Source organism: Mobula hypostoma, chromosome 7 (genome assembly GCF_963921235.1).
Source record: "Mobula hypostoma chromosome 7, sMobHyp1.1, whole genome shotgun sequence".
In the NCBI taxonomy this organism is placed as follows: Eukaryota; Metazoa; Chordata; class Chondrichthyes; order Myliobatiformes; family Myliobatidae; genus Mobula; species Mobula hypostoma.
The window spans coordinates 102326466-102470644 of record NC_086103.1 but is presented as its reverse complement, the minus strand read 5'-3'; the positions used below and the strand labels follow the sequence as shown (position 1 = coordinate 102470644).

At 42.0% G+C, this 144179-nt stretch overlaps 1 protein-coding gene across 2 annotated transcripts; it reads left to right on the top strand.

The window, feature by feature from the left end:
* The first annotated feature begins 72785 nt into the window (after positions 1-72785).
* Positions 72786-139472, top strand: arglu1b (arginine and glutamate rich 1b). 2 transcript variants are annotated; one of them, XM_063053743.1, is made up of 4 exons: positions 72795-73298; positions 111450-111675; positions 114951-115034; positions 138565-139472. In XM_063053743.1, exons 1-4 carry the CDS (start codon positions 72994-72996, stop codon positions 138730-138732), a joined length of 783 nt encoding a protein of 260 aa, XP_062909813.1. In that variant the 5' UTR covers positions 72795-72993; the 3' UTR covers positions 138733-139472. The 2 variants fall into 2 exon arrangements, 1 of the variants encoding a protein (XP_062909813.1); XR_010018671.1 differs by lacking the exon at positions 138565-139472 and having other exon boundaries at positions 72786-73298; positions 111450-114552.
* Positions 139473-144179: the final 4707 nt, after the last annotated feature.

Genomic DNA, 144179 nt, shown 5'->3' with positions numbered 1-144179 from the left:
ACACTTTACTCCCCTTTCCTTGTATTCCTCATCAGCCGTCCGAGAAGGAGTATCCCTCAACTACTCCCACTTCTTCGAGCTGCAGCTTCGGCCAGCCCCAGCAACACAAGCTACACAAATCCACTTTTCATTTCACACACTTCCAGCACAAGAAGGATTAAATGCAGATGAGACAGAATGGCACCAAAAAAAAACTTACTGACCACCAATAATTCACTGAAGGAACAATTGGTCTTCAGTAAATGGCATACCAGTTCTGTGCCACTTCCAAATAAGAGGCAATCCCATTGATCTTTCAGATAGCAAGAGGCTGTTTGCTTTGTGCCCTACTCAAAAATAAAAGAAACTCTCAGCGAACTTTCAGCAAAGTTCAAACAAGAAAATAAAACATTCAAACTGGAACTGTAAATCTTCTGAGTCATTTTATTCCATTTGTTCACAATAAAATCTGAATTAGCTTCTAAAAAAATACAAGTGCCATTTAGTTTTTTCTTTTAGTTCAACTTGTATGCACTGCTGTAGGTAGTTTAATGCTACTTTTAATAATGACACACACTCTGAAAGAATAAACAGTTCAGCTGCATCACATTTTCATTTGGTCCTGATTTCAATGATCTGCTTGCTTCTGTGAACAGTATTAACTCTCACTATATATCAGCCTAGAAAGTTGACCACCTTGTGCATTGTTTTTAGCCTTATACCTAATTGAAATAATTGTGTATTAGTGTATGTGCAGTGTTCTTCTGGAATGTCACTTATCTGAAATTATTCTATACCAACACCACTCACAGATTATACTGGCCCAAGATGAAGAGCTAAAACCTGCTTTAGCACTTATTTAGGGGACCCATTCTGAGTGTCTGCAAGAAATGGATTATCTTCAGGTCGGTCCTTCTTCATATGATTTTCTTCAACTGTCTTTTGTCTACCTCCCATCTGCCTATCTCCAACCTCTCCCAATTCCTGATTTTCCTCATTGAATCCATGCCAGATCATGGGAATATCCCATTCCCTACATTTTCCCTTTAATCCATTCTCTGCCCTGTTCTCATCAATTCCCCCAAGATCCCACCATTTTCTACAGGCAATTTACTGTGGACAACTAACCTGTGAATGTGGAAAGAAAGCAAAGCATCTGGAGAAAACCAGCGCACACACAGGAAGAACATGCAAGCTGCTGGAAATCAGGATTACAGCTAGATCACAAGAGCCGCAGGCAGCAGCTATAGAATTTGTGTCTTGTGCCACTTGGCTGGCATGAACTCGTTCTTTACTGAACCGCAATCTGCAATTCCTTCTCAAGCAAACTTGGTTCAATCACCTGACCAAGGTGCTCTTATTCAGTCTTCCTGACTTGTCATCACGAACTACTCCAAATCCACAAGCTAAATCATTTCTTGTGCAGCTCCATAATAGTGGGGCTACACCTAAAGTTGGAGCTTGCTTCCCACAGAGATGTACATCTTCTGTCTCATGTCCATATAGATTGTGATTTATTATGCCTTTAACAGAGTAAAATAGTGTACGGGAGCATTAGCACTAACACACATAAGCAGATATTAAGGCTGACAAAATTATAGTCAGTAGAAAAACAAAAGAACAGAGACAATGAGAGATTAAAATAAAGTTCAGGGGGAGACTTCAGAAGCTGAGGGCTAGGTGGTTGAAGCCACAGCAGAAACTCAGGGCGAGATGGTTGTAGTCATGGCAGAAACTCAGGGCGAGATGGTTGTAGTCATGGCAGAAACTCAGGGCTAGATGGTTGTAGTCATGGCAGAAACTGAGGGCGAGATGGTTGTAGTCATGGCAGAAACTGAGGGCGAGATGGTTGAAGTCACGGCAGAAGCTGAGGGCGAGATGGTTGTAGTCATGGCAGAAACTCAGGGCGAGATGGTTGTAGTCATGGCAGAAACTCAGGGCTAGATGGTTGAAGTCACGGCAGAAACTCAGGGCGAGATGGTTGTAGTCATGGCAGAAACTCAGGGCGAGATGGTTGTAGTCATGGCAGAAACTCAGGGCGAGATGGTTGTAGTCATGGCAGAAACTCAGGGCGAGATGGTTGTAGTCGCGGCAGAAACTCAGGGCGAGATGGTTGAAGTCATGGCAGAAACTCAGGGCTAGATGGTTGAAGTCACGGCAGAAGCTGAGGGTGAGATGGTTGTAGTCATGGCAGAAACTCAGGGCGAGATGGTTGAAGTCACGGCAGAAACTCAGGGCGAGATGGTTGTAGTCGCGGCAGAAACTCAGGGCGAGATGGTTGAAGTCATGGCAGAAACTCAGGGCTAGATGGTTGAAGTCACGGCAGAAGCTGAGGGTGAGATGGTTGTAGTCATGGCAGAAACTCAGGGCGAGATGGTTGAAGTCACGGCAGAAACTCAGGGCGAGATGGTTGAAGTCACAGCAGAAGCTGAGGGCGAGATGGTTGTAGTCATGGCAGAAACTCAGGGCGAGATGGTTGTAGTCATGGCAGAAACTCAGGGCGAGATGGTTGAAGTCACGGCAGAAACTCAGGGCGAGATGGTTGTAGTCATGGCAGAAACTCAGGGCGAGATGGTTGTAGTCATGGCAGAAACTCAGGGCGAGATGGTTGAAGTCACGGCAGAAGCTGAGGGCGAGATGGTTGAAGTCATGGCAGTCAAAGATGGAGCAACAAGAATAAGATGTGCAAAAGGCCAGCTTTGAAGACTTACAGAATGCAAGGTGTCAAAGGGCTGGTGAAAGATTGGTACAGAAGGGCTATGGAGTGTTTTAAGAGAATACAACTTAGAACAGTTACAGCAGGAGCAGGCCATAATGTTGTGCCAAACTAATTGCATTAGTAAAAATGTCCAACTAAAATAATCCCTTCTGCTTACAGAATCTCTATATTCTTCCAGTTCCTGCACATTCCTGAGCCTATCTAAGAGCCTCAAACACCTCCACCCCAATCAGCACAATCCAGGTGCCCAGCTCCCACTATGTAAAACATTTGCTTCCTTTGTCACCCCTGAACTTACCCTTCCCCCTCACTTTAAATGCATGCCCTTCAGTATTAGACATTTCAAAGATGGGTAAAGGATACTGGTGTCTATCTATGCCTCCCATTACCTCTATCAGATCACTCCTCAGCCTCTGCCACTCCAGAGAGAGCAACTCAAGTTTGCCCAGTCTCTCCTTACACCACATTCTCTCTGATCCAGGTAGCATCCTGGGCACCTCTTTGCAGCCTCCCCAAAGCCTCAAGATCCCTCCTATAATGGGGTGATCAGAAATGAATGCAATACTCCAGCAGCAGCCTAACTAGAATTTTATAAAACTGCTACATAACTTTCTGGCCTTTGAACTCAATACCTCAATTAACAAAGGAAAGCATGCCATAAACCTTCTTTACCAACCTATCAACTGGTGCAGCCACTTTCAGGGATATATCAAATTTAACATTGAGACATTGTAGGACCAGGAGCCAGTGGGACTGTTAGTTATTGTAGAATTGATTAAGGAGGAAACGGTGCTTGGCAATTCAAGAGCATTTCTTAGAAAATGTTAGAAGTTTTAAAAAAGATTGAAATTGTGGAAGACATTCTCAAATTCAGTTCCTTTTAATGCTGTGCAAAGTAAAGCCCAAGTAGGCTCATCAAAGGTGTGATGAGTAATTTAGTTGCCTAAAGAAAATGTAAAAAACACTGGTTAGAACTTGCTCTATTGTCAGTGTTTATAACAGCTCACTCCCAAGCTGGAGAAAGAGAGAAAGAAAACTGCTCGTGCATTTCTGATTACTGCCTTTAGATTCCAGTTGGTAGAAACGTAGTGAAGAAAAGATTTATCTCTGCAGCATGTTTAAATACCCTATTGACTTCGATTGTCTAGGTTCACTTGTGAATAATGGCTACACAGGTGAGTGACTGTCACATGGGAGAGTCAGTACATGAATGCAGAATATTAGAGAACAACGAAATGTAAGGGTTTAAAGTTTACTTCCTTCACCTGCAAAAGGCTCCCTGAATACTTTCAAAGTTGAGCAATTTTCACTAAAGCTGCTGAAATAACATGGATTTCAGCTTCAGAACATGAGAGATGGAAATTCCAGTCTTGCCTGTGTCCCCCGCCACTTAAACTGAGATTGCCACGAACTCATCATTCTGCCTCAGTTGCAGTAAAAATTTCTTCACCATGTATCGTCTACTATTCCTCATGTGTGGCAGCACGGAATGAAAGAAAAGCAGAGCAAGACTGAAAAGGGTCATTAAAACACTATTTTAAATGAACATCTTCGCAAAAGTTTCAATGGTAAAGTGATTTGAGCAAAGTAGAAGAAGAAAGAAAAACAAGATTCTTAAAATTAGAATCCCATGTTAAGATTATAGAAAATGATCTATTGAGATTCAGAACTGAACAAGCTATGTGGATTTGAAGAAGTCACACAAAAAAGCCAGCTGCTGTTTCTCAATGGTATGCCTGCAAATAGAATTACCCTAATGAAACAGTACGTTGCAATCTGAATGACTTCTATGGGGTTGATAGAAGAAGCCGGCCGGTACCAATTCCTTTCCTTCATTTCTGATCGAGTGTGAGTAATAAATACACATGTTGAACAGGTCCATTATCCTCCTCCGATACCACATTTATGCAGTGGCTTAGGGTCTACCCGAGCCAGAATTCCTGACTTTGAAGAGAGCAAAACACACTCTAAAGAATTGCCCTCCAGATGGTTCAAAACCACCCACAGAACATCGTCAATAGGCCATAAATTTGTGAGGAGCATCTGAAAGACTTGCAAAAGAAACAGAAGCTACTACTGTGCTGGATTACAAAGGGAATTGCTCCATTGGTGGTACTGGTAACAAGAGATGAACAAGCCCTTGGGTTTCATTGAATCTCAGTCTGTTCATAGACATGAATTTAAATGTTTCCACACTAGACCTCAGGGAGTAGATGTTTTCTGAAAACAATACTGTATGGTTTCATTCTCTGTATCTCTATCGGCTGAGTGTCAATATTCCTGTGAGGTAAGTGTATCGGCTGAAACAGAGACGATTGGAGACAGTTTATATTGTTTTCTACTTTATTGTCCCAACCTGGCGGCATCAGCATAAATTACTCTAACTTCTGGTAACCACTTCCCTCTGATACCTCCCCCACCTTTTATCCCCTTATCCTCTGGCCCCCATAGCCCTTCCTTTTCCCCTCTTCCACCCTCAGAACCTGCCCATCACCCTCCCTCTGATTCCACATCTCCTTTTCTTTATTCCATGGTCTGCTGTCCTCTCCTATTAGATTCCACCTTCTTCACCCTCTTCCAGTTTCTCATGTCATTACTGCTCTCCTCCCCCACCTACAGTACTGTGCAAAAGTCTTAAGAAATGATATACAGTATATATATATATATATATATATAGGCACTGTACTGTATCAGTTTCCACTTCTCACCTGGGTTCACTTGTCATCCACCAGCTCATGCTCCTCCCATTTGCCCCACCCTGTTATTCAGGATTCTACCCTCTTTCCTTCTGGTCCTGATGAAGAGTCTTGGGCTGGAACATCAGCTATTCATTTCTCTCCATAGCTGCTTGCTGACCTGCTGAGTTCCTCCAGCATTTTGGGTGTGTTGCTTAATGGAGTTAAAATGTCTTATAATTTGTGACCATATCCAGTTTGTCAGAGACATCCACAAACAATCTTTTTGACAGTTTTGACAGATATCCATGACAGGGAGAATGTTTCAAGTACCTGTTAAAGAAATATTTGTTTTAAGAGGTAGGGATTGTTTGGGTCAACACTCAATGGCAGTTAATGAAGCACGGGCCTCCTACCTTTCAGAGCCTTCCTATTGAAAATCTGTCTTCGTTGAGAACATGCTACCTGATGTTGATGCAGGGCAATGCATTTTGGGAAGCAGAGGAAATGTGCTGGGAAAAGCACTAAGATCAGAGGTACTAATTTGAAGATAAATCTACCAAAGTGGCATCCTGCTTCTCTGTCAAGTTTCATTGATACGAATGACTCACAATTCCCAGACTTCTGATAATTCGTGGTTCACTTCAGGGCCCGGGGATGTATCACCCTCTTAAAGTTGGAGGTCAAGGTCTCTTCTCAAATTTACTCTGTTCTCAGCCCTGATTACCATCTGATTTCCTTTGGCATCAAAAGAAGGCTTATTTTGGTGAACAATGTTCTTCCTTAAAGCAGATCTAATTACAGCATTTGACAGTAAGCCAGATTACTTACAGAAATATCCGATCAGTTTTTCTTTCATTAAATATGATGAATCTTTGAAACAGACTAAACTAAGAAAGAAATAAGAAAGGACAATCCTCACCAGTAAGAAGTGATTTTAAAGTGGAAGAGTTTAGGCTGAAGCCTAATTTTTTTCCTCATTTCCTTTCAGCTGGGGATTTATTGGAGAATTAATGGAAACTGTCATTGTGAATATAGAAACAAACTGGGATGGTCCGATGTTTCCCATGAGCTACTAAATTTGAACCTATTGTTTTTTTTTTGTTTGCACACTAAATTTGGAATCAAACCAATAATGATAACAACATCTTGTCCAAAACCTTTCAGCATGATGTTGTAAAAGGTCATCTGCAATAGTAAAAAGAAATTTAGGTGTCGCTAACTATCAAATTGAATGCTACAGGCTTGTGCAATAGTAAATACAGCAACTGCTGATAATGCATTTCTCTGCTGCATCTTGCAAAAGCGGATCAGCATACAACTGCATAATCCAGGAAGAACTGTAAACACCTCAGATATATATATTTCCCATAGATTATATAATTCGGTACTCTTATTTTTTAAAACAAAATTTCCTATACTGATGAAAAAATTCTTCAAGTGATGAATAAAATATTTAGTACTCAGACGTTACATAGCTAATTAGCCTGTGGTGTAGTGGTATCCACACTGACCTTCGAGGTGAGTGGTCCCGGGTTCAAATCTGGCTGGCTCCTTGCACGCTTTCCATCGTGCTTTATTAAGCATTGAGCTAGTAATACAGCCTCGATAAAAAAACAACAGACAAATGCTAAAGAAACGCCAAGATCACCGCCCGATGCACCACAAGGCGCGGGGAGGAAGAACAACACAGTTAATATAAATAGGGTGTTAGTGTCCCAAAGATAAGCTGATTCACATGCATATTATGAATAAAATACCTGGAACATATACCCCTTAACATAATAAGTAAAGGACATACTTAACATATGAATCTGATATGAAATTGTCCATTGTTAAAATACATCAATTAAATAATTTCAAAATGTTTCCTTTTTACCTTTCCTCAACTACTATATAACTTGTATAAATACACTCTGCTTTGAAAACAGGATCAGAGATTGCTAAAATGCAACTCTTTTTTCCATGTCCTTTCTGTGAAGATTCGGTGAAAAGCCCCAAAGCATCCCTCTCACCCTTCAACTAAAGAAGTAAGAAAACATCTTCAGAAGGGAGTTCTACCCCATTGAACTCCATGCAGGACAGACCAGAACGTGGAAACATAGGATGGGCAGATAATCAGTCCCTCGGCCTGAAACGTTGGCTGTTTATTTTTCTCCATAGACGATGCCTGACCTGCTCAGTTCCTCTGGTATTTTCATGTGTTGCTCTGGATTTCAAGCATCTGAAGAAGTTTTGGTATGTACAAAGATTAAATTTTTCATCCTAGTTGCTGGGCCTTTTGGTTTCTAACTCTGGATCTTTACTGCATTTTGAAGACATTCATTGAAAAGTTAAAATTCCCACCAGTCCTGAGACAGAAAATGTGACACTATTCATCAACTGAGTTTCATTTACTTCTACACAAACTTCTCATAAAGGAGAACAGGTTATTTAAGAGCATCTGCTGAAGTTAACATGGGAGAAGAATTTGGAGGAATCAATATTTAAGATTAACATGAAAGAGATGTGTATACAAGTGAACAATATGCTCATTGTGGATTCATTGCTTCATCTGTTGAAACATTAATGAAAAATTAAACTGAAAGTAATGGCTAACTACAACTGATTACCAAGCAGCTATTTCACAAAGGGCCTCAAATGACTCTATAATGACTAGTTTATTACTTTATCTAACAGGTTACGACTGCAGCTTAGGGTCTGATCCAACATGTCAAATTTTAATTTAATGTGAAGCCCATAGGGCAGGTTTACATCACTTTTTGTTTTCTTTGCAAATAACATGTATCATTTGGTTTAGCTATCAACCAGATGCCAGACAGAAATCCAGGTAACCCCAGTTTATCAGCTAGTTTATTGCTTTGTGTTTTAGATAGTGGAATAATTGATCATTTTAAACATAGGAATGAGAAAAAAAAATCAATGTTGTGTGTTGCATAATTTAGAATCTCATATTTTCACACTTTTGGCATACAATTCAGTAAATGCTGCAAACTAAAGGAAGTAATTTTTTCCCCTGAATAGCATTCAATTTTCTTCAGACCTGATCTAAAGAAAAATGATTGTTTTTGATGTTTGTGAATTATTGTCTCTTTTTGCTGAGGGGAAAATAGGGAAAGGCAAATAATTTAAAAACTCTTCTAATTTCAGTTGAAGTACCTGGCTGTTTTTGTTGCTCCCTGCTCCATGTCTGCCGCCAACTTCCTTTCAGCTTGACACCCTGGGTAGATGCAGCTCCATTTGCCCAATCAAGATACCACTCCCCAATACCAAGGGGACAAGACTAGGAAAGAGTACAGGGAAAAGCAATAATAGACCTGTTTTAGTTACTGCTTGTAGTTATCAATAAATTAAATTAGGCTTTAAATTGTTATTCTACCACTACAGTTCTGTTGTGCATTGTAAGTTTAAAAAACATCCCCTGATGAAGCTTATTCCCCCAGCTTCATCAAGGCATGTTTCCACCTTGGCTGCTTCATCAGAAAATATTTACACTGTAGTTCTGTGTAGGATATACCTCACTGTGTAATCTTCCTTTGACATATTAGTGATCAAATGCAGGGACCATCCATGATGTGGATTTTCTTAATGCCAAGTTACTTAAGGGTGTCTTGTTCTTCAAATAGAATTACCTCTTGCATCAATAGCTACTTCAGTGAAATGTCCAAAACTGGGGGAAGTTCTTTGGCTGCTTGGTGCTCCAAAGGAGGAAAAGTGTGGCATTATACCCAGGCACAATAAAAATCTGAGAATAAGCAAATAATTGTGAATATTGTTTCAAGTGATTCCCCTGAGAAGGTACTGTCTCTCCTTTACTCATTTGTCTTGGCCAGATCACTGAAGTCTCCATGAGTCCTTGCAGAAACTATTTTGCTTAGTATACCTCTAGTAGTCCATGCCTCTATTTATATTTATAAGTGAAACCCCTTTTTTACTGGGTGTCTTCTGCATATTTTAACTATTTTAACAACCTGCCCTAACATTTTAAATAAACTGTATACATAGCACTTCAACTCTCTCTTCTGGTCCTCTTTTTAGTATGCTGCCTCGATACATTGTCATGAATTGTATTATGATCCTCCTACAGCTCCAGGTTCATGTCATCTGCAAGATCTGCAAACTGTGCTTTGCCTGTTCAGGTCCAGGTTATTAATGCAGTTTTTATATTAAGAAATTCACGGATCAAGATCACTCCCTTCTCTGTACATAGTTTTCTTTTTTCGATTGTTCTTTCTTTCCTCTCCTTTCTATAAGTGTATACATCAGATAATTATTATGTGGAGATTTGTGACAAATATGGCTATATGATATATATGTAGAGTATCTGAAATACATCTTATGGAAATGTTTGTTTGATGATGAAATTCAATAAAAAAATAAATTACAAAAGAAAAAGAAATTCACTGATCATACTCCCAACCCTTGGACCACTCTAGTACACACTTTCCACCAGTCTGAGAAGCAGCATTTCCCTACTCTCTTTATTCCCTTTGCCTGGCTATTTTCCTATATGTTCTGTAGAGCTCCTTTCTTTCTGTGGCACTTAACCTTTACGGCCATCCCACTGTGTCGCACCTAATTAAGTATCGTTTCAAAGTCCATACTTACTGCATCAATTGTACTTTCCTCACAAACTATTTTTATCAAAAAATTCAAGAAAGATAACCATGCTTTGCCTTTAACAAATCCACTGTGGCTTTCTCTAACATTCTCTAGTATACAGTATGTCTTTGCAGGTGCTACCTTTGAATTTACAGGAAGATGCCCTTTGTTCAATTAGTCCACTGTAACACAAGGAGTTAAAACCTATACATCATTCCATGGCATCCATGGGTACAACATTGAATCCTTTTTACTGACACCAGCGCAAATTTAGTTTCATAATGAACTAAATTTCACGAAAATATTTTTCCCACTGAATTCTATGAAGTTTGTGTTAGCTGGAGCTTCCCAGTAACCCAAAGGAAGGAATTTGCCTTACAGATTCAAGCACAGAATAACTCTAGGGGAGGGTGTACATTTTTTAAATCATCTAAATCATTTTTTAAATGCCTAAATCATCTTAGGTTCTTAACTGTCTTTTGGCTGCCAAGTCATAAGTAAGGCCTAACACTCCTGGAAGCACTGATAGGCTAAGAGGTAAGGCAATCATCACAGAATACCCTCCTTCAGCTTCAATTATAAATAAGGATTCAGAATGTCGACTACAGGTCCGGACAGGTGATGGGGCAATTAATGCAGTCTTCATCAGTGAGGAACTGTAGAATCACCAGAGTCTTTATTGCTGAGGATGATTAACCAACGCTTGACTCTTCATCAGTGGGGGGAGGGGGAGAGAATTACTAAAATCTGCATTGGTGGGAAGGGGAACCATCACTGGAGACTTTGATTGTGGGGAAGGTCGTGAACCATTGGAGTCTTCATTGGTAGTACCGAGGGTGGAGAATCACTCAACTTCATTAGAGGGAAGGGTGGAAAATGACTTGAGTCTCTTTCTATGTGTGGGGTGGGGATCACTAGTCGCAGTGGGAAGAATGACTGGAGTCTTCTTTAGTGCTGAGGCTAGTGTTTCCTCCTGCGGCGAGAGTACGATTGTTCTAGTCACGGCTGTATTTTTAAGACCATATTCTCCTGGGAATGGCCTACTATGGGAATTCTCATAATGATACAAAGCTACAAAAGACCATTGGACAGTGTGTGTGTGTGTGTGTGTGTGTGTGTCTGTGTGTGTGTCTGTGTGTGTGTATGTCTGTGTGTGTGTGTGTGTGTGTGTGTGTGTGTGTGTGTATGTGTGTGTGTCTGTGTGTGTGTATGTCTGTGTGTGTGTGTGTGTTTGTGTGTGTGTGTGTGTGTATATCTGTGTGTGTGTGTGTCTGTGTGTGTGTGTGTGTGTGTATGTCTGTCTGTGTGTGTGTGTGTGTGTGTCTGTGTGTGTCTGTGTGTCTGTGTGTGTGTCTGTGTGTCTATGTGTGTCTGTGTGTGTCTGTGTGTGTGTGTGTGTGTGTGTGTGTGTGTGTGTGTGTGTGATTGACCCAGAAATAACATTTGTTACAGTGATGGAAGACCCAGGCTAATTTAGCATTTCTCTGATTTGACTTGGGAAATGTATATAGACATGATTTACTCCAGGTTAAATCAAATTTCAATGACCTACAGATAACGAAAGCAGTGCAGCATAATTTCTAGAGAATAATTAAAACATTTCCGATCCCCTCCACTTTGCTGCACTGTGGCAACTTGCCACGGTTGTTTCAGCACCTTCAGACTCTGCAACCCCTCTACCATTGGGGTCGAAGAATAAAGATCCTGCAATGCAATTGCATCCGATGTATCTGCTTACTTCTTCACATGCCAGTATTACTTCTGTTTAGTGCAGGAAGTTTATTAGTATGTTAATTTTAGAGCTGAACAATTCAAGTGGGATAACTTGTAAAGGCTAGAAAAAACCTCTGAGCCACTCCTTATGGATGAGAACAAAGAGAAACATAGCTTGTCTGGAAACAAGTTGCTTATGTGTTTCTTGAGTGCTATAGTTACTGAGTTTCAACACCAAATGAGGTTCTAAAACAGGCTTTCATCTCAGATGAGACACAAAATAAGCATTCTACATAGCCATAACTACCTGGTTGCTATTTCGAATGTTTGTTTTGTAACACTGCTAGAAGGAGGGGGAAATTCCTGGTGATTCTTCATGGTCTGTTAACTGCTCCTGGTGTCACGTCCACTCCAACAGAGGGCGCATTTGTACTGCACCTTTCATGGCCTGCAGGAATTCTCAATTTCTGAGAACTGACCCTGCAATGAGCCTACTGGTCCAGCCACTGGGGAAGTTGTGAGCCCACAACTTCCTAATTGGACATGAAAGGCAATGCACTGGATATGGACAATTGAACTACTACTTTCTGCATACACTACTAGGTACAGAATCAGCTACTCCCCCACTGTCATCAAGACTTGAACCGAACTGCACAACCAAATGGAACCCTACAGACCACCTCTTGCACTTGTCTTTGATTGTGTCTTTCTTTTTGAGCACTCAGTTCTTGTTTTCTGCAGTCTTGTTTTGTATCTATGATATAATTTTATGTCTAATCTATATTCTGTGTGTTGCCTGTACTTTCATGCCTGGGAAGCTGCTGCAAGCAAGTTTTTAATTATACCTGAACCGCTCCATACTTATGCACGTGACAATAAACACAACTTGACTGAATCCAAAGTCATACTTAATCAAAGCAGAGTGAGACCTCCTGGAGGCAGAAAATTTAACCAGCCTGCTTTTGGCATTACATTCAATCCAGTGTAAAATGTTGTAAACGATCTACAATCACACCTGCTCATGAACTTAGGAACTGTACATACTGTATGAGTGTTCTATGTATGTGTCCAAATTGCCATGAATAGAACTCTGGCTTAGCAGAAGAAATGTCATTTCAATCAAAGGTTGTAAACTAAGCATTTTCATCAATAACTTTTGGGATCAGACTGATGCTAGTGATGCAAGTTGCTGTTCAGGAAACTCGGCAACGTTTTGCAGACAGCTTACGAAACTTCTAAATGATCTACTTCTGAACCGCACTCACTGCAATCTGCAGCCTGTAATTTCACTTCAGCCAAAGCACTTTTGAGCCACCTTAATGAACTAGCAATGTAATGATCTTCTGAAGGACTTTGCAGACTTAACTTTCAACCACACAGGTACAGCACTTTTCAGCAGACGAAGGTACTTCAACACAGCCAAAAGAGATGGAAGAGGGGAGGACTCCGGGCCAGGCAGAAATGGCAGGAAATGATGCTCCCTCTATCCAGCATCTCATTGGCAAATGTACAGTTGCTGGAGAACAAGACTCAGAACCGAAGGGCAAGATTGCTGTATTGGAGGGAAATGAGAACTTGTTGTGTTCTGTGTTTCATGGAGACATGGCTCACTCCAGACACACCAGACACGCTGATAAGACTCAAGGGCTTCTCGATATACAGGTTGGACTGGACTACTGATTCAGAGAAGGCAAAAGTTGGGAGTCTGTGTTTCATGATAAACACTCAGATGCAGCGATCTTGTCACAAAATTGTTCCCCCGACCTGGAACACCTAACTACTAAGTGCCGACCATTCTACTTATCAAGTGAGTTCCCCTCCATGATCCTGACTGCTGTTTACATAACATCAAAGGCCGATGTTAAGCCTGCGCTCAAGGTATTCAGTGTGGCGATCAGCAAGCAACATCCTTTCATAACCTTTCAAATCATTGTCGGGGACTTCAAGTGGCCTTATTTGAAGAGATTTCTGCCCAGTTTTCATTAACATATCACGTGCTGCATCAGGGATCCCAAAAGAACTCGGCCACTGTTACACTACCATTAGGCATGCCTCCCGTTCCATGCCTAGATCGCATTTCAGGAAATCTGATCACTCGGCTGTCCTCCTCCTACCTGTTTACAGACCTGCTAAAGATCAAGTCTCCAGAGAGAAGGACAAAAAAAGGTGGCTGCAGGAGACAGGGGACTGGCTATGGGTTTGCATCGAGTTGTTGGACTGGGCTGTATTCAAGGGCATATCAGAGGATCTGAACCAATACACCATGGTTGTCACAGACTTTATAATAGACAAGTGTGTCCCCACAAAATCATTCAGAATCTTCCCCAACCAGAAGCCCTGAATGAACCATGAGATCTGCATTCTGCCGAGGCCCAGATCATGGGCATTCAGGTCTGGTGACCAAATTAAGTACAAGAGGTCTAGGTACGATCTCCAGAAAACAATCTCACATATGAAGTGGCAATTCTGAACCAAACTTAATCACTGAAGGATGCCCAACAGCTGTGACAGAGCTTGAATGCCATCACCTTGTACAAAGTGGAAGTAAATGACATAGCTGACAGCAAGAATTCACACTCAGATGAGCTCAGTAGCTTTTATATCACTTTGAACATCAAAACATAGAGTCATTTCATGAACTCCCACAGCCCCGATGACTCTGTGATTTCAGTCTCTGAGGCTGCAGTGAGAGCATCCTTCAGGAGGGTGAATCCACGGAACGCATTCAGCCCAGGTGGGGTATCTGGCCGAATACTAAAGATCTGTGCTGATCAACTAACTGGAGTGTTCACTGAGCTCTTTAACCTGTCACTTTTGGCAGTCTGAGGTACCCACCTGCTTCAAGTTCAGATTTACCGGTGCCAAAGAACATGGCAACCTGCCTGCCCCAATGACTATCATCCAGTAACACTTACATCTACTGTGATGAAGTTCTTTGAGAACATGGTGATGAAACATATCAACTCCTGCCTGAGAAGCAACTTGGATTCACTCCAATTTGACTATTGTCACGACAGGTCCACAGCAGATGCCATCTAATTGGCTCTTCACTCAACCCTAGAACATCTGGACAGAGAAGATGCATACATCAGGATGTTCTTTATTGACTGCAGCTCGGCATTCCATACCATCATCCCCGAAAATCTAATCAATAAGTTTCAAGACCTAGCCCTCACTTCTCCTTGTGCAACTGAATCCTTGGTTTCTTCACTTGCAGACCCCAGTCAGTTCGGATTGGCAACTAATCTCCTCCACAATCTCCATCAGAACAGGTGCACCACGAGGCTATGTGCTTAGCCTCCTGCTTGACTTGCTTTACACTTATGACTATGAGGCTAAGCACAGCTCCAATGCCATGTTTAAATTTGCAGACAACATCACTGCCATTGGTGATGAATCGACACGCAGGAGAAGGAGTGAAAATCCGGCTGAGTGGTGCCAGAACAATAACCTCTCATCCTATGTCAGCAAGACCAAGGAGCTGAGGATTGGGCCAATCATCATTGAGGGATCAGAGGTGAAAAGGATCAGCAATTTTAAACTCTTCAATGTTATTATTTCAGAGGATCTGTCCAGTGTCCAGCACACAAGTGCAATTATGAAGAAAGCACGGCAATGCCTCTACTCTCTTAGAAGTCTGCAAATACCCTGCACGTCATCTAACATTTTGACAAACTTCTATAGATGTGTAGTGGAGAATATATTGACTGGCTGCATCACAGTCTAGTATGGAAGCACCAATGCCCTTGAACAGAAAGTCCTACAAAAATTAGTGGATACAGCCCAGTCCATCACTGGTAAAGTCCTCCCCATCATTGAGCACATCTACACAAGGTGTTGCAAGCAAGCAGTATCCATCGTCAGGGATCCCCACCACCCAGATCATGTTCTCTTCTCGCTGCTGCCATCAGGAAGGATGCATACAAGCCTCAGGACCCTCACCACTAGGTTCAGGAATGGTTATTTCCCCTCAATCATCAGGCACATGGACTAGAGGAGATAACTTCACTCACCACATCACTGAACTATTCCTACAACCTATGGGCTCACTTTGATTGTCTCTCTATCTCATGTTCTCGATATTTATTACTTTTTTATTTATTAATTATTATTATTATTATTTCTTTTTTCCCTTTTTTTGTTATTGGCTGTCTATCTATACTATCAGGTACAGTCTTTCATTGATTCCATTGTGTTTCTTGTATTTACATCTGAATGTCTGCAAGAAAATAAATCCCAGGGTCATGTATGGTGACATATACAGTGATATGCAAAAGTTTGGGCATCCGTGGTCAAAATTTCTGTTACTGTGAATAGCTAAGCGAGTAAAAGATGAACTGATTTCCAAAAGGCATAAAGTTAAAGATGACACATTTCTTTAATATTTTCAGCAGGAAAACTTTTTTATTTCCATCTTTTATGGTTTCAAAATAACAAAAAAGGAAAAGGACCCAAAGCAAAAGTTTGGGCACCCTGCATGGCAGTACTTAGTAACACCCCCTTTGGCAAGTATCACAGCTTGTAAAAGCTTTTTGTAGCCAGCTAAGAGTCTTTCAATTCTTGTTTGGGGGATTTTCACCCATTCCTCCTTGCAAAAGTTCTGTGAGATTCTTGGGCCGTCTTGCATGCACTGCCCTTTTGAGGTCTATCCACAGATCCTCGATGATGTTTAGGTCAGGGGACCGTGAGGGCCATGGCAAAACCTTCAGCTTGCGCCTCTAGAGGTAGTCCAGTGTGGATTTTGAGGTGTGTTTAGGTTCATTATCCTGTTGTAGAACCCATCCTCTTTTCATCTTTGGCTTTCTTACAGACTGTGTGATGTTTGCTTCCAGAATTTGCTGATATTTAATTGAATTCATTTTTCCTCTACAAGTAAATGTTCCCCGTGCCACTGGCTGCAACACAAGCCCAAAGCATGATCGATCCACCCCCGTGCTTAACAGTTGGAGAGGTGTTCTTTTCATGAAATTCTGCACCCTTTTTTCTCCAAACATACCTTTGCTCATTTCAGCCAAAAAGTTCTATTCTGAAGGTTCAAAGGAACATCTAAACAAGCCTGATGCATTTTGGAAACAAGTCCTGAGGACTGATGAAGTTAAAATAGAACTTTTTGGCCGCAATGAGCAAAGGTATAATATGAAGTGAGTTTGAAGTTAACGACTCATCAGTTAATAACTCATAAGGAGTGATTGATAAGTTTGTGACCTAAGATAGAAGGCGATGAGTTATTAACTTCAAACTTTCTGCATCATCATTCAAAGAGTTGAACTGCATGTGCATGTAATGAGAGATGTATAACTCATCTCCTTCTACCTAGGCCACGAACTTATCAATCGCCCCTGCTGTGGACACTTTCTGGAGGTCCAAGATCCGTATGCTCCACGACTGCTGGACTAAGTGTGTAAATGTAGGAGGGGACTATGTTGAAAAATAAATGCGCTAGGTTTTCTAAAATTGACTTCTTCTATCTTAGGCCATGATCTTATCAATCACCCCTCGTATTATATTGGCAATACATTTATTTTGAGCTTTGATTTAGAAACAGTGAAAAGGCCTTTGACATTATGCTTTGGTTAAAGTTTTACCAGCGTACCTTAAGGGTGGAGATCTGTTTTAGCACCCTAAGGCCTAGTTACAATTCTTGAAATGTATGTAACCAGGTGACCGTGGAATATTGTTTTCTATTGTTAAAGCACACTTATGTATTCACCCTGCTGCCTGTGCCTTTAAGAGAAAATGGTGACGTCATTATGCACGTGCGGAATAAAAAGAGTTACAATGTTCTAGAGAGACTGCCATCGAGAACTGGGAGCTGTCTTTTCCCCCTAGGAATATTGGTTATGCAGTGAGGAAAGGTGAACAACATCCATGTAATTTCATTTTATACTCATTGGTTAATCGAGAATATCGGAAGTTTGACATGTTTTACATGTGGATGCTTTAGATTTTCGCGAGTAAGGTATGGGCGCTGGATAGTGTGGTTGTGCAAGGTTCCTTATCGGTCTGAGGTTAGTCTTTCCAGTTATTTAACTACAAGGCAATACATTGTAAAGTTTGATTTCTGTCTTAGTTTATGCTTTCACGGTTGAATGTGAACATAACAGAGTAACAGTTAATCTTTGTTCACATAACGTGAGCGAGGAGAACTCGTTTTAGGTCCGGCCTATATACGCTTGGACCTTATACATGCGTGCCGAAGTTAGTTAAGATAAGATGCATTCACTCTTATTTTTGGTGTTGATATAAGGTACAGAGTTGGTAGGATTCATAACATTGTTTGTGCTGGGTTTTTTTAGATTTGCCACTACTGTATTGGTTTTGTATATTTTGTCTTAGTTATTTTCATACTGCATACGTAACAAGGGTGTGGTCTGAAATTAAACTGAGATTGTAACAGCAGGAACTGTAGTTTTTTAAATTAATTTTGTCATTTTTATTTTGATACCCGTTTCCTGCAATAAAACATCTGAAACAGATAAATGAATTTCCGACCCGAAAAAGTATTTGTGGTTCTGTGTGTGTATCTTTCCCAGGCTACAAAATTTGGTACCAGGAGTGGGATAATTCCAAGCCAGTTTGGAGGGTTTTTGATTTTTGTATGCAGTACAATATGCATTATACGGTCGTGGTGAAGAACAAGATAGTCGCTCCCGTGGGACGGAAGGAGAGCCGGTTATCACACGGAGACTGGTAGAGCCTTGAGACCGGGCTGGGACATCGGGACTGACGCCAGGATGTAGAACTGTGACGGTGATCCAGAGCAATTGCATGAAGTCATCGTGTTTTCTGCAAAAGACATCAGCAACTCCTTTTCCAGGCTCGTGGTAAAGACTTTAAAGACTTGAATTTTCAAAATGTTACAGTCAGAGAATGAGCAAACTGAACCTCATTTGAATGAACAAATTAGAGAGTTGCGTAGTAGGCATGGGGTAACCATGGCAACTATAGATAAATTAAGCAAGAAGTCCTTTGTATATGTTCCAAGGGAAAGACACAGAGCTCCATTTACAGGGGATGTTGGGAAAGATGGGAGGTCCGTTGATGACTTTATTGAAGAAGTCGAACAGGTGCTTTGTGATAGAAATCAGTCTGACCAGGATCAGTATGATTTTGTTATGTCACTGCTCAGGGGTACAACTCTCGAAGAAGCATGTATGCAGAGTGATGCTTGAGGAAGCCCAGGCTGATGACTTGTCCACCTATCTCAGATAAGCTTTTAGTGACAGCCATAGTACACCCCAGCTGATGCATAGCTTTCATAGTCGCAAACAGCGTGAGAGTGAAGACATAAGAGAGTTTTCACGTGTCCTAGCCCAAGCTCTTAACTTGCTACTGAAGCGTTGCCCTGATGCTGTGGCCAATAAGAGGGTGGCACTCAGACATCAATTTATAGAGGCCATGAGAGATCCTTCCCTTAGAAGGGAGCTCCACTGATTCATGTAGGACAAGCCCAAGTCCTCAATGATAGAAGTGCGAGAGGAGACTCCTCTAGTTTTCAGAAGAGGAGAATTTGAAGAAGGAAGTCTGAGAATCGGAGCAGGAGTGCAGAGGAAGCCATTTTTGAATTTTTCAGTTTTTTTTCCATTGGCGTTCAGAGAGGCGGGACTGCGCAGGCGTGTGACGTCGGGCAGTGAAGCGTGGAAGATTTAAAAGGAACACAGCCTTATACAGCGGGCAGCATAGTTTGCGGGCGGTGGAGTGAGCTGGGAGCAGAGTGAAGGCTTAAGGGCTTCAGCTCAGCGGGCTTAGGCGGAAACGGGCGAGACGAGGAAGGTTTGGTATTCATTTTTTGTTGTTATTTGAGGAGAGGGGCAGTATGAGTGTGAGGGCAGCTTGTTGTTCTCGGTGCTGGATGTGGGAGGCCCTGGAATCTCCAAGCCTCCCGGACGTCCACATCTGCGCCAGGTGCGCCAAGATGCAGCTCCTAAGGGACCGCGTTAGGGAATTGGAGCTGCAGCTCGATGACCTTCGTCTGGTCAGGGAGAGTGAGGAGGTGATAGAGAGGAGTTACAGGCAGGTGGTCACACCAGGGCCACGGGAGGCAGAAAAGTGGGTCACGGTTAGGAGGGGCAAGAGGAAGAGTCAGGTAATAGAGAGTACCCCGGTGGCTGTGCCCCTTGACAATAGGTACTCCTGTTTGAGTGCTGTTGGGGGGGACAGCTTACCTGGGGGAAGCGACAGTGGCCGTGCCTGTGGCACAGAGTCCGGCCCTATAGCTCAGAAGAGTAGGGAAAGGAAGAGGAGGGCAGTTGTAATAGGGGACTCGATAGTAAGGGGGTCAGATAGGCGATTCTGTGGACGCAGTCCAGAGACCCGGATGGTAGTTTGCCAGGGTCTGGAATATTTCTGATCGCGTCCAAGATATCCTGAAGTGGGAGGGCGAGGAGCCAGAGGTCGTGGTACATATAGGTACCAATGACATAGGTAGGAAAAGAGAAGAGGTCCTGAAAGGAGAATATAGGGAGTTAGGAAGGGAGTTGAGAAAAAGGACCGCAAAGGTAGTAATCTCGGGATTACTGCCTGTGCCACACGACAGTGAGAGTAGGAATGCAATGAGGTGGAGCATAAATGCGTGGCTGAGGGATTGGAGCAGGGGGCAGGGATTCAAATTTTTGGATTATTGGGACCTCTTTTGGCACAGGTGTGACCTGTACAAAAAGGACGGGTTACACTTTAATCCTAGGAGGACCAATATCCTGGCAGGGAGATTTGCAAGGGCTACTGAGGTGACTTTAAACTAGAATGGTTGGGGAGTGGGAATCAAATTAAAGAGGCTAGACGTGAGGAGGTTAGTTCACAACAGGGGGATGGGAACAAGTGCAGAGAGACAGAGGGGTGTAAAATGAGGGTAGAAGCAGAAAGTTCTAAAGTGAAAAGTAAAAGTGGCAGGCTGGCAAATCCAGGGCAAGCATCAAAAAGGGCCACTTTTCAACACAATTGTAGAAGGGCTAAGAGTGTTGTAAAATCAAGCCTGAAGGCTTTGTGTGTCAATGCAAGGAGCATTCGTAACAAGGTGGATGAATTAAAAGTGCAGATTGTTATTAGTGAATATGATATAGTTGGGATCACAGAGACATGGCTCCAGGGTGACCAGGGATGGGAGCTCAACATTCAGGGATATTCAATATTCAGGAGGGATAGACATGAAAGAAAAGGAGATGGGGTAGCATTGCTGGTTAGAGAGGAGATTAACGCAATAGAAAGGAAGGACATTAGCTGAGAGGATGTGGAATCGATATGGGTAGAGCTGCATAACACTAAGGGGCAGAAAATGCTGGTGGGAGTTGTGTACAGGCCAGCTAACAGTAGTAGTGAGGTTGGGGATGGTATTAAACAGGAAATTAGAAATGTGTGCAATAAAGGAACAGCAGTTATAATGGGTGACTTCAATCTACATGTAGATTGGGTGAACCAAATTGGTAAAGGTGCTGAGGAAGAGGATTTCTTGGAATGTATGCGGGATGGTTTTTTGAACCAACATGTCGAGGAACCAACTAGAGAGCAGGCTATTCAAGACTGGGTATTGAGCAATGAGGAAGGGTTAATTAGCAATCTTGTCGTGAGAGGCCCCTTGGGTAAGAGTGACCATAATATTGTGGAATTCTTTATTAAGATGGAGAGTGACATAGTTAATTCAGAAACAAAAGTTCTGAACTGAAAGAAGGGTAACTTTGAAGGTATGAGATGTGAATTAGCTAAGATAGACAGGCAAATGACACTTAAAGGGTTGACGGTGGATGTGCAATGGCAAGCATTTGAAGATCGCATTGATGAACTACAACAATTGTTCATCCCAGTTTGGCAAAAGAATAAATCAAGGAAGGTAGTGCACCTGTGGCTGACAAGGGAAATTAGGGATAGTATCAATTCCAAAGAAGAAGCATACAAATTAGCCAGAGAAAGTGGCTCACCTGAGGACTTGGAGAAATTCAGAGTCCAGTAGAGGAGGACAAAGGGCTTAATTAGGAAGGGAAAAAAGATTATGAGAGAAAACTGGTAGGGAACATAAAAACTGACTGTAAAAGCTTTTATAGATATGTGAAAAGAAAAAGATTGGTTAAGACAAATGTAGGTTCCCTGCAGACAGAAACAGGTGAATTGATTATGGGGAGGAAGGACATGGCAGACCAATTGAATAACTACTTTGGTTCTGTCTTCACTAAGCAGGACATAAATAATCTTCTGGAAATAGTGGAGGACAGAGGGTCCAGTGAGATGGAGGAACTGAGGGAAATACATGTTAGTAGGGAAGTGATGTTAGGTAAATTGAAGGGATTAAAGGCAGATAAATCCCCAGGGCCAGATGGTCTGCATCCCAGAGTGCTTAAAGAAGTAGCCCAAGAAATAGTGGATGCATTACTGATAATTTTTCGAAACTCTTTAGATTCTGGACTCGTTCCTGAGGATTGGAGGGTGGCTAATGTAACCCCACTTTTTAAAAAAGGAGGGAGAGAGAAACCGGGGAATTATAGACCGGTTAGCCTAACGTCGGTGGTGGGGAAACTGCTGGAGTCGGTTATCAAAGTTGTGATAACAGCACATTTGGAAAGTGGTGAAATCATCGGACAAAGTCAGCATGGATTTGTGAAAGGAAAATCATGTCTGACGAATCTCATAGAATTTTTTTGAGGATGTAACTAGTAGAGTGGATAGGGGAGAACCAGTGGATGTGGTATATTTGGATTTTCAAAAGGCTTTTGACAAGGTTCCACACAGGAGATTAGTGTGCAAATTTAAAGCACACGGTACTGGGGGTAAGGTATTGATGTGGATAGAGAATTGGTTGGCAGACAGGAAGCAAAGAGTGGTAATAAACGGGACCTTTTCAGAATGGCAGGCAGTGACTAGTGGGGTACCGCAAGGCTCAGTGCTGGGACCCCAGTTGTTTACAATATATATTCATGACTTAGATGAGGAAATTAAATGCAGCATCTCCAAGTTTGTGGATGACACGAAGCTGGGCGACAGTGTTAGCTGTGAGGAGGATGTTAAGAGTATGCAGGGTGACTTGGATAGGTTAGGTGAGTGGGCAAATTCATGGCAGATGCAATTTAATGTGGATAAATGTGAGGTTATTCACATTGGTGGCAAAAACAGGAAAACATATTATTATCTGAATGGTGGCTGATTAGGAAAAGGGGAGGTGCAACGAGACCTGGGTGTCATTATACACCAGTCATTGAAAGTGGGCATGCAGGTACAGCAAGCAGTGAAAAAGACGAATGGTATGCTGGCATTCATAGCAAGAGGATTCAAGTACAGGAGCAGGGAGGTACTACTGCAGTTGTACAAGGCCTTGGTGAGACCACACCTGGAGTACTGTGTGCAGTTTTGGTCCCCTAATCTGAGGAAAGACATCTTTACCATAGAGGGAGTACAAAGAAGGTTCACCAGATTGATTCCTGGGATGGCAGGACTTTCATATGATGAAAGACTTTATCGACTAGGCTTATACTCATTGGAATTTAGAAGATTGAGGGGGGATCTTATTGAAACATATTAAATCCTAAAGGGATTGGACAGGCTAGATGCAGGAAGATTGTTCCCGATGTTGGGGAAGTCCAGAACAAGGGGTCACAGTTTGAGGGTAAAGGGGAAGCCTTTTAGGACCAAGATTGGGAAAAACTTCTTCACACAGAGAGTGGTGAATCTGTGGAATTCTCTGCCACAGGAAACAGTTGAGGCCAGTTCATTGGCTATATTTAAGAGGGAGTTAGATATAGCCCTTGTGCACCTATTTTCTATGTTTCTATGTTTCTAAGAGTCATCGGGAAATGCAAAGGCTGTAAAGTCAAAGTGTAGCAGTAGCCAGGCACAGTGCTCGACTCTCAAAGCTCAAGAATCTAAGTCTGTCACTCTAGATGATGTCCTTGCAGAGCAGGGCAAAGCCATTAGTGAGTTGATTCAAGCAGTGAAAGATCTTGCTGTACAGAGAGGTGTTGCACATGCTAATAGCAGCAGACCTGAGTTATACCTTAGGGTCACGAAGGATGGGCAACCAATTTGTTTAAAGTGTCAGGTGGGAGGGCATGTGGCCAGGAATTGCTCACAGAAGCAAAAGGCAAGGGATACGGAGTCCGCATCCTCCAGCCCTCAGGTTGTTGTGAGTTGGGCAATTCAGGGGAACATTGCAGACTCGGATGATGTACAGTCATTCTGTCACCAGTTGTTGCAATGTGCTTTCAAGAACACTTGAGTGGAGCGGATGAGTGTATGTTGTACACTGCAGGTTGGCTTAGGTTAACAGCCACTAACCGTCTTGATATTCCTTACCTTGGGTATCTAGAGCTAGAGGTTCAAGCGATGGGCATGAAGATTCCCAATTGCGGCTTCCTAGTAGTTAGAGATCCTGTTAGCACTTAACAACCCGTCCTGTGCATTATAGGCATAAACATTACAAGCCAATGCAGACAACTTGTCTGCACTGAATTTGACATGACCCTAGAAGGAAAGATGGATTCTGATTGGAGAGATATTTTCCAGAAAACGCACTACTGAAAAGAAAGCTGCAGTCCGAGTATCGGGAAAAGATACCGAGCACATACCTACTGTAGTTACCATTGCGACTAGCAAGACTACTGGAGGTGCTGGTACTGACCATAAGATGTTACTTGAGCCACGTCACACCCCTCTACCAGGTGGTCTTGTAGTTATTCCCATGTTTGTTGACTCTCGTAGCCGTACGCTGCCAGTACATGTTTTAAACCTGTATGGCTCTCAGCTAGGACCCGGCTGGGTATCCTGTCAAAGGTAAGAAGGGTAGATAGTGATACACAAGGTGCTGTAAGATTTCAGCAGATCGCAGCTGCACTGAACAAGTGACAGTTCGTGTAAAGGAGAAGGGTAGTAACCCCAAGTTAAAGTCAATTCTAGACAAACTCGACATTGGGGTAGTGAAGAACAGCAAGCTCAGCTAAGAGCTTTACTGGCTAAGTACCTGGATACCTTTGCAGGTGAAGGTGAAGACCTTGGGTACACTGACAAAGTCAAGCATGAAATTCATTTAATTGATGAAGAGCCCATTTCACAGCCGTACGGTTGTGTTCCGCCCAATCAGTACAGTGAAGAGAAAGAGCACATCTCAAAGTTGTTGAAGAAGAGCAATAGTGCGTATGCCTCACCTGTAGTGTTGGTACAGAAAGCTGATGGTAGCATAAGACTGTGTGCAGATTATTGGAGACTGAATCTTAAGACTAAAAAGGAAGCGTTCCCGCTCCAGCGTATTGATGAGAGTTTTGATGATCTGCAGGGTGCACAGTTTTTCTCAATGATAGACCTTGTGAGTGGTTATCACCAAATGGCGGTAGAGGAGTGTGATAGGCATAAGACTGCTTTTTTGACCCTGTTTGGTCTATATGAATATCTTCGCATGTTGTTTTGGGGTCTGCAATGGGCCAGCAACTTTTCAAAGACTCAAGCAGGCAACCATGAATAATTTAGTCTTCCAAATTATGCTGGTGTATTTGGATAATATTTTGGTGTATTCACCAACTTTCCAGGAACATGGAGAGGCTTGACACTGTGCTGCAGCATCTCAAGGAGACTTGTCTGAAGGTGAAATTGGAAAAATGTAATTTTCTGCAGTCAGAAGTTAAGTTCTTAGGACACCAGGGAATAGGCACAGATCCTGAGAAGGTCTTGGCTGTTCAGCGATGGCCAGTACTATCTACGGTCAAAGACTTTTTTAGTTATTATAGATGGTTCATTCAGTGTTTCTCAAAGATTGCAGGTCTGCTGCGTGATGTAGTGAATTTGTGTCTTGGTGCAGAGTCCTAGTAAAACAAACCAGCTGTTAAAACAGTCTTGGACAGAAGAATGTCAAACTGCCTTCGACTTGCTCAAAGAGAAGCTGACCAGTTCACCTATCCTTGGCTTTGCCAATTTCACACAGCCTTTCATAGTGGAGACCGATGCAAGCAATCGTGGACCGGGAGCTGTTTTATACCAGCAACAGGGAGAGACAGAAGGTTATTGCATATGCAAGCTGACGATTGAGAAATGCTGAAAAGATTGATAGGAATTATAGCAGCATGAAATTAGAGCTGCTTGCACTTAAGTGAGCTATATTAGAGAATTTTTGTGGTTACTTATTCTGTTCCAAATTCACTGTAATTACTGACAATAATTACCAACAATAAAGTGAGGTCATAGCTGAGCTTTGCAAACTGTACGGGGTAAAGAAAAAGTCGTACTACACCTCATCATCCTTCTGGCAACACTCAGTGTGAACGTTTCAACAGGACGATGCACGATTTGCTGCGTACCTTGCCTCCAGAAAAGAAATGCAGATGGCCAGAGCATTTACCCGAGTTAGCGTATGCGTTTAATGTGACGCCTGACACAACCGCCGAATATTCCCCTTATTACCTACTGTCTGGGGTTGATCCCCACTTGCTAGTGGATGCTCTGCTGGGGTGAAAACAGTCTGTAGACAGGAAATATGACTGGTTAGCCACACACCAGAAACTACAGAGGGATGCTCATGCCAGAGCAAAAGAATACTCTGAACAGAAGGCGGCAGAGTGCATTGCCTTACAGGAGAATAAAGTTCATTGTCCCAAGATTGATGTAAATGCACTGGTTTACGTCAGGGACAGACCATTAGGCTGTAATCCAGGATGCTTGGAAACTAACTGTCTACAGGGTGATAGAGGGGTTAGACAACACATACACTGTGGAACCGTTGGAGGGAGGGCCTATCAGGAGGGCAAGCAGGAAGTTAAGCACATGTGAGCCAAAGTGCCCATTTCTCTTAGTTAAGGTGAGATATAATTATTCATATTTTTGATGGTACAGGGTTGGTGGGATTCTAATTTTGTTTGTATGGATTTTTAAAGTTGTCACTACCACATCGGTTCTGTATATTTTCTTTATTTTCATATTGCATACGTAACTAGTTGGTGCACAAGCGTGTGGACCAAAATTAAGCTGAGATTGTAACAGCAGGAATTGTGTTTTGTTTAAATTAATTTTGTTGCTTTTATTTTGATACCCTCTTTCTGCATTAAAACATCTAAGACAGATAAAGGAATTAAAGACCAGAAAAAGTCTTTGTTGTCCTGAGTTTGTATTTTTCCCAGGCTACAAAATGCAAGGACTTTACAATGAATAGCAGGTGGGATGTGTACAAAGCATAAGCTGGGTACAGCTAATAACGATGATATTAATGTGCCTTGTTAAAAAAGAACTTGCAGTTTCCAGTCTCAGCCTGATCTCGTGGTCACCGAACGACCACGACTACTTGTCTTGCATCATGGATTGGTGTAAGGTGCAGCAAGCATGAATCAGACCCACAGCTCATCAGCAATGTGCACTACAGAGATTGTTACGCAGGCTGAAGCGTAAATTAATGTTATAGCACACGCACATGCCATTTAGAACTGTCACAGCTCTCCTATTGCCGTGCCAGAGGATGCAGGCAGCAGCAAAGGCAGTTTATTTTAACATTAACAAATATGAGTAGCAGCATGCTGTAAGGTTCTGTAGAGTACCTGGTGAAATGCCTGATATCAGCAGGACCAGAGTAATAAAACAAGTTGCTGAACGTTTCCTTAGGGCAAAGCCGGACCAATGGCTGCTGGGAAATTCAGCTGTGTCTGAGACAAGATCTGTAAGTCTTCCTGAATCAACACAAGGCCACGACCTAGTACAAGTCCAGGAGTAGGTTAGGTACTTTTAGGTAGAGGAAGTATTGGAAGTTGTGGCAGTGAGGGCTGGTTGCTAGCAGTCAGCAGGAGATACTGGAGGTGGAATGGTCGGGGGGAGATGGTACCTGCAATCCCTACATAGGCCTGGGAAGTGCATATGTAGTTATCCCAGGTATCCACCTGGCCTGACCTGGGAAGTGCATATGTAGCTATCCCAGGCATCCACCTGGCCTGACCTGGGAAGTGCATATGTAGCTATCCCAGGTATCCACCTGGCCTGACCTGGGAAGTGCATATGTAGCTATCCCAGGCATCCACCTGGCCTGACCTGGGAAGTGCATATGTAGCTATCCCAGGTATCCACCTGGCCTGACCTGGGAAGTGCATATGTAGTTATCCCAGGTATCCACCTGGCCTGACCTGGGAAGTGCATATGTAGTTATCCCATTATCCACCTGGCCTGACCTGAGAAGTGCATATGTAGCTATCCCAGGTATCCACCTGGCCTGACCTGGGAAGTGCATATGTAGTTATCCCAGGTATCCACCTGGCCTGACCTGGGAAGTGTATATGTAGCTATCTCAGGTATCCACCTGGCCTGACCTGGGAAGTGTATATGTAGTTATCCTATTATCCACCTGGCCTGACCTTGTAAGTGCATATGTAGTTATCCCATTATCCACCTGGCCTGACCTGGGAAGTGTATATGTAGTTATCCCAGGTATCCACCTGGCCTGACCTTGTAAGTGTATATGTAGCTATCCCAGGTACCCACCTGGCCTGACCTGGGAAGTGTATATGTAGTTATCCCAGGTATCCACCTGGCCTGACCTGGGAAGTGCATATGTAGCTATCCCAGGTATCCACATGACCTGACCTGGGAAGTGCATATGTAGCTATCCCAGGTATCCACCTGGCCTGACCTGGGAAGTGCATATGTAGTTACCCCAGGTATCCACCTGGCCTGACCTGGGAAGTGCATATGTAGCTATCCCAGGTATCCACCTGGCCTGACCTTGTAAGTGCATATGTAGTTATCCCAGGTACCCACCTGGTCTGACCTGGGAAGTGCATATGTAGCTATCCCAGGTATCCACATGACCTAACCTGGTAAGATTCAATCGTTAGTCAGTGTGGTGGGAGAGTAGTCAACTGATGAAGGATTAGGTCAGACGAGGCCAGTACTCTTGGAGAAGGGTGGGCCTCCGAAAGAAAGTTGCTAAGAAGATAATATACTATCCCACCTGATTGTAGTAGCAGCTCACAAAGAGCTTTGAAAGCCTCCTTCTATAAGTGGTCTGAAAAAAATATAAACTACTCTTACATGACAAAAAATCCCATCTGCACCTAGAAATGTTTTGCATGTGTGGGGCAGCACTGTATATTCCCAGAGTTCTTTGTGCTTAGGACCATAGGATATATAGGAGCAGAATTAGGCCATTTGGCCCATTGAGTCTGCTCTGAGTTGATGCTTTAAAAGCACAGAAGAACCTGAAGCAAAAATTGGATACTTTGCGCATCCCTAATTTTCATTAACTTTTTATTGTTCTTGGAAATTGCAATGTAATGTGTGAGCTTACACAGTTTAAATTCTAGGCATTTATTTGCTACGATCTATTTAGTTACCAAACGGGCTCTCTGCAGGTATATAGAAACATATAAAACCTACAGCACAATACAGGCCCTTCAGCCCACAAAGTTGTGCCAAACATGTCCTTACCTTAGAGATTACCTAGGGTTACACATAGCCCTCTATTTTTCTGAGATCCATATAGTGTACCTGTCCATGAGTCTCTTAAAAGACCCTATCGTATCAGCCTCCACCACTGTCACTGGCAGCCCATTCCACGCACTCACCACTCTCTGCATATAAAACTTACCCCTGACATCTCCTCTGTACCTACTTCCAAGCACCTTAAAATTATACCCTCTCATATTAGCCATTTCAGCCCTGGGAAAAAGCCTCTGACTGTCCACATGATTAATGCCTCAATCAATAGGTTGCAAATTTAAACTAAACCCTCAAAATTGAAAAAAGATAGTTTGAAATTTTACAAAAATGTGACTATTTATCTGTGGACTATGAAGTATTTTAGTTGATTTCTATCACCCTTTGCAGGAAAACAAAAACTATGAAGGAAACTAGGGCATAAACAAGGCCAAGATAGTAAATATTTTGTAGGTGGAAAAAATATCCTTCTGTGAGTATATCTGGAGCATTGTCTGAAGTTGTGATACCACCCAAAGCCTAACTATAAGAACTTGCACTCCAGGAAAGCCTGCCATAGTTACTCTGGCCTCTGCTTGAGGCTGAAGTGGGCTGTTCACAGTCTTAGTCAACTATTTGACCCTGTTTCCTTTCCGTTCCCTTTATATGGTCGCTTGCTCTTGCCTGCAGCTCTTCCTCTGGCTTAGCTCACCTTCTGAAACTTCTGTCCACAATTTTTGTATCTCTGGATATGTCTATTCTAACACATGCCTGGCTGGAACCCTCACTGCATCCTGAATCCAAGTCCTATTTGTCTGTTACCACTGGGGTTACTGGCTGACTTTGGCTTGCAATTCACTTCCTATCTCAGTGTAGAAATTCAAAGGTGACTCCTTTGTTTGCATCTTCAGAAACAGCTCTATTTCTATTTTTACTACCTCTTTTTTCTCCCTTTCAAGGTTCTTTTGAAGACCCTGACCTAGAGTTACACGCTGACCAGTTCTTTGCGGGAATGGGACCCACTCTCAGGCCCTCACGACCGGCCACTTTTTGATATGCCAAGGACGCGGCCTTCAGGGTGCCAGATTTTCATGGCTCTTGAGGTGGGCTGATTCGAGGCCAGTGCTGCTGCCTGATGTGGCGTGGGAGAACACGGAAGATCAAAAGCAGCAAGCTAGCTGTGTGCCCAGAGACCTGAGCTTTTAGGGCACAGAGCTCAGACAAATCAACGCAACAGACTTCAAACACCATAAGCTAGCGAGTTGTTTTGTTAAGTCTCCCTTCTCGCTGTGAAACGGGGACAACGCTTTTTCCCTTATTAGGAAGAGAGAGAGCCTGTGGTAATGTTGAATTATTGGGTGAATGAGTAGTCTTTAGGGTACGGCAAGTCTGTGTCATTGCTTGCTACTGTTTGTACATGAGGGGGGAGAGTTGAAGAGGGCACTTTGGGATTCTAACATTTAACTGTCATTCATTCTTTGGGGCACTCCTCTGTTCACAAATGTTTGTGAAGAAAAAGAATTTCAGGATGTATATTGTATGCATTTCTCTGACATTAAATGTACCTATTGAAATCCGTCTGTTGACTTTCCCTTCCCTTTCCTTGTGAGCTCATCTAGCCCTGCAAAGGAGTCTTTTTTAATCCAGTCCCTTGTTTCCTTCACTCCTCTGCAGTGCCTATATATTCAGCTCTCTAGGTCTTAACTTGAGTATAAACTTATGACTGTGTTCTCCTCATAAAGGAAGATCTTTTCATGTCACCTTTTCTAATACTTTGGAGGCTTAGTGCCAAGTTTAAACTAATAACTTTCCAATGAAGCAACCGCCTCATTTTGCCAAGAATAAATAGAAAACAGAACATTGAGCAGTACAGCTCTATGACTTTGATCCATGATGCTGTGCTAACCTTTTGTCCTACTCAAAGATCAAGCTGACCCATCCCATCTACATAGATGGACCTCTATGGGACTGGGCTGTGCTGATGGACTCAATGCCTGTTCAATTCCCTACCACCTGGCTGGAGATACAGGGACATCTCTGCATGGACATCCAGACTGAAAAATAGTTCCCCCCCCCCGCCTCCCGCCAGAGCTGTTGTGCAACTGAACAATGCCCCATTTTAGAGCTGTTTGTTTTTAATTCAATTGTGTCTTCGATGTCTCTCTAAATACTGTAACTCAGGCATCATTTTAAGTGTAGTCATTGTGTTTTCAGTAATTGAATCACCAGTCTGCTGTTTTGCGCTAAATGGAGCAGCACTGAATTCTCATTGACAATAAAGCTCTAACTAACGAGCTAGCCCTCCATTCTTCTTTCATCCATGTGCCTATTTAAGAGTCTCTTAAATGTCTCCAATGTATCTGACTTTTCCACCATCTGGCAGTGCATCTCAAGCACTCACGACCTTGTGTAACACAAAAACCTACCTCTGGCACCCACTATTCTTTCCTGCTATCACCTTAAAATTAGGTCCTCTCATATTAACCGTTTCCATCCTGGAAAAAAGGCACTGGCTGTCCACTATATTTATGACCCTAATGTTGTGTACACCTCTATCAAATCACTTCTCATCCTCCAAAGAGAAAAGCCCTTGTTCACTCAGCCGATCCTCATAAGATCTGCTCTCTAATCCAGGCAGCATCCTGGTAAATCCCCTCTACATCCTCTCTAAAGCTTCTGCATCCTTCCAATAATGGAGCACCCAGAAGTGAACACAACACCAAGTGTAGTCTAACTGAAGTTTTATAAGGTTGCAATGTTACTTCACAGCTCTTGAACTCGATCTCTTGTCGAGTGAGGTCCGAGACAACATGCATCTGCTTAGCCACAAGGAATTCTGCAGATGTTGGAAACCCAAAGCAACACACACAAAACACTGGAGGAACTCAGCAGGTCAGGCAGCATTCATGGAAATGAACAAACAGTTGCTGTTCCGGGCCTAGACCCTTCTTCAGTATTTAACTACCGTATCAACTTGCATGGCAAATTTGAGAGATCTTTGGATGTGGACCCCAACATCACTTTGCTCTTCCATACCACTAGGATTCCTGCCATTAACCCTGTACTCTAAAGTGTGTCATTTCACACTTTTCCAGATTGAACTCCATCTGCCACTTCTTAGCACAGTTATGCATCCTTACAATGTCCTTCTGTAACCTACGACAACCTCTTAAACTATCCACAACACCACCAACCTTTGTGTCATCAGAAAATTAGTAGCCCACCCTTCCACTTCATTATCCAAGTCATTAATAAAAATCACAAAGCGATAAGGTCCCAGGACGATCCCTGCAGATCACCAGTGGTCACCAGACTCAAGGTAGAATACGTTCATGAACTACCACTCTCTGCCACGTAAGGGCAAGCCAATTCTGAATCTACGCAGCCAAGCTTCCTCGGATCCCATGCTTCCCGGGTTTCTGTATGAACCTTGTCAAATGATTTACTAAAATCCACATACACCACACCACTGCTCTATCATGAGGAATTCAATCAGGCTCGTGAGGCATGGCCTGCCCCTCACAAAGCCACCTTGACTAACACTAATCAGCCATGGATGCTGCTTGACCTGCTGAGTAAGTCCAGCATTTTATGTGTGTTATCCTGGATGTTGAGGTCATAGCTACCTCCATCTAAGGAGACCAATAAGACTGAATCTCCTTATGCACATTGTTACTAACTTCACAGGGGCTCTACCATGGCACACTGGCAGATTAAGAAATAGAGCTGGCACATTAGGAAGAGATTGGAAATAGGAAAGTTGCTCAGATGCAGGGTTTAAAATAAATGATATAATAGATAATGTAAGTTGTCACATTATCATTGGAGGAGAGAACTACTTGTGTAGTACCTACTGAAAGATCCATTGTAAATGAGGTTGAAATAGGCAGACTTGATGAAGTTCCAAATGCCAATACCAAACTAGTGCCAAATCCATTGCATATCAAACTCTTCATTATGTCTTGGGTATGAGGAGAGATGGCCAAAATCTTCTGCATCTCGAAGAATTCAAAGTGATCCCAGCAATAATAAAACATTCAATTACATCTTTCAGATTACAGATCTTTTGGTGAGTAAGCAGCTCAGAGACAGTGACCACAACTCCTTGACCATTACAATATCATTGGACATGAATAGAAACAGACATTATGGAGAAGTATTTAAATCAGGGAGGCCAATTTATGATGCTCCCAAGTATCTACAAACGTTTGTACCTGTAGCATAAATTTGGAACAGATATACTCGGAAATGTACAAGGGATATGTGGAAGCTGTCTAGGAAGAATTTGCATTGGATTCTGGATAGGTTTATCCCATTGAGGCAGGAAGGGATTGTAGAATGAAGGAACCATGGTGATAAGAGATGTAGAACATCTAGTCAAGAGGAAGAAAAAAGCATTCTTAAGGCTTAAGAAGCAAGGATCAGTCAGGGGTCTGGAGTGTTTTAAGATAGCCAGGAGGGAGCTTAAAAAGGGACTTAGGAGAGCTAGAAGGGGGCATGAGATGGCCTCAGAATCAGATTTAGATTAGATTATGATGACACGTAGCCCTCTTTTATTGTCATTTAGTAATGCATGCATTAAGAAATGATACAATATTTCCTCTGGTGTGATATCACAAAACACAGGACAGACCAAGACTAAAAAAGCTAACAAAACCACATAATTATAACATATAGTGACAACAATGCAACAATACCATAACTTGATGAAGAAGTCCATGAGCACAGTAAAGTTCAAAGTCTCTCAAATGTCCCACATCTCACGCAGACGGGAGAAGGAAGAAAAACTCTCCCTGCCATGCCGATCACAATCCGACTCTGAGTCATCCGAAAACTTCGAGCTCTGATCAGCTCTCCAACACTGAGTACTGAGCGCCAGCTCTATCCGAACGATTCGACCTCAACCTCGGTCGCCATCAGCAGGCAAAGCCAGGGATTTTGAGGCCTACCCTCCAAAAGATTCCTGACCATGCAGTAATGACAGCAGCGAACGAGCGTTCCAGATTTATCATCACCGGCGTGTCATGAAATTTGTTAACTTAGCAGCAGCAGTTCAATAGAAGAAATAAATAAATACATTGCAGTATATATTGAATAGATTAAAAATTGTGCAAAAAAACAAATGATATATGTTAAAAAACTGAGATAGTGTTCACTGGTTCAATGTCCATTTAGGAATCGGATGGCAGAGGGGAAGAAGCTGTTCCTGAGTCACTGAGTGTGTGCCTTCAGGCTTCTGTACTTCCTACCTCAGTGAGCAGGATTAAGGAAAAGTCCTACATGTATGTGAAGAACAAGAGGATGACCAGAATGTGTGCAGGACTGATCAGCAATAAAAGAGGAAGTCAGAAGAGGTAGGTGAGGTCCTTGATGAATAGTTTGCTTCAGTATTCACCAGTAAGAGGGACCTGGACAGATATCAGGTCAGCTTAGAACAGGTTAGTTTGCTGGAGCATGTCAACATTGAGAAAGAGGATGTGTTGGTATATTTGAATAACATTAGGATTCATATAAACTTTTCCAACATAGTCAATTCTGAGCTAGAAATGTGTTAATGCAACTTCCCTTTCAAATATTTTGTTAATCCCATGAATATGGTTGGTGTACATATTGAATACAAAACTATTCATTTGTAAGGGTACTGTATATTTAAAAAATTGCAACCAGCTTGTCCACCCTTTATTGTACAAGTAACATAAACAATAAAATAACCTCTGCTCAGATGCAGTGAACCGTATAAATGATATCCTTAGCTGGAAAATGGAGTTCTTTCATATTAAGTACCACACAGCAGAAAAGCCATTGTAAAGCTCAGAATTCAACAGCTGTAGGTCATGGGTGGTTTCTGTTGCTTTCAACCTTGTGTGTCAACAGCTGTGAGCACAGTTTGTCCACACCATGCTCTGATCCCAGCAAAACACAGACGAAAAGAAAAACAGTGAAGAAAAAACACATTGCCCCTTCCTTACATGGGCACATTTTCATGAGAATGTGATCCTTAGACATGTTTGTGCAAGAGGCAGGCTGCCATTACATGGTCTGAGTTGATCAAATTAACCAAGGCATAAAAAAGATCTCACACAAAAGAAAAGTTTACAAGAACCTTGTAGTTTCTACAGAATTTTCCTGTAAAATGTTAGTATAACCTAGAGCTTCTTTCCCAATATTCACACATTTGTCCAGGCCCCTGACTGCAGGAAGCACTTATTGTTTAAACTGGATATAGTCATGTGATGACAAAGTGACATTTCTCATTTACAGGAATGGAGTATTTCCTGCACAGGGGTTTCACATGTGAGTTTCCTTTTCTCACTGAATAGATCTGAGTAAGAAAGTGTACCATTATTTAGTAAGTCAAACAATGCTGCCTTCCCCTTCTCCAAACTACATATTGTTTGAACTCAAACAGTAAATTAACTTGACTTGCACTCAGCGTTTGTTCCCCAGTTAACCCTTTCACTGCCAAATGGAACAATTTTGAAAGTGCAACAGTTTCTAGATGTACTTTAATGAAAAGGAATATACAGTCTGAATGCTCTGAAGAGAAAAAGCAAGTTTTGAAAGGCTCATTGTGTAACTAAAAGAAGCTTAATGAAAATTAAAAATATATGAAAAATTGAAAGATAATATGCCATCTCTATCCTTGCTGATTAAGACAGCCAATTGCACTACCCAATCATGGAAGTTACTTTATTTTCCTGTAATGTCTCCAGAAGGCAGTCTATAAATTCTAGTCGTTTTAGGATAATAACTGTCGGCCACCAAATGCTATGTTCCCTGGCCAATTGATGGGACACAGGGGAAGAAGGAATCATAGGGACGCAGGACAGGCACAGAAGGTGGGATGAGGGATTTTATACACTTTTGTGTGGGGTGATAAGGTGACACTGTTAAGTGGTGACTGCATGCAGTTCTGATGGGAATCATCAAGTATTCCCGTTTAGGACTAATATAGCTGAAATCCACAGTCATAACCGTGGGTACTTCAGTAACAGCATTGTTTTAAGATATTTAAAAAGAAATCCATCGATACTTAAAAACAATGAACCTCGGATAGCAGATGTGGGTCACAAGTTCCCCTTTAAGAAAACGGAAGTGAGGACTCTGCACTAGTCTACCAGTACAATTGAAACACAGCAGCCTTAGACTTCCACTCTCAACTATCCTGCAGTCTCGAAAAATAGAATTGAAGACCTCAGAGGACAATTGTTGTACTAGAGGGACATCAGGGACTACTGCGTATTCTGCTTTACAGAAACATGGCTCACACCTGCCTAGTGGTGAGAACCAAGAAGGTATGGTCAAGGGACGTGGAAGAGCACTTACAGAACTTAATATTCAGGGATTAATCTTCAAGTCTGAATGAATACACCATAGTTGTCACAAAGTTCATGAATATCTGTGTGGATGAGTGTGTGCCTTTGAGAGCATACCAGACATACCCAAATCAAAACCTATGAATGAACCGGGAGATTCATAGTCTGCTGAGGGGTTGATCAGTGGCATTCAAGACTGCTGATCCAAGACTATACAAGAAATCCAGGTATGACCTATCTTAAGAGCGAAGAAACAATTCCAGTTAAGGCCAGACACAGAATCATGAGCATGAAAGCACTGGCAGGGTTTGCAGGCCATCACTTCCTACAAAGAGAAATCCAACATCATGAATGGCTGTGATGCTTCACTCCCAGATTGGCTTAATAATGCTTTTTGTGCACACATTGAAAGGGAAAATAAAACTACACCTGTGCAAATCTCTGCAGTAACTGGAGGCTCTGTGTTTTCTGTCTCAGGGGCTAGTGTCAGAACATCTTTCAAGAGGGTGAACTCTCACAAGGCACCAGGCCCTGATGATTACCTGGCAGGGCTCTGAAAACCTGTGCCAATCTGTGGTAGCAATAACTGGATAGGTTAGAGTTGAACCAGGTGAACGTGTTCCCAGCTAACTTCATCACCATGAAGTAACGTTCAAGGGTGATAGTGTTTCAGCTATGTGAAAGGTGATAGACGTGTCAAGTGGAGATTGACTACGTTTATTATCATTGTAAAGAACACTTCTTTTTGCCTTGCATCAAGTCTGTTACTGCATTAGGACAATATAGAACCTCAATAAGAAGGATGGAACTGAAGATTAAAACAAACATGAATTGTGACGTTTACATGTTCAACAACTTCAGAGAGGAAATGGAGTTCGGAGCTCAGGCAGCAGATTTTAAGGATGGAAGGACAAAGGGTTTTTGGGTAAGGGGTGAGGAGGACACATTTGAAGGAGGTGGCAATACCTGAGGGAGAGACAGCTGTTAATATTGGCCAACATGGGCTCCAGAATCAGAAACAGGATGATCAATATTTACGTGGAAATAGAGATCTAAAAGGAGGAACAGGATTTGGAACTGGGATGAAGGAGTTGGGATGAATATGCAGTTGGGTGGGGAATATTAGAAGTGATAGGAATGGGAATGGGAATGTGGTAGAAGTAACCGGCCAGATGTTCTAGGAATGTTTTAGGTTTGCAATATCACTGATAATACCAAAGCAGCCCAAAAACATCCAGATGCACTCCCTACACCACCAGAAGCCTTTACTTCCTCCATTTTATGCCATCTATATTTCTTACTGAGAACCACTCAACTTGTACCTCTCACATGCGGAATATACAAGGATACAAATTAGGAAGAAGACAAGCCCACTCAGCGGCCCAAACCTGTTTCATGTTTTCTGTTATCTGGCAGTAACTCTCCACTCTGCCTTTACACTTACTCATGGTAGCCTTTTACATTGCTCTGTGAAGTATTACAGCACTTCGAGAGAGTGGTCAACAGCCCACCCCAGCGTGGCTAGCAGCCAGCGCTGTTTACTGTTCTTGTTATAAATGCATTTGTGGAATTATGGTGAGAAGTTCATTTATTGTGACATTTTGGCTTGGGTTATACAGTTGTGAGTTTGTGGGTCACCCTGACTGTAACCAGGGTGTGTAATAATCACCTTCCCCGTCTGTATGTGACTGGGTTGGTTCTCACCAAGCGATGGCACTCTGTCTGTTATTGTGCTTGTCACAATAAAACCGGCAGTTGAGATAAATGAGCTCTTTTCATCTGTCATGGACCAAATGCTCGCTACAATATCTACCTAGTCAGACTATTTTTCAAATATCACTAAAGAAGGAGAACTTAAAATAAAATACTATCTTCTCAGAGAAAATATTTTGCCTCTTCTCTATTTTAAATCGACAATCCATTATTCTTCAAGAGCAGCTCTGTAGTTCTAAGTTCTCCCACAAGAGGAAACATACATTCCACATGCAAGCTGCAAAGACTATTCCGGACCTTGGATTTTACTGGAGATAATGGCCTATTTGAACATATTATATTATTTTGAGATCTATTCGTTGAAGGATGATGATCAATATATTAAATCATAACATACAGTATGCTATGAAGCATATGGTGTGAAGGAATGAAATAAATGTATTCACACCTGCAACATAGGAAATAAATTAATCTTAAATCAGAAGAAGCATCCACAGCTGATGTTGTAAAACCTGTCCCGTTTATAACTTCTTACATTAAGGGAAACATTTGTATCACAAAGCAGACTTGGAGTGCCTTCAACAATGTAACAAGGAAGTAAAGGGAAGTGGTGAAAGGAAACTGCTTTGAGTGCTGAAATAAAAAAGTTCTATGATTTATCAGCAAGACTACAATGGAAGAATACTGAGATTAACTTTAAAAAGGATTAAAACACAATGGCACTGCTTCAAGTGCAGCATGTGTTTTGACCTTGCTACCTCATAATGTAATTATAATGATTTTCAAATTGATTAGTACTGATTTCCTATAAAAGTCAAACTGATAGTGAGGTCAGTAACAAAACTGGCGTACGTGGTCAATCTTCTAGATGGACCTCTACTCAGCCTGTTCAATGTTTTACGGGAACAAAGATATCCCACAGCCCAGTCATTCCGACATTTCATGGCAGAGTTAAGGAGGGTTTTTGATCTTCCAGTACGGGGTCAGGAGGCTGCTCACCGACTCTTGGACCTGCGCCAAGGCAGAGGAACGGTGAGGGCCTATGCAGTTAAATTCCATACCCTTGCAGTAGAGATGGAATGGAATGAAAGATCCCTCATCACTGCTTTCCAGCATGGACTGAACGCAAAGGTCCAGCGTGAGATCGCTGTCTGGGAGGAGCAGGATAATCTGGATGACCTGATTAATCTGGCTATTCAAGTTGACAACCGGGTAACTCAGTGGCACAGGGAAAGAATGTTTCAAACTTCCTGCGCACTGTCTGATCACCGACTTTCCTCGCCTTCTCCCCCTCCCTCACCACCCAGCACCCAGTACACGGAGGAGCCTATGCAAGTGGGGCGCATGCGCCTGTCTCAGGAGGAACGAGAGCAGCACCAGAGAACAGGTTCCTGCCTCTACTGTGGTGATCCAGGAGACTTCCGGGCAGCATGTCCTAAGCATCGAGTAAAAGAGAATACCCATCAGCAGGGAGGGGAATCCTGACAGGTCGGTTCTCTCTTCAGTTAGCTTCCCCTAATTCTGTAATGCTCGCAGCTTCCTTGTCATGGAGGTCTCAGACCTGTGAACTTCAGGCGTTTATTGACTCCAGTGCAGCCAGGAACCTCATGGACATCTCTCTCACTCAAAGATAGGGAGTTCCAACTCAGGAAGTAATAGAAAAGATCAACGTCAGGGCGCTAGACGGTCGACCTCTGGGAACCGGCCAGATCCACCTTTCCACTCAACCCCTCCAACTGATGCTCGAAGGCAACCGTCATGAAGAAATATCTTTCTATCAGGTTAATTCATCTGAACTGCCACTGGTACTTGGTCTCTCCTGGTTATCCCGACATAACCCACAGATTGATTGTCTGGGTCCAGCTCAAGCTCCATTCCATGAATCCCCTCCTGTGTTGGCTAAGGATGTGGACCTTTCTTGGATTCTCACTGTGGATCTTAGAGAGGTCCTCCGTAAAAGGAAGGCCACCACCTTGCCCCCACACCGGCCACATGGTCCTTACCTGAACAACATCACTATGAAGAACCACTACCCTCTTCCCTTGCTGGCGTCTGCATTTGAACATCGCCAGGGAGCAACCATATCTTCCAAAATTGATCTGCGCAATGGTTCATTTAACAAAAGGGGATGAGTGGAAAACAGCTTTCAACACCTCTAATGGCCACTATTGAACTAAATTGTATTGAATTGAAATGACCTTATTACTTTTAGCCTTCATATAGTGGAGGAGCTAAAACCTTTACGCTACGTTTCTGTTTAAATGTGCAATGTGCAATTATAGTAATTTATAATAAATATTATTTACAACAGGATAGTCAATATAACATAGAAATACAGTTGCGTCAGCATGAATTAATCAGTCTGATGGCCTGGTGGAAGAAGCTGTCCAGGAGCCTGTTGGTCCTGGCTTTTATGCTGCGGTACTGTTTCCCAGATGGCAGCAGCTGGAACAGTTTGTGGTTGGGGTGACTCAGGTTCCCAAAGATCCTTTGGGCTCTTTTCACACATTTGTCTTTATAATTATCCTGAATACCGGGAAGTTCACATCTACGGATGCGCTGGGCTGTCCGCACCACTCTCTGCAGAGTCCTGCGATTGAGGGAAGTACAGTTCCCATACCAGGCACTGATGCAGCCAGTCAGGATGCTCCCAATTGTGCCCCTGTAGAAAGTCCTTAGAATTTGGGGGGCCATACCAAACTTCTTCAACTGTTTGAGGTGAAAGAGGCTGTTGTGCCTTTTTCACCACACGGCCGGTATGGACAGACCACGTGAGATCTTTGGTGATATGTATGCCAAGGAACTTAAAGCTGTTCACCCTCTCAACCCCAGATCCATTGATATCAATAGGGGTTAGCCTGTCTCTATTCCTCCTGTAGTCTACAATCAGTTCCTTTGTTTTTGCAACATTGAGGGAGAGGTTGTTTTCTTGACACCACTGTGTCAGGGTGATGATTTCCCCTCTTTAGGCTGCCTCATTATTATTTGAGATTAGGACAATCAGCGTAGCATCGTCAGCAAATTTAATTAGCAGGTTGGAGCTGTGGGCGGCGACACAGTCATGGGTATACAGAGAGTAAAGGAGGGTACTTAGTACACAGCCCTGAGGGGCTCCTGTGTTGAGGGTCAGAGGAGCAGAGGTGAGGGAGCCCACTCTTGCCACTTGCCGGTGACCTGACAGGAAGTCCAGTATGACTACCTGGTGATGCCTTTTGGTCTGGCCAATGCACTTGCTATATTCCAGGACTTGGCTAACGATGTGTTCAAGTACATGTTGAAGCAGTTTGTGTTTGTGTATTTAGATGACATCGTTATCTATTCCCATTCTCATCAAGAACACGTCCAGCACATCCAGAGAGTTTTCAGACAGATTCTTGAAAATAACCTGTATGTCAAGCCCAAAAAATGTGAATTCCATAAAGACCAGGTGTAATTTTGGGGCCATATACCCCATCCAGTGTTCAAATGGACCCTGGTAAAGTTCAAGCAGTTGCAGAGTGGCCCAAACCGTCTGCAGTCAAACAGGTATGGCACTTCATGGGGTTTGCGAACTTTTATCGCTGCTTCATCCGGAATTTCGGCTCTATCGCGGTTCCAATTAATGTACTCGCCAAGAAGACCTCGGCAGGATTCCTTTCGACAGACAGTGCCAACCAAGCATTTTCAGATCTAAAGCAACGTTTCACCACTGCCCTGCTGCTGCAACACCCAGACCCATCACAGCCGTTCATTGCCGAGGTGGGTGCATCCGATGTCGACATTGGAGCTGTCCTCTCTCAGCGCTCATCTGCAGACAGCCGGCTGCACCTTGTGCCTTTCCTTACCGTCACTTGATTCCAGCTGAGAGGAATTACGATGTTGGATACCAGGAACTTCTGGCTGTCAAGGAGACCCTGGAGGAATGGCGACACTGGCTGGAGGGGGCGGAGCATCTATTCTTGGTCTGGACAGATCACAAGAACCTCTTCTATATTCAGGATGCAAAGAGACTCAACTCTCGTCAAGCCCTGTAGGCTCTCAGCTTCACGCGGTTCAATTTCATCCTCACCTATCGTCCCAGCAGTAAGAATACCAAGTCTGACCTCTCTCGCGGCAGTTGGACGGATCTGAGGACAAGCCAATCCAGAGCCCATTCTCCCTCACTTGTGTATTGCTGCTCCGGTGATCTGGGGAATAGAGGCAGAGGTGAGGGTCACCCAACAATCAGATCCAGGCCCGGATGAGGGACCTCCCAACCGGCTCTTTGTTCCTGCTGTGTTGCGTTCCAAAGTGTTGGAATGGGGTCACTCCTCCCATCTGACTGGACATCAGGGAATTCAACGGATCCAGGAGTTTATGAAGACAATTTTGGTGAACATCTATGTCCCAGGATGTCCACGATTTTGTATCTGCCTGTCTCACCTGCGCTCAGAACGAGACATCATGCCAGCGTCCTGTGGGTCTGTTATGTCCACTACCTGTGCCCCACCACCCCTGGTCCCACCTCTCAGTAGATTTCATCAATGTGCTGCCCCCATCCAATAGAAACACCACCATTTCGGTTGTTGTGGATTGATTTTCCAAGGCTGCCTACTTCATTGCCCTCCCTAAGCTCCCATCCATGCCCAGAGACTGCCACACTCATGGTTCAACACGTGGTCAGGTTCCACGGATTTCCTCAAGACAGTATCTGATCGTGAACCACAGTTCATTTCTCACTTTTGGAAGGCTTTCTGCTCTCTTGTAGGAGCCTCTCATCTGATTTCCACCCCCAATCCAATGGCCAGACTGAGAGAGTGAACCAGGAGTTGGAGACAACCTGCACTGCCTTGCCTCTTCCAACTCCACGTACTGGAGCTCCCAATTGGTTTGGGCAGAGATCGCCCACAATATCCTCCATTCGCCCCCCACCTGTATGTCTCCCTTTGAATGCCAGAAGGGATTCCAGCCCCACTCTTCCCTGATCAGGAGAGCGATGTAGGAGTTCCTGTTGCTGAACGGCTGATCCAGTGCCAGAAGCGCACCTGGAGACGAGCCAGGGCTTCTCTGCTGCGCGCCCAGAAACAGCATTCCCAGCATTCCCGGCAGGCTGATCAGCTCCGTCAACAGGTAAGGCCATTCAAGCCAGGAGAGGAGGTCTGGTTGGCATCAAGGGATCTTCCCCTGAAAGTCGAGAACTGGAAATTGGCACCCGAATTATGTGGGACCATTTTTAATGGAAAAGGCTGCCAACAAGGTGCCATATAGATTGCGTCTGCCAGCATCACTGAAGATCCACCCAGTATTCCATGTTTCCCAGCTCAAGCCGGTTACTGCCTCTCCCCTGGCCCCAGTCACCCCACCTCCCCCTCCTCCCCGCCTGGTACAACGGCTGCTGTAACGCCTCCTGGCAACCCACCAGGTACGTGGTAAGGTCCAGTACCTTGTGGACTGGGAAGGGTCTGGTCCAGAAGACCGTTCTTGGATCCCGGCGAAGGACATCTTGGACAAGTCGTTCATCTGGAACCACCAACGGACACAGGTCTGTGGCGCCTCAGGGGCTACGCCTAGAGAGGGGGGTCCTGTCACAACCACAGATTTGGCAGTGCAGCAGATTCAGCAATTGCACTCGTGAATATACACATGTCAACTAATTATTATTTTATTGTGATGGTATTTAACTCCATTCCTTCTGTTGTAGTGCTTGACGAGACTTGAACCCAGCACAGCAACACTTCACTGCCTACTTGCATTTGGCCTTGTCTGAGAAATTGGACTGTCGAGTCAACTGACTCTGAAGACTAGCGGTATTCATTTTATATTTAGTTATTCCTTTCAGCCGCAGTGTAGGCTTCGTCTTCCATTTCAGAGTTTTAGTTAACAACCCTGTTTGGCCTTGCGTTTATTGTTTTCTTTACTCTTTAACACATTAAAGTCTGTGAACTATCGACCCGCTTCAGGGTCTCTCATTCCGCACTTTGGTCATATCTGAACCCAGTGACAAAAGCAAAACGCAATAGCATGAATGGCAGCGATGCTGCACTACCAGATGAACTCAATGCCTCCTATGAAATGGAGAATATAACTACAGCTGTGAAGATCACTGCTGCACAAGTGACCCTGCGATCTCTGTCTCAGAGGCCAATGTTAGGCTGTCTTTAAATCCTGATTGAGAAGTTGCAAAACTGGGCCTCTGTACCTCCCTCTGCAACTGGATCCTTGACTTCCTAATCAGAAGACCACAATCTGTGCGGACTGATGATAACATATCCTCCTCGCAGATGATCAATGCTGGTGCAAGTCAGGGGTGTGTGCTTAGCCCATTGCTCTACTCTCTATATACACATGACTGTGTGGCTAGGCATAGCTCAAATACCATCTGTAAATTTCCTGAGGCTCGAGCTTGGAGACAGACTGAGGTCTTTATTCTCTATTAATTATATAGTTCCAGTAATATCTATAAACTGTAAATCATTTAATCGTATCTGGTGTATTGTCTGTTATTTGGGCGGGTTGGGGTACATCACAAACAAATTATCCAGTTTGGCTGGGCTGAGGGCTGTTTCCCTAGACGACAGCGAGCCGAGCGGCCCTGAGGTTGGCCGGAGAGGGGGGCTACACCTCCATTTGTAGACAGTTGGTCTTCCTATGGACTGGTGAACACTCAGGTCTTTAAAAATGCTTTTGTAGCCTTTTCCAAATTCATGCATCTCTACGATTCTTCTAAAGTCCTCTGAAAGTTGTTTTGATTGAGCCATGATGCACATAAACAGACCTTTGTTGAGAAGAGCAGGCTCCGTCAGTAACCTGACTTTGTGTCTTTTTTATAGGGCAGGCCACCTCGACATCCCACACCTCCAAACTCATCTCATTGATTGGAACTCCCGACTCCAAATAGCTTTTGTCGAAAGCATTACCCCGGAGGTTCATATACTTTTTCCAACAAATGCATGTAATATTGGATCATTTTTCTCAGTAAATAAATGAGCAAGTATAATGATTCTGTGCTATTTATTTATTTGGATTCTCTTTATCTAGTTTTAGGACTTGCATGAAGATCTGATTACAATTTAGGTAATATTATGCAGAAATAGAAAAAATTCTACAGCGTTTACAAACCTTCTGGCACCACGTAGCTGGGAGCTTAATGTCCAAGGATACACATTGTATAGAAAGGAGAGGCAGGAAGACAGAGTGGATGGTTTTGAACTATTGGAAAAAAAAAAGAAGTCAATCATTAGAAAGAGGTGACATACTCTGCAAGTGTTAAAAAACCCTGATGGATGTTATATGCAGCCCCCCCATACAGTAGTAAGGATGTGGTCTACAAGTTGCAAAGGAGATAGAAAATGCATGACAAAAGAGCAATGTTACAATAGTCAATATGCAGATAGATTCAGAAAATCTGGCTGGTGCTGGATTCCAAGAGGGGAAGTTTCTAGATTGCCCATGAGATGGCTTTTTTGAGCAGTTCGTGGTTGAGCCAACTCAAGGGATCAGCTATTCTGGATTGGGTGTTGAGCAATGAACCAGAATTAATTAGAAAGCTTAAGGTAAAATAACACCTTAGAGGAAAGTGATCAGAATGTGATCAAATTCACCCTGAAATTTGAGAAGGAGAAGCTAAAGTCAGATGTGTCAGTATTACAGTGGAGTAAAGGGAATTACAGAGACATGAGAGAGGAGTTGGTCAGAATTGATCGAAAAAGAACACTGGCAGGGATTAAGGCAGAGCAGCAATAGCTGGAATTTCTGGAAGCAATTTGGAAGGCACAGGATATATACATCTCAAAGAGGATGAAGTATTCTAAAGGCAAGATGCCACAACCATGGCTAACAAGAGAAGTCAAAGACAACGTAAAAGCTAAAGAGAGGGCATATAATAGAGCAAAAACTAGTGGGAAGTTAAAGGATTGGGAAACTTTTAAGCACCATCAGAAGGCAACTAAAAAAGTCATTAAGAAGGTAAAGATGGAATACAAAAGTAAGCTAGCCAATAATATTAAAGAGAATACCAAAAGTTTCTTCAGATACATAAAGTGTAAAAAGAGAGACGAGAGTCGATGTTGGACTGCTGGAAAACAATGCTGGAGAGGTAGTAATGGGGGACAATGAAATGGCGGATGAACTGAATAAGTGTTTTGGATCAGTCTGCACTGTTGAAGACACTAGAAGTGTGGTGGAAGTTCCAGGTGTCAGGGGGCATGAAGTGTGTGGAGCTACCATTACTAGGGAAAAGATTTTGGGAAACTGAAAGGTCTGAAATAGTTCGAGCTCATAGAACTAGATGTTTCAATCCCTTTGATAAGCAGATCCTAACTCAGGTCATAGCATAGACATCTTGAGGTGGGGTTTGTTGGGTGGCAGATGCTTCCAAGGGGTCTTTAGGTCAGCACTCCACTCCTTAGCTGTTTCATCAATTTAAGCCCATTACATCTCCAACTGAGTGCAACCCAACATCCCAGGTACCCCATTCCACACCTGGCCACCCAAGGGTTATTTTGGGGCCCAGCTACTGACATTCCTCTTCACCCATAACCAGTGGCTGCTTCACCCGGCTGCCTTCGAGAGTTCTTACGTAGCTTACCATTGGCCCTGGCCTCAGACTCCCAATTCCTTCAGCAATCTGACCATGAAAGTAGCCACAAACCCTCTGCAGCCAACCTCTGCTGGAAAAATCTTCACCTTCCATCCATGTAGCTTAGCAACTGTGGCCAACTCAGCCTATCTTACATGTTTCTGTTCATGCACCTCACAGACTGCATCTTCTGAGGGCCCGGGAGCTCTGAAATTACTACAACGTGCATTATTTTGGCCAGCATGAAAAATGGATCGATTTTTAGTGAGAAAACGACCTCATCCAGAGGAATCAGTGGTGTCTCAACCCGAGCCTGTCTTAATTGAAAGTGACATGCAGAAAGAAGTAAGCGGGGATGAAGACGACAGCAGTTCATCGAAAGAGTGTGAGGGTGAACAAGAAATGGAGCGGGATTTGGAAGAGAACGTGGATGAAGCTGATCTTAGTGCTAGTGGGAATACTGTTAGTGATGTTAGCCAGCAGCCTGAGGAAGGACCCCATCGGCCAGCATTGAAAAAGTACCCTTCACTGCTCACAACAGTTTGACAATCAGCAAAGGAGTTTTATTCATGGCTGGTTTGACTGACTGGAATATTCGATCATGAAAGATATTATGTTCTGCTTTGCATACAGGCATTTCCTGTGTGGAGGACATGGGTTCCATTCTGAGTTTACCTTCACTGTCTCCGGATACTGCAACTGGCGGAAAGCTACAACAGCTTTCAAAACCTACCATGTAAGTGTAGCTCATAAGTTTGCTATGGAGGCATGGGCCGAATTCAGATTGAGAAAGCAAGATGGTTCAAGATTGGGAAATATGCTTGACAAAGGACATGCAAAGATTGTCCAAGAAAATCTTGAGTATATGAGAGCGGTAGTCAAGTCTCTAGCAAGGACAGACAGTGAATGACACAGTGGAATTTCTAGCTCTAATGAGACCCTACCGCGATGCATTTATAGATTTATACAAACTAATCTGCATATCACTGACTCTACCTGTGACACCTGCCTCATGCAAACGGAGTTTCTCTTGCCTCAGATGTCTCAAAAACTACCTAAGGAATAGCAGCGGCGATACTCAGAACAGCAACTTGGCCCTGTTGGCTATAAACAGCCAGAGGACCAAAGCACTTGACATCCAGAAAATCATTGATGCTTTCGCCACCAATCACAACAACAGACAGATTATGTTTCTCTGAAAACATCAATGGTGAGCGCAGTTGATTTTTTAAAAATTTGGGCCAAGACTAATGCTGATTATTATTATTATTATTATTTTGTGGTGGATACTCCATAGTCCTTATGTTTCCTGCAAATCTTAAACTATTACATTTACTGCTCTTAAGCCCACTGGTTTTACTTAGACTTCCAAGCGGTGATTCTGTTGATTTTTGTTTTAAATTCAGTAGCTGAATTAATTGAGGTGCAGGTGTCCCCTGCTTTTCAAACATTCGCTTTACGAAACCTCACTGTTACGAAAGACCTACATTAGTTCCTTGTTTTCACTAACAGAAGGTGTTTTCACTGTTACGAAAAAAATCAGCACGCTCTCTGAGCAGCTGCTCTTCCCCGGATTCGGAACTGCATTCTTGCTGGCATGGCTTAAACACGTGCCTGTGAGCAGCTGTTAGCAAGATGAGCTCTAAGGTGTCGGAAAAGCCTGAAAAAGCTCGTAAGGGTGTTACACTTAGCATAAAACTAGACATAATTAAGCGTTTTGATTGTGGTGAACAAAGTAAGGACAACGTGAGTTTGGCTTGTGGAAGCTGACAAATATTGAAGAGGTTTTGGCATCCCATGACCAAGAGCTGATAGATGAAGAGATGATGCAATTGGAAGAGGAAAGGATAACAATTGAAACTGAATGCAGTAGTGAATTGAACGTGAAGCAACTGCGTGAGATTTTCGCTGCAATGATAAAGTATGACTTTAATTTTGAAAGGGTATGTAGGTTTAGGGGATATTTGCAGGATGGTTTGAGTGCTTACAAAGAACTGTATGATAGAAAAATGCGCGAGGCTAAGCAGTCAAGCAAGCTTTCCATATCAGCCACAGCAGACGATGGACCTCGACCTTCGACATTGAGGCGGGCAGTCATAGGAGAAGATGAGCTGCCTGCCCTAATGGAAACAGACGACAACGAGATGACACCCCAGTGTCCCACCACCCCAACCCGTAGGCCGCGGACAGATACCGATTCGCGGAGAATGCAGCGGTAGCCGGGAAAAAAGCCGAAATAAACATGCTAATTAATTACGTGTTGGGCGGCACCTAATTAATTAGCATGTTTATTTTGGCGTTTTTCTTAAAGATGTGCTGTGTGCCTCCCGGCTACTGCTGTACCCCTGCATGCTTTACGGATCGGTATCGGTTCGCGGCCAGGAGGGTGGGGGCCACTGCACCACCCAAACTCCGACGACTCAGTCTAACACACCACCACCAGTGTGTTCACTGTCTTCCCGATTCCTGTAAGTGATACTACACTGTACATACACTATTTCTACTTTATGTAGGCTGCGTATTTTTATACCTTATTTGGTATGATTTGGCAGCTTCATAGCTTAAAGGTTACTGGACAGAGTGTTTTTGCCAAGAGCGCTTGCGTGAGATTTCCTGCCAAGAGCGCTTGCGTGAGATTTTCTCTTTGGAGAACAGTGCAGGCAATGATTGTGGAAAAGTATTTCTACTTTATACAGGCTGTGTATTTATCATATCATTCCTGCTTTTACTATATGTTACTGTTATTTTCGGTTTTGTGTGTTATTTGGCATGATTTGGTAGGTTATTTTTGGGTCTGCGAATGCTCACTAAATTTTCCCATATAAATAAATGGTAATTGCTTCTTCGCTTTATGATATTTCGGCTTACAAACTATTTCACAGGAACGCTCTACCTTCAGATGGCGGGGAAAACCTGTATTGCATGGTCAGAGTATGATTTGTCCAACTACTGGTAAAACCTTGCATCTGTTGTTTGCCTTATTTGACTTTAATAACGGTGTATCTTGTGGCATTTTCTGTCTATGTAATGTGAATAGCAGTGGACATCGTGGGTTAGTGTTGTGTTTTTCAGTTGAAAAGTACGCATTTGACACTGATTGCAGGATTGGTGAGTGATTCATGTTGTGCGCTGTGGGTCGGACGCTCTGTTGGTTTGTTTATTTATGCTCTGTGTAGCCCGGGTTGTCTCCGATGCTGTTGACACTGTCACAGTTCACTTCCATATTATAAGACCATAAAAACCATAAGACAAAGGAGCAGAAGTCGGCCATTCGGCCCATCGAGTCTGCTCCGCCATTTTATCATGAGCTGATCCATTCTCTCATTTAGTCCCACTCCCCCGCCTTCTCACCATAACCTTTGATGCCCTGGCTACTCAGATACCTATCAATCTCTGCCTTAAATACACCTAATGACTTGGCCTCCACTGCCACCTGTGGCAAAAATTTCCATAGATTCACCACCCTCTGACTAAAAAAATTTCTTGGCATTTCTGTTCTGAATGGGCACCCTTCAATCCTTAAGTCATGCCCTCTCGTACTAGACTCCTCCATCATGGGAAACAACTTTGCCACATCCACTCTGTCCATGCCTTTCAACATTCGAAATGTTTCTATGAGGTCTCCTCTCATTCTTCTAAACTCCAAGGAATACAGTCCAAGAGTGGACAAACGTTCCTCATATGTTAACCCTCTCATTCCCAGAATCATTCTAGTGAATCTCTCTGTACCCTCTCCAACGTCAGCACATCCTTTCTTAAATAAGGAGACCAAAACTGCCCCCAGTACTCCAAGTGAGGACTCACCAGCGCCTTATAGAGCCTCAAAATCACATCCTTGCCCCTATACCCTATTCCTCTAGAAATGAATGCCAACGTTGCATTCGCCTTCTTCACTACTGACTCAACCTGGAGGTTAACCTTAAGGGTATCCTGTACGAGGACTCCCAAGTCCCGTTGCATCTCAGAACTTTGAATTCTTTCCCCATTTAAATAATAGTTTGCCCATTTATTTCTTCTGCCAAAGTGCATAACCAAACACTTTCCAACATTGTACTTCATTTGCCACTTCTTTGCCCATGTTTCCAATCTATCTAAGTCTCTCTGCAGGCTCTCCATTTCCTCAGCATTACTGGCCCCTCCACCTATCTTCGTATCGTTGGCAAACTTATCCACAAAGCCATCTATTCCATAATCCAAATCGTTGATGTGCAATGTAAAAAGAAGCAGACCCAATACGGACCCCTGTGGAACACCACTGGTAACCAGCAGCCAACCAGAAAAGGATCCCTTTGTTCCCACTCTGTTTCCTGCCAATCAGCCAACGCTCTATCCACATATGTACCTTTCCCATAATTCCATGGGCTCTTATCTTGTTAAGTAGCCTCGTGTGGCACCTTCTCAAAGGCCTTCTGAAAATCCAAATATACAACATCCACTGCATGTCCCTTGTCTAGCCTACTGGTAATTTCCTCAAAAAATTGTGATAGGTTTGTCAGGCAGGATTTTCCTCTAAGGAATCCATACTTAGTTCTGCCTATCTTGTCATGTTATGATCACTGCCTCCTAAGGGTTCCTTCACCTCAATCTCTCTAATCACCTCCGGTTCATTACACAATACCCCATCCAGTACAGCCGATCCCCTAGTGTGCTCAACAACAAGCTGTTCTAAAAAGCCATCTTGCAGACATTCTACAAATTCTCTCTTGAGATCCAGTGCTGACCTGATTTTCTCAATCCACTCACATGTTAAATTCCCCACAATTATCATAACACTGCCCTTCTGACAAGCCTTTTCTATTTCCTGTTGTAATTTGTAGTCCACATCCCTGCAGCTGTTTGGAGGCCTATAAATAACTGCCATCAGGGTCCTTTTACCCCCGTGATTACTTAGCGCAACCCATAAAGATTCTGCACCTTCCGATCCTATATCACCTCTTTCTAATGATTTAATATCATTTCTTACCAATAAAGCCACGCCTCCCCATCTGCCTACCTTCCTCCCCTTCCGATACACCGTGTATCCTTGGATGTTCAGCTCCCAGAGACATGCATCCTTTAGCCACGTCTTAGTGATGGCCACAATATCATACCTGCCAATCTGTAGCTGTACGACAAGATCATCCACCTTATTCCTTATGCTGCATGCATTTAAGTACAACACCTTAAGACCAGTATTTGGTACTTTTCACTTTGATTCCCCTGCAATTTTATTGCACTGCAACTCATCCCAATGGCTACAAATTTGCCCCATCACCTGCCTGTCTTTCCTGACATCTTTAATGCTCACTATCTTAGATTTATTTCTGTTTTCCCCTTCCTCTGCTCTATCATTCTGATTCCCATCCCCCTGCCAAATTAGTTTAAACCCTCCCTAACAGCTCTAAAACTTTCCCACCAGGATATTGGTCCCCTTCGGGTTCAGGTGTAACCTGTCCTTTTTGAACAGGACATACTTCCCCCAGAAGAGATCCCAATTACCCAAGAATCTGAAGCCCTGCCCCCTGCACCAGTCTCTCAGCCACACATTCATCTGCCTGATCCTACTATTCTTGCCCTCGCTAGCACGTGGCACAGGTAGCAATCCCGAGATTACCACCCTGGAGGTCTTGCTTCTCAGTTTCCTTCTTAACTCCTGGAAATCTCTCTTCAGGACTTCCTCCTTGTCCTATATATGTCATTGGTACCAACATGTACCAAGACTACTGGCTGCTCACCCTCCCCCTTCAGAATATTCAGGACCCAATCCGAGACATCTCGTACCCTGGCACCTGGGAGGCAGCACACCATGCGGGTATCTCTATCAGGCTCACAGAATCTCCTGTCCGTTCCCCTGACTATGGAATCCCCTATGACTACCACATTCCTCTTCTCCCTCCTTCTCTCCTGCACAACAGCGGCAGGCTCAGTGCCAGAGACCCAGTCACCGTGGGCGTCCCCTGTCAGGTCATCCCCCTCAACAGCATCCAGAACAAGATATTTGTTGCTGAGGGGGACAGCCACAGGTGTGCTCTACACTATCCGGGCATTTCCCTTCCCTCTCTTGACAGTGAACCAGTTTTCTGACCCCTGTAGCCTAGAGATGACTACCTCCCTGTAGCTCCTGTCTATCACCTCTTCACTTTCCCTGATAAGCAGTAGGTCGTCAAGCTGCAGCTCCAGATCCCTAACACGGTCTCTGAGGAGCTGCATCTCGGTGCACCTGGTGCAGATGTGGCCATCAGGGAGGCTGGAGGTCTCCCAGGATTCCCACATCTGACACCTGAACAAAGAACTAACCCTGCAGGCATGCTATCTAATTCTACAGGAATGAAACAGGAAAAATAAGTCTACTCACCCACTTACCTCGCCAAACAGACAAACTTTTTAAACCATTAGCTCGTACCATTAGCTGTGAGAGCCCTGCTGTTCCTGTCTGTCTGGGCCGATTCACGAAGTCGGTGGTGGTGGGGGGGGGGGGGGGGGAGAGAGAAAAAAAAAAAGAGTTGGTGATTTGCTCTCGCCTCTTCCCATTTACCGCCAAAGCCCATTGAAGCCAAAGCTCTACACTCTGCTACCGCTTAATCTGCTGCCTGCTGTATAGGGTGGTCTCCTTTATATATTATATTTATCAATTGCTGTTGCTTGTGAATCAACAGGGGCATTTATAGTAGGCACATAATGCTTGAAACTGACTTTTGAACACCACACGTCTGTCCTTGTGAATACATATTACCATAGGGTACATCCCTCAGCACCATCACTGAATAATTCAACCCCACTGTAGCACCAGCAAGAAAAAAATCTCTGGCGCTGCCACTGTGTACCCAGCCCACCATATCTGCGAACCTGAGTGCTGCTTTTACCTGTTTTACTGACTGCTGGTCACAACTTCCTCCCTGTTAAGGTCCTGGATGCAGTATCCTGGTCAACACTGTCACTATATGCCAAGAGAGTCATCGCAAGCCTCACCTTGGCACATTTAAATTCTTCAGTCAGCCCTGTGACAGGCAACTCCAGAGCTCCTTTGCCATTCAGTTAGATGTTACTTAGCGATCTTGGTAGGCCCATCCACTCCTTAATGAAGGAACAAACTGTCCTCTCTAGCTTTTCAACATGAGTGATGGGACTTCTTACAGAGTCAGTGGTCACATCACCCGAGGGAGCAATCCAAACTGAAGGCACCAGAGTCTGAGGCTTCCTGGCAGCGAGGTCTTATCCACGGCTTTGAGCCCTTTGATGATTTCTTCTCTCAGCAGGTTCACTTGATTTGTATCACTAAGGTTTACATAACACTAACTCCCTAAGCTTTTGACTGGTATTTCTGTCTCAGTGGGAATTACTTTCCCATCCACATGGAACTTGTAGTCGACCAGCCTTCCCTTGACTATAGAAATGCTCCTGGACTTCTTGGTTTTAATTGTCATTCGGGCCCATTTGAGGTTTGATGTCCATTCAAAAATCAAATCAAATGGACCTTCTCAAACAACCATTTGGAACATGGGATGATAGTTGACAGGATGATTAAATCATCCATAAGTGACCAGATTGGCAGTAGGCGTAGTCCTGACTTCAGTCGCTCTCATCCTACTACCCATTTAGAAGCTCTAATGATTACTTGCATTGCCATAGTAAAGGCCAGCAGAGAGATGCTGCACACTGCCCTTATGCCCATCTCCACAAGCTGCCAGGCTGTGTTGTACTCTGCGTCTATCAATGAGAACTGGAGATCTCGAAAGCAGGCTTTGACCAGGGTGTCATAAGGTGGGGTGGCTGGGAACGGACTCAAGTGCAAGACACAGACACTGAAATACTAGGGACAGGACTAGGATACAGGACGATAGCAAGGATATCGACAGGAAAACCAGGAACCTGGAACAGGACTGAACATGAGAGCTAGAGGCCCAGGCTCGGACTCCAAGCCAGAGACTGGACAAGGACCCAGTACTTGGGTCTTGCCTCTGGCTCAGACCCCAGAACCAGGCAAGGACGATGCTTGGCAGGCAGGCAGGACGAGGCTGGAGTCTTCAGGCTAGAAGCTAGAGGCAGGAGACTTGAGGCGAGGCCACTGGCTGGAGGCAGGAGACTTGAGGTGAAGCTTGGCAGGTTCCTCCTGGGCAGGGCGCGGATCACCACCCGACAGAGGCAAGGGACAGGAAGGGACAGAACCAACCCCAGGTAACAGCAAGACGGCCTGCCTTACCTGGGCAGAGGCAAGGGACAGGAAAGAAGCTAGGTACAGGGTGGCTCCAGGACCGGACAGCAAGACAAGGCAAGACTATTGGCAAAGCAAGGCAAGATGAGAACTTCAGGTGAGGCGAGAGTTACTGGCAACACAAGGCAGGGCTTCAGGCAAGGAAACAGAAGGCAGGGGAAGGGATCCAAGGAGTAAGGACAAGAACAATCCAGCAACCACGCCCTGCTCTCTGAAGGTATTTATGCAGCCAGCCCCAACGAGAATCAGCTGCCTCAATTAGCTCAACAAGGACAGAAACAGGGTAGATAGGAAAACGTGGAGCAAGGGTCGATGGACCGGACCGTGAACCGGAATATGGACTTCACGGACCGGACTATGGCACAGGGTTGTAACACATTCTGGTACACGGAAGGGTTCAAATGAAGATCACAGGAGGTTCTGTGAGACTGACCCAAAGGCATTCGCTAGGTCTAAGAACTAGACATGGAGCTCTCTTCCTTCCCTTTCAGCAGTTTATATTTGATGCCAAATTATACCTGAGTGTTTCAAGCAGCCAGAGAAACCCGGCCTTCTGCACATGTGTGTCGATAAAGTTGCTTTTCTACAAGAAAGTAGACAACCTATGCGCTATGACGCAGAAAGTTATTTTCCCTTCAACAACTGCAGCAGATGGTGTACACCCCAGAGTTCTGAAGGAGGCGGCTGAAGAGATCGTAATACACATAAAAATTGCTGGTGAACGCAGCAGGCTAGGCAGCATCTATAGGAAGAGGTACAGTCGACTTTTCGAACTGAGACCGTTCGTCAGGACTATCTGAAAGAAGAGATAGTAAGAGATTTGGAAGTGGGAGAGGAGATCTGAAATGATAGGAGAAGATAGGAAGGGGAGGGATGGAGCTAAGAGCTGGAAAGTTGATCGTGTAAGCTTTAGTAATGATCTTTCAAGAATCACTAGATTCTGGAATGGTTTCTGAAGACTGCAAATTTGCAAATGCCACTCCACTCTTCAAGAAATGAGAGAGGCAGAGGAAAGGAAATTATAGGCCAGTTAGTCTGACCTCAGTGGTTGGGAGATGTTAGAGTCAATTGTTAAGATTGTCGTTTTGGGGTACTTGGAGGCACATGATAAAATAGGCCATAGTCATCACAAATTCCTCAAGGAAAATTCTTGCCTGACAAACATGTTAGAAATCTTTGAAGAAAAAACAAGTAGGATAGACAAAGGAGAATTGGTTGATGTTGTGTACTTGGATTTTCGGAAGGTGCCTCACATGAGGATGCTTAACAAGCTACATATTACAGGAAAAACTCTAGCATGGATAAAGCAGCGGCTGACTGGCAGGAGGCAGAGTGGGAATAAAGGGAGCCTTTTCTGGCTGGCTGCTGGTGACTAGTGGTGTTCCATACGGGTCTGTGCTGGGAACGATTCTTTTTATGTTAAATGTCAATGATTTGGATAATGGAATTCATGGCTTTGTTGCAAAGTTTGCAGATAATATGAAGACAAGTGGTGGGGCAGTTGTTTTGAGGAAGTAGAGAGGCTACAGAAGGACTTAGACAGATAAGGAGAATGGGCAAAGAAATGACAAATACAATACAATGTGCGGAAGTGTGCCTCGGTAGAAGAAATGAAAGGGTTAACTATTTTCTAATTGGAGAGAAAATACACAAAACTGAGATGCAAAGGGATTGGGAGTCCTTATGCATTCCCCGAAGTTTAACTTACAGATTGAATCTGTGGAGAGGAAGGCAAATGTGATGTTAGCATTCGTTTCAAGAGGACTAGAATATAAAAGCAAGGATATAATGTTGAAACTTTATAAAGCACTGGTGAGGCCTCACTTGGAGTATTGTGAGCAGGTTTGGATCCCTAATCTTAGAAAGGATGTGCTGAAACTGGAGAGGGTTTAGACAAGGTTCACAAAAATGATTCCAGGATTGAACAGCTTGTAATATGAAGAGCGTTTGATGGCTCTGGGCCTCTATTCACTGGAATTCAAAAGAGTGAGAGGTGACCTAATTGAAACCTATCAAACAGTGAAAGGCCTTGACAGAGTGGATGTAGAGAGGATGTTTCCTATGGTGGGAGAGTCTAAGATCAGAGGACACAGCCTCAGTATAGAGGAGTGTCCTTTTAGTTTTGAGATGAGGAAGAATTTCTTTAGCTAGAGAATGGTGAATCTGTGGAATTCCTTGCCACAGGCAGCTGTGGAGGCCAAGTCATTATGTATATTTAAGACAGAGGTCAATAGATTCTTGATTGATCGGGGTATGAAGGGATACGGGGAGTGGGGGAAGGTAGGAGATTGGGGCTGAGAGGAAAAATGGAGCAGCCATGATGAAATGATGGAGCAGATTCGATAGTCCAAATGGCCTAATTTTGCTCCTATGGCTTATGGTCTTATGGTATAAGGTCATGCAATGCTGCAAGCATGGATACCCAGCTGTTCCAAAAGGAGTTCAGCATCTATGGAAAACAGTAGAGTCGACGTTTCAGGCTGAGACCCTTCAGGACTGGAGAGAAAAAGATGAGGAGTAGATTTAAAAGTAGGGGGAGGGGGAGAGAGAAACACAAAGTGATGGGTGAAACCTAGAGGGAGAGGGATGAAGTAAAGAATTGGGAAGTTGATTGGCGAAAGAAATACAGGGCTGGACAAGGGAGAATCTAATAGGAGAGGACAGAAGGCCATGGAAGAAAGAAAAGGGGGAGTAGCACCAGAGGGAGGCAATGGACAGGCAAGGAGATAGGGTGAGAGGGGGAAAGGGGATGGGGAATGGTGAAGGAGGGAGAACATTCCTGGAAGTTTGAGAAATCGATGTTCATGCCATCAGGTTGGAGGCTACCCAAACGGAATATAGGGTGTTGTTCCTCCAGCCTGATAGTCGTCTCATCACCACAGTGGAGGAGGCCATGAATGGACATATTGGTACGGGAATGGGAAGTGGAATTAAAATGGGTGGCCACTGGGTGATCTCACTTGTTCTAGCAAGCGGAACATAGGTGCCCAGTGAAACGGTCTCTCAATCTATGTCAGGTCTCACCGACATACGGGGGACCACACCGGGAGAACTGGATACAATATATGACCCCAACAGACTCATAGGTGAAGTGTCACCTCGCCTGGAAGGACTGTTTGGAGCCTTGAATGGTAGTGAGGGAGGAGGTGTAGGGGCAGGTGTAGCACTTGTTCTGCTTGCAAGGGTAAGTGTCAGGAGGGAGATCAGGGGGAAAGGACAAATGGACAAGGGGGTCAAGGAGGGAGTGATCACTGTGGAACACATAAAGTGGGGGGGTGGGAAAGATGAGCTTGGTGGTGGGATCCTGCTGGAGATGGCGAAAGCTACAGAGGATTATGTGCTGGAGTCAGAGGCTGGTGGGTGGTAGGTGAGGACAAGAGAAACCCTGTCTCAGGTTGGGTGGTGGGAGGATGGCGTGGGGGCAGATGAGGACAAAAGGAAGAGATGACAGCATTGATGGTGGAGGAAGGGAAGCCCCTTTCTTTGAAGAAGGAGGACATCTCCTTTGTTCTGGAAAGCAGATTTGTTCTGAGAGCAGATGCAGCGGAGACAGAGGAATTGATAGATGAGGATGGCGTTTTTACAAGTAGTAATGTGGGACGAGGTATAGTCCAGGTAGCTATGAGAGTCAGTGGCTTTGTAATAGACATTGGTGGATAAGCTGACTCCAGTGATAGAGACAGAGAGATTGAGAAAGGGGAGGGAGGTGTCTGAAATAGACCAGGTAAATTTGAGGGAAGGGTGGAAGCTGGAGGTAAAGTTGATGAAGTTGATGAGCTCCACATGGGTGCAGGAGGCAGCAGCAATGCAGTCGTCAATGTAGCGCAGGAGAAGTGGGGGACAGACACCAGTGTAGGCTTGAACGTAAATGGTTCGATGTAGCCGACAAAGAAGCAGGCATAGCCAGGACCCATGCAATTTCCCATGGCAACACCTTTACTGAGAGTGAGCACAAGTTCTGCTAGATGGAGGAGAGTGATGGTGGAGGGGAACTGGTTGGGTCTGGTGTTCAGAAAGAAATGGAGAACTTTGATGCCTTCCTGGTGGGGGGGCGGGGGTGTATAGGGACTGGACATCCATAGTTAAAATAAGATCTCAGGGCCAGGGAACTTGAAAGCATTGAAAAGATCCAGAATGTATGAAGTGTCATGGAGGTAGGTAGGAAGGGGCTGAACCAAGGGGGATAAAACTGAGTCGAGGTATGCAGATGTGAGTTCAGTGGGGCAGGAACAAGCTGAAACAACGGGTCTGGCAGGTTTGTTGGTCTTGGGTAGGAGGCAGAAACGGGAGGTGTGGGGTGAGGGAACTATGAGGCTGGTGACAGTGGATGGGAGACCCTCAGAGCTAATAAGGTTGGTGATGGTGTGGGAGACAATGGCCTGGTGGTCCTTAGTGGGATCCTGTTTGAGGGGTAAATAAGAGGAGGTATCTGACTTTCCACTTCTCCAGCCCTGTATCTCTTTCACCAATCAACTTCCCAGCTCTTTACTTCACCCTTCCTCCTCCCAGTTTCACATATCACCTTATGTTTCTTACTCCCTTTTCCCCCCCAGTCCTGATGAAGGGTCTTGGCCTGAAACGTCAACAGTTTATTCTTTTCCATAGATGCTGCCTGGCCTGCTGAGTTTCTCCAGCATTGTGTGTATGTCATTCACCTTTCTTAATGTTTTGCTCTAAAGGGCTCCTGACCTGCCATTCTTGCTTTTATACATACCAAAATCTTCAGTCACATCCACCAAGGACAACAAGGCATCAAAAAATGCCGCCTCAGAGCAAGGCAATCTGTGTGGTGACCTGGCCTGAGCACAAAGCTGAGAGATTATGTAAAGCAATGTGAGGCATACAGAAAACTGTACAAAAATCATGCTGAACCTCCCTGTCCCACAGAATTCCCAGACTTGTAGGCACAGATTTTCAAGCTGAAAAGAGACAAATATCTTCTCACCGTGGATTACTACTCACGGAATGTTGAGATGTCCAATCTGCTCTCTACATCCCCAGCAGCAGTCACACAGCACCTGAAAGCTGTATTCACTCTCCATGGAATACCAGAGACACTGGTGTCAGACAATGGTCCACAATTCAGCTGCTCAAAATTCAAAGGCTTTGCTAGCGACTGTGAGTTCAAACACCACACAAGAATTCCACAGTACCCACAGGCAAATGGAGAAGCAGAAAGAGCTGTGCAAACTGTTAAGAGTCTCCTACTGAATGCAAAAGACCCTTACAAAGCACTGCTAGTTTATCGCTCCACACCTCTTGCGAATGGTTACAGTCTATCAGAGCTGATCCTGATGACAGCACATCCTGATGACCTCACATCATTTTGGGGGATTTTAACCAGCTTGATAAAGTCACTAAATAATTATTATCAACACATTACCTGCAATACCAGAGGAAATAACACACTAGACCACTGTTACACTAAGTTCAAGAATGCCTACCATGCTATCCTATGCCCACACTTTGGTAAGTCTGATCACCAGGCTGTACTTCTACTCCCTGAGTATAGGCGGAGACTGAAGATTGCAGCGCCAATAGTGAGGACCAAAAAGGTATGGACAAGGGAAGCACAGGAGAGCTTACAGGACTGTTTTGAATCGGTGGACTGGACTGTGTTCAGGGATTCATCTTCAAGCTTGGATGAATGTGCCACAGTTGTCACCAACTTCATTAAAACCTGTGAGGATGAGTGTGTACCTACGAAAATTTACTGTACAATCCCAAACCAAAAGCCATGGATGAACCAGGAGGTTCGTAGTCTGCTGAAGGCCAGATCTGTGGCACTTAAGTCTGACAATCCAGGTCTGTACAAATGAAACAGGTGTGACTTGCAGAGGTCTACTTCAAGAGCCAAGGAACAATTCTAGGAGAGACTGGAGATGACATTGGATGCACGTCAACTCTGGCAGGGTTTGCAGGCCATTATTTCATACAAAGCAAAACATCATGAATGGTGGTGATGCTCCACTACCAGACAAGCACAATGCCTTTTAAGCTGGCTTTGAAAGGGAGAATAAAACCACAGCTATGAGGATCCCTGCAGCATCTGATGATCCTGCGACCTCTGTCTCGGAGACTGACACTAGGCAGTCTTTCAAGAGGGTGAGCCCTGTTACGTACCCCATAACTGGGTTGCCAAACCAGCAGAAATGGAATGCTCGTTGGAGTCTGGATTACTAGGAACTAATAAAGTTCTATTAAAGACATAAGTAATACAGTACTCTAATCGTAAGGATATCAGTGTAACAGGTTAGCAATGATAATACACACATATACACAGAACTAAGGTAATAGGAATCAACCAAGCTCTATCGCAGTCTAGGGGTAAAATGATCAGTTTTAAGTGAAGCAGAGTTCAGTTCAGTTTAGTGCAGTTCGCAGTAATCGCTGTTGTTGTACTGTTGGAGAGAGAGAGAGAGAGAGAGAGAGAGAGAGAGATGCAATTTGGTTCAGGCAGACCTTTGATGTCTTCGCAGTTGGTTTCGGGCAGACCCTTTTATGTCTTCTAATCCCCGCTGTGGTCACCGACTGTGACCCCTCCGTTCTGGATATGATCGTTCTTCCGCGGTGAACCCGGCACCCAGGCAAGGGCGGACACACACCCCAGCTTCCCACTGATCATACCTTTACACACTGTGAGCCTCTGGTCGGTTCCCACGAACTGGACCTCCAAGCTCTCACCACTTGTGGGGGTACACTGCTCTTTCCAGGGTCTCGTGGTCTCGTGGTGTGTCACGTGCCTTAGCAAACCTGCTCTTTTTATCCCCCTGCTGGGGTATGACCTGTCCATTAAACTTCAAACAGTTCAGGTTCAAAGCAACCGGTCTGTCAATATTCTGAATTATGTTTCTTTTCCATTAATCCCTCTCTTCTCTCTTATTAGCATTTTGAATGTTTCTCCATTGTCTTTCTTATCTCTCTCATTAGCATCAATCGTTCGATTGCTTTGCTTGGGGTCACATCCCTCACAATGTGGCAGGGCCTGATGGATTACCTGGTAAGACTCTGAAAACCTGTGTCAACCAACTGGTGGGAGTATTCACAGACATTTTAAATCTCTCACTGCTACCGTCAGAAGTTCCTACCTGCTTCAAAAGGGCAACAATTATACCAGTGCCCAAGAAGAGCAGCATGAGCTGCCTCAACGACTATAGGGACAGAATCACTCAGACATATGGTGATGAAATGCTTTGAGAGGCTGGTATTGCTAGAATCAAAACCTGTCTCAGGAAGGACCTGGACCCACTAAATTTGACTGTCACCACAATAAGTCCACAGCAGACTCGATCTCAATGGCTCTCCACACAGCCTTAGATCACCTGGACAACGCAAATACCTACAATATGTCAGGATGTGGGTTATTGACTATAGCTCAGCATTTAACACTATCATCCTTACAGTTTTGGTCAAAAAGCTACAGAATCTGGTCCTCTGTACCTCCCTCTGCAACTGGATCCTCAACTTCCTAACTGGAAGCCCAGTCTGTGTGGATTGGGAATAATATTTCCACCTCACTGGCAACACGGGTGCACCTCAAGGGTGTGTGCTTAGCCCACTGCTCTACTCACTCTATACCCATGAGTGTGTTACTAGGCACAGCTCAAATGCCATCTATAAATTGCAGATGATACAACCACTGTTGGCAAAATCTAAATGGTGACAAAATGGTGTACAGGAGCAAGATATACCAACTATTTGAGTGGTGTCGCTGCAACAACCTTGCACTCAGTGTAAACAAGATCAAAGAGCTGATTGTGGACTTCAGGAAGGGTAAGACGAATACATACCAGTCCTCATAGAGAGATCAGATGTGGAGAGAGTGAGCAGTTTCAAGTTCCTGGGTGTCAAGATCTAAGGACCTAAACTGGATGCAACTTATTGATGTGGCTATAAAGGAGGCAAGATAGCAGCTACATTTCAATAGGAGTTTGAGGAGATTTGGTTTGTCAACTAAAACACTCCAAAACTTCTACAAAATGTAGCATGGAGAGGACTAAAGTGCATATAATACCTTGGCTTTGTAAGGTATCAGACTGACCAGACTTGGAATATGGTGGGTAGATTTGAGCCTCTTATTTAAGAAAGGCAGTGCTGTCTTTGGAGATGGTTTGGAGGAGGTTCACAAGAATGAACCTGGAATGAAAGGATTTGAGGAGTGTTTGATGGCTTTGGGTCTGTAATCATTGATGTTTAGAAGAATGTAGGGAGATCGCATTGAAACCTATCAAATACTGAATGGCCTAGAAAGAGTGGACATGCTTAGAATGTTTCCTATAGTGGGGGAGTCTAGGACCAGACAGCACAGCTTCAGAATAGAAAGACATTCCTTTTGAACAGAGATTAGGAGGAATGTCTTTCTGCAGAGGATGATGAATATGTGGAATTCATTGCCACGAATGGCTGTGGAGGCCAAGTCATTGGCTATTGTTTAAAGCGAAGGTTGATAGATTGTAGGGTGTCAAAGATTACAGGGAGAAGGCAAGAGAATGAGTTGAAAGGGATAATAAATTAGCCATGATGGAATGACAGAGCAGGCTGAATGGGCCAAATGGCCTAATTCTGCTCCTATATCTTATAGACTAATTTCTAGTCATTTCCTTTTAAATACATAATCCATTGTGTCAGTTGTGGCTTAATTGATAGACCTCTCATCTCTAAGGAACAGGTTTGTATGTTTAAATTTCATTTCAATGGATCAGAATCAGAATCAGGTTTATTATCATTGGCATGTGATGTGAAATTTGTTAACTTAGCAGCAGCAGTTCAATGCAATACATAATATAGAAGAAAAAAATAAATAACATACTGTATGCCCTCTCATCACCACCTGAGATTCGACCAACGATGGTTGTATCGTCAGCAAATTTACAGATGGTACTTGAGCGATGCCTATCCACACAGTCATGTGTATACTGTATACAGGGTAGAGCAGAGGGCTAAGCACACACCCCTGAGGTACACCAGTGTTGATCGTCAGCAAGCAGGATATGTTATTACCAATCCACAGAGATTGTGGTCTTCCGGTTAGGAAGTCGAGGATCCAGTTGCAGAGGGAGGTACAGGGGCCCAAGTTCTTCAACTTCTCAGTCAGGATTGTGCGAATGATGGTGGTAAATGCAGAGCTATAGTCAATGAACAGCATCCTGACATAGGTGTTTGTGGTGTCCAGGTGGTCTATGGCTGTGTGGAGAGCCATTGAGATTGCATCTGCCATTGACCTATTGTGGCGATAGGCAAATTGCAATGAGGCAGGAGTTCAGACTAGTCATGACCAACCTCTCAAAGCATTTCATCACTGTTGATGTGAGTGCCACCGGGCGATAGTCATTAAGGCAGCTCACATTATTCTTCTTAGGCACTGGTACAATTGTTGCCTTTTTGAAGCAAGTGGGAACTTCTGTCCGTAGCAGTGAGAGGTTGAAAGTGTCCTTGAATACTCTTGCTAGTTGGTTGGCACAGGTTTTCAAAGCCTTACCAGGACCTTTCGCCTTGCGAAGGTTCACTCTCTTGAAAGACAGCCTAACATCAGCCTCTGAGACAGAGATCACAGAGTCATCAGGTGTAGCAGGGATCTTCACAGCCGTAGTTGTGTTCCATATCAATGAGATATGGTCACAACATAAGCTAACACTTCCTATGTGAATGACAACAAGGGAAAGTGCAATCTCTCGGATGAACTTTAAATTCTACAAATCACCATGAAATCAAGCCAGTGGCCCATTCATAAATTATTTCTCAAAAAAAATCTAAAACAACCTTATCACCATTGCCTTGTTTTTTACCAGCTCTTCGATGCCCAAATTGTTTTTCCACATTTCCCAGAGTATTACATCAGACAGTGCACTTCAAATGCAGCACAACTGCAAGTCAGTTTTTTCTTTAGGTAAGGAAGAAAGAAAGATTAGCTTTATTTATCACATCCACACCAAAACATACAGTGAACTGTGACACGAGGAAATCTGCAGATGCTGGATTTCAAGCAACACACATCAAAGTTGCTGGTGAACGCAGCAGGCCAGGCAGCATCTCTAGGAAGAGGTACAGTCGACGTTTCAGGCCAAGACCCTTCGTCAGGACTAACTGAAAGAAGAGCTAGTAAGAGATTTGAAAGTGGGAGGGGGAGGGATGGAGCCAAGAGCTGGACAGTCAATTGGCAAAATGGATATGAGAGGATCATGGGACAGGAGGCCTAGGGAGAAAGAAAAGGGGGAGGGGGGAAAACAGAGGATGGGCATGGGGTATAGTGAGGGGGACAGAGGGAGAAAAAGAATGTGTGTATAAATAAATAAATAATGGATTGGGCACGAGGGGGAGGTGGGGCATTAGCATAAGTTTTATAAGTCAATATTCATGCCATCAGGTTGGAGGCTACCCAGACGGAATATAAGGTGTTGTTCCTCCAACCTGAGTGTGGCTTCATCTTTACAGTAGAGGAGGCCGTGGACAGACATATCAGAATGGGAATGGGATATGGAATTAAAATGTGTGGCCACTGGAAGATCCTGCTTTCTCTGGCCGACAGAGCGTAGGTGTTCAGCGAAATGATCTCCCAGTCTGCGTCGGGTCTCTCCAGTATATAGAAGGAAACATCGGGAGCACCTGACGCAGTATGTCACCCCAGCCGACTCACAGGTGAAGTGTCGCCTCACCTGGAAGGACTGTCTGGGGCCTTGAATGGTAGTGAGGGAGGAAGTGTAAGGGCACGTGTAGCACTTGTTCCACTTACAAGGATAAGTGCCAGGAGGGAGATCGGTGGGGAGGGATGGGGGGGCCAAATGGACAAGGGAGTCACGTAGGGAGCGATCCCTGCGGAAAGTGGGGGGGGGGTCGGGAAAGATGTGCTTAGTGGTGGGATCCCGTTGGAGGTGGCGGAAGTTACGGAGAGTAATATGTTGGACCCGGAGGCTGGTGGGATGGTAGGTGAGGACCAGGGGAACCCTATTCCTAGTGGGGTGGCGGGAGGATGGAGTGAGAGCAGATGTGCATGAAATGGGGGAGATGCGTTTGAGAGCAGAGTTGATGATGGAGGAAGGGAAGCCCCTTTCTTTAAAAAAGGAGGACATCTCCTTCGTCCTGGAATGAAAAGCCTCATCCTGAGAGCAGATGCGGCAGAGACGGAGGAATTGCAAGAAGGGGATGGCATTTTTGCGAGAAACCTGTGACGTTTGCATCAACAACTAACGCAGTCCAAGGATGCAAGTGTCGCCATAATTGGAATGCCAACGTAGCATGCCCACAATTTACTAACCCAGATGTCTTTGGAATGTGCAGGGAAACCAGAGCACCTGGAGTAAACCCACAGTCACGGGGAGAATGTACAAACTCCCTATCGACAGCAGCAGGAACTGAAAAACGCAAACACGAGGAAATCTTCTGATACTGGAATTTCAATCAACACACATCAAAGTTGCTGGTGAACGCAGCAGGCCAGGCAGCATCTCTAGGAAGAGGTACAGTCGACGTTTCAGGCCGAGACCCATTGTCAGGACTAACTGAAAGAAGAGCTGGTAAGAGATGTGACTGGAGAGGCTGCCTGGCCTGCTGCGTTCACTAGCAACTTTTATGTGTGTAGCAGGAATTGAACATTGATTGCTGGGCTGCAGAGCATCATGTTAACTACTACCCCACCATGCCACCTGGTAGGTTGAACATGAGCCAGCAGCCGCACCACTTCATCTGACCAATCAACAAATCCCTGGTTCTCTCTCCCTCATGTTTATCTAATTTATAGTTAAATTAAATTGTGATAAATCAGCCCAGATTGAGGCTATAGAAACAAGGGTGAGGTCATAAAAGGGAAACTTTGATCCCCTAACACCAGGAAGTGCTTCACCCATGGAATGGATTACAGTGACGAGGCCAGGGAAATTTCAGTCAGGTGCTGCAATTGAAAAAGGAGTGTATGCTTTGTTACGTACCCCGTAACTGGGTTGCCAAACCAGCAGAAATGGATCACTCAGTTGGAGTCTGGAGTACTAGAACTAAGAAAGTTTTATTAAAGAAACAAGCAACACAGTAATCGAAAGGATAATAAATGCAACAATTCAACAATGATAACCACACATGTGCACAGAATTAAGATAACAGCATCAATCAAGCTCTATCGTTGTCTAGGGGTAAATGACCAATTTCAAAATGACTCAAAGTTCAGTCCAGTTTGTAGTTCATTTTGCAGTAATCGTTTCCATGGCGATGGACAAGGTGGGGGAAGAGAGACAGAATAGGAACAACTGATCATTCAGCACAGCTTCACTCACAGACCAGCGGGATGGCTCACAAACAGCATTTGGGCGGGTCCTTGGTGATGTCACCTGAGGTCACCGACTGTGACCCCTCCTCCAGATGCGGTCGATCCTCTGCAGTGAACCCGGCACCCAGGCAAGGGCGGACACACACCGGGTTCCCGCTGATCGTACCTTTCCACCCACTCGTGAGAAGCGTACCGCTTCCAGGGTCTCGTTACCTCGGGTGGCGTGTGTGTCTGTCTTAGCGAACCTGTCCCTTTTTATCCCCCTGCTGGGGTATCGCCTGTCCATCACTTCAAACAGTTCAGGGTTCAAAGGGGGGAGCCGCTCCAGACAGCTCTCCCTCCCACATCCCTTCATTACACATCTCCAGACGCTGCTCCATTGTTCCTTATCTCTCCTTCCCCTGAGGGCAGGTGGCGGACCAACTGCTGATGCCACTGATGCTAGCCCAGGCCAGCAAACATCTTAATTTTTATGTGTATTCTCGTAACACTTCCCCCCTTTAAGGATTTTTACCGGGAGGTAAAAATTACAAACATGACTACATTATCTGATACATACACAATATACATCTTTAACAGTTCTTTAGCTAATACAGAGAATTTGAAGCTGTCAACACCTTGACAGACAGTCATCACATTTTCTGTTCCTTTTACACGTGTTATTAATAATCCCTTAGACCAGGCTCCAACTCAGCAAACTTCATAGTGGCCAAAAACACTGATGAATTGCGACCAATGTAACCTCTCATTTGGTTTTGTCCCGGACCACAATAACAAGGGTCGTCCCATTCCGACTCAGTTTTCTCTCGCAAGGGCTTAGTAGGAGGGGGACGGGTATTGACCGCAGAGTTATTGCAAAACTTCCTGCAGTACCCCACCATCTCCAAAAGCCTTCTGAGGGCCCTCTTGTCTGTCGGGGTTGGGAGGTCAGCGATAGCCTGCACTGTAGCTTGCATCACTGCCAGCTGCCCCTGTGCCACCACAATTCCCAGGTAAGTGTCCTTCGTGTGGCCGAATTCATTTTTTTCAAGGTTCACTATCAAGCTGGCTTCAGACAGCCGTATTAAATTGCCAATACACACCTCTGTGTTCATCAGCCCTTTAGTCACTGAATTACTCAAAAAATATGGGTGTTGTTTGCTTGGTTGCCCTATTGTAACCACAATCACCCAACGTCCCAGTTCTTTGCATTTCCTCGGGACAATCAAACACATGGGTGCGAGTCGTTTAATTACTCCTTCGGGGATTAAGGGAGAGACCTTATCAGTAGACCTGGCCAAAACAATAGCCTTCTCCCATCTGACCGATCCCATCCTAATCTTTTCAAAATGGTTCTTTCCTCTTATCAAGGGGCCCCTAGCTTCATTGATTTCCACGCTAACACCGACTAGGTTTGTTAGCATATCAAAAGCCGGTGACCGTCTCAGTTCGCGTCGGTCATGATCAATAACATTTTTCCCCCTGGGCAGCCGGTAAATCTCTTTCATGATTCCACCAACTGTTTCCTCCAGCACCGCAAGATGTCCACCGGGGGGTACCTCGTGGGCCATGTTAAAAACCTCATCCCCATAACTCTTTTGCACCACCCCCCATTCCTCATCTGCGGGTACTGTACTTGATTTCCCTTTCTTCCTTAGCACTTCCTCCTCCGCACAATAGCTTGTCAAGGCTGTGTCAGAGAGAGCGGTCTCGGCAAAAACCATCAGCCCCTCGTCTCGCTCCTGCGTCTGCACAAATTCTTTCCTGGCTACTGCTACGTCCGTCCCAGCTCCCTCACTACCTCTTATCTCACTACACCCTGTCTCATACAAGGTTGGCAGGAATGTTTCAGCCAAATTCACCATCGCGGGCGGGGCCTCCATGCTGGCAGGCTGACCCGTCAATCTCACGACTGGGAACACGATTCCTCCGGCGATGTCATTACCGAGCAAGACTTCCACGTCTTTCATCGGTAATTCGGACCTCACCCCGACCGTGACTAGTCCAGAGACCAGGTTGCTCTGTAAGTGTATCTGGTGCAAAGGGACTGACTCTGTCCCTTCCCCAACACCTTTGACCTCTACCTCCCCAGTCTGGGTCTCTGAGCTAAACTCTAATACACTCTTCAATATCAATGACTGACACGCTCCCGTGTCTCTCCAGATCCGCACTGGAACTGGTTTTAACCTCTCCTTCACTGACACCAGTCCGGCCGAGATAAACCTCTCGCGCCCTTCCTGGACTTTTTCAGACCTGTCCTTCCCTAGCGGTTCGCTTAACAGCTCAATACAGCCATTCAAAATTTCCGCTTTTCCTTTCCCCGTCTCCTTCCTTGGGGCAAAGCACCTGGACGCAAAGTGTCCGACTTTCCCACAATTAAAACAGACGACCCCAGGAGACTTCCGACCAGACTGCTCCCGGTCTACCTTATCCTTTTCACTAGTCCCCGGCTTACTTTCTGACTTTTCGGGCGGACTCTCCCCGCCGTCCTGACTACCCTTCTGGTAGCCTTTACTCGGGGCAACCTTCATTTTATGCGTCAACGCATACTCATCCGCTAACTTAGCAGTTGCGGCTAACGTGGCTGCCTCTTTCTCATCGAGGTAGGGTCTCATACCCTCAGGGACACAACCTTTAAACTGCTCAATCAGAATCAGCTGCAGCAGTCTGTCATAATCCCCCTCTACCCCGTTGGTGAGCACCAACGCTCACAATATGTTTGCATCTCGCGAGCAAACTCCAAATACGTGCGGTCCCACCGCTTCCTCGCATTCCGGAACCTCTGCCGGTATGCCTCCGGGACCAACTCATAAATCCTGAGGATGGCCTCCTTCACCACCTCATACTTCTGGGCATCTTCCGCGGATAAAGCGGAGTAAGCTTGTTGGGCCTTCCCTTTCAGTACACTCTGAAGTAAAACAACCCACTTATCCCTCGGCCATTCCTGACTTATAGCCACCTTTTCGAAGTGGAGAAAGTACCGATCCACATCGGTATCGTCAAATGGGGGAACCAGCCTAACCTCCTGGGTCGCCCGGAACCCTCCACCTTGGTTCGGCACGAGCCCCTGCTCGGCCCTTATCTTTAACTTCTCCAGCTCAAATCCCTTTCCCTCTGTTTCTCCTGTCTCTCCAACTGCCTGTCCCTCTCTCTCTCTTCTCTCTCCAACTGTCTTTCTCTCTCTTGCCTTTCTACTTCTCTCTCCTGCCTTTCTAACTGCTTCTCTTCGTGTTCTAACTGCCGTACCCGGAACTCGTGCTCGAGTCTCAGTTTTTCAAGCTGTACCTGTACCGCGTCTCCAGCAGGTTTTTCAATAGACACCTCCCCCAGCTCACCTTGGGGAAACACACCTTTAGATACATAGTGCTCTACAATAGCTCTGTGTATCTCCTCTCTCCTCATTGTCGACTTCACCCTAGCAAGATTCACCCGTTTGGCCACAGCTATCAATTCCGATTTCCTGGCATCCTCTAATGCCTCCAAGGTCGGCGCCTTTATAAATTCCTCAACCTCCATTTCTGCTGTTTGTCTTTTCTTTCTTTCGGGAATTTTAACCCAATCAATTTACTCCGTCCCAAATTTAGCGTTCAAAATCGCGGACGAGAACCCCACTTATGTTACGTACCCCGTAACTGGGTTGCCAAACCAGCAGAAATGGATCACTCAGTTGGAGTCTGGAGTACTAGAACTAAGAAAGTTTTATTAAAGAAACAAGCAACACAGTAATCGAAAGGATAATAAATGCAACAATTCAACAATGATAACCACACATGTGCACAGAATTAAGATAACAGCATCAATCAAGCTCTATCGTTGTCTAGGGGTAAATGACCAATTTCAAAATGACTCAAAGTTCAGTCCAGTTTGTAGTTCAGTTTGCAGTAATCGTTTCCATGGCGATGGACAAGGTGGGGGAAGAGAGACAGAATAGGAACAACTGATCATTCAGCACAGCTTCACTCACAGACCAGCGGGATGGCTCACAAACAGCATTTGGGCGGGTCCTTGGTGATGTCACCTGAGGTCACCGACTGTGACCCCTCCTCCAGATGCGGTCGATCCTCTGCAGTGAACCCGGCACCCAGGCAAGGGCGGACACACACCGGGTTCCCGCTGATCGTACCTTTCCACCCACTCGTGAGAAGCGTACCGCTTCCAGGGTCTCGTTACCTCGGGTGGCGTGTGTGTCTGTCTTAGCGAACCTGTCCCTTTTTATCCCCCTGCTGGGGTATCGCCTGTCCATCACTTCAAACAGTTCAGGGTTCAAAGGGGGGAGCCGCTCCAGACAGCTCTCCCTCCCACATCCCTTCATTACACATCTCCAGACGCTGCTCCATTGTTCCTTATCTCTCCTTCCCCTGAGGGCAGGTGGCGGACCAACTGCTGATGCCACTGATGCTAGCCCAGGCCAGCAAACATCTTAATTTTTATGTGTATTCTCGTAACAGCTTCCAAAAATGAATTTGCCACTCTCTCTTTTCTAATGCCCTGTCAGTATTTAGGATTTTAGAATGCTTAAACATGCCGTGAGGTGCTACCAACTATTTCATTCAATCCAGGTTAACCTTGCTGCAATTATATAGGGCAACTGAAGTATCATGTACTCTGTTAACCTCTCTCTTATAAAAAGGGATAGTCCAGTTACTTTAGCAAACAATGACTGGACTGGTTCCAGAGAAGGTGGGATTGCCAAATGAGGAGAGATTTGGTACTAGGTATATATTAACCAGAGTACTGAAAAATGAGATTTCATTGTAACATCAAGTTTCTAACAAAATATGAAAATCATATATAAAATAGACACTGTTGCTGGAACTATGAAATAGATTCAGAAAATTGGTTGTAATTTAATCAGGATTGTTGTAATTTAAGGTATTTTTCTGCGTTACACTGTACTGTACAAAACAAATTTCACAACACATCAGTGATAATAAACCTGGTTCTGATTCAATCCTGCACCAGTGTACTATGTTTATTTTGTTACTTGTATTTGTACACATGTAAGTTATGTATTACTGTACTTATGTTAACTTTATGTTTGTCACGTACTGTGCTGCTGCTGCAAAAGCCAATTCTCATGGCGTTTATACCCTATGTATGTCTACTTTTGACAATAAATGTGAATTTGAATCTGGCACAATCTATGAAATAAATGCAGTGTAAAAGCAATGTATTTGCAAAATGCAAAGCTGTAATCCTTCCTTTTATCTGTACATTTCTGTCCTCTCTGTAGCATAACTTGATTCACTCCAGCCTTTGGCATCAAACATTAACGGCTTCATATTCCACATATTCCCTACTGAATATATTCAGTGTCGTTCACTTTGTTTTGCAGGATTCGAAAAGGTGGAAGCAAGGAGGCTATTTCCTCTGGCTGAGGAGTTTTGGGTAGGCCATTGGGACTGAGATGAGAAGAAACGCCGTCACTCATTTTATGAACATTTGAAAGTTTGCACCCTTCAGGTTTGATCGCTGTCTTCATTCTATATGGGGCTTTCTAACTTTTTCAAAATGCCGGGGATTGCGGGATATTAGAATAGCACAGGGAAATAGACGGTACAAACAGCACTACGCAGGATCCTCATTGCAATTTTGCTACCCTTCTCTCGCTTGGCTACGCATTGGCGTCACTCGCCAATCTCCGGAAAATATCGGTAATCTCCGCAAGCAATCGGCAATCTCCGGAAGATATCGGCAATCTCCGGAACCTGCAGTGGGAGGGAGCGCGGTGCATTGTGGCGCAGGAGCCGGTGATTCTCCATATTTACAGCAGCCGCCATTTTGTGTGTGTTTCTGCAGCGTCTCCGGGTCTTCGGGGGAGAGTAAGTGTGAAACTGCCGGAGGAGTTCCAGGAGAGGGCGGGTGGTCGCCTGTCGGTAGACGAGGTGAAGCCGTCCAGTACACGGTTGCTTCCCTTCTCCATAGCGTAGCCCGGGAGTGAGTTCAGGCCGCGGCGGCGGCCATGGGGAGGTCTCGAAGCCGCAGCTCGTCGCGCTCCAAACACGCCAAGAGCAGCAAGCACGGCAAGCGGCGGACGCGCTCGCACTCGCGGGACAAGGAGAGGCCGCGAAAGCGCTCCAAGTCCCGGGAGAAGAAGAGCCGGCGGCACGCGACCAACCGCGAGTCGCGCTCCCGCTCCCGCTGCCGCAACACTCCCGAGCGCATCGACATCTTCGGCCGCAACCTGAGCAAACGCAGCAGCCTGGACGAGAAGCAGAAGCGCGAGGAGGAGGAGAAAAAGGCCGAGCTGGAGAGGCAGCGTAAGATGTGAGTGCACGGGGCGGGAGGGCGTCGAGACACAGACTCCAACTAATCCGCCCCCCTCAACTCCCACGGCCTATCATCTAGGCCTCGGCATTGAGTACTGAATGATGTGGGGCCTGAAGGGAGGGACTTGTGAGGATTCCATTCGGGGGTGGTTCAGAGCAGTGCTGAGATGTCACCGTGCGTGGATAGAGAACGCGTTGAACCTTTGGCTCAGGTGGCCCTTGTAAAATGGTAGTTTGAGGGCTGTTCCCCTTAATGAGCGAAAATCAGATTAGAGGCTTCACCAGGTTTTGGCTGAAGGTCATATTTGTGAGTTAATATGACCACGAAAAACAATTGACGGTACTGTGTACAGCTTATTTTTCTAATTTTTATTCTTGCAGAATGGCCGATTAATAGTGCCAACTAAAATACGTATAAAGGAATAGAAACCAGGTTAACACAATACGTTTCGAGCACTCGAAAACCACAAATTTTATGGCATCCATTGAATCCAACTGTCGTGTTATTGAAATCCTTTCTAATATCTTAGGCAGATCTTTTTTTGAATTGCAGTCTGCTTCTCTGCTGTCCAGTCTATGTGATCATTACGAAAATGGCTTCTTGGGTATTGCGAGTAGTTAATACCAAAACGAGTGTCAGTATTGGTATTTGATAGAGAAACGATGACTGATTGTCACCCCAGGCAAATGTCAGAATAATTGACTCTGACCCTTGATGAGCAGAAAAATTATCTTTTAATTTGAAGTGTGAATGTAGAAGTTTTCTTTGCCTGAATAACATTAGCATTTAGTATGTTCAAAACAGAGATATAGTTTAAGGGAATCAAATATGAGGAATAATATAGTCTGAAATTGAGGAAGCAGATCATCCCTAATAATAAGTTGGCAGGGTATTCACTGTGGACCAAATGGATTACTTTGCAAGAGTATGTGGAGCTGCTGTCAATCTGTCTCCTGTTTAAACTATAAAGCATAGCAGAATCAGGCTATTTGGCCCAGTGTATCTGCTCCGCCATTCAATCATGGCTGATCACCAGTCTCTGGCCTTTTCCCATAACCTTTGACACCCTTACTAATCGAGAGCTTATCAACCTCTGCTTTAAATATGTTCTGTGACTTGGCCTCAACGCTATCTGTACCAAAGAATTCCACAGATCCACCACCCTCTGGTTAAAGAAGTTCTTCCTCATTTCTGTTGTAAAGTGAAGTCCTTCTATTCTGAAAAAGGGCATTTAAGTATCAACACAAGTTACTCTGCAATCTCCTGTATTCTAATAAAATCAGCTTCAGTTATATTTCAGCCATCTGTTATATTTGAATTATCTCATTTCCTAATGCTGAGTAAGTCTGCACTTCACTCTGTCACTGGTAACCTTGCTATAATAAGCAACCTGAAATTGCATTATATTCCTACTTTTGTACCAAAAGTTTTATGTATTTATTATATTCAGTGGAATTTGTCATACAATGTAGAGTACTTTTTTGACCCATCAGTCTCCTTTTACAGAATGTTACAGAATCTAAGAGAAGCTGCCACCTTCCCAGTGAATTCTACTGTGTTTCCTTCCTCTTTCAAAAGAAAATGAAAGTCCAGCAAGATGGAAATCTGTGAAAAGAAAAAAAAACACGTTATCTGGGAACTTCATTGCAACCAAGCAAGAGAAGTGTTAGCCTAGATCAGCCTTTCTCAACCCTTTTGCCCCGGAGGAACCCTTGAAATAATTTTCAGATCTCAGGGAACCCCTGCATTAAAAAAATATCTACAGCTCACAGTTTGTTGGCGTGATTAGAAAGTTGTCGATATAATAATCCAAAAATAATTGTCAATGCTCTTTTGAGTAGAGAATGAATTTTTAGCCAGTCTTTCTTGAAGAAAAAACAGGTAGTTAAGCTTAGCTTGCCTTTCTTGAAATTAATCTTTCGCTTTCATAAATTTTAAAAACTCATAAGGCAAACATAATAAATTTCTGTTAAATAACTGGCTAAAGCCAAAAAGGGGTTTGTTTTTTCTAAAGATGGGCTAGGTAGATTTAAATAAAGTTTGTAAATTGATTTTAATGCTATTTACAACATGAAAATTTATTGACAGTGCTGAATAATAAAGTTACTAAAAAACATAAGCCAAAGTAATATGAATAAAAATATAGCCTAGGATACAGTTTTATGCAAGGATTTGAAAATGAACATGATCAGGCTCAAATATAGGTCTAAAATGTGAAACCTTTGCAAATACTGCACGAATACTCAATTCTGGGTCAAACTTAAGATAAGCGCACACGGATTTCACCTTCAACTAAAATGAGACTATTTCTATCCTTGCTCTTGATGCTTGTTAAACAGCAAAAAGCTTGCTCACATGTGTTAGAAGTTGAAAACTGCTGAAGAACGTTCATTGCTTTCCTATGAAAAGCAGGATACTCTTCTTTCACAGAAATCTAGAACTTGTCCAGAGCAGGTCAATAAATCTCATCTTGAGTGCACGATCAGGCTGCAGCTCAGGAAGCTTTTCCTCTTCTCTCAAAGTCAGGTTGTCAGGCTGAGCAGAAAATTCAACGAAAGAGTCCCTCACCCAGTCATACATTTGTGTTGAAAGGGGGGAAGATATTGTTCAATTTTGTTCTGCAATTCTTCTAGGTGGTTTTCAATAAGAATCGAGACTGATATCCTTCCTCACTCTCAATCCCAAACAGCTGTGGAAGCACTTCAAGATTTCCTTTTGCAACATGATTTTTTCAAAGATTCAGTTTCCATTTAATCCAAGAGTCTTATCACTTGAAGTCAAAACATTTTCTTCAGGGCCTTGTTCAACTGATTCATTTGATGAAAAATTTCTGCTAAGTAGGCTAGTTTCTGCAGCCATTCTTCATCTTCAAAGCACTCAGCAGAATCTGGCCTACTATTTTCTTGAAAGTACTCCTGCTATTCACCTTTCAGCTCAAACACCCTGTTGAGAACACTTCTTCTGCTAAGCCACTGGATTTCTGTATGTAGCAGGAGATTGGTGTGCTCTTTGTCCAGGTTTTCACACAGATTTTTAAACTTTCTCGAGTGAACTGGTCTTTGTTTAATAAAGTTAACCATCTTTGTAGCATCATCCAAACTTTTTTCATTTCATCTCCAAGAATTTTTGACATCAGCACCTCTCTGAAGAAGGCAGTGTGTAATGACAGCGTCAGGATTTTCTTTTTTTTTAAACAAGAAAAACAAAATCTCCCGTGGAGCCAACCATTGATAGTGCACCATCAGTACAGATGCCAACACAGACCTTGTGCTTCCAGATATGAAGGCAAAATATTAAATATGTCTTGGTATTTGCTTGTTTCAGGCAGTTCTTTGCAACAAAGAATTTTCTTGAATTTCACCATCATTTACAAATCTTACAAATGCTACAACATGACTTTTATTGGTGAAATCAGTTGACTCATTAACCTGGATAGAGAAACTGTTGTTTCTCAGTTTATCACAAAATCTCTTCAGCATCATATGACATTGTCATCAGTGCATCGAATTATCGTACTGTTTGAGAGTGAGACCTTCTCATTTTCTCGTACTGCATCTTGTCCCAGCACTTTACCCACTATAATTTTATATGCTGGCATTATTAGGTTCTCACCAACTGTGTGACTTTTCATCTTCTGGGTAATAATTTCTACTAAATAACTTCCTGAATCTTTTTGCTGACTGTGCTTTTAACAAAAGTTTTACTCTGTTTTGAGATTCCATAATCATTTAAAATAATCTGCATTTTTGGCTGCCATATTGCTGTGATTTATAGTTAAATGTCTTTTCAATTTTGCTGGAGCCATTGCTGCATTTATGATTTGTTTGCTACTAACTAGGCACAATGGAGTAGGATAACTTGTATCACCAGTCCATGTAAACCCATTGCCAAATATCACCACATTGGACTATCAGACATGTTTGTAAAACATGTTAATAAAATATAAAAAAGAATGGCATAATAAATAACAACGAGAAAAATGCAAAAAATATGAAAACTTCACAATACAATTCACTTTTAACCTACACAATCCACCTTTTGCAACATTTATAACAGCAACACGGCAGGCCAGCAGCTGAGTCGCAACACGTAAAAATTCTGTCTTTAGGATGAAAATATAGCACTCACCAAATTATCCCGTCTCATGTCAAAAACTGAGAATGGACTTAATCAAATAACCATGGTCCTACTGGGCTGAGAGCCCTCTAATGAGATTGTTAATGGGGCTGCTTGGCCACTGCCCACCACTGTGAGCACTAGCACCATGTGTTGCGCAAAGTTTAAAATTGATTTTTAAATCTCGATCTCTCGTGGAACCCCTAGTGACCTCTCGGTTCCCCGGAACCCCAGTTGAGAAACCCTGGCGTAGTAGGAGAGATAAATGGGAATTTTTCTGACAGGTGATGCCAGATAAAGGGCAGTTAAACACCTTTATCTGCAAAATGTGTTGCCAAAGCACCAAACACCAACTCTTAATGTACCCTTATAATTTCTGTACCATGATCTGCATCAAACAGAGCAATACGGCTAATGCAGTCACCATACCTCATTTAATCAGATTTTCCCTCCATTGCTTCCAGTTTTTCCTTCCAGCCTCTCTCAAATCAGGATTCACTGTATAGATCAATTGTTTCAGCTAGTTCTTGTCACTTTGGAGTTGGATCTTACTATATTTGTTCTCCCTTGATCTGTTTTCTTCCCACATGCATCTATAATACTTCAGGTGTCCTCTGCTACTTTGGATAACGATTCCATGATGTGCAGTCCCTCTGCACCTCCATCTGATGGTTACGTGCTTCTTTCTGTAACAGACTTAACCGTTTCCTGCTTTAAACATACTAATTTGCCTGGCTGAACGCATCTTCACATTGAACAACTTTGTCAATGTCACTCATGGTCTCCAGATCAAAGGTGTAGGTACAGGTAGTTGAATGGACTCAAGCCGTGCCATTTGGTGAACTTCATGGTCAGTTCTCAGACCACTCCCAACTTTTTCTCCATTACATTGATGCTGCTTCCTGCTTGTGCAGTACTCTAATTTCATCACTTTTGCATCCAATTTCCACCTTTTTCTCACCATCGCAGTCAGATATCTGACTCTTTCTGGAGCTCACCATCTTGGGCTAGGCCAGCCACCTATGTCCGCTACTTCCTTCTTTCTTAGTCATATCTCTCCTCTATCTTACCGTAAACGATACTTGACTCTGTGTTCAATGAATGATCCTTTGCCATTTCAGCTAGCTCCCAATGGGAGTTCACTATCACATACATTCCCCGTCCCTTTCAGCATTTTGAAGGGGGTCATTTCCTTTGTAACACAGTAGTCTACATGTATCTAATGTTTTCCGTGTCATGGCACTTACTCTATTCTCCCTCCTTATACCTCTTCATTTCCCACATTAATAGGATGGGTTGTTAAGAGATGAAGTATGTGTGCATGTTCATTTATTTTTTCCGAAACGGCATTGTTGGTAAGGCCAGCATGTATAGTCCATTCCTGAAAGTCCTTAAGGTCGCCTTGTACCACCTTTTCAAACTGCTGCAGTGCTTCTAAAGAAGGTATTCTCATATTGCTCTTGGGTAGGTGTTTGCAAGATAGATATCTTGTGAAGGACCAGCATATGAAATTGGAAACAACTTTGATAAGGACCACTGATGTAAGGGCTTTTGGATTTTCCTGTGTAAGATTTCCTCTGATGCCCAAATTCTGTAAACATGCTAAGGTCCTTGGTTGGTGTCGACCATGGATGTTGCATTCTAGCTGTCTGCATCACAGTCGATATGCAAGACAAGGTAGTACAATATGGAGAGCAAGTTGCTGCCTATGCAGCAGGCTTGCTCTCTCCATGGAGTTGATGAATCCGAAGGAATGGCAGAGACCAATACAATTTGGCACCAATGCCGTCACAGGAGATGCCAGTTAGCTTTGAATTCAATGTAGGGTAAACTAAAACAAAATACATCTTAAAATTTTAAGAGAAAAGCCTTTGCCCAAAGTCGTACCATTGTGTCACATGAAAGTATTAAGGCCTTTAAGGGCAGCTGGATAATTTACAGGAAGGAAGTACTATTCTATTTTCTTTGTAGCGAGAAATGTACTTTTCAAGTGATACCCTTGTGGTGCAGAAAATGAGATATAAAGAATTAGTGTGATGTGCTGATAGAAATGGGTGAAGTAACAAGGAAGTGGCAATTCCTGCGACACTGCTGGTGCCAGACTGTATCGGTCTCTGCCGTTCCTTTGGGTTCATCAGATGTTCGGAGAGGGGGAGCTTGCTGTCCATATCGTACTGCCCAGGCTTGCGTATGTAGACAGCTAGGGTGCAATAACCATGGTCAACACTGATTGATGGAGGCCTCAAACAGAACAAGGAAGGACAATCATGCAGGGAAAAGCAATTCAAAGCAGATCAGCTAAATTGCCTTTTTTTATCCCCAAAAATTGAGGATCATGATTTTGAAGGAGTAGCTTGAAATATTTTGAGAGATACAATTGGTTATCATATACCAAATTTTAGGAGGGCATAATAAGATTGTGGCTGTATAGTTAGATCATGGGGAAGAGGTTCACATTGATCAGTTTTTTCCCTCACAAGGTACGTGAGATTGATGCCTTTACATTGTTATACTTGGTTCTGAATTGCTTACCAAACCCTAAGTCATAGAGGTTTGAAAATGGCCCTTGAGCCCAGCTCAATTGTGCAACCAATTTTTCTGATGGAGTTAGTCCCACTTGCCTGCATTTGGCCCAAATCCCTTTAAATCTACCTTTGTCTATACTTATTGCTGCCTCAATAAAGTTGCCAACATAATAAAAGATGCTGCCCACCCGAGACATTCCCTTGTACTTTGATACCCCTAGTGGTACTTCTAGGGTAACTCGAACAGATAACTGTTGTTCACTTTTTAGATCAGTTACTGTGTACTAGTGATGAAAAAGTAGATAATAAGGCTCCTGATCAAGTGGGCCATTTCAGCTTGGATTCTGTGTTTAACCATGCTTTTGACTTGTGAGTGTTAGAGGTTTTTTAGTGAGTAGTGGAGTCTGTCACTCATTGCAATACTTGTTTATTTGTTCTACTTGCATTTTAGTCAATAGTGAGAAATTTAACCATGGTATTGCTTACTGAATGTTCATGCAAAGTTATTTATTTGTTGAATTTGATCACCATCTAGTCTGGGATGATTAGTGTGATCTGCAACATTTCAAAAAGATGTCAATAGACTGCAGTTGATACTGTAGCATACAGAAGAATAGTGGGCATATCAGTCTTTCTGATGACAGAGTTCATGCACTAGTTTTGGTCGTTTTATGTAATGGAGATTTTCTTAGGTTTTGTTTTGTGTATTTTGTCTATGTGCCTGCTTCCCTGGGAGAATTCTTTCATGATGTTAGAAGAAAGGACTGCTTTTTACTGTTAGGATTGATTTTAACTAATTGATAGGCCAAATTTTTTTTACAGTACACTAGTACATATTTTCACAAGATACTCCAGGATCCATTTGGAAAAAGTCGCACATACATGATTCGCGAAGTTTTTTTTGAAGTTGGTGTGGCAGAATATTTTCACAATTTAAGTTTTTAGTATAGTTTGATACATTAGAACATAGAAACATAGAAAATAGGTGCAGGAGTAGGCCATTCGGCCCTTCGAGCCTGCACCGCCATTTATTATGATCATGGCTGATCATCCAACTCAGAACCCCGCCCCAGCCTTCCCTCCATACCCCCTGATCCCCGTAGCCACAAGGGCCATATCTAACTCCCTCTTAAATATAGCCAATGAACTGGCCTCAACTGTTTCCTGTGGCAGAGAATTCCACAGATTCACCACTCTCTGTGTGAAGAAGTTTTTCCTAATCTCGGTCCTAAAAGGCTTCCCCTTTATCCTCAAACTGTGACCCCTCATTCTGGACTTCCCCAACATCGGGAACAATCTTCCTGCATCTAGCCTGTCCAATCCCTTTAGGATTTTATACGTTTCAATAAGATCCCCCCTCAATCTTCTAAATTCCAACGAGTATAAGCCTAGTCGATAAAGTCTTTCATCATATGAAAGTCCTGCCATCCCAGGAGTCAATCTGGTGAACCTTCTTTGTACTCCCTCTATGGCAAGAATGTCTTTCCTCAGATTAGGGGACCAAAACTGCCCACAATACTCCAGGTGTGGTCTCACCAAGGCCTTGTACAACTGCAGTAGTACCTCCCTGCTCCTGTACTCGAATCCTCTCACTATAAATGCCAGCATACCATTCGCCTTTTTCACCGCCTGCTGTACCTGCATGCCCACTTTCAATGACTGGTGTATAATGACACCCAGGTCTCGTTGCACCTCCCCTTTTCCTAATCGGCCACCATTCAGATAATAATCTGTTTTCCTATTTTTGCCACCAAAGTGGATAACTTCACATTTATCCACATTAAGTTGCATCTGCCATGAATTTGCCCACTCACACAACCTATCCAAGTCACTCTGCATCCTCTTAGCATCCTCCTCACAGCTAACACTGCCACCCAGCTTCGTGTCATCCGCAAACTTGGAGATGCTGCATTTAATTCCCTCATCCAAGTCATTAATATATATTGTAAACAACTGGGGTCCCAGCACTGAGCCTTGCGGTTCCCCACTAGTCACCGCCTGCCATTCTGAAAAGGTCCCGTTTATTCCATCTCTTTCCTTCCTGTCTGCTAACCAATTCTCCATCCACATCAATACCTTACCCCAATACCGTATGCTTTAAGTTTGCACACTAATCTCCTGTGTGGGACCTTGTCAAAAGCCTTTTGAAAATCCAAATATACCACATCCACTGGTTCTCCCCTATCCACTCTACTAGTTGCATCCTCAAAAAATTCTATGAGATTTGTCAGACATGATTTTCCTTTCACAAATCCATGCTGACTTTGTCCGATGATTTCACCGCTTTCCAAATGTGCTGTTATCACATCCTTGATAACTGACTCCAGCAGTTTCCCCACCACCAACGGTAGGCTAACCGGTCTATAATTCCCCGGTTTCTCTCTCCCTCCTTTTTTAAAAAGTGGGGTTACATTAGCCACCCTCCAATCCTCAGGAACTAGTCGAGAATCTAACGAGTTCTGAAAAATTATCACTAATGCATCCACTATTTCTTGCACTATAGCAGTGGACAAGCCGTTCAGCCCACAGTGTTGTGCCAATTTTTATTCCATTTTATACTAAATGTCCTCCTATGTATCATCCATATCTTCCCAAGTTTCCTTCATGTTCATGTGTAGTGTCTAAAAGCCTCTTAAATTCTAACAGCTGCCTGTTTCCCTGGTAACCTATTCTAGGCAGCCACCACTCTCTGTTTAAAGAAAAACACAAAAGAAAATTTGTCCCTCACATCACGTTTAAACTTCTGCCTTCTAACCATAGAAGTACATTATCTGGTTTTTGACATTTCTGCTCTGGGAAAAGAATCTGGCTGACTACTCTGTCCACAGAATTCTTTAAAAAAAACGCCTAACCCTGTGATGCTCCAGTGAGAACAACGCAGGTTTGCTCAACTTTATAATTCATAGCTTGTAATCAAGACAGTGTCCTAGTAAATCTGTTCTACATGTTGTTCCTATCCTTCCTTCGTGTGATCTAACCAATGTTTTACATAGATGGAATATTACTTCTTTACTCTTATACCAAACATCTCTACCAATGAAGGCAAGCATGTCATACATCTTCTTTACCAACTCATCCACTTGCATAGCCACTCCTCAGCACTATTAAGGAGTTCACTGACCATGATTTTTCCATTGCAACACACACAAAATGCCGAAGAAACTCAGCAAGCCAGGCAGCATCTAGAAACATAGAAACCTACAGCGCATTACAGGCCCTTCGGCCCACAAAGTTGTACCGAACATGTCCCAACCTTAGAAATTACCAGGCTTACCTATAGCCCTCTATTTTACTAAGCTCCATGTACCTATCCAATCCGCCTCCACCACCGTTGCCAGCAGCCCATTCCACGCACTCACCACTCTCTTTAGTTTAAAAAAAACTTACCCCTGACATCTCCTCTGTACCTACTCCCCAGCATATTAAACCTGCATCCTCTTGTGGCAACCATTTCAGCCCTGGGAAAAAGCCTCTGACTATCCACACAATCAATGCCTCTCATCATCTTATACACCTCTATCAGGTCACCTCTTATCCTCCGTCACTCCAAGGAGAGAAGGCCGAGGTCACCCAACCTTTTTTTTCATAGACCATGCTCCCCAATCCAAGCAACATCCTTGTAAATCTCCTCTGCACCCTTTCTATGGTTTCCATATCCTTCCTGTAGTGAGGTAACCAGAAATGAGCACAGTACTCCCAACTGGGGTCTGACCGGGGTCCTAAATAGCTGCAACGTTACCTCTCGGCTCCTAAATTCAATTCCACGATCGATGAAGGCCAATACACCGTATGCCTTCTTAACCACAGAGTCAACCTGCGCAGCTGCTTTGAGCGTCCTATGGACTCGGACCCCAAGATCCCTCTGATCCTCCACACTGCCAAGAGTCTTACCATTAATACTATATTCTGCCATCATATTTGACCTACCAAATGAACCACCTCCTGTCCCATGATCCTCTCGTATCCCCTTTTGCCTATCACCTGTCCAGCTCTCGGCTCTATCCCTCCCCCTCCTGTCTTCTCCTATCATTTTGCATCTCCCCCTCCCCCTCCAGCTTTCAAATCCCTTACTCACTCTTCCTTCAGTTAGTCCTGCCGAAGGGTCTCGGCCTGAAACGTCGACTGTACCTCTTTCTATAGATGCTGCTTGGCCTGCTGCGTTCACCAGCAACTTTGATGTGTGTTGCTTGAATTTCCAGCATCTGCAGAATTCCTGTTGTTTGCACTTCACACTTATCTGGGTTGAACTCCATCTGCCACTTCTCAGCCCAGTTTTGCATCCTATTAATGTCCCACTGTAAACTCTGACAGCCCTCCACACTATCCACAACACCTCCAACCTTTGTGTCGTCGGCAAACTTACTGACCCATCCCTCTACTTCCTCATCCAGGTCACTTATAAAAATCTCGAAGAGTAAGGGTCCCAGAACAGATCCCTGACACACTCCACTAGTGACTGACTTCCATGCAGAATATAACCCGTCTATAACCACTCTTTGCCTTCTGTGGGCAAGCCAGTTCTGGATCCACAAAGCAATGCCCCTTGGATCCCATGCCTCCTTACTTTCTCAATAAGCCTTGCATGGGGTATCTTATCAAATGCCTTGCTGAAATCCATATACACTACATCTACTGCTCTTCCTTAATCAATGTGTTTAGTCACATCCTCAAAAAATTCAATCAGGCTAGTAAGGCACGACCTGCCCTTGACAAAGCCATACTGACTATTCCTAATCATATTCTACCTCTCCAAATATTCATAAATCCTTCCTCTCAGGATCTTCTCCATCAACTTGCCAACCACTGAGGTAAGACTCACTGGTCTATAATTTCCTGGGCTATCTCTACTCCCTTTCTTGAATAAAGGAACAGCATCTGCAACCCTCCAATCCTCCGGAACCTCTCCCATCTCCCCATTGCCAAAGGCTCAGCAATCTCCTCCCTCGCCTCCCAGGGTAGCCTGGGGTACATCTCATCCGTCCTCGGCAATTTATCCAACTTGATGCTTTCCCAAAGCTCCAGCACATCCTCTTTCTTAATATCTACATGCTCAAGCTTTTCAGTCTGCTGCAAGTCATCACTACCATCAGCGAGATCCTTTTCCACAGTGAATACTGAAGTAAAGTATTCGTTAAGTACCTCTGCTATTTCCTCCGGTTCCATACACACTTTCCCACTGTCACACTTGATAGGTCATATTCTTTCCTGTCTTATCCTCTTGCTCTTCACATACTTGTAGAATGCCTTGGGGTTTTCTTTAATCCTGCCCGCCAAGGCCTTCTCATGGCCCCTTCTGGCTCTCCAATTTCCTTCTTAAGCTCCTTCCTATTAGCCTTCTCTCTGGGGGATGGGATGGGGAAGTACAGTCGACGTTTTAGGCCAAAAACCTTCGGCAGGATCTTGGTAATCCACACATTGCATTTTCATTCAAATTACAAGCAGCAGGTCCTTCCCAAGGGTCTTGGCCCGAAACATTGACTGTACTCTTTTCTGTAAATGCTATTTGGCCTGCTGAGTTCCTCTAGCATTTTGTGTGTTGCACCAGTATCCAGCAACTGCAGAATTTCTCTTGTGATGATTTCTCCTTTAATTTGACTTCCCAAAGTGCAGCATTTCACACTTCCTCAGGTTAAACTTCATTTGCTACTTCTTTGCCCATATCTGTATCTGATTTATGTCCTGCTTTTTTATATATAGTCCTTCACACAGCCCACATCTCCACCAATTTTGCTGTCATCCGCAAACTTGGTAATCCACCCATCTGCATTTTCAATCAAATTATAAGCAGTGGAGGTCCCAGCACTGATCCTTGCTGAACAACACTGATCACAGACCTTCAGTCAGAATAACAACCTTCCACCCCTACTCTGTCTTCTGTGAGCAAGCCAGTTCCAAATCCAAACTTGCAGTTCACTCTGGATCCTGCAAATCTTTATCTTTGAATCAGCCTATGATGAAGGACCTCATCAGATGCTTTACTGAAGTCCATGTAGATAACATTCACTACCTTACCCTCATCAAGGTTCTTTTGGAACTTAAAAAAAAGCTTGATCAAATTTGTTAGGCTTGCCCTGCACGAAGCCATGCTGACTGTCACGAAACAGGCCATGCCTTTCCAAATACATAAAATCTTACGCTTAGTATCCTCTCCAATAGCTTCCCTACCACTGAAGTGAGGTGTACTGGCGTGCATTATCCCTATTTCCTTTCTCAGGGAGTTATCCATCTTAATGCTTTTCAGAAGACTCAGCAGTACCTCCTCTCAATTTCAGAATTTCCCAGTATATTAGCATGCCCTACACTGCTTTCACTACCTTCCTCAGTAAATACTGACCACTTCCTCTTGAGTCCAAGAACAAATTCCCTTCTTTATCCTTGAGCAGGCTTACCCTCTCCTTAGTTATCCAATAGAAGTAAAGCATTTATTAGGACTCTCTGTACTTTGTTCACCAAGGGCATTTCACGCCCTCTTTTGGCTTTCCTAATCACCTGCTTGATCACTTCGACGCTATCTTTATATTCTACAAGGGCCCTGTCTGATTTTAGCTTCCTAAACTTTAGATATGCTTCCTTTTCCTTCCTGACTAAATTTAGACCTCTCAGGTCATCCAAGGTTCCCTTACCCTTACCATCTTTGTTGGAACATGCCAATTATGAACTCTTAATCAGCTCCCTCTTGTCAGACATGGATTTGTCTGACAGTAGCAGCTGTCAGTCAATACACCCCCTTAGCTCCTGTCTTGTTATATTGTAATTTGCCTTTCCCTAATTTAGTACCTTCTCAAGATCCACAGTTATCAACATAGTGAGTTGTGATCACTAGTCCCACAGTGTTCATCCACTTTCAGGTCTGTCACCTGGTCTGGCTCATTTTTCAAAACCAGGTCCAGTATGCTTTCTCCTGTAGTTGGACTCTGCACAAACTGTTCTAAGAAACTCTCTTGGGTACACTGAAGAGATCCTGTCCAATCTAAGCCTCCTGAAATAAGGAAATTCTAATCAATGCTGGGGATGTTAAAAGTCCCCTACTATGACAACCCTGTTGTTTCTGCACCTTTCCATTATCTGCATGTTTTTTCCTCCACCTCTCAGTGGCTGTTAACCGGTGTGGGGAGGGGTTACTTATACCATAATATTTGATGTGATTCCCATCAGCTTATATACACTTTTCTTATTTAAGAGCTCCACTCAAATTTCCACTGTGGATGAGCCCTCCTGTGTCCTCAGTTCTGCCGTTTTGCACTCTCCCTTTCTTGGTAGTGCAACACCACCTCATTGTCACTCCTAAGAGAATGAAACCCAGCAGCTTTGAGCTGCCTGTCCTGTCCCTCACACTGCCAGATCTCTTTAGTGGGAACAATATCATAATTCCAAGTTTTTCCTCCTCATTCCTAGTGTTGAAATGAATGCCTCACAGGTCCACAGTGTTTGTTAGCCTGTCCCTTGCTGTCCTTCCTTTCAGTCTTGTATACCATTTTTCTTTGCTTCAGTCCTACTATCTGTTGCCCTACTGCTGTGGTCCCATCCCTCTGCCACTCTAGCTTAGATCCCCTTAATCTCCCAGTGAGGAGATTAGCTCCCTCTAATTCAGATGGAAGCCATCTTGTTTGTATAGGTGCCTGCTGAAATTGGTACCTTAGCCACATATTGAATTGCACTCTGCATCTATTTCTTAGATACTAGCATGTGACATGGGTTGTTACTGCTCCTTTTTGTTCCTTGTGGCTTTGGGCGGCATCTTCTGCAGTTTCCTTGGCATTTGTCTGTTTTTACGAGGCCGGATTGCTAGTCCAACACTCAACCCAGCGTGGGTGGAAAGTGTGTAAGGGCTGGCCAGATTTGAGACAATTCACCTCGAAGTCTGGTGCTGATACCACTATATCACCAGCTGGCATATGTGACATGGGTAGTAGTCTTGAAATTACAACATTAATCATAGTTTTACTGGAAATACTGCTCTCCATGGAACATTCAATATTTCTTTAATACTATTTTCAGTGAGTTTGAGCTCCAGCATTTATTCCTGAAGACTTAACAGCAGTAATCTGGATCTTGCCAACATTTCTCAAGATTTATGCCTTTGGATCCCGCATTGTGTGCATCCTGAAGCAGGGTCTACCTGTTGTGTGATTTCATTAAGAACCGTAGACTTAAGTAAAGGATTACTTACTTAAGCCCATCATCTCTACTAAAGGCTGATTTATACTTGTGCATCGAATGGCCATAGTCTGACGTGCACCTCTCCCAAAATGTAACTACGTGTCACAGTAACGCAGACCGCAACAACTGTGATTGGTCTGCTTGGTAGCATCACATTTCCTCCTATGCTGCAATAGCTTCCCATTGGGCGACTGAAGGGCAGGGAAGGAACCCTGGCTGCAATGCTTTCCATACAGCTTTACAGACCTCCGAAATTAGGAGGACACATTTCGCTTTTATGAAAAAAGACACTTGCTTTAAAATTGTTTACCCGGAGAAAGACTACCATGACCATGAAGCCTTGCACGGGCAGGTGTGTGCGCATGCATGACGTGCACATGCATGTAAGTGCCCAAATAGCAGAGCGACGCAGACACACCAACGCACAAGTATAAATGCTCACAGCGGTGTAGCCCACTTGCGTAGGCTATGGCGTTAGCTGGTACACATAGGTATAAATCAGCCTTAAGGTATAGGCTGCCAACAACAGCTCACCAGAATCCTCTGTCCTAAGACAATTTTTCAGGTTGTCCTCAGGTGTTGTTCATCTTCTTAGTGTATCCTTCCTTTCCCAGGGATGATGTCTTTGGAGCTTCTGTTGATGTTTCTGTGGTTTTTATGGGCTGGGGTTAACAACCCCATGCCCAACCCTCCTTTCATGGCCGGGCTTGGGATTGCTTAGGATGGAGTTCAGAAAAGGATAAAAAGGATGAAGAGAATTTTCTATTTTTATGCTGTTGCGGTTTTTTGTAGCATTTTTAATATTTTCAGTTACTACTAGAAGAAAGGGTCAAACCACTTCTGTAGGATTTGCCAAAAACTATCAGTCATAGGTAATGATTGCCCATGTCATACGACACGGTGCGTACTGATGATGTTAATATATGTATAGTGTGTTTATGTACGTGTATGTCTGCACACACAATATATACAATTCTGTTTCTAAAAGTGAGTGTTAACATTTCTAAACCTTAAAGCCATGTTTTCTGTCAAATCCTTCTAGGTTGCTCTTTGCCATTATGTAAATTAGGGCTATGCTGCTTAGGGGCTTATCAATAGACTTCAGGTGCTTCAGGTCCACAATATAGTTTGCAGCTGGGTTGGGTAGGTTTGCAGGAACACTGTTTGCAGTTGTGAACAGATCTACTTGCTGAAAGAACTTTTCTGATATGGAAAACTGTTGTGTTTTGTTTAAGTTAGTTACAAACTTCATTTACAATATCATTGTTTAACTTTAAAGATTGCTCAAGTTAGACAGAATCCATGGTGAGGGAAAATTAATGGTTTAGGTCAATGATCTTTCATCATGTGAAATATGATTAGTTTCACATATTAACTGTTTCTCTTTATGCTCTAGTGAGCACTTACAGCATTTAGTTTATTTCAGATTGCATCATCTATCTCCAGTACTTTACACTGGGTTCACCAACATTAATTTAACACCATCACTTCCATCATCTCCAATGAGATATTACCATCTTTCCCCCACCTCCCCTTCTTTGCTTTCAGTATGGATTGCTCTACATGACTTCCCTGTCCACTTTACTCTCCTCATTGATTTCCCTCCTGGCACGTAGCACTGCAAGCATGACATGCTACACATGCCCCTGCACCTCCTCTGTCACCACCATTCAGGGCCCAAACAGTCCTTCCATGTGTTGGCGATACTTCACTTGTGGGTCTGTTGGGGTCATCTGTTGTATCTGGTGCTTTGAGTGCAGCCCCTTCTGCAGTGGTGAGACCCATTGCAGATTGGGGACTGGTCTGTCAAGCACCTTTGCTCTATCCACCACAATCTCCTGGTGGCTACCAATTTCACTTCAACTTCCCATTTCCATTCTGGCATATCTGACCATGGCCTCATCTACCGCCGTGATAAAGCCAAACTCAGGTTGGAGAAGCAACACCTCATATTCCATGTGGGTAGTCTCCAACCTGACAGCATTAACATAGATATCTTTGATTTGCGGTAATTTCTTCTTATTCTTACTATATTTCTCCCTCCCCTCCTTGCTCTTTCCCCTCACCCTACTTTCTTATTTTGGATTTTGCTCCCAGTACTGATGAAGGGTCTCAGCTTGAATCATCGTGTTTATTCCCATCCATCAATGCTGCCTGACGAGCTGAGTTCCTCTAGCATTTTGTGTGTTGCTATAGATTTTTTACTTTTTACTTTTTTACATGTAACCACTCTTACTTACCTATACCTACACTAAACGATCTATATTACTGAACTACGACTTTTACTTACTGAAAATGAATACCAGAGTACGAGAAGCTAAAGAAGGGAAAGGTTCCGCCGGGAACGGAAAAAAAATGGTGATCCTGGAACTTCGAAGGAAACTCCGGTAACTATGGAACTAATGAAGAAACTTTTAGAAGATACGGTTAATCAAAAACTCACGGCAATTGAAAAAGCGTTGAATTTGAGGAAAGAAGAATCAAGAACGTTCAGACGCGAAATCGACCAACATCAAGTCAGGATTTCGGAGTTAGATGAAGATGGCCATAAAAGAGAAAAAAGAATTGAAGCGCTTGAAAAAAGTTTAACTTCGGTAACTCAGCAATTGGAACACTATCAAGCCAAGACTATCAATCTTGAAAATCATTCCCGATGACAGAATTTGCGCTTAATTGGTTTTCCTGAGGATGTGGAGAAGAGAGATCCTACTAAGTATTTTTCTAAATTGCTAATGGATGTGTTTGGCTCTGATATATTGGAAGAACCACGGATATTAGATCGTGCTCATCGCTCATTCCGTTTTAATCTGGAGAAATCGGCTAAACCGAGACCGATCATTGTTCGGTTTTGACGCTGTCCACAAGAAGGAACGAGTTATCCGAGCGGCTCGGAAGAAAGGTATGATCGAACTTCAAGATTTCAAGTTCAGAATTGTTGAAGACTACAGCCAAGACATACTGAAAAAAACGGATGGCTTTTAAACCTCAGATGGCAGAACTTTATCGTCGGGGCTATAAAATAGCGCTACTGTTTCCAGCCCGTCTGAGAGTGGTTATGCTGGATAACTCGCGCAGTCTGTTTAAAAATCCGATGGAAGTTCAAAGTTTTCTCGATGATCTGCCTCCCTTTACGGAGGATTAATCAATGTATCATTTGGTTTTTTCTCTCGTCTCTGATTGTTTAGTTCGAGGCTTTTTCTTGATCTGGCAGTGTAGGTTCGTTTTATATAGTTAAAGGATATTAGGCTTTTCTGTTAGTGATCCTGTATATCTTACTCTTAATACCTTTGGGTAGTTATTTAGTTATAAGTTTAATGATTTTTTTTCTTCTCCCCAGAATCCTTGCTGTTTCTTGCGTCATTTCCGATCATTTATATCTGAAAAATTAATTTAGTAATATGATGTAATGTTTGATGTTCTTTGAAATATAAGTAGCAAGGAACTATTCGATACTTTTAAATGCTTTAGATTCTTTTTTTTCTTGTTATAGCTAGTTTTTACTTTTTTCCATAAGGGTGGTGGTTTTCTTGATAAACATAGTTATGTTGGGTCGCCCTCCGGAAAGATGGGGGTAGGTTTAGTCTTAGATTTAGCATTGGCCACTGTCTGGCTTTTTTCTGGGGTTTTGTGGGAGGTGGGTGGTATTTTTCCTTTTATTCCTTTTTCATTTTTTCTTTTTAAACGGGCTGACCAGAAACTACTGAAATGTCGTAACTTCCGGTTCCTCTTTGGACCTTTTTTCCTCTTCCGGGGTCATGAGTCTCTACTCTGGTTAACCCTTTACATACTTTATAGTCGAGCTCATTATGATGGATAAGACTATTAATTTAGTTTCTTGGAATACAAATGGTTTAAACCACCCGGTTAAACGGAAGAAAATTTTTAAAGTATTCCACAAGATGACTGCTCATATTATTTTTGTACAAGAAAGTCATGTCCGGAAAGAGGATAATCAACGTTTCTTTAGATTCTGGAAGGGTCAACAGTATCATGCGAATTCACAAGCTAAATAAAAGGCGTTTCTATATTTATAGATTCGTCAATTTCATTTACGCACTATGAGAGGATTTCAGATTCTAATGGCAGATTTTTGTTGATTACTGGCTTGCTATTTAACAGAAAAGTTGCCATGCTTAATGTTTATGCCCCAAATGTTGACTGTCCTGATTTTTTTAAGAATCTCCTCACATCTCTTCCCAACTTAAATGACTATATGCTGATTATGGGTGGTGATTTTAATTGTTGTTTAAACCCTTTGATAGATAGATCCAAGTTTAATCAAGCACTTCCGAATAGATCGGCTACCCTTATTAACTCTTTTATGATCGACTCTGGAATCTCAGAAACTTGGAGATTCTTGCATCCGAATGACAAAGAGTTCTCTTTTTTTTCACATGTACATCAGCACTATTCAAGAATTAACTACTTTCTTATTGACTCTCGATTAATTCCTTTTGTTACGGGTTGTGAATATGATTCTATTGCTGTTTCTGACCATGCACCGTTGAAATTATTTATTAATTTAAGGGATATGTCTACTAATTCTAGACAATGGAGATTTAATATCTCTTTGCTTCAAGATTCAGATTTCATTAGGTTTATTGATGAACAGATTAAGTTTTTCTTTACAACGAATTCCACGGATGATATTTCCAGTGGGATCCTTTGGGATACTTTTAAAGCATATATTCGTGGACAAATTATTTCATACACTGCTGGACTAAAAAAGCGAACTAATAAGGAAATACTTAAACTGGTTGACAAGATTAAAGAAGTTGATAAGAAGTATTCTATAGCTCCTAATTAAGAACTTTATAAACAGAGAGTTGAATTCAAATGGAACATAACTTTTTATTAACATCTTCAATTGAAAGTCAATTAATCAAAGCTAAGAGTCAATTTTATATACATGGTGATAAAACTGGGAAACTTTTAGCTAATCAATTGAAATCGGCCTCGGTTAAACAACAGATTCTTAAAATTCATAAACAAGATGGCACTTTGACAGTTGACCATGAGATTAATAAATCCTTTGAAGAATTTTATACCTCTCTTTATCAATCAGAATTTCCTGATGACTCCACTATAATGCATGAATTTTTTTAAAAATTGAAAATTCCAAAATTATCATCTAATGAACGTGCAAAACTAGATGTACCTATTACAATAGAGGAGATAAAGAATGCTATTTTTTCAATGAATTCAGGTAAAGCACCTGGTCCAGATGGATTTACAGTAGAATTTCTTAAATTTTTCTCAACTACACTAACTCCTTGGCTATGTAGTGTTTTTAGGGATGCAGTTTCAATCGGTAAATTACCACAATCTTTCTATCGAGCTTCTATTTCCCTAATTCTTAAAAAAGATAAGGATCCTACTGAATGTGCATCTTATAGGCCTATATCGCTGCTGAATGTCGATTCTAAAATTTTTCTAAAATATTGGCAACGAGATTGGAGAATGTATTACCCCAAATTATTTCTGCTGATCAAACTGGATTTATTAAAAATCGTTACTTTTTTTAATATTAGATTATTGAATATCGTTTATATGCCTTCACCCAAAATTCCAGAATGTGTCATTTCATTGGATGCTGAAAAAGCTTTTGATAGAGTTGAATGGGTATATTTATTCAATACCCTTGAGAAATTTAATTTTAGTCCGATATTCATTTCCTGGATTAAACTGATATATTTTACCCCTTTGGCCTCAGTATTTACTAACAACCAAAGATCCCTTTTTTTTTCATTTATTCCGTGGTACTAGGCAGGGTTGCCCTCTTAGTCCACTACTATTTGATGTTGCTTTGGAACCGCTAGCTATTGCCATTTGTGACTCCCCTAATATATTTGCTATTACCCGTGGAAATGAGACTCATAAATTATCACTATATGCAGATGATCTACTGTTATATATTTCTAACCCAGGAAAATCTATTCCGGCAGTATTAACTTTACTTGCTCAGTTTAGTAGCTTTTCTGGTTATAAACTGAACCTAAGTAAGAGTGAACTCTTTCCATTAAATATGCAGGTTCCTATTTATAGAATTTCTCCATTTAGACTGATTACTGATTATTTTACTTATTTGGGAGTTAAAATTACTAAGAGACATAAGGATCTATTCAATTTCACCCTTTTACCATTAATTAATCAGGTTAAACAACCGATTACTAAATGGTCTCCTTTGTCTCTATCATTGGCCGTATTAATGCTTTTAAAATGATTATTTTACCCAAATTTTTATATTTATTTCAAGCGATACCGATTTTTATTCCTAAATCTTTTTTTGATATTATTGACTCTAAAATTTCTTCTTATATATGGCAAAATAGAAATCCCAGATTAAGTAAAAGATACTTACAGAAATCTAAGAAAGAGGGTGGTTTGGCATTGCCTGTCCTAAGATTTTACTACTGGGCAATTAATATCGGATACTTAATATTTTGGACAAGATTGGAATATAACTCCAAGCCCACATTGGGTAAACCTTGAAGGCCATTCTGTACAAGGGTTTTCTTTAGCCTCCATTTTAGGAACTTCATTGCCTTTTGCACTATCTAAATTGAATAAACAAATTTTCAACCCTATAGTTAAACATACATTGCGAATATGGTTTCAATTTGGTAAATTTTTTGGCCTGAATGAATTTATGTTATCAAGTCCTATTATATCTAATTTTTTTTCCCAACCTTCGGTAATGGACCAAGCCTTTTTGATATGGAAAACGAAAGGCATAATATGTTTTCGTGATTTATTTTTGGATAACTGCTTTATGTCTTTTGAGCAGTTATCTGAGAAATTTGATTTGCTTAGATCCCATTTTTTTAGATATGAGTAAGCAATTTTTTAAATATTACGTTGCCTACCTTTCCGACTTTCAATCCTTCTGGCATTCTTGATAAAATTTTAGGTTTTAATCCTTTGCAGAAGGGATTAATAGCAATAATTTATGATATGAAATTACAGCCAGATCTATCTGATAAAATTAAAAATGAATGGGAAAGGGAACTTCAACTTTCCCTACCTACAGAGAAATGGGATAAAATTTTTCAATTAGTTAGTACTTCTTCTATATGTGCTAAACCTACTTTAATACAATTTAAAGTAGTACACAGAGCTCATATGTCCAAAGATAAATTAGCTCATTTTTATTCCCATATAAACCCTACTTGTGATAGATGTCACTCTGAAGTGGCTTCTTTAACTCGTGTTTTGGTCCTGTCCTCTTTTGGAAAAATATTGGAAAGACATTTTTGATATTACTTCAACAGTTCTATGCTTCGATTTAAAACCCCATCCTATCTTTGGATTGCCAATGGTAGAACATAGATCTTTGTCTTCTGTCTGTCGAATGATAGCTTTTGTTACTTTAATGGCGAGAAGATCTATTTTGTTGAACTGGAAGGAAACTAATCCTCCAACTACATTCCAATGGTTTTCTCAAACCATATTAAGTTTAAATTTAGAAAAAATTAGAAGTGATATTTTTGACCCTTCGGTTAAATTTGAAGAAACTTGGAAACTTTTTATGCAGCATTTTCATATGATGTAATCTGACCTTTCCGAATCTTTTTTCTAAACTTAAATTATATGATGAGAGGAGCAAAGTTAACGACATTATTGAACATGTCCGATATAAGCTGTTGGTCTAGCCCTGTTTTGTTTTTTTTCTCTTGGGGTTTGTTTTTCTCTTTTTCTTTTGGGTTTTTTTTTGTTTATGTATTTTTTTCTTTTTATTTCTTTTTTAATGTTTAATCTCATTATGAGTTTGGAAGTCTTTTATATCTATGTTACTTAAAATTCATTTTATATATGCTGATGAACATTTTTCCAATCTCTTTGTACCAACTTTGTTATTGAGTTTATAATTTTGAAAAATTAATAAAAAGATTTAAAAAGGAAATTCATTTCCTGACTGATAAATGATAGCATTCTATTGGTTTTCCTAATTATTTGTTGTACTTGCATACCTTCTGTTTGTAAATCTTGCACTAAGACACTTTTTCTCGTGAAAATGAAGATTCTTCTCACATTACTGAATCGAATTAACGTATCTGCAAATGTTGGAAATCCAAGCAACACACACAAAATACTGGAGGAACTCAGCAGCCCAGGCAGCATCTATGGAAAAGAGTACAGTTGATGTTTTGGGCCGAGACCCTTTGGCAGTCCTGTAACTCCGGCACTATGAGCTTTACTTTTCCCATTTTTTTTAAATATCAAGAGTGCTTAGTACCTGGAAGACACTACTAAGGCTGGTGGTAGAGGCTGATGCATTAGGGACATTCAACACTTTTAGATAGGTACACTGAGGCTCTCCGTTGGTTTGCGGTGGACCATGGATGTAAAAAGCAGCCTTCCCCTCTCCATGCAGCTGATGAGTTCAAAGGAAAGGCATAGAGTGGTACAGCATCAGCAGAGTCGCAGGAGTTGCCAGTCAGCATTGAACTCAATGTAGGACTTTTCCTCAGGGTTTGCCTTCAAAGCCTTCCTTGTGAGTGGGTATAGCCATAAAGCAGCAGAGGTTTGAGATTATAGTTTTCCTTCTAGAACAGCTGTCAGTCACAACTGATGAGATACATCTGCCCAAAGCAGCTGGTTTTAAGACTCCAGGAACCTGCCTTTGCTCCTTCTCCTGTCAGTAGAAATGATTCCACTGGGGTTAGTAACTGAGCCACATGTGAAGGCCAGGAGCTGGACTTGGTTGTCAGAGGCTATTTGAGACTCATGCTACTGGGAGCATTTAAGTGGTAGTAGGAGCTTATCCCCACAGCCACCCCACTGTAACAACCTTAAGGAACCAGACAGGTACTTGGATGAAGGGAAAATGGAGGGTGATAGCCAGTATAGGAGGGAAGTGTCAATTTGATAGTGAAGTAAAAAGGTTGTCACAACATCATGTCCCTAGGGCAATACTGGCTGTACTGTTCTGTGTTTTATCACTTAATGTGGTGTCTTACCAGATGCCTTCTAGAAACTAAATCTGAAACATCCACCAACTCTTTATTCACAGAACATGTTACTTCAAAGATATCCAATAAACATAACTACAAGTCTGTGTTGAACTTGGCTGATTTCACCTTGAAATCAACAATACACCCTGCAATAAAGTTTACACTAATAACTTCTTAATTTTCCCAACGTCAGATGTTAAATTTAATGCCCTATAGTTTTTTTTTGTCTCCACTTTTGAGTAGTCACATTTTCTATTTTCTAAATTAATGGAACCTTTCCCAATTACAGGAAATTAAAACCTAATCTTCTATCTCATGGCTATTTTTAAGGTAGTATTAATCCCTAATGTAAAATACATCAGGATCTATGGGCATGTAGATCTGGCAGTTACCTTGGTACTGCTTCAATGGTGATGATTTCTGAGTTTCTCTCTTCCAATTCTTGATTTGCAACTTTTTCTAGAGTGTTGCTTGTTTTCTTGGTCATAAAGACATAAAACATCTGTTTACATTATCTCATTATTTTTGATTTTGAATTTTTAAAATTCACTTTATATAGAATACCAGGCACCATCTACGTAAAAGGGTACAGTCGATGTTTTGAGCTGAGATGTCGACTGTACTCTTTTCCATAGTTGTTACCTAGCCTGCTGAGTTCCTCCAGCATTTTGTGTGTGTTGTTTGGATTTCCAGCATCTGCAGATTTTCTCTTGTTTGTGATTGGATTACTATACCTGCTTTAATTTTGTTAAAATGTATAGAAACTTAAATTTTTGACTAGATTTATCATATTCTTTTTTTTGGTTCATTATTGTTTGTATTCATTTGCTTTTTCATAAGATTCTCTACCAGCTCTACATTATGCTTTTTCTTTAAATGTAACACTCTTATTACTTTGATCAAACATGAATAGTGGCCACTTACCCAAACTGCAGCATCGGCAGCCAATAGCAGCTCACCATTTCATATTGTCCCTAGGTGTAGCTCATCTTCAGTGGTTCTTCCTCTCCTAGAGGTGAGGTCTTTGGAGCTTCTGTTAATGTTTCTGTGGCACCGTTTTTTTTTAATGGGATGGGGTTGCATGTCCTGTACCCTACTTTCCTTTCACAGCCCTGGTGGAGTTATGAATGGCAGGTCCTCAGTTTTTCTTTTGTCAAAGTGTTTGTATTATGTTCTCCAAGGTCTCCTTGAATGACTGTCAATGATGCCTAATTTATTCAATTATCTACTAATTAGCCAACTTTTCTTGGGTTGCTACTGCTCTGAGAATTATTTTTAAAATTAAAAAAATTACTATGAAGTCCATTCTTCTTCTTCAAGGTAAACTTGAAAAAAAACTAAATATACAATTAAATTTGTTAATTGTTTTGTGTGCATCTAATTTATGCCAAATTATTTCTTTACCATTTTGTAATTTTTGAAAAGTATATTTCAGACTATTTTACCCATTACATATCTTCACCCTCTTAGTATTTTTCCCGCAGTGGAAAGCTAAAACACCAGAGGGTTTTAAGTGTGTGGAATAAGGTTTAAAGGAGATGCAAGACAGGTTTTTTTTTTAACACAGACTCGTAGTTGCCTGGAACATATATCTAGGGGAGGTGGTAGAAACATTTACGATTGCAACTTTTAAAAGGCATTTAGACAGACAAGGCATGGAATAGAGAGATTGATCGTGTGCAAGTAGATGTGATAAATTTAGGTTGCAGTCATGGTTAGTGTAGACATGGTGGGCTGAAAGGTCTGTTCCCCTGCTGAACTGTCTGATGCTCTTAAAAAGGATTCAAAGAATAAAAGTTCTGTGTTTTTCAGTTTTAAATTTTTTCAGTATATCCTTTAACTGAGATCCATATCATATCTCCCCATTTAGATGTATTTGTTAATTTTTAGATGTCCAATCTTGCTTTTTGCAAGGAAATATCTGGCCCTCTTGTCTTTTCCACTTAAGGTTTTAAATTATGGCTGTTTGCTTGGGGGTGTGTGTGTTTATAATTAAACGAGCTCTCGAGGTTGTATACAGACCCTAATCTCTGTAATGGTTCACAAAATAACTATTTTGCTGCAATTTTGTCAAGTACAACTGTACCCTGAATGAAGTCTTATCTTGTCAGATAATAACAAATTCAAAATATGAATTCTGGATACTCTAGCAACAGGAACATAGTTAATATAGCTATTTCCTTTGATCTGATTGCTGATTCATGTGAAGTGGGCTTGATACAGTAAATGACCATTTTGCATATGTCAGAACTTTGTGTGGGACTGAATGTTACCATGGAAGCTGTGAAACATAAAAGTTGCTGGTAAACGCAACAGGTCAGGCAGCAACTTTTATGTGTGTTGCTTGAAATCCCAGTATCTGCAGATTTCCTCGAGCTGTGAAACATGTTCCTTGCAGGCATTGTGAAGTAAGGAAGTTTTCTGCAAATGTCGATTTCGTTAACAGAATGCTTATTCTAACAAGCCTTTATACATCATTGAATAAGATAACCTATCATTCCGCTAGTTTTCTGAGCCGGTAGTTGGTGCTTTAAAATGAGTATAATTCTGGGCTCTAATCTGGTGATGAAAAGATTAGAATTCAAATGTATGTAGTTGGTGAGAGAAAATGAAGGTGTTGGGCAGTGTTCAGTACTAGCATACAACTAAAGCCAGTTCGACAAGATTATAGCAAACCTAAAATGAAGTGAGGAATGAAAAGGTACTGATGTTGAGATAAGAGTAATTCATGATTGAATCATGTGGTTTATTCTTGCTGATTGAAGCAAAATATCATCATACATGAGTCTGATAAAGGTGCAGATTTTGCATCTGTAGGCAGGTTCTGTTGGGTTTGATGAGACTTGATGTGGATGTGATTTGCCTGCAGAATAGATAATGTTTTACCTTGTATACTTGAAAGAGAGAGTTCGAAGGATGTGGTTAGGTTGCACTTAATGCAAATGAAAATATACCATATACATTAATATATTTAGAACAATTTGTATCTAGGCTTTTCATGGGTTATTATCATTATCATTAAAATGCCTTGTTAGGGCTAATGTCTTGGTTAAAGGAAGCAGAAATGGGAGGGAAGATATGGAAGATACCACATGATACAGAAGATATGGGAGGAAATTTCAAAGCTTGGGATCTCACGATGTAAAGTGGTGGAACAACTGAACTTGGGTTGCTTAGGTTGCTCATCAGTATTGGAACAAAAATTGTAAGATTGGAGGAAGTTACAAAAGGTACTGTACTGATGAGACTTCACTGACCTTGCAGATACAAGTCCTCTGCTACTTTTGTCGTACACTCATTCCATTTAGGAACTCCGTCTTCAGAGCTTGTTTTTGAGTTTTGTAGGAGTAAACTGAAAGATCCAAACTGTGTTGGTGTTTGAAATACTGGTGATTTATTTAAAAACTGTTGTGCACCAGGAGGCCAGTCAAAGCTGATCTACCTAAGCATGAATTTGATAGAACTTTTACATTTTCATTTGATGAGATTACCAGTAAAACTACATTTTGATAACAGAATAGTGGCTACAGCAAGATTTAATTAGGTAATGGACTAGGTCCTGATTACAGAGTAATATAATTGTCCACAGGTCTAACGGTAAATTCAGTTTTCTATTATAATAGATGGATGCTGTAACATAATTTCCAAAACTCGTGAACCTTAACATTCCATGTCTCTACTTCTAGGATATGGCTATGGTTCCCTGTTACCATATTACCACAATCCGCAACACTATTTATTATTTACTAGCCTTCCCTATTCTTTTCCCTACAACAACAGTTTGGGGATGAAAACATGTTTTTGCTCCGCAAACTTCAGCTCAGTTTTCATTGACACCAATGGGTGCATAGTGAAGTCCATATGTGATTTCCTTATGACATTTGTGCTGAAAAAAGTAACTGGTATAAAAGCATAGTATTGAGAAGTAGCATTAAAACCGTAAGACATAGCCATAGACTGATTTATTATTATTATTATTATTATTATCATAATGGCTGACTTATTATTACTCTGAACCCCATTCTCCTGCCTTCCCCCATAACCTTTGACACTCCGACTAATCAAGCTCCTGTCACCCGCAGCCTTAAATACACCCAAAGGCCTGGCCTCCACACCTGAACGTAGCAATGAATTACAGGGATTCAGCACCCTCTGACTAAGAAATTTCACCTCTGTCTAAATGGGTGTCTCTCTATTTTGAGTCTGTGCCCTCTGGTCGTAGACTCATCCACTATGGGAAACATTTTCTCCACATCCACTCTATCAAGGTCTTCCAATTTTCAACAGGTTTCAGTGAGATCTCCCCCCTCATTTTTCTAAACTCTTATGAGTACAGGCCTAGAGACGTCAAATGCTCCTCATACATTAACACTTGCATACACAGAATTATTCTCTTGAACCTCCTCTGGACTTTCTTCAATGCTAGCACCTTTTTCTTAGGTAAGGGCTCCAAAATTGCCCACAATACTCCAAATTCGTCTTATTAAGCCTCAACATTAGATCTTTGCTCTTATATTCTAGTCCTCTCAAAATGAATGCCAAGATTGCATTTGCCTTCCTCACTGCTTTCTCAGTCTATGAGTTAACCTTTAGGGAATCTTGCACAAGGACTCCCAAACCCCTTTGCACCTCTGAATTTTTAATTTTCTCCCCACTTAGAAAATAGTCCATTCCTTTATTCCTTCTTCCATAGTGCATGGCCATACATTTTCCTACACTGTTCCATTGGCCAGTTCTTTGCCCTTTCTCCCAGTCTGTCTGAAGTTCTTCTGCAGATTCCTGCTTCTTAATCACTACTTGCTTCTCCAGCTATCTTTGTATTGTCTGCAAACCAGGTACAAAGCCATCAATTCCATTATCTAAGTTGTTGACATTTAATGTCTAAAGAAGTGGTCCCAACCCCGACTCCTGCGAAACACCATTATATTACCAACAACCAACCAGGGTAGGTCCCCTTTATTTTGGCTCTTTGCCTCCTGCCAGTCAGCCAGTCTTCTCTCCATGCTAGTATCTTTCCTGTAGAAACATGGCTCTTAGCCTGTTTAACAGCCTCATATGCAGCACTTTGTCAAAGTCTTTTGAAAATCTAAATCAGGAGTTCCCAACTTTTTTTTATGCCATTGTCCAATACCATTAAGCAAGGGGTCCATGGGCCCCAGGTTGGGAACCCCTGATATAAACAACACCCATTGACTCTCCTTTGACTATCCTGCCTGTTATTTCCTCAAAGAATTCCAACAAATTTGTCAGGTAGCATTTTCTCTGAAGGAATCCCTGCTAACTTGATAGGATTTTTGGTATCTTCTTTTATATTATTGGCCGACTTTATCATAATCCTCCAAGTACCTGAAAACCTCATCCTTAATAATGGACTCCAAGATCTTCCCGACCACAGAAGTCAAGTTAACTAGCCTATAATTTTCTTTCTTCGGCCTCTCTCCCTTCTTAAAGAGTGGAGTAACATTTGCAATTTTGCATTCCTCCAGAACCATTCCAGAATCTTGTCGTTCTTGAAAGTTAATTACTAATGTCTTCACAATCTCTTCTGCTCCCTCTTTCAGAATCCTGTAATGTAGTCCATCTGGTCCAGGTAATTTTCAGACCTTTCAGCTTCCCAAGGATCTTGTCCTTGGTAATAGTAACTATGCTCACTACTGTTCCCTGACGCTCCTGAATTTTGACATACTGCTGGTGTCTTCCATGGTGAATACTGACGCAAAGTACTTACTGGTCTGCCATTTCTTTGTCCTTCATTATTACATATCCATCATCATTTTCCAGTGGTCCAATATACACTTCAGCCTCTTTTTTTTATTCTTTCTATATCTGATAAGATTTTTGGCATCTTTTATATTATTGGCCAGTTTACCTCCATATTTCATCTTTTCTCTCCTTAAGGTTTTTTAAGTTTCTTTCTGTCGGTTTTTAAATGCTTCCCAATCCTCGAACTTTCTACTAATTTTTGCTTTTATGCTGTCTCAACTTCCCTTTTCAGCCTCAGTTGGCCCAATCACCATTTAGGTTGCTTCATCTTTTCTGCTTATCTATTTTGCGCCTTCTAAATTGCCCCAGAACCTCCAGACATTGTTGTTAGAGCATGAGATCATAAGACATAGGAGGAGAATTAGGCCATTTGGCCCATCGAGTCTGCTCTGCCATTCAATCATAGCTTTTCATTTTTTCCTCTCCTACTCAACCCCATTTCAGAATCAGGTTTATTATGACTGGCATGTGTCGTGAAATTTGTTAACTTGACAGCAGCAGTTTAATACAATACATAATATAAAAAAACAAAAAAAAAGTAAATCAATTACAGTATACGTGTATTGAATAAATTAAAAATCAGAAATAATATATATAAGGAGTGAGGTAGTGTCCAAGGGTTCGGTGTCCAATGTCAATGTCCAGTTAGGAATCAGATGGCAGAGGGGGAAAAGCTTTTTCTGAATTGCTGACTGTGTGTCTTCAGGCTTCTGTACCTCCTACCTGATGGGAACAGTGAGAAAAGGGCATGTCCTGGCTGCTGGAGGTCCTTAACAATGGACGCTGCCTTTCTGAGACACCGCTCCTTGAAGATGTCCTGAGTACTTTGTAGGCTAGTACCCAAGATGGAGCTGACTAATTTTACAACCCACTACAGCTTTCAGTGCTGTGCAGTAGCCCCCAACCCCCAATACCAGACAGTGATGCAACCTGTCAGAATGCTCTCCACGGTACATCTATAGAAGTCTTTGAGTGTATTTTTTGACATAATCTCTTCAAACTCCTAATGAAGTATAGCCACTGTCTTGCCTTCTTTATAACTGCATCGCTATGTTGGGACCAGGTCAGATCCTCAGAGATCTTGACACCCAGGAACTTGAAGCTGCTGACTGTCTCCACTTTCTGATCACTCTATGAGGATTGGTGTGTGTTCCTTCGTCTTAACTAACGTTGAGTGCAAGTGGTTGCTGTGACACCACTCCACTAGTTGGCATAGCTCTCTCCTGTACGCCCTCTCGTCACCACCTGAGATTCTACCAACAATGGTTATATCAGCAAATTTATAGATGGTATTTGAGCTATGTCTAGCCACACAGTTACGGGTATATATAGGGTAGAACAGCGGGATAAGCACAAACCCCTGAGGTGCACCAGTGTTGCTCATCAGTGAGGAGGAGATGTTATCATCAATCCGCACGAATTGTGGTCTTCTGGTTAGGAAGTCAACGATCCAATTTCAGAGGGAGGTACAGAGACCCAGATTCTGCAACTTCTCAATCAGAATTGTGCGAATGATGGTATTAAATGCTGAGCTACAGTCTATGAACAGCATCCTGACATAGGTGTTTGTGTTGTCCAGGTGGTCTAAAGCCTTGTGAAGAGCCATTGTAGATTGAATCCGCTATTGACCTTTTGTGGCGATGAGCAAATTGCAATGGGTCCAGGTCCTTGCTGAGGCAGGAGTTCAGCCTAGTTGTGACCAACCTCTCAAAGCATTTCATCACTGTTGATGTGAGTGCTACCGGGCGATAGTCATTAAAGCAGCTCATGTTATTCTCAGGCACATTGCCCGGCCTTCTTCCCGTAACCTTTGATGCCATGTCCAGTCAAGAACCTATCAATCTCTGCCTTAAATACACCCAGCGACCTGGCCTTCACAGCTGCATGTGGCAACAGATTCCACAAATTCGCCACCTTCTAGCTAAAGAAATTTCTCTGTATCTCTGCTTTGAATGTACGCCCTTATCCTGAGGCTGTGCCCTCTTGTTCTAGATGGGGTATCATCCTTACCACATCTACTCTGTGTAGGCCTTTCAACATTCCCCCCCTCATGCTTCTAAATTCATGCAAGTTCAGACCGAGAGCCATCAAACGTTCCTCATATGATAACCCTTTCATTCCTGGAATCATCCTTGTGAACCTCCTCTGGACCCTCTCCGATGCCAGCACATTTTTTCTAAGATGAAGAGCCCAAAACTGTTCGCAGTACTCCAAGTGAGGCCTCATCAGTGCCTTATAAGGCCTCAGCATCACACCCTGCTCTTGTATTCTAGACCTCTTGAAATGAATGCTAACATTGTATTTGCCTTCCTCACCACTGTCTCAACCTGCAAGTTAACCTTCAAGGTGTTCTGCACAAGGACTCCCAAGACCCTTTGCACTTCAGATTTTTGGATTTTCTCCCTGTTTAGAAAATAATCTGCACATTTATTTCTCCTACCTAAGTGCATGACCATGCATTTTCCAACATTTAGTTCATTTGCAAGTTTCTTGCCCATTCTCCTAATTTGTCTAGGTCCTCCTGCATCCTACCTGTTTCCTCAACACTACCTGCCCCTTCACTAATCTTCGTATCATCTGCAAACTTGGCAACAAAGCCATCTATTCCATCTAAATAATTTTTTTACAGCATAAAAAGAAGTGGTCCAAACACTGACTCCTGTGGAACACCGCTAGTCACTGGCAGCCAACCAGACAAGGATCCTTTTATTCCCACTTACTGACTCCTTCCAGTCAGCCAGTGCTCCAACCATGTTAGTAACTTTCCTATAAAACCACAGGCTCCTAACTTATTCAGCAGCCTTATGTGTGACACCTTGTTAAAGACCTTCTGAAAGTCCAAATACACAACATCCACTGCATCCCCTTTACCTATCCTATTTGTATTCCCCTCAAAGAATTTGAACAGGCTCTTCAGGCAGGATTTTCCCTTAAGGATACCATGCTGACTTTGTCCTATATTGTTCTATGTCACCAAGTACTCCATAACATCATCCTTAACAATTGACTCTGACATCTTCCCAACCACTGAGGTCAGGCTAACTGGTCTGTAATTTCCTTTATGCTGTCTTCCTCCTTTCCTAAAGAGCGGAGTGACATTTGCAATTTTCCAGTCCTCTGGCACCATGCCAGAGTCAAGTGATTTTTAAAAGATCACTGCTAATACCACCACAAGCTCTTAACACTACCTCTATCAGAACCCTAGGGTGCAGTTCATCTGGTCCGGGTTACTTTAGGTCTTTCAGCTTTTTGAGTACCTTCTCCCTTGTAATAGTAATTGTACCCACTTCTCTTCGTTTATACACTGCAACATCTGGAACACTGCTAGTGTCTTCCACAATGAAGACTGATGCAAAATGCTCGTTTAGTTTATCTGCCATCTCCTTGACCCCCGTTATTTTTTCTCTTGCCTCATTTTCTAGCAGCCCTATATCCGCTCCCATTTTTATTTTTAACATATTTGAAAAAGCTTTTACTATCCACTTTGATATTATTTGCTTGCTTGCTTTCATATTTCATCTTTTCTCTTCTAATGATTCTTTTAGTTGCTCTCTGTAAGTTTTTAAAAACTTCCCAATCCTCTATCTCCCCAAAAATTTTTGCTTTGTTGTATGCCCTGTCTTTTACTTTTACATTAGCTTTGACTTTCCTTGTCAGCCATGGTTGTACTATTTTGCCATTTGAGTATTTCTTCATTTTTGGAATACACATGTCCTGCACCTTCCTCATTTTTTCCAGAAACACACGCCATTGCTGCTCTGCTGACATCCCTGCCAGCGGCTCCTTCCAATTTACTTTGGCCAACTCCTCTCTTCATACCACTGTAATTTCCCTTACTCCACTGAAGTACTGCTATGTCAGGCTTTACTTTCTCCCTGTCAAGTTTCAAAGGTATATTTAATGTCAGAGCCCAAAGAATGAATGATAGTTAAATGTTAGAACCTCAAAGCCCTCTCCCAGCTCCCCACCCCACGCATAAGCAGCAGTAAAGCAATGATTCCCTCTTCCCCACCAGCAAAAAACAGCATTGGCGCCCCCCCCCCACCAAGCACTCAAGCATGCAGCAAAGCGTCAATAAAGACACAGACTTGCAGTATCCCAAAAACTACTTGTTCACCTGGTATTCGACATACTACAGGCTCTCTCTCTCCCTAATAAGGGAAAAAGAGGTGTCTCTGTTTCATAGCGAGAGGGGAGACATACAAACAACTGGCTGATTTGCGATGTTAAAAGTCCGTTGCTTTGCATTTTCCGAGCTTTCAAGTTGAACTCAATCATGTTGTGATCGTTGGTTCCTAAGGGTTCTTTTACCTTAAGCTCCCTAATTGCCTCCGGTTCATTACATAACACCCAATTCAGTATAGCTGATCCCTTAGTAGGCTCAATGACAAACTGCTCTAAAAAGTCATCTCTTAGGCATTCACCAAATTCACTGTCTTGAGATCCATTACTAATCTTAATTTCCCAATTGACCTGCAGGGTAAAATCTCCCATGACTATCATAACTTTGCCCTTTTGACATGCCTTTTCTATTGTCTGTTGTAATCTGTGGTCCACCTCCCAGCCACTGTTGGGAGGCCTGTATATAACTGCCATTAGGGTCCTTTTACCCTTGCAATTTCTTAACTCAACCCACAAGAATTCAACATCTTCTGATCCTATGTCACATCTTTCAACTGATTTGATGCCTTTGTTTACCAGTAGAGCCTCGCCACCTCCTCTGTCTTCCTTCCTATCCCTCCAATAGAACGTGTAACCTTGGACATTCAGCTCCCAACTACAACCATCCTTCAGCCACGATTCAGTGATGGCCGGAACATCATACCTGAATCTATGCTGCTGTCATCTGTACTAGTGACCCTGTCCAATTAACTTGGATATTACACAGTAATATCCAAGAAACAATGGAATCAATGAAAAACAGGATCGACAGACAACCTTTGTGCAAAAAGCAAACTGTTCAAATACAAAAGAGCAAATGGTAAATTACAAGAAATATCGAAATATTGAGATCAGTGCCTCTAAAGGTTGTTCACCTTAAGCTCCCTAATCATATCACGTTCCTTACACAACACCCAGTCCAGAATTGCCTTTCCCTTAGTGTTTCAAGCACAAGCTACTCTAAAAATCCATCTCATTGTTATTCTACAAATTCCCTTCATCAAATCCAGCACCAACTTGATTTTTCCCAATCTACAGTACTGTGTAAAAGTCATAGGCACCTGTAAAAATCTGTAAAGTGAAGGTGCTTTCAAACATGATGAAATGAAATGTTTTCTACAGATATCCATATCCATACAATTGCTATAAAGAGCAGTAAACAGTAAAAAATCAAAATCAAATCAATATTTAGTATGACCTTTAAAACTGCATCAGTTCTTTGAGGTACACTGTCATGCAGTTTTAAAAGAAAATCGCCTGTATTTTATTCCAAGCATCTTGGAGAACTTGCCACAGTTCTTCTGCAGGCTTTGGCTGACTTGCTTCTGTTTCTCTGGGTAATCCCAAATACCTCTGATGTTGGGATCAGAAATCTCTGGAGGCCTTACTGTCTGTTGTAAAACTTGTTCTTCTTTTCACTGAAGATGGTTCTTTATTACCTTGGCCGTGTGGTTGAGGTCATTCTCAACTTCATTCTGTAGCAAGATATCGATCAGGCACCTCACTGATGGCATTGCGTGATGAATAAGAATCTGCTTGTACTTAGCATTGACGATTCCATTAATTCGGACCAGATCACCAACTCTATTTTCAGAAATGCAGCCCCAAACCTGCAGGGAACTTCTGCTATGCTTTATTGTTGGCTGCAGACACTTGTCCATGTAGCACTTTCCTTCTGTTCTGTGGACAGGCTGCCTCCTGTTTCAGCCAAAACTTTCAGATCTTGACTTATCAGTCCAGTGCACTTGTTGCCATTGTTCAGCACCCAGTACTTACATTTTTGTCTGTAGATGAGTCTCTTGGTTTTGTTTCTACTTTGGAGGATCGGCCTTTTGGCAATAACTCTACTTCTGACAAGACTTCTGCAGACTCTAGAGGGATGTACTTGAGTTCCGATGGTTTCTGTGAGTTCGGAGCTGATCGCAGTGTTTGATTTGGAAGGGACCTCAGTTTGATGCATCTCTCGTCTACTACGCACAGTTTCCATGACCAACCGTTGCTTTTCTGGCCCTCAACCTTGCCCGTTTCTTTGTGCTTCTTCGGAAGAGCTTGGACAGCACATCTTGAGACTCCTGTCTGCAATGAAATTTCTGCTTGGGAGAGACCTTGTTGATTGAGCATGACAACCTTGTGTCTTGTTGCTATGTTAGAAGTGATTTGAAAGTTAATGTCATATCTGCCACATTCTCACCTTTTAGTTTGGTTGTTCTTCGCCAAGTTTGATTCCTTCTGCACCCATTTCTGTTGCAGTTAATCAGCTTAGTTCATTCAACTGTTATAACATTGATCGTTAACATCCTGTTTATCTTTTCCTAATTATGCACTGAGCTTTATACCTACAAAGTAATCAAGTTTTTTTAATTTGAAAATGGCCTATTATTTAATATGTTACTTTTTTAAGGGAATATAAAGCATTCTTCGTAACATTTAACTGTTTAGAAAATAAATTGTAAAATACTCTTTTCTACTGACACACTAATGCAGGATACAAAAAACCATCTGATATGATATTTATGTAAAAAGTCCAGGCTGTTTAAGATTTCTGCACAGTACTATATTGATACCCCATAACTTGTAATATTGCCCTTATTACATGCCTTTTTGATCTCCTGTTGTAATTTGTATCCTGGATATTGTTTGGGATTCTGTATATAACTCACATCAGGGCCTATTGGCCTTACAGATTCTTAACTACTCACAAGGATTCTGCATCTTCCGCTCGTATATCAACTCTTTCTAAGGATTTGATTTTTTTTTTACCAACAAAGCCACCACCTTTGCCTTCCTGTCTGTCCTTTTGATACAAGGTGAATCCATGGATATTAAGCTCCTAAATATGGTCGTCTTCCAGCCACCAATGCCCACAGCATCAAATCTGACTAAATGCATTACAAGATAATCTACCTTATTCTGTGTTCTGTCTGGATTCATATGCAACACTTTTGGTCATATATTCATTGCTCTTTTTGATTTTGCCATCAATTGTTATACTTCAGCTCATTGCACTGACTACAATCCTTCCCAATCATCTGCGTGTCCTTCCTCACAGACTCACTACACAATGCATTGACTTGTATACCAATTGCACCTACCCCCCCCGGCAATTTAGTTTAAACCCACCCCAACAGCTCTAGCAAATCTGTGCAATGATATTGATCCTCCTGGGTTCAGGTGTAACTGCCATTTCTGTACAGGCCATACCTTCCCCAGAAGATATCCCAGTGATTATAAAATCTGAAACTGCCCTGACTGGCACATGGTACTCGAAGTAATCCAGAGATCAGTACCTTGGAGGTCCTGCTTTTCACCCTCTTCCCTAACTTCCTACACTCACTGTGCAGGACCTGTGGCTGCTCACCCTCCCTCTTGAGAATCTTCTAGCTGCTCTGAGACATCCTGGATCCTAACACCTGGGAGGCAACACGCCATCCTCGCCCCCATTTTTTTTGCGGCCTTAGAATTTGCTGTCGTTCCCCTTAACTATCAAGTCTCGTATCACTATCACTCTGCCTAACTTTACCCTTCCTTGCTTAGCCTCAGAGTTGACCACAGTGCTACTGGCCTGGCTGCTGCTGTGCCCTGATTGGTCAACACTCCCAGCAGTATCCAGAGGGGTATACTTGTTGCTGAGGGGAAGGGCTACAGGGGAACCCAGTACTGACTTCTTATTCCCCTTACTTCTCCTGGTCACCCATCTATTTAAAGCCTGCACTGTGGGTGTGACCACTCAGTAAAAGTCTTACCTGGAGGTTTTCAGGACCTGAAGGGTGCACTTCCTGCAGATGTAGTCATCAGGGAGACTGGGTATTCTAAAATCCCACATCCCACAGGACGAACACTCCACTGCCTAAACTACCATCCTGTCTATACTTGTCATACCTCTTGTCTTCTCAAGCTTAAATCCTAGTCTCTGCCTCTCCTTGTCCTAGCCTGTTGAGCCAAAGCCTGACCACTCTAGCACTGGTCTGCTCGCACTGTGACTGCTCCAACAATTAAGGAAGTGTTTGTATTTAAAGATCGTTTTGTCTCCGAAGCGCACCAAACCATTCAGAATCAGCAAAATACTTTTGAAGTACACTTTATGGCAACTTTATGAGATAGGGCTCATTTAGCACATGAAGACCTACAAACTGTATGATTAATTTCCACTAAGGGTATTTCAGCATTGTTAATTAATGAATACTGACCATGAAGAGCTTCCATGCTGTCCCTCAAGTTATTGTACAGAATTTTTTTTCTTCCATATTGGCATGGGATATGTACAACAATGTTGTGCTGCCTCTGTAACACACTACACTATGAGCTTATTATATAGCCAGACTTTGAAAGGAGTTGAAGCTTGCAGCCTTCTAATTCATGGGAAGCAAGAGAGACTACTGTGAGCTAATGGACTGTGATATTTGTTTTGTATAGTGCTGCTGCCTTTTTGTGGAGATTTGTATATTAATTGTTTCCCTTCTTTCCTGAAGCCGACAACAGGAAATAGAAGAAAAGTTGATTGAAGAAGAAACAGCAAGAAGAGTAGAGGAACTTGTAGCTAAACGTGTGGAAGAAGAGTTAGAGAAGCGCAAAGATGAGATTGAGCGTGAGGTACTCCGACGTGTGGAGGAGGCTAAGCGTATTATGGAAAAACAACTGTTGGAGGAGCTTGAGCGACAGCGACATGCTGAGCTTGCTGCACAGAAAGCCAGAGAGGTAACGCTCGGTCGTTGGAAAAGCAAACGACAGTCCATGGCAAAACTTTCAGTCACAGTTAATGGTCACCACTTAGTTATCATCAGTAAATGTAATCAGAATGCATTTACCCCTTTTCCTGCAGTCTTCAGTACCACAACATTGTTTTTTTTTAAGTTGCATTTTTCTTCCATTAGAGCCTAAGATGCTGAATGTAGTATTTAATTAGGCTACACAAGCATTGTGCCATGGCATTTGCTGTTTAAATTAAAGAACTTTAGAAGAAACAATACCAAAGTACCAGTGTACTAGTTGAAAATCTCTTTTCACACTTATTTAATTGAAACTTTTGCCATGGCTGCAGACTTTATTATCTAATTATGCAAAAAGATTTTCTTTTAAAGGCTCTTACAGGACAATGATTTGCCCTTCATTTGTGTAATCACTTTGTGTTCCATTTTGATTTCATGACTTGGTCTTTCCCACTGCTGTAATAGGTCAAAGTGGATGAATCTACAATATTCGCGTATGGCAAGTGGTTCATGTTTGCTGCATATCCATCTTATATAAGATGCAACAGAGACACTTCCTCTGTGGGGTTTCTGACATTGGCCTTCATTTTATTCAAATGATTCTAGGAACTAGGCCTTTAACGTTCCTCCTGAGTATAGTTATAAGTACTTTTTTCTCCCAAGTCAGCTGGTGAGTTCCTGCTTTAATGTGAAGCTGGACATTCTGTGTTATGTGGTCACAGTAGCAAAAGCAGAAAAATATCTTCCTGTGAAATAGTGAATTGCTACATATTTATTGAAGTTTGCTGACACTCATTACCTCTGGATTCTGAAATGAAATAGTCTTGTAGTGTAGTGCAGTGCCTGAGTCTCAATTGCAATTTGGTGACTCTAAGTTTGAAATAATATAGGTTTCATCATTGTATATAGTTTTCTTCAAGTTTGTAAGTTGCTTAGTATTCTTGAGTGGAATTAGGATAGACCAAAGTAGCACAAAATAGTGCTTTATCCATTATTTGCTTTGAAGAAACTAAAACTAACAAGTGAAGTTTAATATTGCATATAGTTTTGACCACATGACATCACTTTTAAGAACACAGTAATTCACTTTCATCATTGTGTAGATCAACAACAATGCAAGTCCTGGCGTATTTTCTTACTGTTAAATTGACTGGGTGGCTTCAAATATGTTTGCTTTTATTTTTGCTTTCTAGATCAAAATTGCTTCAGAATATTTGGCAAAAAGAATGACTTCATTCATTTCTAATTTTTTTGAAACTTTGAATAATCTTCCCACCATTGCCAAGTTTCTGTTTCCCTGCTTCGTCCACGTGCCCTTCCCCCCTAAACTGATTGTCCTTTGGTTTTGCATCCCCATTCCTCAAGCTAGGTCAAACCCCAGATTTATGATTAAGCTGAAGTAGCTACTGATTTCCCTTTGGTGAGACTGACACTAGTTGTTTTCTTGTATACCCTCTAAAAGATGTAAACAATTCATATCTCCATTTTGTCACTTTAAATTCAGGGCTGGGTATTATTCTCCAAGTGTTATATGTTGAAAGGTGATTATACTGAGCCTGCCACTTTGGTGCAATACCAGCATATTTTCATATTTTCAATAAAACAGCACACTGGTGAAGTTAAAATGATCCCCAACCCATGTATGGCTATATTTTAAAATTCCATAGTGGCTTCAAGAGGTTAGTTAGTAGTTAGGTTGTCATGTAATGTTAGGTTGCACATAATGATTTAATGAATTGTTTCAGAAATAAATCCTACAATAATTTTTGGCTACAATCACTGGTGGTTTCATGTTTACATATTGTATTTATGAACTTGTCCTGTAGTTTTTAACATGAAGTGAAAGATGTTAGTTTTTTCTGTTACTGCATCAGTTGGTTTTTTGGAGTTGAATTAATATTAATTTCAGAATATCAGCTGCCTTAGAGTAAGAATTAATCTATATCATATTTGTATTTGATACAGGGATGAGGTTTATTGTTTAATTTAATCGCAACTTAATGAAATTATAAAATGCTTTTAGATCAGTATTGTATTATAAGTTGCATGACAGTAGTACCTTATTCAATGTGCTTTTTCTTTTGAAGTACTCAGTGCATTATATCATAAGCTATAGCATTTTGTATTATTTACTCTAACTTTGTATTCAGATTATTTGAATTTCTAGGGTTGATGAGTATCGGCTTGTAGCACATTACTATTCATAGTAAGATCATTTTTCTTTCTCATGTCTCTGATAGTTTTGCTCGGCTTCATGTTTACATTGTCATCCTGCAGACAAAGGGCAAATTTCCTGGGCCATTCACAGTATTGAAAATGTAATTTTTCTGTTCTGGAAAATCCAGTTCTAAGAACTTTATTTGGTAGTGTTTAATTCTGTCTGTAGGGTAATCTAGAATTTTGAAGTCTTCAAAAAGATACTTTATGACAAAGCCTATATTAGTTAACCAGTATTTATTAGATCATTAATGGCCAGCAATGCCTTAATTTTGAAAAGTTAGTGTATCATCAATAGCTTCAAGGTTATTTGTGTGACTTGTTCTCAGAACAGAAAAAAATCATCATTTCTTCCCACTGTGAAAGATGCTCTCAGTTCCACAAAAGGATGGATTAAAGCTTGTATTTTTCACTAACAGTAAATGTATCTTTCTTATTAATTGTTTGCCTTAGGAATGGTGATTTATATTGTTTCTTCTTACCGTAAACATCTGCATTCCTCAGCTCAGCCTGCGTTGTGTTGTGTTTCTTGTTATTGGCTGAGCTGCTGATGCAGGTGTTGCCAAGCTAACAGTACAAATCAGTTTAAAGAGGAAGCTGGCGCATATGGCAGCCGAGGAGCACACTCTGCAGGACACTGGACGAGACAGTAAATATTCAACTTTTAATGCTGATTAATGGAGTTATAGGTAAAGCATACGTAGGTATTTGTAATTGATGAAAAAAAAACTTTGTTTTTTTATTTTTTAATGTAATTGGTAAAGTTTCTGTAGAAGTTGTATTATGTGTGGTTTAAAGAAATTAGTAATATCAGCAAGGCTGAAAAAAGGGTGTGGGTCATTGTCATTTGAGGGGTTGGGGTTGGGGATATGATATAATCCAGGAAAAATTGTAACTAGGGGCAAAATAGTTCACCAGAATGACTGGCAATAAAAGTGGCTGTCTTGGGTGTAGGGAAGAAGGAAAGGATACTAAGGGAAGAAGCAGCTAGTCTAGGTGCAGACTTAAAATGATTTCACTCCATTAACATCTTATTGTCTCATTTAGGAGGAAGAACGAGCTAAACGGGAAGAACTTGAGCGAATATTGGAGGAAAATAATCGAAAAATAGCAGAAGCTCAGGCTAAATTGGTAAGTATGGATCTGTGGTTGCTTTATTTAATACGATCATAGAAACACAACACGGTATTGGGCCTTTTGGCCTACCTCATCCATTCTACCATGATGTCTGTACTAATCATATTTACCCACCTACGTCCACTACCTTCTCGGACATCTCCTTCCAGGCCTTCGTTGCCTTCTGATGTTTTTGGGGGTGGGGTGGAATGTTAATCATCAGATCTCTTAAATTTCTCTCTCTTTGCTTAAACCTGTGGCTCTGTAGTTCAGATATTCCTGCTTTGGGTAAAAGACAGTGTATGCCTTTTAAATTTGTAATCCTCTGTAAGGTTCCCTCAGCTGCCTACATCTAAACCTAGCCTATCTAATATGTCTTTATAAGTTACTATTCCAGACAAATTCAAGGTGAATTTCTTCTATGCCTTGCTGTTGCTACCATATTCTTCCTGTAATGTGGCAACTAGAACAATACACAACACTCTGTGAGGTCTAACCAATGCCTTCTTCATTACGCTATCCAGCCTGTGTCACTTGGAATGAGTTATCAACATGCATCCCAAAGCCTCTTGCATATCATTGCTCCAAAACTTCTAACCATTTGCTCTATAACTCATAACAAAATTTGATATCCTAGTGTATATTACCTCACGAGTACTGGATTAAATTGTCAGCACTTTGCCCAACTTTCCAGGTCCTCTATTTCGTAGTAGCAGAAACAGGCCATTCGGCCCATTGAGTCTGCTCCGCCATTCAATCATGGCTGATCATTTCTTTTCCCTCCTCAGCCTCACTCCCCAGTCTTCTCCTCGTAATCTTTGATGCTGTGTCCAATCAAGAACCTATCAAGCTCTGCCTTAAATACACCCAACAACCTGGCCTCCTCAGCTGCCTGTGGTAATAAATTCCACAAATTCACCACCCTCTGACTAAAGGAATTTCTCCACATCTCTGTTTTAAATGCACACCCCTCTATCCTGAGGCTGTGCCCTCTTGTTCTAGACTCCCCCACCATGGGAAACATCCTTTACACATCTACTCTGTCTAGACCTTTCAACGTTCAAAAGGTTTCAATGAGAATTCCCCTCCCCATCCTTCTAAATTCCAGCAGGTACACATCTGGATCTATCAAACGTTCCATGTATGATAACCCTTTCATTCCCAGAATTATCCTTCGGAACCTCATCTGAACCTTCTCCAATGCCAACACATCTTTTTCTTAGATGAGGAGCCCAACACTGTTCACAGTATTCAAGGTGAAGCCTCACCAGTGCCTTATAAAGCCTCAGCAACACATCGCTGCTCTTGTACTCTGGACCTCTTGAAATGAATGCAAGCATAGTCATAGTCATACTTTATTGATCCCGGGTGAAATTGGTTTTCGTTACAGTTACACCATAAATAATAAATAGTAATAAAACCATAAATAGTTAAATAGTAATATGTAGATTATGCCAGTAAATTATGAAGTAAGTCCAGGACCAGCCTATCAGCTCAGGGTGTCTGACCCTCCAAGGGAGGAGTTGTAAAGTTTGATGGCCACAGGCAGGAATGACTTCCTCTGACGCTCTGTGTTACATCTCGGTGGAATGAGTCTCTGGCTGAATGTACTCCTGTGCCCACCCAGTACATTATGTAGTGGATGGGAGACATTGTCCAAGATGGCATGCAACTTAGACAGCATCCTCTTTTCAGACACCACCGTCAGAGAGTCCAGTTCCATCCCCACAACATTACTGGCCTTACGAATGAGTTTGTTGATTCTGTTGCTGTCTGCTACCCTCAGCCTGCTGCCCCAGCACACAACAGCAAACATGATAGCACTGGCCATCACAGACTCGTAGAACATCCTCAGCATTGTCCGGCAGATGTTAAAGGACCTCAGTCTCCTCAGGAAACAGAAACATTGCATTTGCCTTCCTTACCACTAACTCTAGCTGCAAGTTAACCTATAGTTATATAACTTATAACTCCCAAATCCCTTTGCAACTCAGATTCTTGGATTTTCTTCCCATTTAGAAAATAGTCTGCACATTTATATCTTCTACCAAAGTGCTTGACCATGCATTTTCCAACATTGTATTTCATTTGCCGCTTTCTTGTCCATTCTCCTAATATGTCTTATGTTCTTCTGCCGCCTACTTGTTTCCTCAACACTACCTGCTCCTCTACAAATCTTTGTATCGTCTGCAGACTTGGCAACAAAGCCATCTTCTCCATCATCTAAATCATTGATTTACAGCATAAGAGAAGTGGTCCCAACACCAACCCCTGCAGAACACCACTATCCCCTTGCAGCCAACCAGAAAAGGATCCTTTTATCCCCACTCGCTACCTCCTACCAATCAGCTAATGCTCTTATCATGCTGGTAACTTTCCTGTAATACCATTGGCTCTTCACTTGGTAAGCAGTTTCATGTGTGGCGCCTTGTCAAAGGCCTTCTGAAAGTCCAAATGTACAATATCCACTGCATCCCTTTATCCTACGTGTCATCTCAAAGAATTCCAAAAGGTTCGTCAGGTAAGATTTTCGGTTTAGGAAACCATGCTGACTTTGTTCTATCTTGTCCTGTGTCACCAAGTACTCCAATACGTCATCCTTGATAATTGACACTAAGATCTTCCCAACCACTGAGGTCAGGCTAACTGATTTATAATTCCCTTTCTGCTGCCTTCCACTTTTCTTAAAGAGCGGAGTGACATTTTCAGTTTTCCAGCCCTCTGCAATCTGGCAAGGTGCCAGTGATTTTTGAAAGATCATTAATGCTTCCACAATCTCTATTGCTGCCTCTTTCAGAATCGTAGGGGTGCAGTTCATCTGGTCTGGGTATCTTGTGTACCCTTGGGTCTTCCAACTTTTTAAGCATCTTCTCCCTTGTAATAGTAACTGCACTCACTTCTCTTCCCATGTGCCCTTCAACATCTGGCACATTGCTGTGTCTTCCACAGTGAAGACTGATGCAAATACTCATTTAGTTCAGCTGCCATATCCTCGTCCCCTGCTAATATTTCTCCAGCCTCATTTTCTAGAGGTATATCCACTCTCTTATTTTTTATATACTTGGAAAAAGCTTTTACTATTCATTTTGATATTGTTTGCTAGCTTGCTTTCATATTTTTTCTTGTATCCTGAGACACCTGTTTTTGCTCTGTATCTGTATCAATTTTTGTCATCTGTAAACTTCTTAATCATACCCACTTCATTCTCATCCAAGTGTCATCCAATTCGTTCATAACAGCAAAAGTTCTTGTGTGTATAACTCCACAGATTTTCAGTCATCACCACCTATCCACCATCAGAATCAGGTTTATTATCATATGATGTGAAATTGGTTTTTGTGGAAGCAGTACAGTGCAGCACAAAAAGTTACTGTTACAATAAAAAATAAATAGTGCACAAGAGGAATAGAGAAGAAATGTTCATGGGTTCATGGACTGTTCAGAAGTCTGATGATGGAGGAGAAGAAACTGTTCTTTTCATGTTGAGTGTGTGTCTCAGGTTCCTGTACCTCCTCCCTGATGGTAGTAATGAGGCGGGGGTATGTTCCAGATGGTAAGATCCTTCAATGATGGATGCTGCTTTCTTGAGGCATCGCCTTTTGAAGATGTTTTTGATGGTGGGGAGACTTGTGCCCATGGTGGTGCAATTATTCAGAATGCTCTCCATTATAGAAATTCGCTAGTTTTTGGTGACATACCAAGTTTCCTCGTGAAGCATAGCTGCTGGCGTATCTTCTTTGTGATTACCCTCAGCTTCTTAAAACACAGCTAATTTTGGGTTAATTTTGCCAAAACTCCTCAAGTTCTTTGTGCCTTATCCTTCTTGACTAGCCTACCATTTAGTACCTTGTCAAAAGCTGCGTAAGCCATGTGTTCCATTTGTCTTCATCAATTTTCTAATTAGCTCAAATATCTCAGTCAGATTCGTGAGACATAATCTCTCATGCACAAAACCATGTTGGCTCCTAATAGCCTTTTGAAGTGAACATAATTATGATCTCAGGCTACGTCCACACTGTTTTCCTCCCCCGAAAACAGAGATTTTCAGAAACACTGTCCAGCGTGAATAAATCTGAAAACGCCTAATATCCGGCGTGGTGTGTACGGGGTAACCAGCTATTTTTAAAACCGCTGTCATGACATGCCGGAACAAATGGTGGCGGCAGCACTGTATTTCATTGTTTTCTTGAACACAACCTCCAACACCACAACAATATCTGACAATACGCAAAGATGAGGAAATCTGCAGATGCTGGAAATCCAAGCAACGCACACAAAAAACTGCTGATGAACGCAGCAGGCCAGGCAGCATCTATAGGAAGAGGTAACATCGACTGTTACTCTTACTATAGATGTTGCCTGGCCTGCTGCATTCACCAGCATTTTTTGAATGTTTGACAATAGATGTGTAACAGCCTAATGTAACATTGTATGGAAACACAAGATAACACTGATGCAGTCATGTTTTATACATTTAACAATTTAATGTATTGCTTGTACAAACATTACTAGATGCAATTGTCACTTTTGCCCTGTAACTCATTTTATTGCACATGTTAACTACAGTAAAACCATACACAAAGACATGGCAAAAGTAAAGGCAAACAAATGAGGTAACAGCAAATTTCACTTTTGCCCAGTAACAAACTTTATTGTATTTACAAACCCCATTTCCAGAAAAGTTGGGATATTTTCCAAAATGCAATAAAAACAAAAATCTGTGATATGTTAATTCACGTTAATTTAAACGACAAAAGGACAAAGAAAAGATTTTCAATAGTTTCACTGACCAACTTAATTGTATTTTATAAATATACACAAATTTAGAATTTCATGGTTGCAACACACTCAACGAAAGTTGGGACAGAGTTATAATAAGATTGAAAAGTGCACAGAATATTCAAGTAACACCAGTTTGGAAGACTCCACATTAAGCAGGCTAATTGGTAGCAGGTGAGGTATCATGACTGGGTATAAAAGTAGCGTCCATCAAAGGCTCAGTCTTTGCAAGCAAGGATAGGTCATGGCTCACCCTTTACCCCTTTGTGCCAAAATTCGTGAGAGAATTGTTAGTAAGTTCAAAAGGAACATTTCTCAACGCAAGATTGCAGAGAATTTAGGTCTTTCAACATCTACAGTACATAATATTGTGAAAAGATTCAGAGGATTCAGAGACATATCAGTGCGTAAAGGGCAAGTGGGAAACCACTGTTGAATGCGCATGATCTTCGAGCCCTCAGACGCCACTGCGTAAGAAACCGTTATGCTACTGTGACAATTATAGCCACCTGCGCTCGGGAGTACTTCGGAAAACCATTGTCACTTAACACAGTCCGTCGCTGCATCCAGAAATGCAACTTGAAACTATATTATGCAAGGAGGAAGTCATACATTAACTCTATACAGAAACACCGGTGAGTTCTCTGGGCCCAAGCTCATCCCAGATGGACCGAAAGACTGTGGAACCATGTGCTGTGGTCAGATGAGTCTAGATTTCAGCTAGTTTTCCGAAAAACAGGCGTCGAATTCTCCATGCCAAAGATGAAAACAACCATCCAGATTGTTATCAGCGAAAGGTGCAAAAGCCAGCATCTGTGATGGTATGGGGGTGCATCAGTGCCCACGGCATGGGTGAGTTGCATGTATGTGAAGGTACCATTGACTCTGAGGCGTATATTAGGATTTTAGAGAGACATACGTTGCCATCAAGGTGACGTCTCTTCCCGGGACGTCCATGCTTATTTCAGCAGGACAATGCCAGACCACATTATGCACGGGCTACAACAGCGTGGCTTTGTAGACACAGAGTGCGTGTGCTTGACTGGCCTGCTGCCAGTCCAGATGTATCTCCTATTGAAAATGTATGGCGCATCACGAAGAGGAGAATCAGACAACGGAGACCACGGACTGTTGAGCAGCTGAAGTCTTATATCAAGCAAGAATGGACAAAATTTCCAATTGCAAATCTACTACAATTAGTATCCTCAGTTCCAAAACGATTAAAAAGTGTTATTAAAAGGAAAGGTGATGTAACACAATGGTAAACATGCCTCTGTCCCAACTTTTGTTGAGTGTGTTGCAGCCATCAAATTCTAAATTTGTGTATGTTTACAAAATACAATTAAGTTGCTCAGTAAAACTATTGAAAATCTTTTCTTTGTACTTTTGTCAGTTAAATAAAGGTTCACGTGAATTAACATATCACAGATTTTTGTTTTTATTGCATTTTGGAAAATATCCCAACTTTTCTGGAAATGGGGTTTGTAGTTGTAGCTATCGTCCCTTTCATCGTTGAAGAGACTATGGCTGTAGGAAATGTTTCTGGACAAACGCGCACCAAGTATACCGTTTCCTTTTCGCTTGTTTTTTGTGTGTCCTGTGCATGCCCAGTAGGAGGAGATTTGCCCAAATATCTGTTTTAATGTGGACAGAGGTATTTTTTAAAAACTCCTAGTGTGGATGCCTGTCATTTTTACTTGAAACCAGCGTTTTCAAAATTATCCGGTCTGGTATGGGCATAGCCTCAGAATGTTCAACACCTTCCCAACCAAAGATGTAAGACTTGACGGCCCTTAAGTTTCTGGCCTTTTTGAACAAGGAGACAACATATAGCTATCCTCCAGTCTTTTGGTACTCCAACTATGGCTGATATATACAAAAATCTCTGTCAGAGCTCTAGCAGTGTTTCCTTTGCTCCTGTGAGATCCTAGGGTAGATCCTGAGTGTCCATCTTATTTCTACACTTCCTACCTCCTGATACCAACATACTCCAGAATACAAGAGTACCCTTACTTAACTGTCCAATCTTCATATCCTTTTCACTAGTGAATAGTGATGAGAAGTATTTATTTTTTATTTTAGAAGTTGACTGTATTTATTTAAGATCTCAGTCATATCTCCTGGTTCTGTACATAAATTATCCCTCCAGTACCTAGGGTACTTATTCCTTCATTCCTTACCCTCTTCTAATATAAAAGGCGATAAGATTTTCAGTAATCCTTCTTCCAAGGTAATGTCCTGGTCCTTTTTGCCCTCCTTATTTTTTAATTTTCTCTTACATTCTCTATAAACCGTGTGATTTGTTTGAAACCAATTTCATATACCTAACATACAGTTCCATTTTTTTCCTTGATCAAGTGTAGGGTAGGTGACAGAAGTGTATGTAGGGGAACACTTTGGATGAAGGGTAGGACTGGTCCTCAGCTTGTGAGATTCTAAATTGATATAAGGCCAGAAGGGATTTAGCCGTTTTGGATTGGGAAAGTTTCTTTTCTGGCAGAGACGCCTGGTAAATCTGAGTGCACGTGGGTGCAGCTCCTTACCAACCTGTTTTCGGGAACTGGAGCTGGATGATTCTTGGATCATTCAAGATAATGAAGAGTTAATAGGATTAGAGGGAGGCAGTAACACCCAAGTTGCAGGAGGTGGATAGCTGAGTGACTGTAAGGAGTGGGAAAGGGAATAGAGAGACTGTGCACAGTACCACTGTGTCCATTCACCCATTCCCCTCAATAACAAGTCTACCATTGGAAAGCCACAGCAATCGGGTCGCAGGTATTAGTCTGATTCAGTAGCTCAGATTTGAGGGTGGTGGGGGGAGAAGAGGAGAGAAGTGGTGACAGGGATTCGATAGTTAGGGTAACAAACAGGAAATTCTGTGGATATGAAAAGAGACTCCCGGATTGTATGTTGCTTCCCATGTACCAGGGTCAGTAGATATCCACAGAATTCTTAAGGGGGGGAGGTGGTGAGCAGCCAGAAGTTATGATACACTTTGGTACCAACTACATGGGTAGGAAAAGTGATGAGGTCCTGAAGAGCAAATATAAGGAGCTAGGTCAGAAAAACGGGACTTCACAAGTCGTAATATCTTGATTGCTGCCTGAGCCACGTGCCGGTGAGGGTAAGAATAGGATGATGCAGCAGATGAATATGTGGCTGAAGAATTAATGCTGGGGCAGAGTTGCAGATTTGTGGATCATTAAGATCTCTACTGGGAAAGTATGAATTGTACAAAAGGGATGGGTTTTACCTGAGCCTTAGGGAGACCAATGTCCTTGCAAGCAGGATTGCTAGAGATGTAAGGGAGGGTTTAAACTAAGTTGGCAGGGGGTGGGAACCAGAGTGATAGGTCAGAGGCTAGAGCAGTTAGTGCAAAGGCAGATGCATCGTGTAGACAAATGTGAGGAAGGGGAGGCAGTGGATAGGGCATAAGTGGATGGGTTGAATTTTTTTCTACTTTCCTGGAAGAAGGGTGATGAACTGAGAGCATGGATTACTACATGGAACTATGATGTGATAGTTACAGCAATTTGGCTATCATAGGGAAAGGAATAGCTGCTGGATGTTACTGGGTTTACTTGTTTCAAAAGAAACATGGAGATGAGTTGGAATGGCTTTGCTAATTGGGGATAGTATCACTTGCAGGAACACTGTTAAGGGATTGTCCACGGAGTCAGTGTGGAAGGAAGTCAAACAGGAAGGGAGCAATCTCTCTTGAGAGTATTCAATAGACCTGCTCCCTAATACCCCCACCGCCCATTTTAAAAAATAGCAACAGACACACAGGACTAGATTGGGAGGCAAGAATTATAGGTTGTCATGGGTGACATCAATTTCCCAAATATTGATTGCCACCTCCTTAGTGTAAAAAGTTTAGAGGGGCAGAATTTGTTAGGCATCCCCAGAAAGGATTCCTGAGACAATATGTGTTCAGGCCTAAAGAGAGGAGGCAGTAATCCAGAGATTACCAAAGGACAGGTCATACTGGATCTAGTACTAGGTAATGAACCAGGTCAGGAGATGAGTGTCAAAGAAGTGAATTGACTTTATTTCTTACATCATTCACATACATGAGGAGTAAAAATCTTTACGTTACGTCTCTGTCTAACTTTGCAATGTGCAATCATAGTAATTTTTAATTTATTATAAATAGAACAGTCAATGTAACATAGAATACAGTCAAATCAGCCTGAGTTAATTAGTCTGATGGCCCGCTGGCAGAAACTGTCCTGGAGCCTGTTGGTCTTGGCTTTTATGTTGCAGTACCATTTCCCGATGGTAGCAGCTGGAACAGACCATCGTCGGGGTGACTTGGGTCCCCAGTGATCCTTCGGGCCCTTTTTTCACACCTATCTTTGTAAATGTCCTGAGTCATGGGAAGTTCACAGCTACAGATGCACTGGGCTGTCTGCACCACTCTCTGCAGAGTCCTGCAATTAAGGAAGATACAGTTCCCCTGGAGGAAGCTCTTAGGATTTGGGGGCCCATACCAAACTTCCTCAATCATCTGAGGTGAAAAAGGCGCTGTTGTGCCTCTTTCACCACACAGCTGGTGTATACAGACCACGTGAGGTCCTCGACGATGTGGATGCTGAGGAACTTAAAGCTGTTTACCCTCTCAACCCCAGATCCATTGATGTCAGTAGGGGTTAGCCCATCTCCATTCCTCCTGTAATGCACAACCAGCATTTTTGAGACTGACCACAAATACCTTTAGCGTAGCCATGGGCAGGGATATGAGTAGACAGTATGGGAAAGTATTTAACTGGAGGTAGGCAAATTATAATGCTATTAGGCAGAAATTTGGGAGTGTAAATTGGGAACAGATATACACAGGGAAATTATAGCTGAAATGTGGAGGTTGCTCCCTCTCACAATTGAGAGCATTCTGACTGGCTGCATCACTGCCTGGTATGAGAACTGTATCTCCCTTAATTGCAGGACTTTGCAGAGAGTGGTGCAGACAGCCCAGTGCATCTGTAGTTGTGAACTTCCCATGATTTCACAATGTGGCATTGTGGAATCTTGGTGACAAAGGATGTAAAACATCTAGTCAAGAGGAAGAAATAATCATATTTAAGGTTTAGGAAGCCAGGATCCATCAGGGGTCTGAAGAGATATAAGGTAGCCAGGAAGGAGCTGAAGAAGGGACTTAGAACTAAAAGAGGACACAAGAAGGCCTCAGTGAGTAGGATTAAGGAAAATCCCTACACGTATGTGAAAAATGGGAGGATGACTAGAATGAGTATAAGACAGATGATTGTTAATAGACGAGTCATGTACCTGATATCAGGAGAGGTAGTTTAGGTCCTTAATGAATACTTTGCTCATTGTTCACCAGGCCAGAGGGACCTGGCCAGATATGAGGTCAGTGTAGACAAGTCTAATATGTTGGAACATGTTGACATTAAGAAAGAGAATGTGTTAGCTTCTTTTGAATAGTATTAGGTTAGGTAACTCCCTGGGGCCAGACGGCTGTACCACAGGAAGTGAGGGAAAGATTACTGCGCCTTTGCGATGATCTTTGTGTCTTTATTGGCCACAGGAGTAGTAACAGAAGTTTGGAGGGTGGTAAATGGGATCTGGAGAGTTATAAGGTAGTCAGAAAGAAGCTTAAAGGACTTAGAAGAGCTAAAAGGGGGCATGAGAAAGCCTTGGCAAGTAGAATTAAGGAAAACCCCAAGGCATTTTACACGTGTGGAGAACAGGAAGATGACTAAAGTGAGAGTTGGACCAATCAGCAATAAAACAGGAAACGTGCCTGGAGTCAGAGGAGGTCCTTAATGCTTCAGTATTCACCAGTGAGAGAGATTTTGAAGAATGTGAACAGACTTAAATACTGGAACTTGTTGGCATTAAGAAAGAGGATGTGATGGAATTTTTGAGAAACAGTAAGATAGATTAGTTCCCGGAGTCTGGCAGGATATACCCAGATCTCTGTGGGAAGCTAGGGAAGAGATTGCTGAACTTTTGATGATCTTTGTGTTCTCACTGGCCACAGGAATATTACTAGAAATTGAAAGGTAACAAGCGTTATTCTTTTCTTCAGGAAAAGTAATGTGGTTGATCCTAGGAATTATGGACCAATGAATCTTATGTCAGTGGTGAGCAAACTTGGAGAGGATTCTTAGAGACAGGATTCATGAGCATTTGGTGAAGCATAGATGGATTAGTGATAGAAGTGGTTTATACTTAAAGTGCAGGGTTAATGGCAGGAATCTTAGCTGTGGAGGAACAGAGGGATCCTGGGGTCCATATCTATAGACCCCTCAAAGTTGCCATGCAAGTTAATGAAGTGGTTAAAAAGGTGTATGGTGTATTGGCCTTCATTTGTTGGATAGAGTTCAAAAATGGCGAGGCAATGCTACAGCTTTATAAAATTCTGTTTAGACCACACTTGGAGTATTGTATTCCGTTCTGGTTGCCTCATAATAGGAAGGATGTGAAGGCTTGAGAGAGGATGCAGAACTCTACCAGGGTGCTGCCGAGATTAGAGAACACATCTTATGTGCAAAGGTTGAATTAGCGTGAGTGATGGAGGATAAGAGGTGGCTCGATAGAGGTGTTTAAGGTGATAACGAGGCATAGATAGTGGACCGTCAGTGCCTTTTTCCTAGCTGATAGTGGCAGGTACATTAAGAACATTTAAGAGACTCTTAGATAGACACACAGATGAAAGAAAAATGGAGGCCTATGTGGAAGGAAAGGTTAGATTGATAGGGGAGTAGGTTAAAAAGTCGGTGCAATGTCATGGGTTGAAGGTCTTGTGCTTGGAAGTGGGTTCAGAGGAGATGTCAGGGGTAAGTTTTTTTTACGCAGAGAGGTGAGTGCGTGAAATGGGCTGCCGGCGGCGGTGGGAAAATGATAGAGTCTTTTAAGAGACTCCTGGATGGCTACATGGAGCTTAGAAAAATAGAGGGCTATGGGTAAAGCCTAGGTAGTTCTAAGGTAGGGACACGTTCGGCACAGCTTTGTGGGCCGAAGGGCCTGTATTGTGCTGTATGTTTTCTATGTTTGTACTGTGCTATTCTGTTGTGTTTAACTGGGAGGCCTTCAGAAGTGAAATATTGAGAGTACAAAATCTGGTTAAGGAATATTGAGACCCTGGCAAAGAAAAAAGAACACCGTGCAAAACAGGTATGGGCAATTAGGAACAAATGGGGTGTATAAACAATGTTAGAGAACAGTTGAGAGTGAAATCAGGAGGGCTCAAAGAAGACAAGAGTTCCTCTGGTAGACAAGGTAAAGGGGAAAGCTTATTGAGAGAAAAAGGGCAGCATTGGACAAGATGGGTCTTCTTGAAGATAAGCATAGTCATCTATACAAAGAGCCAAAAGAAGTGGGGGAGATTTAGAAACAATATTTCTGCATCTGTATTTACTGTGGAGACAGACACCAACTATAAAACTGAAGCAAAGGAGTAGTGCATGTCATGGACTGTATCTGGATTATGGAAAAGGAGATGCTAGCTTTCTTCATGTGAGTTAGGGTGGATAAAACCCCATGGCTTGATATGTTGTCTCTCAGACTTGGTGCAAAACTGGTAGGAGCCCTGGCTGAGCTACTTACAGCATTCTTATAGCTTTGAGGGGGGTGCCTTGCTTAAAGTCCATGTAAACAACGTCCACTGCCTTTCCTTCAACTACCTTCATAATCTTCTCTGAAAATTCTAGAAAATAATATATCACTAACCATATTGAAAAACTGAAAGACCTCACCATCTCTGAAGAATTTCAAGCAGCAATTGGGGGGAGTTTCGCACCAATACTACTCCTTGATGAAGACCTGGAGACCACCACAAATAACTTTTAACACAGTGATGACAGAAACAGCAAGCAAGATTCTGGGGAAAAGCCGCCGTAAGTCTAAACCATGGGTCACTAACAAGATACTGGATATGTGTGACACAAGAAGGATATTAAAGAAAGATAAAAACACAGCCGAGGGAAGAACAGAATACAGGAAAATCAACAAGAAAATTAGGAGGGAAATGAAGGAAGCAAAGCAAAGATGGATAGCTGAACAAATGCGGACATTGAAGACAGCATCTCCAACAGCAACACAAAGAAGGCATTCCAACTGGCGCAAGATCTTTACCAAAGAAAAACAAGCCAAAGTCAACACCATCCAAGACAAAAATGGGAGAAGTCTCACAGAAGAAAAGGAAATAATGGAAAGGTGGACAGAGTACTGTTCAGAACTGTACAACTACCACAGCAAAGGGGATCCAAGTGTGCTGAATATGCAGGAATCTTCAATGAGTAAGATTCATGCGTGAAGAAGTTGAAGCCGCAATACGATCACTGAAGTGCGGGAAGTCAACAGGAGTTGACAACATCCCTGCTGAACTGCTGAAGCATGGAGGAGAGGCAACAATAGACATGCTTACCACCATCTGCAATAAGATCTGGCAGATAGGTGAATGGCTGACACCTTGGATTCAGTCGCTGATCATTGTGCTTCCCAAGAAAGGCAATCTCCAACTTTGCCAGAATTACCGTACCATCAGTTTGATCAGCCATATAAGCAAGGTAATGCTCAGAATCATCTTGAACAGACTGAGACCTCAGGCAGAAGACATCACTGCCGAGGAAGAAGCAGGCTTCCATAAGGACAGAAGCACCATTGAGCAGATTTTCAACCCCCGCACCCTCTGTGAGAAACACCTTCAGTACCAGAGGGTGTTCTACCACGTCTTCATAGACTTCAAGAAGGCATTTGACAGAGTCTGGTATGATGCCTTATGGGCCACAATGAAGAAATTCAGCATGGGGCAGAAGCTGATTCATACAATTCATCAGCTTTACGCCAAGGCAACCAGTGCAGCCCTCGCTCAGGGCACCATAGGAGAGTGGTTCCATACCTCTGTAGGAGTCTGCCAGGACTGCCTCCTCTCCTCCACCCCCTTCAATGTCTTTGTGGAAGGAATCATGAGCGTTGCCCTTGAAGATCACGTGGGCACAGTCAGCATCGGAGGGAGGAACGTCACAAACCTAAGATTTGGAGACTTCCGGTAGCGCTCATGGAGTGAAGTCGCGTTCTTGACTCGCTCCATTACCTCTGAGTTTTTTCTCTCTATGGTCAGCTATACTTTAATTAACTATTAAGGCATCAATTTTTACAATACTTTGAATTAAACTGAATTCTCTGACAATTGGATGGAACTTAGATCTGCTATGTCTAAGAACGGGAAAGACGGCAAGGATGGTAAACCTCCGGTTAAACCGAAAGCTACGGATCTCCCTCCGACTGAATCACCGGTGACTTTGGAAGCTATATCGGAGTTAATTCAGAGGGAAATTTCAACCTCTGTTAGGGAGATGATTCGTACAGAAATTATGGGCTTTGTTAAAGACCTGATTCATACGGAAATCTCAACTAAGTTCCAGAAAATTGCCGATTTAATTGATAAGATGCAAACATGTATTGCGGAACATCAGTCGGCTATATCTGGTCTTCAAAAATCCGCGCAACAAAGTGAGCTTAAGATGGGGAAAGTCGAAGAAACAATTAATGTAATGAAGAAGAAACTTGACTTTTTGACTTTTAAAAACTCTGACTTGGAATCTAGAATGCGACGGCAGAATTTACGAATGATTGGCGTCAGGGAAGCCGTGGAAGCTAACAACCCTATGAAATATTTCTCCCAACTTTTAAAAGATGCATTCCCTACTGTATTTCCTGACCAACCACCGCTACTGGATCGTGTTCACAGAATCCCATCATACTCGTCTAGGTCAGATAGACCTAGGCATGTTATCTTACGTTTTCATTACTTTCAAGATAAGGAGAGACTGTTTCGATTCGCTCGATCTAAAGGTTTCATTGATTTTTCGGATCTTAAGTTCCGATTCGTGGAAGATTTCAGTAAACCAATCTGGGACCAACGGGTCCGTTACAGATCCGTGATGTCGGAATTCTATAAGATGGATTTAAGACCAGCGCTGCTGTACCCTGCACGTCTAAGGATTCGCATGTTAGATGGAGCTCTTCGTTTTTTTGATTCTCCATCGGATGCCCAGAGCTATCTGGATCAACTTTCATCTTCAACATCTTAATTGCCTTTTTTTAATTTTCTCCGTTGATCGGAGGCTGTGAATTGGTTGGTTTTAACTTTTCTGTGCCCTATTTGGGCAGAAAAGTTTACTTTCGATTTCTTAATATGGCTGCTAAACTTTCTTTTTAACTGCGTCATTTCTTTCTTTTCCCAGGGGATTCTGGGTGGTTACTTCCCTTTTGTCATCTTACGTATTTCCTGTGCGGCCTTAAATTTTGTAGTTTTTTTTAAATTTTATTCTGTTTTGCTTTTTATAATCATTTTATGTTAATAATCCTATTTTTTTTGTTGCTGTGTCTATTCATGAGTTTGAGGTTTATTGTGGTTTTTTTTAATATATACTTTCCGGCTTTTGTTCTGTTCTGTGTGTATTTTAATTGAGTTAACTTTTTTTTACTTATTTTTTTTACTGTTTTACAATTAGCTGATCCTTTTCATATTTATACCTTTTTTTTAGGGAGCGTATACCGGAAGTCATGGGGGTAGTTTTAGCGCTTGCTTCTTTCTGGCGGGTCTGCTTTAGATTTCGCCTTGGGGTCCTGGGGTGGGGGGCGGTGGGAGGGGCTTCACGTTTTAGTTTGTTTCTCTTTGGGCTATATACATTATTGAAGTATTGGTTACGTCCTTTTCCCCGGTATCTTTTGTATGTTCTGTTTCCTCTCCGGGTCTGTGGGTCGCGCCTATTGTCAATCCTCTTTGTTATGGGTTGACTTTAGGATTTATGGAGTCTATTATTAATTTTGTCTCCTGGAATACTAATGGTCTTAATCATCCTATTAAAAGGAAAAAAGTTTTTAAAGTGTTCCGGAGACTTAAAGCACAAATTTTATTTTTACAAGAGACCCATGTACGGAGGGGGGACAGACTACGTTTTTTCAAATTTTGGAAGGGACAACAATTTCATTCGAACTCCAATGCTAAGATTCGAGGCGTCTCTATCTTTATAGACTCCTCAGTTACTTTTATACAACAGGATATTATCTCTGATCCGAATGGTAGATTTTTATTGGTTAGTGGTTTATTATTTAATAAAAAAGTAGTTTTGGTTAATGTTTATGCTCCTAATATGGATTGTCCGGAATTTTATAAATCATTGTTTGATCAGTTTCCGAATTTGAACGAGTTTTCATTGATTTGGGGCGGAGATCTTAATACCTGTTTATCTCCAGCTTTGGACCGTTCGGCTCCTTTACGGACTTTACCTAATAAATCTGCAAATTTGATTAATTTTTTCCTTTCTGATTCTGGGTCGACGGACATTTGGCGTTTTCTGCATCCTCAGGAAAAAGATTTTTCCTTCTTTTCACATGTTCATCATTCCTATTCAAGAATTGATTATTTTTTCATTGATTCTCGTCTCATTTCTTCAGTGATTAAATGTGATTATGATTCTATAACCATTTCGGATCATGCTCCACTTAAGCTTTCTATTAAAATTATGGCCAATATACCAAACAATAGACAATGGCGTTTTAATTCGCTGTTGCTTCAGGACTCGGACTTTGTTAATTTTATGAATGAACAGATTGAGCTTTTTTTTACAATTAACCATACAGAAGATATTTCGGTTAACACTCTTTGGGACACTTTTAAAGCCTATATTCGGGGTCAGATTATTTCGTATTCCGTTGCTTTGAGGAAGAAACAGAAGCAGGAGGAGATGGTAATTGTGGACAAGATTAAAGAAATTGATAAGAAATATGTTATGGCTCCTTCTGAGGAGCTATACAAACAAAGAACTGAACTTCAAATGGAACACAGTTTACTACTCTCGTCCTCGATTGTAAACCAATTAAAGAAAACAAGAAGTGATTTTTATGTTCACAGTGATAAAATTGGCAAGCTGCTGGCTAATCAATTGAAATCTAATTATGTTAAATCTCAAATCAATCAGATTTATAACCAAAATGATCGATTGATATTGGATCATGTGGGGATTAATCAAACCTTTTGTGATTTTTATTCTTCTTTATACCAATCAGAGTCTCCTCGAGATTCTAAATATATGAATGATTTTTTAGATAAGTTAGACTTCCCTCTGATTTCACAGGATATGTCTTCTTTATTAGATACTTCCATTACAATGGATGAGATTAAGAATGTTATTTTTTCTATGAATCTGGGGAAAGCTCCTGGCCCTGATGGGTTTACCGTTGAATTTTATAAATGTTTTGCTTCTTTATTGATTCCTTGGCTCTATAAGGTTTTTGAGGCTTCTTTGAAACTTGGTAAACTTCCGGAATCTTTTAATAGAGCATCAATTTCTTTAATACTAAAGAAGGATAAAGACCCTGCTCAATGTGCATCTTATAGACCAATATCTTTATTAAATGTTGATTCTAAAGTTTTTTCTAAGTTATTAGCAAATAGACTAGAAAAAGTACTTCCTTCTATTATTTCGGAAGACCAAACGGGTTTTATTAAAGGTCGTTACTCTTTTTATAATATTCGTACATTGTTAAATATCGTTTATACTCCCTCACAAAATGTTCCTGAGTGTGTTATTTCTTTAGATGCCGAGAAAGCTTTTGATAGAGTAGAATGGCCTTATTTATTTAAGGTGCTTGAAATGTTTAATTTTAGCTTGAAATTTATATCCTGGATTAAACTGTTATATTACTCCCCTGTAGCCTCGGTTCGTACTAACTCCTTAAACTCACCTTTTTTTCCTCTCTTTCGTGGTACTCGACAAGGCTGTCCTCTTAGTCCCCTATTATTTGATATTGCATTAGAACCTCTTGCAATTGCTATTCGAGAATCTTTAAATATTACTGGGATAACTCGGGGATTAAAGTCCCATAAATTATCACTCTATGCTGATGATTTACTTTTATATATTTCTAATCCTGAGAGATCCATTCCTGCTGTTTTAGAGTTATTAGCACAATTTGGTCTTTTCTCAGGTTATAAATTAAATCTTAGTAAGAGTGAACTTTTTCCGATTAATAAACATCTTCCCTTATATTATAAATTTCCATTTAAATTGATTAATAATTACTTTTCATATCTTGGGATTAAAATTACTTGTAAACATAAAGATTTATTTAAGACTAACTTTTTACCATTAATAGACCATATTACTCAACTTTCATCTAAATGGTTTCCCTTATATTTAACTTTGATTGGTCGTATTAATGCAGTTAAGATGTTTTTTTTGCCAAAATTTTTATATGTGTTTCAGGCATTACCAATTTTCGTTCCTAAATCTTTTTTTGATAAAGTTGACTCTAAAATTTCTTCATTTATTTGGCAGAACAAGAATCCGAGACTGGGTAAAATACATTTACAGAAAGCTAAGAGAGATGGAGGTTTAGCATTACCTAACTTTAGATTTTATTATTGGGCTATTAATATTCGACATATGAAATTTTGGTTACTTGATCGGGACATACTATTTATTCCTAAATGGGTAGCATTGGAATTACAATCTGTTCAGGGTTATACACTTGGTTCTATTTTAGGTTCCTCTCTTCCTTTTGATTCGAAACGTCTTAAGCAGGTCTCTAACCCGATAGTTAAATATGCTTTGCGCATTTGGTTTCAATTCAGAAAATTTTTTGATCTTAATCAATTCGGGTTAGCGATTCCTATTTTAGGTAACATATTTTTTCCTCCCTCTTTTACGGATCGCGCTTTTCAAACTTGGAAGACTAAGGGTATTTTACGGTTTTTGGATTTATTTTTAGATGGTTCCCTTATGTCTTTTGAACAATTATCTAACAAATATAACTTATCAAGAATACATTTTTTTAGATATTTACAAGTTAGAAATTTCCTAAGTACTATACTTACTTCCTTTCCAATGCTTCCTCCTATATATATTTTAGATTCGATAATTAACCTTAATCCATGTCAGAAAGGTGCATCGGCTATGATTTATAATATTATTATGAAACTTAGGAAAGCTCCATTTGATAAGATTAGGGTAGATTGGGAACAGGAATTGGGGCTTACCATTTCTGTGGATGATTGGGGGCAGATTTTACAATTAGTTAATACTTCCTCTATTTGTGCTAAACATTCCCTAATTCAATTTAAAGTGGTTCATAGAGCACATATGTCCAAAGATAAGTTAGCGCGTTTTTACTCGCATATTAATCCTTTCTGTGATAGATGTTCGGGGCAGATAGCCTCTTTAACTCATATGTTTTGGTCTTGCCCTACTTTGGAAACTTTTTGGAGAGATATTTTCAATATTATTTCTAAGGTATTAAATATAGATATCTCTCCTCACCCTATTACTGCTATCTTTGGACTACCTAAAATTTCTAGTAATCTTTCCCCTTCAGCCCGTAGAATGATTGCATTTCTTACTTTAATGGCGAAAAGATGTATTTTACAACATTGGAAAGAGCTTAATGCTCCAACTACCTTTTTTTGGTTTTCTCAGACGATTTTATGTTTGAATCTGGAGAAAATTAGAAGTAACCTTTATGATTCTTCATTTAAATTTGAACAGATTTGGGGACCTTTTATTCGATATTTTCATTTAATGTAATATTTACCCTTCTTGTTTTCTCTTCACTGTTTTAATGGAGGTCGGGATTGAGGACGTGATTTTAAGTTTAACTCTGTTTGGTTTCAAGTTAGCCCATTGCTTTGCTTTGCTTTTAGTTAGTTGCACGGTGGGTTTTTTTTTTGGGGTTTTTTTTTTTCTTTTTTTCCATTGATATATATAAAATCTAGTATACTATTATGTTATCTTGGTTTCTTATGCTTAAATTACATTGTTTGTAGTATTTTCTTTTTGGTATTGTTATCTTTTGGAATTTTATTATACTTTAACATTGTATTAATGTTTATATGGCTTACCTTTTTTGTATACTTACTCAATAAAAAGATTTAAAGAGAGAGACAAACCTAAGATTTGTTGACGACATTGATGGACTTGCAGGAAAAGAGGACGAACTGGCCAACCGGGTCAGCCATCTTGACAGAGCCTCCACAAAATTTGGAATGGAAATAAGTGCAGAGAAAACCAAGCTCATGGCAAATACCAATGGTGCCATCACAACAGACATCTCAGTCCATGGTCAGAAACTTGAGACAGTGCAGCAGTTCAAATACCAGGGGGCAATCATCAGAGATGAAGGATCAAGACCAGAAGTCCTGGCGAGAACTGCACAATGACTACACTATCCAAACTCAAGACAATATGGAGGGACAGCAACATCACCATGAAGTACAAGATCAGACTCCTTTGTGCATTGGTGTTCTCCATCTTCCTGTACACATGTGAGACATGGACCCTCACAGCAGAGCTACAGAGGAAGATACAGGCATTGGAAATGAGATGCTATTGCAACATCTTGGGCATCGCATACTTGGACCACATCACGAACGAGCAGGTCCACAAGACCATCCAGCACCACATTGGCCCCCATAAAGAGCACCTCGCAAAGGTGAAGAAAATAAAGCTGAGATGGCACGGCCACGTAACAAGATCCAGTGGCCTTGCAAAGACCGTTCTACAAGGAACTGTGGAGGGGAAAAGAAGGAGAGGTAGACAGAGGAAAAGATGGACGGACAACATTAAAGAATGGACAGGGAAAACATTTGCAGTGACCCAGGCTCTGGCACACAACCACGACAGATGGAATAGACTGGTGCAAAGATTGTCATGACAGCGCCCCGCTAACTCCACCAGGAGTTTAGGGCGCAAGGGCAAGTCAAAACTATATTTACTATCCCTAATCTGGTTTTATCTATCCAAATATTTGTACAGTAAGGATATACTGTATAAGTACTTGGATAGACAGGGCCTGATTAGAGATAGTAAACATGGATAATAATCCCATGGATACTTGTATATCCGATCCCTTAGAAAACCTTCCAATGATTTACCCCATGACTGATGTCAGACTCACCAGCCTGTAATTCCCCTGCTTATTTTTAGAGCCTTTCTTGAACATTGGAATTACCTGTTGAGAGACCCACCTCTGACACAGTTCATTGCCTAGTACTGGATCCAGTATGGCCTCTCCTTTAGTAATCTCTGGATTACTCCCTCCTGTCTTCTCTCCTCTAGGCCTGAACACGCATTGTCTCAGGAATCCTTTCTGGACACACCTAACAAATTCTGCCCCTCCTGAACTATCATTCTCATCAACTCAAAAATGTCACAGCCTTTGTGACATTACACCAACATTGAAGCTGTAATAGAAAATAAATTTAGGATTGACAGTAAAAGATAACCTGATCAAGAGCTGTTGAGATGAATCTGAATGGAAGCGCTTCACTGAAGTTTTCTGACATCTGAATGTTTGAACCAGCCTGCTGCTCAATTTCTCAATTTTTGCTCAAGGTTTTGTGCATCAATAACGTTTTCCAAGTCAACACATGATATATCTTGAAAGGGTAGCAGAATTTTCATATCATTTGACATTGAGCTCACCTTGTTTTATATAAAATTATGGTATACAAAATGATGAGGGGTATAGATAGGGTAAATGCAAGCAGGCTTTTTTTCACTGAGATTGGGTAAGACTAGAACTCGAGGTCCTGGGTGAACAGTGAAGTGTTTTAGGGGAACATGAGGGGGGAATGTATTCAATTAGAGGGTGGTGAGAGTGGAACGAGCTGCCAGTGGACTTGGTGAATGCGGATTTGATTTCAACATTTGAGAAGTGCATGGATGGGATGGTTTATGGTGGGCTTTGGTCTAGATGCAGGTTGATGGGACTATGCAAAATAAAAGTTCTGTATGGACTAGATGAACATGGGGTCTGTTTCAATGCCATAATGCTCTATGACTCTCTAGCAAAGGAAACTGTGAATACAGATCCATGATTCCTCGATGGGTTGTACGGAGTATTTCTGGACATTGGTTTTTATAAATCCAGGGCATTGAGTACAGGAGTTGTGATATTATGTTGAAGTTGTTCAGAGATTGGTTAGGCTAAATTTGGAGTACTGTGTGCAGTTCTGATGACCTACCTACAGGAAAAAATATCCGTAAGTCTGAAAGAATATAGAAAAACATTACAAGGATTTTGTTAGGCCTTGAGGACCTGAGATAAGTTAGCAGTGTAGGAGAATGAGGGAAAGTCAGAGATATACAAAATTATGAAGGGTATAGATGGGGTGAATGTATGCAGGCTTTTACCTTTGTGTTGGGTGTATCTAAAACTAGAGATCTTAAGTTAATGGTGAAAGTAAAATATTTAAGGAGAATAGGGGAACTTCTTGACTTAAGAGTGGTGCAAGTGTGAAACAAACTGACAATGGACTTAGTAGCTGTGGGTTCAATTATAACATTCAAGAGAAGTTTGATAGGTACATTGATGGGAGGCATTTGGAGAGATATGGTCTGAGTACAGGTCGATGGGACTAGCCAGAAGATTAGGTCAGTATGGACTAGATAAGGCAAAGGGTGTGGTTCTGTGTGCTATGGTACTCTATGACTCTAAAGCTTCCACATTTCCCTCAATGTACACAGTTCCTTTATTTAGTAAAAATGGCTGGAGAATGTTTTTCATATGTTCTGGTCACTGACCAATGGAGCAGATCTCAGTTACACAATTTTAAATGGAACACTTAGCTCTCTTGTTATTTTTTTTAAAACCATATCCTTTTCTAGTACTAGTTCTTAAAATTGGTAATCAGTGCATTGATTATACCTTGCTCACTAAGCTGGTTAAAATTTTATATTTTTTGAAGCATCAAAGAGTTGCTGCAATCAGCAGAATTCTAATACAACCTTTATTTGCAGGGTAAAGTTCAAGGGACAGCCATAGCTAATTCTATTACGTCAAGTAAAATACTCATTACAGTACTTGAGAATTCAGATCTACATTTAACAGAATTGCCCCAAATTGCAAATATAATTATGAAGGAAATCCAAGTACCTTAATTGATTGGTCTTTATTTTATTGCTTGCAGCTGCTGCCAATGATGCAGCAAGCCATTTGAAAAGCGTATTGTGTGAAAAATTTGCCAGGGTGTGTGACATCCATAAATTAAATAACTGAAGTCAGTGTTAAAGTGTAACTGTTTTCTGTATATGGCCAAGATAGGCACCCTCCTTTTGGAAAAGTTTATATTGCAGAAAATAAGTGCTTTTTTATATTATTGCATAATAATTTATCCAAAAAAAATCAGTTGTTTCAATATAAACAAGGTGTCCCCAATAATAATTATTATAAATATTTGTGTGGTGCTTTTGCATAACATGCCCCCAAGGTACCTCAAAGAAGTGAAATCAGACAAAAAAGGCGCAAGATTAGAAAAGATGGATCATAAGTTATTGGAGCTAAATTGGGCCATTTGGTCTATTGAACCTGCTTTATCATTCAATTATGACTGATTATTTTTCACCCATTCTCTCACCTTTTCATAACCTCTTAACTCTTACCAAGCAACCACATTTTTGTGAACCTTGAACATAAAAAGGTGAAAAGAGATTTAGGGGGAGAAATCATTCAGCAATTTAGATTTATGGTCACAGCTGTTAATGGTGACAATGCAAGTTGGAGATAGCAAGGTATCAGTAATGTTTATCTGAACTATTGCTAGATGTTAACTTTCAGAATAATTTTATTAAAGAGAATGTGAATAGACTGTAAAACAAATTTACTATTCGTTTGATTGTGGAAGCTAAAGTATTTCTAGAGAAAAAGCAATTGTGTTGAGCTAATTGCATAATGCTACCATTTTTTGTATGGGAACAACTGATATAAAATTTTAAAATATTTGTGTGATTTACAGGCTGAGGAGCAATTGAAAATTGTTGAAGAGCAAAGAAAAATCCATGAAGAAAGGATGAAGCTTGAGCAAGAAAGACAGCGTCAACAAAAGGAAGAACAAAAACTGATCCTGGGCAAGGGGAAGTCCAGGCCAAAGCTGTCCTTCTCACTGAAAAGCTCTGTTGGATAACTTTGTGCTTGTGTTCTTTTTTTAAACCTTGTAGCTTCATGTTGAAGTGTTTTTGGGAAAGATAAAGTTCGAATGATCAGATGTGGGCTGTGCTCTACAACATTTCTTAACAGAATGAGAAATGTGATTTTAAAACTGAAATTCATACATCTACAAATGCAATGGAACCCTGTATAGACCATCTCTGATTTGCTGATGCAGAGATCATCCTCATCAGGTTCCACAACAAATTGGCTTCAGCAGATTTGGGACTTCAAAAGATTTAGGGAGTTCAAAAGACTCAGAGATGTTCTAAAAATGGGTTCCGCTGTAGTTAACTTAGCAAACCCAATTTGATGTAAATGTTAAGTAGTATTGGGATGATGTAGTAATATCAATTGTAAATGAAACAAATTGGAAAACATAACATTTTAAAAACATTTTGGATCTGCAATCAGAATTGACTGCCCAACCAACCCTGATGAACTTAGGAGTCTCTGTGGTGTGTAACAAATATTATGCTGTTGTCAGTGGAATGGCTCCCGTCATTCACAGGTAAGGTAATTAACTGTATTTCTGGGGGTGAAAGGAATTATTGTTCTGGATCCACAGTACATGCACCTCTTAATGTTCTGATTTGTTTTTCATTATTTAGCACGAGTTAGCCTGCTTTTTTTCCCATGTTGTAAATGTACAAACTTCACAAATAAAATAAGGTCTTAAACGCATGATAGAGCTGCTATACATTACTCTAAAGCACTTTGCCAAGCAGTGCAATTGCAAATTGTCATATAACTTTATTTATGAAAATAGCCAAACAAGTTTCTAATGGATGTTTTCCCATAATCAAAATATTTCATAGGCATGTTGCAAGTAGACATTATGACCAGGGGAAAAAAGGCATATGGAAACATCAAATGTCTGCACTCCGTATAAGCCATACAATAAGTGATGGTACAGTGGATTCTGGTTAATTAGGATACATTGGAACCAGTACATTTTGGCCCAATTACATGGCTGCCCCAAATGGCCACTCTCATGGAAGTAGTTAAAAAGTATTTTTTAAAAATACTAATTGCTGTTTAACTGAGTAACAGTTATTGTATTTAAATGAAATACAGAACAAATTAGAACACCAATACCTGTTTACAGTACGATAAAATTGTGTATTAGTTCCTAAAATTATTGATGGATGAATTCACCCAGTGTAAGTAGGCTCGTTCTTTTGATTGACTAATCAGCACAGACACCTGGTGCAGATATTGGACTGCCTTCAATGTCTTCAGTAGTTCCATTTGATATTAGAAAAGTGCAGGTGTTAAAAGTCTGCCACACCACTTATCTCCCCAAGTTTTGTGACCCAAGAGTTAGCAACAATCTCTCACCCACCAATGAGAGAGAGGGCACAACTCACTGGTACACAGCCTTCCAACAGTTGATACTCTGTCCCAATGTTCTGTTCTCTCCGACGCTTCAGTTGGCAGCACTGGCTTAGAATCTACAGGACTGCAAACCACAGAACCCCAAAGGTGTGCCCGTCTTCTAGGCATTGTCCTTGGGATATTGAAAAGCGCCCAGCTGTGAGGGCCTGGGAGCAGGTCCCACAACTGCAAATAACTGAACTCTGAGTGTAACTCCAGGTCAGGGTCTTCAACAGAACCCCATCCATCCTGAAAGGGAAAAGGAGAGACACCAAAGGTAGAAATTAAGCTGTTTTCATAGATGAGAACGAAGGAGTTGCAACTTAGCACCATCATGACTCTGTCTCCGCCTGCATCGGATAATTTTGTTGAATTGTTTTCCACAATTGCATCCTCCAAATCTTCATTTTTACTCCTGGCTGTTTCTGGCATCTCCAAACCTGAATGCTTGAAACTGTGGTGAGCAAAATTGATCTGAATAAGAAAGTCTGCAGATGCGGGAAATCCAAGCCACACGCACAAAATGTTGGAGGAACTCAGCAGGCCAGGCAGTATCTATGGAAAAGAGTAAACAGTGAACGTTTCAGGCCAAGGCCCTTCATCAGAATTGTCTTATGACTAATTTCTCGCCAACTATCAGTGACAAAAATCACTTCTTTTTGAACACAAACACATGCAACTACTGCTAGACAAACTGTTTGGCAATGGTCTCCTGTCCCAATTAAGTGACATAGTGACCCAAGTAAATGAAGGGAATCCTGCCTATTTTCTTGATCTAGTTTTTGTTCTTTAAGAGTTGGCCCAAATAAATGGCTGCCCCAATTAACCTGAATCCATAATATATTACGTTTGATATTTATACTGCTACTGCACATCGGCAGTTTAAATCACAAATTGGTGCCTGATCTGTGCTTATTATGCATTGTTTATGATGAGTTTAAATATCACATTGAGTCCCAAGCTTTAATCTCAAGTTTACACACACTGTTCCTTTTCCTCTTCTACCTCTGACCAAAGCCCTTCTATTAAAACATTGATACTGGTCCCTGTAGAAAACCTACAACTGAATTTATAAACACCATGCTGTTAAGCAACACGTCTTAGGATCTATAGGCATTTAGAGAATCATGGACTGATCAGGGACAGTCAGCATGGCTTTGTGAAGGGCAGATCGTGTCTAACAAGCCTGATAGAGTTCTTTGAGGAGGTGACCAGGTATATAGATGAGGATTGTGCAGTGGATGTGATCTATATGGATTTTAGACAAGGTTCCACACAGTAGGCTTATTCAGAAAGTTAGAAGGCATGGGATCCAGTGAAGTTTGGCCAGGTGGATTCAGAATTGGCTTGCCTGCAGAAGGCAGAGGGTGGTGGTGGAGGGAGTACATTCAGATTGGAGGATTGTGACTAGTGGTGTCCCACAAGGATCTGTTCTGGGACCTCTACTTTTCGTGATTTTTATTAACGACCTGGATGTGGGGGTAGAAGGATGGGTTGGCAAGTTTGCAGACGACACAAAGGTTGGTGGTGGTGTAGATAGTGTAGAGGATTGTCAAAGATTGCAGAGAGACATTGATAGGATGCAGAAGTGGGCTGAGAAGTGGCAGATGGAGTTCAACCCGGAGAAGTGTGAGGTGGTACACTTTGGAAGGACAAACTCCAAGGCAGAGTACAAAGTAAATGGCAGGATCCTTGGTAGTGTGGAGGGGCAGAGGGATCTCAGGGTACATGTCCACAGATCCCTGAAAGTTGCCTCACAGGTGGATAGGGTAGTTAAGGAAGCTTATGGGGTGTTAGCTTTCATAAGTCGAGGGATAGAGTTTAAGAGTCACGTTGTAATGATGCAGCTCTATAAAACTCTGGTTAGGCCACACTTGGAGTACTGTATCCAGTTCTGGTCACCTCACTATAGGAAGGATGTGGAAGCATTGGAAAGGGTACAGAGGAGATTTACCAGGATGCTGCCTGGTTTAGAAAGTATGCATTATGATCAGAGATTAAGGGAGCTAGGGCTTTACTCTTTGGAGAGAAGGAGGATGAGAGGAGACATGATAGAGGTGTACAAGATAATAAGAGGAATAGATAGAGTGGATAGCCAGCGCCTCTTCCCCAGGGCACCACTGCTCAATACAAGAGGACATGGCTTTAAGGTAAGGGGTGGGAAGTTCAAGGGGGATATTAGAGGAAGGTTTTTTACTCAGAGTGGTTGGTGCGTGGAATGCACTGCCTGAGTCAGTGGTGGAGGCAGATACACTAGTGAAGTTTAAGAGACTACTAGACAGGTATATGGAGGAATCTAAGGTGGGGGCTTATATGGGAGGCAGGGTTTGAGGGTCGGCACATCATTGTGGGCTGAAGGGCCTGTACTGTGCTGTACTGTTCCATGTCTTTCTTGTTTTTTTAATCAATTAAATCCGTTGAGAAGTTTTTGCTGTCTCAGCTCATCATTAATTTGAATGTGCCACATCTGTCAATCTGACAAGAACAGCTTCTGTAACACAAATCCTTTATTCCTGCAAGGAAATCTTTTCTTCATTCCAGTTAAAAGGCATTATGTCTTCTCAGAAACAGTTTCTCGAATTGGCATGATATTCCAGCTGCAGTCAAGCCATTGCTTTTCATTAATTCCTTACTGTTGCCTTTTGTGACTCTGTCCAATATGCATTTTTTGATCCTGTCCTGCTTCCTTCAAAGAATTATTTACAGATGCATTCGCATTTCTCTTCCTATACTCCCTTTAGATTTGCCTCTTCCTATCAAATTGTATTCTGTGCTATAAATTCCATCTGCCATATACCTCTTCATAACCACCAGTTTTAACACTACCATCCTTATTGTTCTCTATATTTCCAAGTCTGTGTGATCTGCACATTTTGAAAATGGCACCAAGAGTACCCAATTCATTTAACACTAATCCTGAGGACATTCACTATCTGCTTTCCTTCAACCTGAAGAGAAATGGTTTGCCAAGATATTTTTCATCCTTAGACCAAATTTTCGTTAATGTTGTCACTGATTTATCCCCCAAAGTTTTCAACCTTCTTGGCAAATGTATTTAGTAATTCACTTGGAATTTATGATGTACAATCCAAATAGAAGTTACCTCATACCCACTAGCTACACAACTGGGGCACCACTGTAGTATAGCGGTTAGCATGACACTATGACTACTAGGGATGTTGGAGTTCAGTTCGAATGCTGTCTGTAAGAAGTTCATATGTCCTTCCCGTGAAGCTCATGTTTTTTTCCGAGTGCTCTGCTTTCCTCCTACATACCAGTTGGTAGGTTCAATGGCCATTGTGAATATTCCTGTGATTAAGTGGGTGGGTTTCTGGGCGGTTTCTGGGTGGCTTATTGAGCCGGAATCCCCTGTTCCACACTATATCTCTAAAAACTAAATGAAAATTAGGACATCTTCTGTTACTATTTTAGGTCTTTGTTACTGGCATGTTTAATGCCAGCCTGCTAATTGCCCTGCATTTTCATTTAATGGGTACAATTACATGACCCAAGTGTTCCCTTGTGATTTATATGAAATAATTGTTTTCAGTGCTTGTATTTCTTTAATTATTTTGAAGGTACTTTCAGTAAACACATGAAATCAATTGGGATGCTACTTTGCTTCAAGCAGACAGTTACGGTAATAACACTTCACTTTTGCATAACATTATTGTGCTACATAGGAAGGAATTTAATCGAAAACCTGACTGCTAAGCCAAATTAGATATTTAGTGCACCTGTCATAGTTAGTGAAATTTATTCTGTCACCCCTGCAGATGATGCATATATGCCTGGAAACAATCTATTGCTTGTTACTTGTTACATACACCTGTTAGGGTGCATTCTCCAGATACCTAATAAGGTAACCATAACCTTCAGCCAGGAGCAGATATCATCAGGTGGTTCCCAACCTTCACAGAGTATTTCGACCCTTCACCATGACACTCTCCAGTTGGTGGGCCAGCAGTGGTGGCCAAATCACTGCCCATCTGCTCCTGGCTTCTGGCTTCTGGCTTCCAGCTTCCTTCCTCTCGCCTACTCCAAATC

Coding starts and splice junctions, on each gene's coding strand:
- arglu1b (XM_063053743.1), top strand. CDS start 72,994: ATGGGGAGGTCTCGAAGCCGCAGCTCGTCGCGCTCCAAACACGCCAAG. Junction 73,299..111,449: donor CTGGAGAGGCAGCGTAAGAT/GTGAGTGCACGG, acceptor TCTTTCCTGAAG/CCGACAACAGGAAATAGAAG. Junction 115,035..138,564: donor CAGAAGCTCAGGCTAAATTG/GTAAGTATGGAT, acceptor TGTGATTTACAG/GCTGAGGAGCAATTGAAAAT.